At 37.7% G+C, this 144,179-nt stretch overlaps 2 protein-coding genes, 2 long non-coding RNA genes, 5 other non-coding genes and 1 pseudogene across 12 annotated transcripts; 6 read left to right on the top strand and 4 right to left on the bottom strand.

Moving 5' to 3' along the window:
• Window positions 1-27,118: 27,118 nt before the first annotated feature.
• On the bottom strand, window positions 27,119-29,726 carry LOC114645237 (uncharacterized; annotated as a pseudogene).
• Window positions 29,727-33,051: 3,325 nt separating this feature from the next.
• On the top strand, window positions 33,052-70,812 carry LOC114642260 (immunoglobulin lambda-1 light chain-like). The gene is made up of 3 exons (XM_051923170.1): window positions 33,052-33,141; window positions 33,363-33,731; window positions 70,364-70,812. The coding sequence occupies exons 1-3, from the start codon at window positions 33,102-33,104 to the stop codon at window positions 70,699-70,701; spliced, it is 747 nt and encodes a 248-aa protein (XP_051779130.1). The 5' UTR covers window positions 33,052-33,101; the 3' UTR covers window positions 70,702-70,812.
• A 6,958-nt stretch (window positions 70,813-77,770) lies between these two features.
• On the bottom strand, window positions 77,771-90,515 carry sdr39u1 (short chain dehydrogenase/reductase family 39U, member 1). Of its 2 annotated transcripts, XM_028793585.2 has the most exons (6): window positions 90,408-90,515; window positions 89,937-90,043; window positions 87,912-87,994; window positions 80,433-80,554; window positions 78,619-78,771; window positions 77,771-78,213 (listed from the first exon to the last, which is right to left on the bottom strand). In XM_028793585.2, exons 1-6 carry the CDS (start codon window positions 90,421-90,423, stop codon window positions 77,801-77,803), a joined length of 894 nt encoding a protein of 297 aa, XP_028649418.1. In that variant the 5' UTR covers window positions 90,424-90,515; the 3' UTR covers window positions 77,771-77,800. The 2 variants fall into 2 exon arrangements, with proteins under 2 accessions (XP_028649418.1, XP_051779128.1); XM_051923168.1 differs by lacking the exon at window positions 87,912-87,994.
• Window positions 90,516-101,981: 11,466 nt separating this feature from the next.
• LOC114645755 (uncharacterized) lies at window positions 101,982-105,769 on the top strand. 2 transcript variants are annotated; one of them, XR_007934158.1, is made up of 5 exons: window positions 101,982-102,343; window positions 102,459-102,511; window positions 104,398-104,429; window positions 104,791-104,822; window positions 105,697-105,769. It is a non-coding gene; the product is annotated as an uncharacterized LOC114645755 (long non-coding RNA). The 2 variants fall into 2 exon arrangements; XR_003715188.2 differs by having other exon boundaries at window positions 101,983-102,339.
• On the top strand, window positions 104,477-104,553 carry LOC114647476 (small nucleolar RNA SNORD126). Its single transcript, XR_003715538.1, has one exon. It is a non-coding gene; the product is annotated as a small nucleolar RNA SNORD126 (small nucleolar RNA).
• LOC114647475 (small nucleolar RNA SNORD126) lies at window positions 104,867-104,940 on the top strand. Its single transcript, XR_003715537.2, has one exon. It is a non-coding gene; the product is annotated as a small nucleolar RNA SNORD126 (small nucleolar RNA).
• Window positions 105,770-109,895: 4,126 nt separating the features above from the next.
• trnal-cag (transfer RNA leucine (anticodon CAG)) lies at window positions 109,896-109,978 on the top strand. The gene has a single exon. It is a non-coding gene; the product is annotated as a tRNA-Leu (tRNA).
• Window positions 109,979-110,203: 225 nt separating this feature from the next.
• On the bottom strand, window positions 110,204-110,285 carry trnas-aga (transfer RNA serine (anticodon AGA)). Its single transcript has one exon. It is a non-coding gene; the product is annotated as a tRNA-Ser (tRNA).
• A 190-nt stretch (window positions 110,286-110,475) lies between these two features.
• Window positions 110,476-110,558, bottom strand: trnal-uaa (transfer RNA leucine (anticodon UAA)). The gene has a single exon. It is a non-coding gene; the product is annotated as a tRNA-Leu (tRNA).
• Window positions 110,559-116,243: 5,685 nt separating this feature from the next.
• On the top strand, window positions 116,244-142,616 carry LOC127526723 (uncharacterized). 2 transcript variants are annotated; one of them, XR_007934159.1, is made up of 4 exons: window positions 116,244-116,339; window positions 125,767-125,880; window positions 129,741-129,799; window positions 140,080-142,616. It is a non-coding gene; the product is annotated as an uncharacterized LOC127526723 (long non-coding RNA). The 2 variants fall into 2 exon arrangements; XR_007934160.1 differs by lacking the exon at window positions 116,244-116,339 and adding an exon at window positions 117,868-117,967.
• Window positions 142,617-144,179: the final 1,563 nt, after the last annotated feature.

The raw sequence follows: 144,179 nt of genomic DNA, 5'->3' as shown, positions 1-144,179 counted from the left end.
CAAGAAACCACATAGTGAGATCATTTGACTCTGCCTCTTCTGGCCTCTGGACCATAAAAGTCCAGTCATCCAGAAGGAGGTGTCACTCATTGTCTGGGAGAGTGAAGAGACAGAGCTCTTTTGTACCTTGACCCCACATGCCCTTAATGGGCATTGTTTTCTGTTGTCCATCATGTCATTGTTCAGTCCTTTTGTTTGTTTATTGTATCAGTGCGTGTTACTTTTTGGTTGGACATTTAAAGTAAACATGAACGACCAGGTTGCCACCCCAACATTTATCTTGTCTCATAAGCCGTCATTTCTTCAAAGTATATTATTTGAAATTACTATTTTGTACTCTGTATTCATATTTATTATTCATTTATATTCTTATGATTTGTCCCTATTATTAACAGCAAACAAAATACTGTATAAAATGTAATACTTGTAATATTAATGTAATAATATATATATATATATGTTTTTTTTTTTTTTTGAGAGTGTTAGCTAATAAAGAATAATGTGGTTTTCAACACATCTGACAATCTTATACCCAGTAGTAAAACCACTTTATTTCTCTAAACAAATCATTTATTGCTATACAATGTACAACATTAAAATATAGCCCAGTTTTTTTTTTTTTTTTTTTTAAATAAGGTTATTTTATATTTAACTGTATTGTTATGTTTTATATTCAAAAGAGAGAATGCAGCCATGTTGGTATTTACACTGAAAAACAAAAATCATCCAGTGGTACAACAGTTGGCACTGCCACTTCACACTTCCAGGTGCTCAGCTGTGTTTTGTGAGTGTAAATTTATATGTTTCCCTGTGTCCACTTGGGTTTTTCCCAGGTGCACCATTCATTGTTCTTGAGTTAGTTTGATTGCTGACTGATGTGAATGTTGTGGATATACGTGTGAGTGCATAGACTCTTCTTATTATTTATTTTACTCCCTCATATTTAATGATCTTAATTTGAACTTTACTCTTGCTTGCTTCGTACATTTCCTTGTAAGGGTGTGTTCTGTGATGGGCAAAGACTAAAATGGACTAGCGTCTCATCTAGAGATGCTTCCTGCCTTTCTATTGATAATCTTTCCAATAATCTTATAATAATATAACAGCTCAAATCTGTTTAACTGAGGTTTGGATTGCAGAGGACTGGGGCTATTGGAGAAACATTGGCAGCATCCCAGGAGCCAGTCATTGACAGGACATCAATCCATCACAGAACCCATTTACGTAAACCTCCATTCTCATATTCATACATGGGTCAGTTTATATTTGTCAGTTAAATAACACACGTCTTTGGAACATAGAGGAGTAATCCAGGGAAACACCCATAACATCACTAGGGATGTGTAGAAACTCCATGCAGACAATGACCACTGACCAGGGACAGGATTCAAAAACAGGACATGATTTCAAAGAGGCAGCGTATCACTGTGTGACTCTGAAACCCAATTAAATGGGCTAAGTATATTTAACAAGTGGTGCGGTTGTTACCTGTCTATTATACTGAACAGGGTAATACATTTCTAAAATTCACACAGAAACAGAGTTGGTTCTTAAAAATTTTCAAACTCACGTGTTACTCCCTACCAACTGTGGAATTCACTTTGTAGACTGAAACGCAGAGCTATCGATATTTTTTCTGAACCACTGGACTCAACCCATCCCCTCTGCACTCTCGATCAATAAAAAGGCTAGGATTACTCAAGGCCAGGAGTGCCAGATTTCCTAAGATTACTTAACTGCAAGCTATGAGATGCATGAATTTAATAATCTGTCCTTATGTCTAGCTAACAGTAATAAGCGTATGCAATAACTGAAGGAAAAACAATAAGATTTAAAGGTGAGTAGAGAAAAACATTTAAAAATCTAAAGGGGTAAGCAGTCCACCAAAATTTGTCACTAAAAAGGACAGGATATGTGGACTCATTCCTTGCAGAGTCAATGCTAACATCTGTTCATTGGGGAAATTATTTCTCCTAATGATAGGACTTTAGGAATCTTCAAAACTAGACCTGATGTTATTTGAGGGGATTTAAGTGGATAGGATTGATGAGCTCTGTTGGGCGGAATGGCCTGTTCTTGTCAAAAGTAGTCCAAATGTTCTAATAAGAGTATTCTGTAAAAACCTAACGAATATGTCTAAGTGTGTCTATGCAAAAGTGATTAATGGTGGGCTGTTGGAATGACGGGTTCTCCTTAAGTTGTATGAATGAAATGAAGTTAAAAATAATTTAAAGTTTATAATAACACTATGTTATGTAGAAGACCATATGTTATGTATTTAAAACTACAAAAACAGAGAAATTTAATACTTTTACTACAAAAACAGAGAAATTTAATACTTTTGGATAAAATTACATAAAAGAATCATAATAGAAAGTCTATCCTATTGACAATAGCATAGAGGAAAACACAAAATCCAGTTGGCACATTTCGTGGAAAACTGTTTTAGTTTTGGATTAAACAAATTTACAGTTTATGCTGTCCTCTTCCATTGGACGCCAGAGTGTGTAAGTCCATGACTATTGTATAAAGTGATATTCTGGTGCTGTGCCTGATGCCATTCATGCCAAAGATTGAAGTAGCAGCTTGATAAAGGTGCCAACCATGAAAACATAAAGAAATTTGTTAGAAATATGTATACCACTTTCATAAGGATACCATTTACAGATTATAATTTACTGCCTTTAAATACTGAGATTGTAAAAGTACAATTTAGCACTTTTTAGAAAAAATACTAATTTAAATGAGTAAATTAATGAAAAGTAAAAATTAACATAAATTAATAAATATGAATGCTGTGTTTTGGAAAGCAAATATATATATGTAAATATAAATATGTATATACAGTATTGTCATGCATGAGAGCATAGGGAACAGCTTAAGGGCTCTAGTAATGGTAACACCCTATCACTCCATGGGTTGACACTGTGTACTAATGTCTCTTTTCTTCCAGTCTTCTGCAGACCACAAGACTGGCAGCTTTACCATCATTGACGTCACTTTCGGTGTCCGTCTGCCTGGAAGTCTTCCTACCAGAACTCCTCAAAACCAGAAGACCTGCCATCTTAGATCAATCATGTTGTGTCTTTGCACTGAACAGATGGTCCACAGATTAACAACAGGTGTCGTCTTACTTTATTCAATATAGCAGGAACAATAATTGTACCTTCCACAAAATCAAACAGAACCACACGTTAATTGAAATACCTCAGCTTCCTGGCTATCAGTCTCTTTCCTTCTATGTATCACACATTACTAACTGCATTTCCTGCATTTTCTTTTTTATATCCCATCCTTTGACCTTTCAACCCTTAGAAAACTCATTTAAACTGCACCTTTCTCTATATTGTGTATAGAAACACAGGTAAGAAGTAAAAGATACATTTCTATAGTCATTATACTAGGCATATATAAATGAAAGATCTGTGTGTGTTGCAGTCTGCTCTGCTCATGCTCAACTACAGCCACTAGATGGCGCTTGCATACACTTTTAATTTTTTTAGAACTCGCTACGAAAGACTTGTGTGCAGCAAATGCCACAGATGAAGAGACACAATGTTAAAATGAAGCAAACGCCACTGAACAACAACATGCAAGTGACACGCCTTAACAACAGAGGGCAAGGCTTGAAGTTTCCACTAAAAACATATCTTGAAGTATTTCATCAAGACAAAGATTAATAGGACTCATATGCCAGTGATATGGCAAAGATATGGTATCGCCAGTGTCTTCTTACAAAAGCCAGTGGGGCAGCAAGCACAAGCTGGGCCCATGTCCTCTAACTCTTAAGAGTTAGCTGACACCTCTCCAAGTTTACAAATGTAGTAAAACTGCTAGGGCATTTTCGGGTTATTTTTTGTACCAAAGACAACCCGCAGCTAATTTAACATAACTAAAATATTTTAATATATACACTGTGAAAGCTACGGGCGTCATTGAGCTCCAAACCCCAAACATGAGCATACAACACAGTCCCGGGTTCAAATAAAAGGGTGTTATTACAAAATACCTTCTACAAACAATTCAAAGGTTGTCTCTTCTTCTTTCTCTCGCTCGATTATTTATGACATTGATCATTTTTGCCCATGTCAGTGTTCCATCCTCGCAGCTGTTCAATAGTTTCACATGCAATTCTTTACTATACAATGCCACATATAAACTGATCGCGCAGCTGCCCTTCCACCATATCTCCGAATCTGCAATTAGCTGTTAGTCCTTTCAAAACTGCTCAGTAATGGATTCATTACGACTAAACTTGTTGCCAATGTTGTGTCTTTGCACAGAACAGATAGGCCACAGATTAGCAACAGGTGTCATCTTACTTCATTCAATATAGCAAGAACAATAACTGTACCTTCCACAAAAACAAAAAGAACCACAAATGAATTGAAATACCGCAGCCTCCTGGCTGTCAGTCTCATTCCTTTTATGTGTCTCCCATTACTGACTGCATTTCTCGCATTTTCTTTTTTATATCCCGTCCTTTTACCTTTCAACCTTTAGAAAACCTCACTTAAACTGAACCCTTCTTCATACTGTATATAAAAAACACATAAAAGAAATGAAAGATGCATTTTTATAGTCATCATATGTACCATAACCTAAATTTTTCAATATATATTGTATATTATAGTTGTTTTTTTCATACCTCTGACCTCAAAGGTCAGGCGAAAACACAATTTCCCCTCTGGGGATTAATAAAGTATATCAAATCAAAAATCAAGTTACAACTGAACTTGCTTTTGCATTTTCTTTTTCTTTTCAAAACAGTTTTCAGGGTTTGTCATTTAGCTCGTGAAATCTTTATGTTGTCTTTTCTATTTCTTTACAATATACACATTGTGGCCTGCAGGGGGAGCTCCAGCTCCTCAAACCCTACACAAGCAGGCACAGACACAAGCTTTGCACAGCACAAACGTTTTATCTCAAGTGGGAAATGCTTCCCAAAATTGTTTCCCGTCAGCAAACACCAACATGATACCAAGTAAATACCATAGTAAGCATAGTATTTAGTAAGTAAATACAGTAAGCATAGGTAAGCACTTTGTCTTATTTTTTTCACCTACTTTTCTCTTTCTGTTTCCACCTCCATCCTCCTTCAGCTAGCTTGTTCTGCTTCCTCCCAACTCTGACTCCCGTTATGAAGGCAGCGGGCTTCTTTTATTAGAATCAGAATCATTTTTATTCACCAGTACTTAAGGTACAGGAATTTGACTTGGTATATGACAGAACAGAAGGGATTTTTTGGAATAATTGATGAGCTGGGTGAGATGAGTCTGTGATGATCCTTTTGACATGGTTAGTGATATGAGATGTATACAGGTCTGCCACAGATGGAAGAGCACAGCCAATGATTTTCTCAACAGACCTCACAACACGCTGTAATTTATTTTTAGAGTGTCCCGTTGCTGAACCAAACCATACAACAATGGAGAATGTGATTACACTTTCAATTAGGAATGGGAAATATTTAATTTCTTTAGTTGGCGTAAGAAGTAGAATTGCTGCTGTGCCTTTTTAATGACGTAAGTGGTATTAATGTCCCAGCTAAGAGTGTTTGTTACAGCTTTGCCCAAATATTTGAAGGATTCCACCATATTGACTATAGAATAATTAATTTCTAGTAGGAGAGGTTGTAACTGCTGTTTGTGAAAGTCAATAATCATTTCCACTGTCTTGGTGGTATTGAGTACTAAGGTGTTGGATGCACACCAAGACACACGATGAGACACCTCTTTTCTATAAGGTGTTTCACTGCCATTAGTAAATTAGGCCAATCATGGTGCTGTCATCAGTCAACTTACTAAATTTAATTTTTAAGATTTGCTGGGAATGCAAAGCTCTTCACAAAGTACTGCCATGTCTAAACACTAGCGTGGAGAATTGCACACGTACTGAAACTTGAGCTGCAGGTGGAAGTTCCTGTCCCATTATACTTTATGGTGCCTAGCAGAGTTGTGCTGTGGTGCAGCAATATATTAGTCAGTGAAACATTGTGTAGAAGCTGTCTGTTGGTACGGTTCTGCCTTTGTCCAGAAACGGCTACATAAGCTTTATCACCACAGTCTCAGAAAGTCTTTCTCCCGTGGGACGACTGGGATCTTTTCCTAAATAAGGAGTAGCATTGCATATGCACATGCAAATCTGTCGTTTTTAACACGTTCTGCAAGGGTGTCTTTGTAGTCAAAGCGCAAAAACCGCATGTTAGTTTGATAGCGGTCATGGGACATTGTATTTTGGATTGCATCAACTGTGGTCATCACTGCTTTTGTAAAAAGAATGGAGATAAATGTCATCAACTCAGAGAGGGAGAGGCAAGTTCGTTGTTCCACAATAAAGTCACTGACAGAATAAAACTGAATAATGAAAAAAGGTGTTAACTTTTACAAGAAACCAAAATTTACACAGGGTATTACAGACTCAAATCAAATGTATGTTTTAATTATATTATAGTAATAACAATAGCAGCTCACTACTCAAAGCAAGGAGTGCCCAGAGTTGAACCCGTAACCTTTTGATTAGAAGGTATCAGTTCTTACCTCTGCACCATACAGGAAAACATATTGGCCTTCTTTCGATTGACATTTGAGCTTGGGTTTTTAACTCATTGACAGCAACATGTAAATTGAATGATTTTTTTTCTTTGGTTATATTTTTGAATAAAAGTGCATTTGTTTATTTGATAGTTGGACTAAAGTCTTCACACATTATACACTTCACATCATTATTACTATAACATGGAAAAAGTTTCTGTTTTAGATATGTGTTCAGCATTTCTTGCCTCGCATTTCCTGTCATCCTACATATAGGATACATATATGTATATCTATATATGTATCTATATATATGTATATATGTATCTATATATGTATATCTATATATATAGACACGCAACACACATGAAATGTATATATTCCAAATCTTTATATATAATGCACTACCGTGGCTGTTTGTTTGTCTGTCCAGGATTTTAAATCACCTGTAGCTCGCAAACCGTTTGACCTATTGACCTGAAATTTGGTACACATTGTGGCACGCGGCTGGGGGTGGCACCCAGCTGGGACACCCAGGAAGACCAGAGGAGGGCTCACGCCTCCTCCAGACCACGAGGGGGCGACTGCCCTGGTTCCTTTGGGGACCACGGGTACAGAGATGGGAAGCTCAACCTTGTAGGGGCCCATGGTCACCGCCAGAGGGCGCCCCCATGCCTGGAGAACTCTGGACCCCAGCACTTCTGCCACACCAGGAAGTGCTGGGGAGAAGACGAGTGGGGACACCCGGAGTGCTTCCGGGAACGCAGCTGGCACTTCCGCCACACTGGGGCGTGTTGGTGGGAGATTGCCAGAACACACCTGGAGCACATCCGGGTGCTCATAAAAGGGGCCGCCTCCCTCCACAGGATGGCTGGAGTCGGGTGGAAGAAGGACGAGGTCTGTGAAGAGAGACAGAGGAAGAAGGAGGCGGTCTGAAGAGAGGCATTGTGTGGTCTGGCCTGGACTTTGGGGGAGTCTGTGGGTTGTGAGGCACTTATAGTTGTAAATATTATTGTATAAATAAACGTGTGGTGGTGATTATAACATGTCTGCCTGTGTGTCCGGGGCTTGTTCCACAACATATACAATGTGACGTCTACTATCCACTTTTGGGGTGATGATTGACCTCCAAGGTTATTCCTCTTTATATTTTTATTTTATTTTATTATAGAATTAACTCTCAGCAGCGGCCAGCAGGGCTGCCATGCAGTGAATGTGTATGGATGCCGTTGTCATCCCTACCACCTTCGCCGTCACTTCCTCTACATCTTCATAACTAAAACCATTCTTGAGACAGATTGATGACATAAGTGCCATCTTAAGTGACAAATTAAGGAAAATGTATTAAGTAATTGCAACACAAACACTGACTTAATCAGTTTTAACGTGAAAAGATGCAGACGAAAGAAGAGAAGAAGTGGGCCGCTAGTGTGGAGAAAAGAAGAGCTGCTCAGGAAGCAGCAAGCACATCAACCTCTGAGCAAATGAATGCTAAATGTACAGAGAAAGAGGATGAAAAATAGGAATGCTCAAGTCAAGTATATTCACTATATGTTATCGTTCAGTGTGCTGTTACTGGTAAAATATTATTTACCCTATACAACTCCAGGCACCTCACACCCTGATAAAGAGACTTGAGGTGGGAGAACTTCAGCTGCATTGGTGTTGATTGGGATGGGGGGGGTTCTATGAAAGAGCAGCCTGCTTGCTGCTTGTGCTAAATGACACATTTGCAAAACAAAAGAAGCTCATGGAGGGAATTTAAAGTGACCTGGGATTACAACTTTTTTCGTAGGTTTCAAGGATTCTTGTGTTAACAAGCTGTTTGTATCTGGGAAGCTCAATGGTTAGGTTTGCATTATTAAAGTCACCCACCACTATAATCTGGGAGTTTGCATGACTGTTCTCCACACTAGTGATGTAATTTGCCAACAGCTGCTGCGCTTCACTCACGTTTGCGTAAACTTCAATGAGAATTATTGAAGAAAGTTCTTGGGGTGAATAGAATGACTTACAGTTAACAGCAAACAGTTAAAAAATGACCCTGAATTCCTTGTGTTTTGTGGGTGAAGCCCCAGGAGGTAGAGCCACCCTGAAATCGCCACTACTGAGATCTTTTTCTGGCTATTTAATGCGAGAGTAGAGAAGGCTTGTGAGTAAGAGAGCACTAAGTGTGTTGTGGAGTTGTAAATATTTCTGTTATCCTTAGATTTTTTCTTACATCTTGCTTCTATCTCAACAGTTCGATTAAGATTTGTGCACTAGGCCTTGTTTGCTCCCTATTGCATATTTTTATCTTTTAAGCATTTTTCCCTTGTTCTTCTATTTTTGTCTAACTAAGTTTGCCCTTTTGTGCATAACACAGGAATTTACAGTACTCCCTCGCGTGTGGTATTTTTGGATTATTTTGAAACACTTCTTAATCTTTTTCCATCTCTTCTTGTTTGGTATTTGGTAGGCTGAAATCCGCAAGTTCTTACCAGCAGATAAGCTGGTCTGAAGTGAACCTCTTCTTGGATGGTTAGTGAAGGTCCTGGCCTGCTTTATGGTCATTTTGGGGACCTCAACCCCTTTTCCCCATGTGAAAGACCCCAACACAACACATACGGCTTTTAAATAAAATGCAGTAGCAGATACTAAAACTGAAATGGTACTGTCATCCAAATGATAAAAGGCTTTTTAAACATAATGACATTTGGCAAGTATAACCATGCCTTCATTAAGGCATGCAAGTAATGTAATATCACCATCCATTCAAAGCACAAGTCGCAATTTTTCTAGTGCAAGACCGACTATGGAGAAGTTTTTCAGCATACTAGAAGTGAGAAAACAGGAATCTTAAACAGGCAGCAAAATCGGATAGAAAACATTACTGGGGATGTGCGGAGAGCCATACATTCACTAAGGGAAAATACAGAAATCATTATCAAACCAGCAGACAAAGGGGGTGCTTTAGTCATCATGAACACATCAGATTATATACAGGAGGCACAAAGACAATTGTCCAATACTATGCATTATTACAAACTGCAAGCAGACCCAACAGATCTCTACAAAAAGGAACTAAAAACAATAGTAAGTAGCTTTCCTCTTGACATCAGGGATCATGTAAACAGTTTAATTCCTGAGAAACCCAAAATGGGTTACTTCTACATGCTTCCTAAAATCCACAAAGAAGGGAACCCAGGAAGGCCTATAATCTCAGGAATTGGCTCCCTTACAGAAAATATTTCAGGTTGGGTGGAGCACATCCTTAAACCCCTCACTCGTAATACAACCAGCTACATCCGGGACACCACTGACTTCTTAAAAAAACTGTCTGCTTTAGGCCCCTTACCTGAGGAAACCTTACTGGCCATAATGGATGTTGAGGCACTTTACACAAACATCCCCCATGATGATGGCATATTGGCATGTGATATGTACCTCAAACAACATGATTTACCCACAAAGTCAGTAATAGAAATGATAAAATTCACTCTGACACATAATCTATTCTCTTTTGGACAAGATTGCTACTTGCAACAAATGGGGACTGCAATGGGCTGGTGGTTTGCACCTCACTATGCAAACCTATTTATGGTAAAATTGGAGGAAGATTTCATGTCAATGTGCTTCGTAAACCAATGTTGCATCTCCTTTACCTAGATGACATCTTCATAATCTGGACTGCCAGTGAGAAGGACCCCCTCCATTTTTATTAATGAATATAATTCTTTTCACCCCAACATAAAGCTGAAGCTGAATTACTCAAAAACAGAAGTCAGCTTTCTTGACACCACCGTTCAACTGAAAGACAACACCCTTGTAACTTCTGTTTTTCACAAACCAACAGACAGACGGACCTACCAGAAAAGTGATAGCTTCCACCCCAAGCATGTAAGGCGCTCCATTATTTTCAGCCAAGCAATACGGTACAATCGTATTTGCTCAGACCCGACAGACTGGGATAAACAACTGCAGGAATTCAGACAAGATTTCATCAGACAAGGTTACGCCCCCAGAACAACAGACACTCAAATAAGAAGAGCTACTGCCATACCTAGAGACAACCTTCTGGAATATAAAAACAAAGACAACAAGAACCGCATCTCCCTTGTTGTCACCTACAACCCACATCTTGAAACACTTAGAAAAATTATAAAAGAACTTCAGCCAATACTAAACAATGACCAAACACTGAAAAATGTATTTCCTGAACCTCCCCTCCTGGCATACAGACAACCACCAAACCTTCAGCAACTAATTGTCCGAAGCTCCCTAAGTGAACCAACAGAAAATGGCACATCTCCATGCCTACAGAAAAGATGCAAAACGTGTGCCCACATTTATGATACAGACCATATAGTTATACCACACTGCCGACTTGAACATCACATCAAGGGATCATTTTCCTGCAGATCATCTAATGTAGTCTACCTAATTCTCTGCATGAAATGTCCTGACACTGCACTCTATGTGAGAGAAACTGGACAAACACTCCGCCAGAGAATGAATTTACACAGGTTCCACATTAAACATGGCAACACAGATGTTCCTGTAGCGGCCCACTTCAACAGCCATGGACACTGTGAGAGGGACTTTAAAGTCACAGTGCTTATGGGCAACTTCAAAACACAGCAAGAGAGAAAAGAATGTGAAGTTAAACTCATACTAAAATTTAATACATTACAACATGGCTTGAATAGAGACAGGAGTTTTATGGCCAGATATGAGGATTGTTTACATCTCTCAGAATGACAGACAACCTGTCTACAGACCCACATTGTTTTGAAAAAACTCATTACAAACTTCAAAAGACTTTGTTGGACAGTTATCTTATCCAAAGATCTTGACCATACATTGTTCTTCTCTCTCTTGTTAAATTAACCCTAGCCTGAATTAATCTATTAATTTTTTACATTTAAAATTTCTCATTTAAAGATTTATCAATGTTGTTTCTTGTCCTAGAGTGTGTATATAAACACAGGGAACTCCAGTTTCTGTATTACATCTTGCCTGAAGAAGGGGTCTGAGTTGCCTCAAAAGCTTGCATATTGTAATCTTTTTAGTTAGCCAATAAAAGGTGTCATTTTGCTTGGCTTTTCTCCGTATACTAGAAGCAAATTTTGTAATGAACAACAGAGGATGATATTTTCTGGAGTTTTAATGCAAGTTTTATTGTAAGCTAATTAGAGAGAAACTAATGCTTTGAATTAAATCAATCTTTAACAATGCAGACTCTCTAGATGTAGCCCTATGCCATGTTGTTTCATCGTTATTGACAAGTCGGTGCCCATCAATCTATACATGGAACTGTAAATGTGTGTTAACACTAGAATTACCAAAGCCTACGAAAAAACTCGTAAACTCGGACCACCTTAAATCCATTTACACCTCTCTGTCAGCGTCTTCGATAAGCACAAGCAGCAAGAGGCCTACTATTCCATCCTCCCACCACTGCAAAAACGTCAAAAAGCTCTCCCAGCTCAAGCCTTGTTCATCTGGGAGTAAGATACTGGGAGCTGTATAGTGTAAATAATATATCGTTATTTGAAACACATGCATTTCATGTGTGCTTATCGACACATTTACAAAACAAAAGACGCTGTCAGAGAGGTGCGAACGGATTTATGAGTTTTTTCGTAGGCTTTGTTAATTCTAGTATTAAATGGGAGCTTTTCTAGCAGCATGCAGTTCATTTTTCTCTGACCTCCACTTTTTTCATTGCGCTTAAAGTACAATGTTTAACTGGTGAGTTCCATGGACAGTGGAAACTTGTGTTGGTCACATTTTTGCAGTTGAGTGTTTTTTTTTTTTTTTATCAAATATGTTTTTCCCGCTCATTAAGTTTTGCTCCTTCAAAGACTGTTAGAAAGTAATTTAAGTAGGTCATTTTTTTGCTACTATTTTGTATCTTGAGGTATTATCAACTTTTCTAGCTAGTGGTAATAAAAAATTAATTCTTGCTCAAAAGTTTTAAAAGATATTAAATGAAAATGAACTTTAAAATGTGCATAGTTGTAGTGGATATCGGTGTACATTATCAGTGCCACATGGGTTGGATGGGCATCCCGATTAGAGAAGGGGATGGTTCCTTACCCGGATGGGAGGCTCCGAGCAGTCAGAGCGGCATCCCAACTAAGAGAAAGGAAGGAGCCAGACCCGGAAGTGATGGCCAGATTGGATGGATGGACAGCCCATCAGAAGATGTTGTTGCAGACTCTTTATTACCCCAAGACACTAGATGGCAGCAGCCCTCTGTTTTGCTGCCCATTTGGGAACCATCAGGGAATGCTGGGAGATGTAGTCTGTCAACACAGCCCTGCTGGGGACCATGGGTGCTGCAAGGGGATGCTGTCAGGAGATGTGATCCCCAATTTATGGGACTTCTGCATGACCCAGAAGTACTTCCATCGGGCAGTGGCTCTGATACCGGAAGTACTCCCAGGTCCTTAATAAAAGGGACCAGACTCCCTTGTCCAGGCGAGTCAGAGCTGGGAGGAAGTTGAGCAACACTTGACTGGATGAGGGCAGTACGATGGGGTAGAGGAATTCTAGAGAGAGAAGCAATTGGATTAATAAACCATACTTTATTTGAACCCATGACTCTTTGTGTGTTCATGTTGGAGTTTAGTTTAGGAGTCATTGATGCCCTGGTTTCCATCACAGCATATATGATGTTTAATGCTATCTATTACTGAATGTAGACACAGGTTAAAACAAACAACAAAATGCAAAGAAACTTGTTGATATCCTAAAGTTAAGAAGACTGCAGGAGCAGGTAAAGAATGGAAGGAAGAAGAGACTGAGGCAGAGGAAAAATCAAATAACAAAGAAGAAAGTTGTTGAGAGTTCAAAGAACATTGGCTTTAAAACATTTAATTTACTTAAGCATATGCCACACCAGATGACTCTTCCAGTGATTTTGAGCTGCAGCCTTCATTTGAAAAATCTTATCCAGTAGGAGGAAGTCTGCAGCGCGCTCCTGTGAAGCCATTTGTCTAATGTGACACACCCATTGACTCACTGCAATTAGTCTGTGAATCACTAGGACTAAATCAAACAGGTTTGTCTTTGACTTTAGTCAGAGGGATGGGATGTGTGTGCCAGAGTGCTGGCAACCAACGAATGCTCATCTGAGACTACAATCCATAGAATTTAATGACAGAAGGTTGTTGGAACTCACAAACAGAACACAAGACAAGCTTGTTTTTCTAATGTCTCACATTTTATGTATTAAAACAAAATGGAAAAAAGATAAAAGGACAGAGAAAAAAGAAAAAAAAGGTTCTATCCAGCAGCACAAGGGCTTTCGACATTAAGACAGCCTCAGCTGTCTGATGTCTCATGTTTTACTTACCATGACAAAATGGAAAAAAGAAAACAGGGCAGAGATTGTTGCTGAACCTGCCACAGCTGTTAACCCTTCGTGCAGCACGGACTTCATCAGACAACACACTATTGCCTGTTACAAAAAGGGATGAGCATGACTGTGATGGATGGTCATTACGTGATTGTTAAATATTAACGCAGGCAGTGATTTTCAGTTGTTTAAACTGACATATTCCAGCGACGAGTTCAGTGAGTGCAGTTAGCAAACCTGACATACCCCATAAAAAAGTAAGCCTTACAAGAACATTTTTACGAGTTATTTAAACTTTGTAAGTTTGCATTCACTTTACTTATTAGCACTGCAGCTTGTGAGCATAGTTTTCCATTTTTAAAGCTAGTTAAGCTTTCTCTACAATTTGCAATGTCTGATAAAAGACTGAGGCATTTGGCAGTATTAAGTATAGAGTTAAGGAGAGCAAAGGAAATTAATATTGAGCCTTTGTGGAAATATTTATCAGAAAGCACAATAACAGCAGAATAATGTTACATTGAACTGCAGGCTATTTTGTTTATAAATATGCTTAAACATAACAACAAGATGAGAACTAAACCCATGGGAAATTGTGCTAAAGAGACCAGGCATGCTCTTTGGTTTGATATAAACAAAGTATAAATGATATGTGATCATCTGAGGGAATAACAAGCTCTTTAGAAAAGGATTTTTTTTGAGGTGTCAACTCGGCCATCCCCACTTACTTCTCAGTCCAAACAAAAATAAACGCTTGATGGCATAAAAGAAAACAAAACCATTGCTACAGGAATAAAGTGGCTGGAATTAATCAGACTTTCTTCTCTGCCTTCTGAATGTCATGGACTTCCTTAGCTCTGGTCACTCTGGATAGAAGTGACACCTTCTTCTGGGTGGAATCACTTTCCTGGGAAGAACTGGGAAATTGATCCACTGACGTGCATGCGTGACAGATATTAAATATTGTGTCGTTTTCAGTACAGTATGTTTCTGAATGTTTATATTTAGCATTAACAATTAAATCTACAATTGAGTACACTAACTTAATCTGATGCTCATTCAAATTCAAGCTACATAGACCACTAATTTTTCAATGTAAATGATGCAGAAAATAATTTCAACAATTTATTTTATTTATTGAATTTGACTTAATAATTCATTTAAATTGTCACTGAATAAGTTCATTAATGACAGCCATTACTGCCATCAGTCATTGTACAACTGTAGAGGTGGAAACATTAAATTAGTTGCTAGTGATTTTGGTGTGCTCCCCTTAAATGTGTCCTTCTCTTCTGGCCCCCTTACCTATACCTACTATACACTAAAGGGGAGAATCTTTTTAAAAAACCATGGACAATTATGCACATTGTGTGGTTGTCTCAATTTCACTGTAGTACGTACAAACAATTATGTTTTTTTTTTTATCATTTATGCAGTATTATTTTGAAATCCTGCCAGTTTAAAAAGCATCTTATTTCTATGATTTTTTCTAAGTTTGAGGTAGTGCTCTTGTGTGCAGAAAACTGCACAATTTTGGAAAGTTTCCACATAATACAGTTGGTTTGTATTATGTAGATAGATAGATAGATAGATAGATAGATAGATAGATAGATAGATAGATAGATAGATAGATAGATAGATAGATAGATAGATAGATAGATAGATAGATAGATAGATAGATAGATAGATAGATAGAACTTTATTTGTTCCTTGGGGAAAATTTGTCCATGAGACCTTTACAGTTCTACTAAGTTTGACCAAGTCTGTACAGCCTGTTCTTTATAAGGAGCGCTGCTTCTGCATCCTGCATTGCACAGGTGTCTCAGGAACATATAATCGATGCACACTACATTTAAGGTGTGAGCTTTAACAACACACACCCAGGTCTTGGATAGTACACTGGGCCATTATACAATGCTATGCTGAGATGTACTCGTATTTTTTAAAACATTTTATGCTCTAAGATCATTACTTGCAACCCCAAAAATATTTGCATGCAGTCTTATTTTGATTCACTGTTGTGGGTTTTGCATTTTGGACATTGCTAATCAAATGTTCTTTGTAACCATCCACCTCAAAAAATAATGAATTAGAAGTGTTACTAAGTAACATACTTTTTGAAGAGTAAACATATTTATATTTGAAAGAACTTTAAGATTGTCATTCCTTACCTAATCTATATGAGTCAAGTAATTAAAATAAATGTAATTTATTATTTTGCACCATTGATATCTGATCAAATCTCTAGAGCTGAATCTTTGTAATCATAAACTTTGTTATTTCACCATGGAAATAAGCTATAATTTAATTAAGTCTGAGTTAAGATATTTCAACCTAAAGACACTGAAGATTTTTAAAGAAATCAATGTTTAGATGTCACTGGGGATAGACGCCTTAAAAACACGTGGCAACAGGGCCGGATTTACAAAGAGGCCAACCTAGGCCATTGCCTCAGGGCGCCACAGTTTAGACAAAAAATTTTTTTTTCTTAAATTTTCATTTTTAATTAATAAATAATAAAAAAGAGCTCAGTTCCTAACCCCCTTGATATTACCAAGTAATGGTTATAATAAATTAATTTTAGTAGAAACAACTATTTTCATAAAGATCAACATATCTCCAGAGATGTCTACAGGACCACTTTAGGGAACATTACAGGTATATCTAAGGGGTCAAATCATTTCACATATTTCACGTTTAAAGCATCTGAAGTAATTACTGAGAATTCTAAGCCTGACCAAAAAGGTTATCAAATAATACTATATGCTCTACAAAAAGGCTGTCATTAAAAACAAACTGAGACAGGTCAACTCGTCTTTTACTATTTACTTACAATCATGGAGAATATGCTAATAAGATTTTAGTTCAGCAAACACATATAAAGGAATGCCATTGCAAACATTAAAGAATAGGTTTGGTATTCTTCAACTTGGTTATTTCTTCACATTCATGGTGTACAGTATATTATTTTGCCACATGAAACTCTGGATAATAACATAATTAATAAAATGCCTACAGACTGTAAATAGCTGCTTATAGCAAACACCTAAACTGAAATGTTGCCTTATTTGGTTTTCAAATGATTGATTTTTTATAAATTAAAAGCAAATACCTACCCTGCACTTGCAATAGAGCCGAAAGGGCATGAGTCCAAATGTGACAACAAAAACCTTGACACTTACCAAATGTGTCCACTTAGAAGTGTCAAGGTTTTTGATTTATGAAAAAGTGCCTTCAATATTTCTAAAACATACTTGTGATAACAACAGTAAACTGGAAGTATTAAATTTAATTGCATATTCTTGGCACTGTTGTCTAGAGGTAAGGTTACTTTCCTGTTCACTGTCTGCTAACAGCATGTTTTTTTAGAGAATATATATAGTAATCTTATACATATTATAAATGTATATATACATATATATATGTATATATATATATATATACACAGTATATATCTATACTAATAAAAGGCAAAGCCCTCACTGACTGACTGACTCATCACTAATTCTCCAACTTCCCGTGTAGGTGGAAGGCTGAAATTTGGCAGGCTCATTCCTTACAACTTACTTACAAAAGTTAGGGCAGGTTTCATTTCGAAATTCAAAGCGTAACGGTCATAACTGGAACCTGTTTTTTTGTCCATATACTGTAATGGAGGAGGCGGAGTCGCATATCGCGTCATCACGCCTCCTACGTAATCACATGAACTGAAAACAAGGAAGAGCCCCAAAGAGCACTGAAGAAAACATTCTCCGTCAACCCCAACACTCCCCCCCGACTTGAGTGTCTTTTAATACTGTGTAAGCATACATATTAACACATGTGCAATTAAACGTGTGCATTTACGGGGTGATTTCTCAGGCTTAAAAGCTCGCCTTTTATTAAAAAAGTAAATGCAAACTGTTTTCATTCTGAAGGGCACAAACCACATTGGATTTTGTAATGATAGTTGATTAGTAAGGTCTATTAAGGGATACTTACAGAATGATTAGGAATGCCTGTGAATGTGGATGCAAGTAGGAGAATAGGCGTGAACTAAAGAACGAGTAGTAATATGTACAGTAAATGTCTCTAAAGTCTGTCTATTAAAAAGTTATTATATCTTTCAATCCTGTGTATTGATTAAACTACGAACCTAACAAGATCACTACATGGTGTCAGAAGTGGCAGATTGGAAGAGGAATGTGAAGAAGAGGTTTAGCTTTTGAACGAGTCTCGTGTCTGTGAGTAACCCGAAAACGTGATCAGAAAGCGCTAAGACCTTCTAGCAAAAGAGAAAAAAAAATATGGAAGGATTACAGCCCCCACCAAATCTCCAGTTAAAGGGAAATGTAGCTGAAAATTGGGAAAGATTTAAACAGAGATTCGAGTTGTATCTGCTGCGATTGAAGCAGATAGGAAAAGTGAAAAAATGAAAGCGTCTATGCTTCTACATGTAATTGGCGAAGAGACGCTAGAGGTGTATAACAATTTTCAGTTTGAAGAAGATGGAGACAATATGAAATTGAACAAAATAGCTGAACAAAATTCGAAGCGTATTGCAACCCAAAGTGCAATGTGACGTTTGAGCCAGCACAAGATTTGTACATGTTTCCAGAAAAGCGGCGAAACAATAGACCAGTATGTGACAGAATTGCATAATTGGAGCTGTTCTAAGAAGAAACCGTCGAGACATCAAAGGACCAATAACCTCTAATCAGAACACTAACACCAGCAAAAAAAAAATATTAACGAGAAAACAAGTATAAACCAGGAAAGAACATCTCAACTGCAAACACAATTAACCAGAAGATCAAAACGTCAAGTAAAACCACCAGAACGACTCATTGAGACATGTTGAGGATTAAAGGAACATTTTCAATTAAGAAATGCTGAATTCCTTTAACAGTTGTGCTTTTTATACATAGTTTGAATGTTGGATGTATGCCTGAAATGTTCTGGAAAGTTCAGTTGTTTGAAGTGATAAAGTTTATCAAAGTAGCATTTGAAATGTATAACATTACTAAGCTTATAAGTACTGCCTTACTTCTCTTTACGAAAGGAAGATGTAATGATAGTTGATTTTAAGACTTATTGACTGAAACGGGCTTTCACGAAAAAAGTTAGGGCTTTGCTACAGGATACACCCTCCACAAGTTAAGGAAGTAAAAATTAAGGTATATATTTCTGTTTTATTTAAACCTTTTAAGTTCGTATGCATAGCCCCATTTGGCTGTTTTAGTTTTTTATTTCTTTCTTCAGTAATATTTAATCTCCTTAAAGAAAAACAACATATGCATTTTACTTTTTTGTATATCTTTAGTAATATTTTAGTGTAAAAGGATAACCAGTATTTAAACCTTTTATGTTACTTTATAAAGTTATTTTACACAATGTTGAAAAATTAATAAGAATGCTAAATATTTTGGCAGCTGCTACTTTAATTTTCAATGAAATGAAAAAAGCTCTCCAAGAGAAAACCTCAGTGAAGAAGAAACAGTTTGCCTCCTAATTAAAAAATTCCCTAAGAATCAGGAAAACAAGCTCACTCTCCCCAAGGGTTCGTAGGATAAGTAGCTATTCCAAACCAGATCATAAAGAATTTCTCTGCTTAAAACCTGCCAAGGGATATAATCCATGAAATGCTAGATAGATGTTGTTCTTCAGTAGATTTAATTGAAGACAAGAATATTGTCCAATGAATGAGAGAGGAGCAGATCTTTAATTCACTCAGTATTGTGGGAATGATGCCTTTCTTGTTGACATTCAAAGTAGCATTTCCAGGAAGTAACTGTTAATAATATTTTAGCAAAAAATGTACACATTTTGATCATATAAATGAATAATGGACATGTTGATTACTAGACATGTGTTATTTGAAATGGGTTTTTTCCATTGATTTTTTTTAACATCATTTGTCATTGTCCAGAACTGGTTAGGGTTAGGGTTCCTTTCACAAAAATGAGATTACATTTTTTTTTTTGGAAACCACTGCAAACTACTTGGGATAAGTAACATACAGAAAACATTACTATTGGATGGAGTATATATTTTTGCCCCATCCACACTATACTACATTTTCATTTAAAAATGCAAACATGTGTCTCCCTTTTCACCTTTTATTCACACTGCACTGGTGTTTTCAACCCATGAAAATGAATATTTCTGAAGCACTTTCCACAGCCAGATACTTTTAAAACCACTGGCACATTGTTTCAGTGTGACTGGATAAAAATGAAGATTTCTGCAAACACTGACTCCATTGCACTCTGCTTGGCTTGTGCTTATTACACGGTGTGACAGATAGGGGGTGCTATCGCTCCCTTGAACCATCTGATCAGACGCCAGACACCAGATAAAAGTCCAAATATGATCTTTATTTGGTCTATACAGTGCACAAAGCACCCTCCTCTCCACAATACTCATAAATATTAAACAATACACTAATCAATAATACTCCACCACTCCCAGACGCGTTGCCACCCTTCCACCCAGCTCAGTTCGTCTGTCTGGGATTTCCCACAATCCTTTATAGTCCATGACCCTTAAGTGCTTCTGAACCCTCAGTCCATGTGATTTCTTAGCACTTCCAGGTCAGATCAAAAACTCTTCTTTTTCATCCTGGAAGCACGTCATTCCTTCTATCCATGTGACTGGGACGTAATTCCGGGGTGTAGAGAAAATAGAAGTCCTTGTGTCTCCCTGCAGCGACTCCTGACAGTCCCCATGGTAGCCAGCAGGGCTGTGCATAAAAACTTCGTTGTCCATAATTGCCTTCTGGCATTCGGGGCACCTCCATGCTGCAAGGAGGGCTCCGTCTAGCGGCCAGGGGTTATTGGCCGGGATGAATGACCGGCCATATCTCACAACAGCTTGTCCCTGATTGGATCCTGCTCATAACCATGTTTCATTCCCTGATTGGTCACCCTACATGGAAAAAGAATATGTCGACATGGTGGGTATAGAAGAGTTACTTTCTTTAGCACTTGTTGTGTTGCTTACCTGCTTGCATCTAAATAGCATTTTGTGTGATTTTTAGAAATCGCAGCCAAGCGTCTTGTGTCACTGAAAGATTGAATGGCCAGTTGTATATGTCCTTAAAGTGAGCAAGCATGTTCAGTGCAATTGACATGCCACAATATAGGTCCTCAGAGTTTACGTATATGTTTTGTCATGTTGGGTCTTATGGTGACCCAAGTTTTCCTTTTTATACTCTTTACTGTGTAGGCTTAACCAAAATGCCTCAAATCCCATACTCTTACCAGTCTTCGGCCAGGTATGCTACATCAGTTCAGCACTTTATCCCTTCCTCTCTTCTTTGTCTATAACCTCAGGCAATTAGTCAGAGTGAAAAAAACAAGCAGGAGAAAGAGTTTCATTTTTAACTATTGTAGGAGGAGAACAGGCATCCCAGAGAATAACTCATTACCCATATGGGAGGCCAGGACTATGACACAAGGAAATTGGCTGACGGAATTTTTGGAATAACTTTGTGCCTGGCCGGAATGATATAATAGAAGGGCGAGTGAAAATCAAGTGTCTGGAGTTGTTCCATCTCCCATATGCTAGGTGGCAGTGGTCCTCAGGTGGTAACCCAGAGGGAACACCCACAGGGATGTTTGGGAGTTGGAGATTGGAAGTGCAGCCCTTTTGGAGTTCCTGGGTATTGTTAGAGGTAGGTTTTGGGGAAGGACATCCCTACTTTCCTTAGGGCATGGAAGTGCCTCCCAGAAGACAAAGCATGGCATTGGAAGCATTCCCAGGTCTGACATATAGAATCCACTGTCAGTTCACTTGAGTCAGAGTTGGGGGACAGCGGGCAACACTCAGCGGGAGGTAGTAAGAAGGAAGAATTTGTTTTGTACAGATTGTTTCTGAAATTTGGAGAGGTGTTTATAAAAGAAGTGCTTGTGTGAATAAATATCTTGCATTTTATTCTAAAAAAGCTTTACTGTTGTGGCAAGCGGCTGGGGGTGGCACACAGCCAGGATTCCTGGAAGGACCGGAGGACGGCTTACGCCTCCTCCAGACCACAAGGAGGCGACTGCCCTGGTGGCTTTGGGGACCATGGGAACAGAGCTTAGAAGCTCTATCCTATAGGGGCCCGTGGTCACCGCCAGGGGGCACCCCGATGCCTGGAGAGCCCTGGTCCTCAGCACTTCCGCCACACCCGGAAGTGCTGGGAGGAAAATGAACAGGGAGTCCCGGAGTGCTTCCAGGTGCACAGCCAGCACTTCCACCACACTGGGGAGTATCGGCAGTCACTCATTGGGAGGCACCTGGAGCACATCTGGGTAGATATAAAAGGGTCTGCCTCCCTCCATTCGATGGCTGGTGTCGGGAGGAAGAGAGATAGAGCTCGGGGAGGAGAGGAGAGGAGAGGAGTGGAGACAGACCTGAAGAGAGGAATTTTGGTAGAGTCCTGGGGCCACATGTATAACGCCGTACATAGATCTCACACTATAACATGGTGTAAGCACAAAAGCAGGAATGTGCATACGCACAGAAAAATCCAGATGCAGGAATCTGTACGTACGCAAACTTCCACGTTAATCCCGTAAATCCTGATCAGCATGAAAAATAACGCATGTGCACGCGCCTTCTGTCCCGCCCTAACTGCTCCCAGAATTACGCCTCTTTGAATATGCAAATCAATATAATATAGCCTTCTGTGAAAAGACAATGGGAAAAGCATGGGAAAATATAAGAATTTCAGCGAATACCAAGTGGAGGCAAAGGAAAAACGTACTATTTGTTGGTTTAAACAGTGATATACACAACAAAAGGAAGTTGATCAAGTGACAGAGTGTCAAAGAAACTCAAAAGCTCAAGTTCACAAAGTTGCACAGTGCCCGAAATAAAAAAAGAAATCACATATCAAAGTCGCCGTGAAAAGGCGAGTTGTAGCCCACTGTCTGAGTGTCATATGAAAGCTTATTAGGGTACAGACAAAAAAAAATAGGCACACAGTGGGAAAAAAGCACGAAATGTCAACTTTAATCTCGAAATTTCCACTTTAATCACATAGTTTATTTTGCCATTAAAGTTGAACATCATAAACTTCATCTTAAAATCGCTTAATTTACTAGTTTCTCAAATCCCATTGTAACTAAAGTAGCACGTTAAATGCTTTGTTCTGTATTTGATCTTCTATGGGTTCTATGTGTGTGAATCACTACCTGCTTCTTAAATGGGCTTTCTCTTTCTCCGACAGGACACATAATCTATTACATTCGTGATATTACAGCTCTCTGAATAATTAAAATACTGAGATGTATACATGATATCTTTTTCATGATAATAGGAATGAAAGCATGTTATTAAACATGGGAACACAGTGGCGCAGTGCATGTTCATGTCTCACACAAGAGGCTTGCTGCGTCATGTGCGACCTTCGATTAAATAATTTATCACAGCAGTACTGTCTCTTTCAAACGTACTAACCTCCAATTCATGTCCTCACTTTTCTTTCTCCAAATACCCAATCGCCACACAATCAGCTCTGTAATAGACGTGAAGCCATTTGTAAGCTTAGAACGCCGAGTCTTCAAAACTTTTAAGGAACATTGAAATATCTTCATAGTACATGTTTAATTATTCTATCCGTCTATCCTTCCAGTGTCGCGTCAGCACCAGCAAGAATACAACGCAATGCAGGAACAATCCCTGAAATAGCTAGCGCTGCGGCACCGTGTCCTCACATGTTTAATTATTAACAATACAGATTATTTAAATGAAGTTAAAGTTTTATTTGTATAATATAATCAACATATTTTGCTGCAATTCATCTTAAAAATGATATTTACATCATATGTAAATACGCGCTTTATAAAGTGGCGCAGGTTGTGCAATATTATAACTGTAGTGCAAGTTTACAGTGAGGTAATTGTACTTATAAGTCCAAACAGTTCTACAAGGAGCACTTGATGGACTGATTGAGTGCGTTTAGAGTTCTTGGATTGAAACTTTTTCTAAACCGCGAAGTCCGTACAGGAAAGTCTCTGAAGCGTTTTGCCGTGGCTGAGGCAGCGTCTGCTTCATGCTGTATACCGATAATTCTCTTTCCAATCAGATGCTGCTGTGATTCCCCACTCAGATACAGTGATATAAATACTCTGAGTGCTGCAGTGAAAGTAATATGGAAAAAGATGATCCGCTGTGACAACCCTTAACGGGAGCAGTTGAAAGAAGAAGAAGATGCAGTGAGAGTAACAACGCTAAAGCAGTTATGGTATTTGGAATACTATGGCTATTCCCTGAACCATTATATTGCTGCAGGTTAATTACAATCAGATGCATTACACTAATAAACAATATGCAGTTAATTTCAGTGTATTTATAAAGCCGCATCAGGAATATGGATCTAAGAAAGAAAGGGTGACCACACAGGAACAGTAGCACTGCTTTGACGCTAGGTGCCACCAGTCTGCAAAACCGAGCAGAGAAGTTGTGTACGCCAAGGTATGAGCTACCGTGGAAATGTGCGTGGCTTTACGTCAAGTTTAGGTTTTATACATCGCGATTTGAGCGTGGAAACAATTCGTACGCAACATTTCTGTGTGTACACACCGTTTATACATGAGACCCCTGTACTTTGGGGGAGTTTTGGGGTTGTGTGAGTCATCTGTGTAAATAGATAATGTATAATAAACGTGTGTTGGGAGAACTGCTGTCTGCTGTCTGCCTGTTTGTGTCCAGGCCATGTTCCACAATGAGTTCTGTTCTGGGCTCTGAACTAACAACATCGTGCTAATAAAAAAAAGAAATTTTGCAGCCGAGAAAATATTATCCGACTCATTCTTGTTACACTGTATATTGGGTTTTTGGTGCTGTGGTGCGCCCTTATAGTCACACTGTGTATTATAGGTAATAAATTGTATAACTATAGCCATACAAGAAAATAGAATGTAGCTTTTAAACCAAGACCATACGGTGCTGGATATGTAATTTTAGGTGGCACAATAATTTATAATTCCATTTGATTCTTCCTGGTAAACTCATCATCTGCACAGGCCCAGGTAGCCTGATGTTTTTAGGTCATCATATGGTCTGCTTTCATCAGGATGCATCATGGCCAACAGAGCCTGCCTTTGCAAACCTCTCTCTTTACTGTCCCTTCGTAACTCCTTACAAACACACCTTCCCAGGCCATCCATCAATTCAATAGCTTAGGCACAGATCATGCCCCAATTGCTTTGTTTAGGCAGTTTATTGCTTTCCTGCAAGGATGGCTTATAGGCTCATGTAAGTCCAAACATATTCATCCTTAGCAAACTGATCTAATATATGCTTCATCCCCTCCACCATAAAATTGACATCCTAAGTCTGAGGATGTTACTCTGTGGTTAAACTAATATCTTAAAAACTATATCCTTATGTGTATTATTATGTAAATAATATTTTTGTAAAGTTTGCAATTGTATTTACCTGTAAATGTGTGTGAAGTTTAGAGAGAACTCTAAGCCTGCAGCAAAAATTCTGTTGACAGTGGTATTGTGGTCAAAAATAGACTATTAATGAAACAGGTTGACACAACCTTGACAGGGAAACACACGGGTTAAAGTCAGTCACCTAAAAGTTGAGCACATCTGTGATGGCATCCCATATCAGAAAGGAAAACTTGCCAGATCATGTCATTGATAGTGTAAGACAGGAAATGTTCTAAGTCTTGGCAGTGAAAAGAAGAAAGTTCAGTAACAGAGAACTGACAAAAACAAATCCAGAAAACTGATGAATTGCTGCTCTGATTAATTCAGTTTTCTACTGATTTGTCTTAATTGTGAGGAGCCACATCACAGAATATTTTGTTTATAGTTTAGCTATTTACTGTATAGCCTGCTTTTCAATGTAAACACTTATTGGTATGCTTACCTAGAGTTTAGCAAAGTAGTTCTCCAACAAGGGTCTGCGCTGTGGCATTTCATGGATGTGTTTCAGCAATACTCTTTCTTCAGTAACACGTTTGGCTCAGAGGCCTACAAACCATATGCACTCCTTGAGGTTAAAAGGATCGACGTCTTGGTGGTCATCTATTGCTACAGTAAAGAAATGGAAGCGTACTGTATATGAGTTTCTGGCATATAGGGACATATGAGAAAAGGATCCTGAGTAACAGGTTAGTGCTAGTAAAAGTACTTACCTGCTTCAGATAATGAGCATTTGTTGTGCGAATGCCAACATGCACACACATGCAGGTATGAGAGGGCAGATAAAGAAAGCATTCACCTGCTTAGAGTACAACATAAGGTGAGCATCTTCACTGACTGGCTGAAACTAATAGATCGGAGCTAGTGTTGGCCAGGTAAAACCTTCTCTGAGTAGAAATCCAAAGAGCAATCACAAGAGGACATCTTTTGACAATATTTGGATATAAGATCTGCTGAGCATTTAAGAACGGTGAAGAGTATTGTCATGATGGCCAAGCGGTCTATGGTGCTGTGTTCTGGTCACAGTCTCCTCTGGATTGTGAGTTCAAATCCCTCTCTTGACAAATGGCAGCCAGTAGCCATGACGCATTCACTTCAAAATAGGTCATCCACTTAAAGCTAAACATCTTTATGCCTAGCCAGTATGTGGATGGGAAACCAATCAGAAAAAGTTTAGGTTGCTGCTGTAAAAGGTATTGGCAATGCCTGTCCTGTCCTGTGATCCGAATATGGATTGCAATGCCACAGTAAAGTAAGGGGAACACTATGCTGTAAATTTGAGTGCCATTCATCAGATGAGATGTAAAAATTAGGTCCTGACTCTCTGTGGTCATTACAGATCCTTGGGCATGTTTTGTAAAGAGTGTGGTGTATCCCAGTGTCTTGGCTAAATTGCCTAACACACCCTAGTCACTCTGGCCTCCTAATCATCCCCCTGCCTCTAATTGGCTAACTATCTCTCACCCCTGCAGCACCTAACAGCTAATGTGTGGTGAGCATACTGGTGCAAAAATAGCTGCTGTTGTATCTTCCAGGTGAATTCTACACATCAGTGGTATTTTTAGTGGCCCCCACTAATGTAAATTACTTTGAAAAGTGAGAAAAGCACTATGTGAAGAATTATTATTATTTTTGTTAACAGATGTATGTATTTATTGGTTATGTTTTCAAAAATACTTCCACAGAAGCGCTGGGATGCATCATCAGTGATGTCTCCTGGGGTCAACAGGTGTTTCAGGTCTGTTAAAACATCATACAGCCTCACCCAGGCAAACCAGCAGGGGGTGATCAGACTCCAGCTTGCATCCCATCAGCAACTGACCACTGAGCCTCCCTCTTCAACCAGAGCCACAAACGGATTTGACAGCCCACTTTTTAGCTAAACTCACCATTCCCAGCTTCATTAAGACTCTACAAAGAGACTGGCCTGCAAAGACCCAATATCCCACCTTGATTGGCTCCAGCCTAGTCTCCTGCACTCCTCTGTCAACTCCTGGAACTTGGTACATTTCCACTCTTGAGCTTCTTCCATGCGTTCTTCCCAGGGTATCGTGAGTTTCACCATGATTACCTGTTTGGTAGAATTAGAAAAGATGACCATGTCTGGATGCAGTGTTGTTGAGGCGATGTGCTCTGGAAAGCGCAGCTGCTTGCCAAGATCAACATTCAGCTGCCAATCAACTGCTGAGGCAAGGAGACCCATTAAACATGGCTCTGGGGTGTATTTCTCGTCAGCCTTATCAAAGTTTATTTTCTTTGGGCTGCGTTGCTTGCTGGTTGCCATAGCCGAGGCTTTTCTCTCAGCGACTGCATTGAGCACTTGTTCATGCTGCCAGCGGTAGCGGCTGTCTGCAAGTGCCTTTGGAAAGCTGCTGAGGATGTGCTCAAGGGATCCTCTTCCAGAGCACAGAGTACAAGGTGGTATTTCAATCTGGCCCCAGACGTGGAGATTTGCTGGGCTTGGTAGGCTGTCATAGACTGCCTTGATCAGAAACTGGACTCTGTAGTAATCTGTTTGCAGGATGTTATCCCAGATGACCCTTCGCTGCTGTACTGACTCCCACTTTGTCCATGCTCTCTGCTGTCTTTGACCCACCGTTCTGCTTACTCTTTCTTCCTCCATGCCTGCTTGTACCTCATCCTGGAGAAGAAGACGCCTCTTTTTACCTGTGGCTTTGAGAAATTTGGTTGTAGGAAAGTAACCAAGACCAGTGCCACTTCTAGCCACATTCCCCACAATCTCCCTCTGTCTCAGCTGGGCCTCTGCCACCTCCAGAACCTCGCTTGCTTTCCATTTCCTGCCCATCCTGACCTCAATTCCCGCAGCTGACACCTTTGGATCCCTTGAGTCCACGTATAGGAGTGCCTCCATTGTCCTTGACACCATGAACTCTTCTTTTAAATCACTAAGGGTCAGTTTCAAGATGTTACTACTTCTATATAGAGCTGCGCTGCTGAGGCTGCAAGGAAGGCCTAGCCACCTTCAAAGGTAGATGCTGATCCTCCTCTCCATTGACTCTACTGTAGTCATTGGGACCTCATAGACTGGCAGTGGCCACAGGATCCTGGGCAGGATGGCATTCTGGTAAATCCAGCCCCTTAATCTCCCTGTTAGACCTAACTTGTCCACCTTTGTAAGCCATTCTTTGAGGTCTTTGGTGGTCTTTTTGATAGAATTGGCATCCTTCAGGCTGACTTCAAAGACCTTCCCCAAACTCTTCACTGGCAGCTCAGTAATGTACAGAATGGTGACCTCAGTAGTGAACTTGTCCACTACACGCTCCTTCTTCAGTACCAATGACCTAGACTTGCTGGGTTTAAAGCTCACCCTTACCCATGCAATGAGCATTTCTAAGCCTTGAATAATCTACCTGGTTCCTGGCACTGAGAATGTGGCAATCATAAGATCATCCATGAAGGCCCTGATTGAGGGTTGTCTCATGCCGGATTTTGTCTTTGGGCCTTGACATTCACCCTCTGCTAATTCAGCAACCATGTTCATGGCCAGGGCAAAAAGGGTAACAGAAACGGTACACTCAGTTATAATTCCCTTTTCTAGCCGATGCCAGTTTGAAGTTTCAGACCCAGATCTAACTCTCATCCTGAAGTCGTTATAGTAATCCAGGATAAGGCTTCTGATATTATTGGGCACATGGTGTTATTGATATAATCGTTCTAGAGGATAAACTTTGTCAAGCATAGAGACAAAATACTTAAGAAGATTTTTTTCTTCCACTGCTCGATGATCTTTGAGTTTTCCTCCTTAGGAATCCATACTCCTTCTGCACACCTCCACTAATTGGCAACTCTCCCACTTTGCAAGATCACTCTCAAGATCTTCCACAGGTGGCTGAGGAGTCTCAGACAACTCTTATAAATGATGTATGGCGCAAAGCTTGGTCCTGGAGCTGAGGCTGATCTTGCTCTTTTCACCACGTCATGGACCTCCTTTAGGCTGGGTTCTCTGAGGTTAAATTCAACCTTGGGGGCAGGCGGTTTAATGAGAGCATTCTGGGGGCCAAGCACCTGATCTCTTTGTGGATCACTCATGGTGCTTTTGAGGAACTGGTTGACTTCCTCTTGTGAACTTACAAGGTGGCCACTACGCTTGTCCCCTAATAGCCTTTTGACAAAACCAAAGGGGTTTGAAAGGAAAGCTAGTCATTTCCTAGCTCTCTCCTTTCCCCTCCTCCAGTGTCCCTCTGCTCTTAGTAGAGTCATGAGCTTCTTCTGCATGATACCCCTCAGTTCAATAAGAGGTTCCTTCTGTTCCTCCCTTGCTGTCTTGTATTGCCTTTTAAGTGTGCGGAACTCCTGCCACAGCTGCCAAATCAGGTTGGCTCTGCGGTTCTTGGCATAGGACTCTCCAGGATTTCCCATTTCATCATAGCCAAACTGCTCTGCAGCATATCTGATGATGATGGAGGTCATGCCGTGTAGTCGGCTGCCGACATAACCTGTAGATGTCTGTATGATATTGCAGACATCCTTGTCAAACTGACACCACTCTGTCTTTTTATTTGCTGAGGGCCATCTAATCTTCTTTTCTGGGTGCTGTGCTGACTGTAGAAGGTTGAAAGGCCTGGAAGTTTTGGGCTCTGTGGAGTGATTCCTGGCCAGGCTCCTCCTGTGTGTCACCAAGGCTGGTGCCTGTGTAATGCTCTTCATGCTCCCTATGTCTGCACTTCATCCTGGTCATGTGGATTTTTAGGCTATGCTCATTCTTATAGAGCTTTCCACAGCTGCATCTAATGGTGTTCATCATTATCGGTTGTTCATTAGCCTGTTTGGTTATTTTGAATTTATCCTGCTTATCCCCCCCACCTCGGGATCCACCAGGGGTATTTCCTTAAAGGTCTGCCCGTAGCTTTAATGGGTGTCTTCCTCACGGAAGACCCAGGATAGGGGTGGTAGCCCAACCTGACCCGTGCTGTCTGTGATGATGTGTGGTGAGTTTTCAAATTGCACAATGGGTCCTTTAATTGGAGCCAGGAAGCATTTGAACGTTAATGGATTTCTGACCTTCTTTGCCAACTAGGTGCATTCCTTCAAAGCAATAGTTTGATATATGAACAGTTAATTTCATCAATACAATACATCAAGCTACAGATCTATAAAATATATAATATTTTAGAATGTATCTTTATACAGTGAACTCGCCATTTTTCATATCTCAAAATGAGTGAATCATATTTTCCTTTCTGGTGTCTCTTCACTCCATACCATATAGTTTAAGCCTTCCAATAAGCCACTAACTCTAAATGAAATATTATCACATGCTCTGTCTCCTTATAGTAAGGATGTGTTTCAGGATACATTTATTGCTTCAGGAATTGTAAAATCAAATTAATATAATTCTAGAATATGCATATAGAGATCAACTAAGTACACCAAGGAATAATTCTAGAGACGCTTTCTGTGACTCTGTGACATGGACAGGATCTATACAGACCTGGCAGGTGTAGGACAGGGATCTACAGTGTGTAGCTGCAACTTGTTGGAACTTCATCCTAACCAGTTGCACTGTTAGTGAGCCACTCTTACTCTTAATTGATTTATTTGTTTTATTATGTAGGATTTTGACTGCTTTTCATTCTGTATTCAGAAGGTCACAACAGTATATCTTTAAGCATTTCTACCCTATTTTGATTATTTGCCAGAGCTTAAAATACTTAAAAATCTTTCTTGCAACTTTCTGACTTTGAAAAGAACCAGTTATTTTGCAAAACTCTTTCTATCTGCCTAATATTTAAAAAAAATATTTTGCTTATACTTGTTTTTTATTATTGTTTTGTGTTCTTATTTATTTTATTCCTGGGTGTTTTTATATTAAAATAAACACCACTATTTAGAATATATGGTGGCACTGTGGCATTTATTATAGCTGTGGAGTGAGGTCAGGAATACCCTCTCCCTGTTAAAATAAGAAAGAGGACAGGGAAAAGCGCAGTGACCACTGAAACAAATGTGAAGGTCATATTAAGTGCAAAGTGTGAATTCTTAATAATATAACTGTCCTCAAATTTTAATGATCGAGAAGAAGCTTTGATATACAAAGGTTTTGTGAATTATTGCCACAGCTTCCTCTAAGCAGGATCTTTTTTTTACGAGTTTCATTGTTTCTGCATTGTTTCTAATTCATTTTAAAATGATAACATTAGCTTATTTCTACCTCAGGTTAAATGTTTTTCTGTTTTCAACTTCACACTTCTATGAGTTTATATAAATGCACCTGGTCCAACCACATGCAGTTGCAGGGTCAGCCCCGACATAAATTTAGAAAGTGATTGCTTGTGTCACTCTAGACTTCATGCAAATCTTTCTCCACAATTTCCATACATTTGCATATTGGTTTAGTCTAGAAGTGAAACTGAAATATGTTTTTAATTGATTTTATCACAATAGATTAATGCGTGAAACAGAAATTATTATTAAACAGTTGCTGTGTTATTGTATAATTCCACTAATTCTATCTTGAAACTCAGGCTATATAATTCTTCAACTTTTTATTTTTGAATGTATATTTAATTTATGTTATTTAGATGTTCTGAGGGGAAATTTAATCAAGTTGCACATCTGATTAATATAAAATGTATTAGTGTTAAATGTAATATCAATACAATTATATTTTTTCACAACATTTTTAATCATTTTTCAAAGTATATACCATTTTGCTTGATAAATATGCAGAGTTATCCTTTTTATTAAACTTCATCTGCAATGGGTTGAGTTCTGTTCCTGCCTTGTGCCCGATGCTTGCAGGGATAGGCTCCCGCTTTCACCACAACCCAGTTCTGGCTAAGTGGGTGTAGCAAATGAATAGATGGACTATAATTTATGTGTTGCTGCTCGATCATTTTCAGTTAAAACACCAAGTCCTCCATTTTCTGAACCATCGTAATCCATTATAGGGTACAGATAACACGAGCCTTTACCATAAAGCAGTACATTTTAAACAAAAACTAACCTATAATGGCATGGCAGTCTAGTGAAGGACAGGCTGCCAAATAAAATTTAGTGCACAAACTTCGAACAAACATTTACATCTGGTTTATATGAATGTCGTATTTTACATCATCTGGATAGCATTTAAATAAAACCACAATACAAACAATTGAAATTGTCTCAGTAGCTTAAGTCTTAGTTCAACAGCAAGAAAATAATGATTTCCTCCTATTATTTGAATGTAGCTGAGATTTGTTAGAAATAATATTAGTTATCAATAACGTCACTCGCATGAATTAATATAAAATAGTCACGAATCTATAATGTTAAAAATTACATCATTACTGTACATAAAGTATGGATTCTAAATTTCATTCTCACTGGATCAAATTAATGTGATTAACAATTCTGTCCAGCACTAAAAACAAACTCTTCTTTAAAAAAATTAAACTTATGGAAGCTGCCGTAATGCTTATACAGTGTATGGACTTTAAGGATAGGATTAAGAACATTGCTCTGTTCTACTTTATTTGTAATTGGCATCAGTTATTAAACAGCATAGAGTCTTATATAAAGTTTTTTTTTCTTTTTTAAATTAGACTTTGATATACAGTACAAAACTATGTGACACGTCGACTGTTGGCTGCAGGTGTGGTGCTGTTTTGAAAGAGAACAGCTAAGTGATTGGTAAACAATCTTTACTGAATGCGGATTGGCACATTAGATAAAACAAAATATGCAGTGACCAATGAAATTAATTTTTAACAAAGTTAATTTATGCATTGTAACAAAACTGCATTATATAAAGCTGAAGCCCAGTCGGTCATTTTACAGATTGATGAAGAAAAATTTGGATCACAGCATCTCCTTCTCAACATGAATTATTTACAGATCCTGTGCGCTGTTTTATTACTGGGTGAGTGAAAGATCATGAAATGTGAATTAAGATATTGCTAAACTGAGCATTTGGAAAAGCAAGTATTAGTACAAACAATTTTATTTATATTATGCAGTAGTTCCATTAGAAATTAAGTTATTTGCACGCTAAATTAAAATGTTTAGTGATGTAAAACTACAGTAAGTGCAAATATGTTTTAAAGCTCATAAACTAATGTATTCTTTCATTCTTTCTCTTAGGAATTTCAGTAAATGCTGGACCTGCTATTTTCTCTCAGTCTCCATCAGTTATTCCTGTGACTCCTGGACAGACTGTCACCCTGGAATGTGCTGTGAAAAATGAAAATGTTTCAAGGGTGTCTATACGTTGGATTCGCCAGTCACCTGGAAAGGCACCTGAGGGTGTCCTATGGTACAAGGCTGATAACAAAATCTACAGAGCTCCTGCGATATCAGATCGATTTGTACCATCAAGAGATATAATCAGAAGTTATTATCTTCTCACAATTAATAATGTCGAGGCAAATGATGACTCCAAATACTACTGTTTCATTTACTATAGTGATGGAAACCAAGCATGGGGAGAAGGAACTCGAGTACAAGTTCTGAGTGAGTACACTTGATACAGTTCATACTGACATATCCAGAGGAAAAGAAAACTTGTTTTTAAAAGTTTACAATACAGTAGCACTGTTTAAGTATCAATCCGCAAATTTAACTTACTTCATTAATTTGCTTAACACGTATAATTTTTAATGAGTGTAGCAATATTTCAAAGCGTTCGTAGAAAACCACTTGACTTGCTTTCTATCAAATTCATATCTAAGTGATGCTTCAAGTTCAATGTAAAAGAAGAATTCATTGTTTTGAATATTTCAGGTGTTGAACATACAACACAATTATCAGTGAAAGCAGACAGGAAAATGATAACACCAGTGTATTTAACATAATAGAGCAAAATAATTTACAGTCACACAGAGACGTAAAGATTCACATTGAAAAACATCATTGACGTTCACCATTCAAAATCAATCTCAGCAAGTCTTTGTTCTTTTTCAGTACATTAAATGTTTGAGCTTTTGCTACTATCTTGATAGCTCCTTCTTCAAAAATATTCACAGTAAAAATTCAAATTTATATTATCCATTTCAAAATGCTTCAAAACAGGCAATGTTTTCACAGACACATTTAATTCTATGTCCTCAAAGAATTTATAGAAATACAACAAACTTTTATTTGTTAAAAACTGTAATCCTCATTACTTCCATCTATCCATCTATGTTTTAAATGCACTCTATTTCAGTGTTGTGCAGGTTTTTTGATAGCAACCTTTCCTTTAAAATACACTTAGTGCTGAATAAAACTTCAAAACATCCGATCCATGTTTAAACTAAATTGTTTGACATTGCTTTATAAAACTGTTGGAAACATGTAATGCTGCCAGAATTTACAGATTATGTATGTCATATCCATCCATGCAGACTAATGCAATTCTGACTTCAGAGGGCAGGAGCTTATCCCAGCAGCACTGGGTGCAAGGCAGGAGAAGACTCAAGGCAGGGTGCCTGCTCATTGCAAAGCATTATGTGTTATTTTGTGGATAAAAAAAATGAATTTGAACCTAAAAATATTTTTTTAAAGATAAAGAATGCTGTGTTTTAAGTTAAAATGTTGGGTTTGCACTGTGTGAACGATGATTATTTGGTTTCATACGTACAAATTGTAACATTATACAAACACGAAAACAAAACTAAAATTTAAATAATCTACTGGAAGTACTGACATTTCATTCAGTTTGTTCTCTGCAGTTCTGTGCTGGAACATATGGCTTCAAAAGCTAGTTATTAGATATATAAAAATAAATAAAACATAATTAAAAAGCATTCAGTCATGTTTGTAACTGCTTCTATTTTGTGAATGTTAGGCTTCACATAAATAAGCAACAAAATACATTGTACTAACTTATTACATGATAAGCAGTCCTGTACTCTATCTTGTTATAATGAACTAAACTATTTTGCTGAATTCTTTAAGGAACTTAGGACGTTGTGCTTTCTGTAGAAAAGAAATACATCAAACTTTAACATTTACTACTTGAGCTAATCCCAAAACCGTTTGAACATAATTTTCAGTGCTATATATGACCTTGTTATATTTTGTCTCTCCCCCAGAAAGTGACCTTCCTCGTCCGTCTGTCCAGGTTCTTCCTCCCCCACAAGAGCAGCTCAGTGGTTCAGGCCAAGTGACTCTCAGCTGTCTGGTGAGCGGCTTCTTCCCAGGGTACATAGACATCCAGTGGAGTGTGGATGGTCAGCGAGTGACGGACAACATTCAGTCCAGCCCGGTGTCCTTGGACAGCAGTGGAAATTCCTACCTGGCCATTAGTTACCTGAAGCTACCTGCTGCTGACTGGAAGAGCCATGTGAGATACTCCTGTGTGGCCACTCATGAGTCCAGTAAGGTCCCAGTCATTGGCTCTATTGCTCCTCAAGACTGCAAGCCTCTCTAAAGAAGACCTTTGCTTTAATTCTATTCTTTATTTGAAAGGAATGTTTTTGTTATATTTTTTATTAATTACAACATGAATCTCTGTGTCTTTAAAGCATCATTTTTGTGTGTTTGTTCTTTATGTACGGCTTAGGTGTCCAAGTCACAGGCTTGAAACTTGCCACAAAGGTACTTCTCACCATAGGTCTGGTTTTTAAAATGTGATTTTCACTTTGCCCCACCAACACTGGGGGTGGCTTGGGGTCAGAGTGAGTGGAATGGAAAACTAGAGTACAGTGTGTTCTTACAACACATACAGTAAGCAGTGGCACTCAGATGTAAGTGAGAATTTCACTGCATTCTGTAAATGTGACACTAGTGACCCTAAAAACTTTGAAACACTATAACATAATGGCAAGCACTGTTGCACAGTTTGGGTTCCATTCCAGTCTATTATATTAAACTTCTTTATAATTAAGAATTTCCCCCAGTGTTCTTGTCATGGTGTCAAACAGCTCCAGGTTGAGTCATATTGTCACTAGTTATTTTTTTTTCCACTATTAGATAGATAGATAGATAGATAGATAGATAGATAGATAGATAGATAGATAGATAGATAGATAGATAGATAGATAGATAGATAGATAGATAGATAGACAGATACTTTATTAATCCCAAGAGGAAATTCACATACTACAGCAGCACCTTACTGATACAAAAAACAATATTAAATTAAAGATTGATAATAATGCAGGTAAAAACAGACAATAACTTTATATAATGTTAACGTTTACCAGGTATGAATCTACTCCCATCTCTATCAGCTTGTCTCTAAGGAGCAGAGGTTGGATTGTGTTGAAGGCGCTAGAGAAGTCTAGAAACATAATTCTTACAGCACCACTGCCTCTGTCCAAGTGAGAGAGTAATAATAATAATAATAATAATAGTGAACTATTACTTCACCATCGCAATCTGTTTATCTTCCTTCTATGTCATATTTGAAGGTATACTCTGCTGACCACAACCTCACAGCATGATGCATTGAGATCACCAGTCTTCTTTACACTGGACACAAATATTCAGAAAGTATTTGGTCCCTTCACTTTTTTCACATTTTGTTATGTTGCAATCTTATGCTAAAATCACTTTAATTCATTTTTCCCCACATTAAGTAATACTCAAAATCACAGAATGGCAAAATGAAAAGAGGATTTTAGAAATGTTTGCAAATTTATTAAAAATGAAAAACTGAAGCATCTCCATGGTGTTTCTCCCATGATGTATCAGTTTGGCCAGGTGGTCAGCTCTACGAAGTGTTATTGTTGTTGTAACCTTCTTCCATTTAAGGATGATGAAAGCAGCTGTGCTCCTGGGATTCTTCAATGTTACAGGATTTTTCTGTAGCCTTCCCCAGATCTTTGCCTTGGCGCCACACTGTCTCTAAATTCTGCAGGAAGTTCCTTAGATCTCTTGGCTTTAATTTTGCTCTGATACACATTGTCACCTGTTGGACCCCATATAGACCTGTGTGTGCCCTTCTTATGCACTTGAACTATGTTTTAAGTGTCATAGAAAAGATCTGAATACTTATGTCTATATGATATTTCAGTTTTTAAATTTTTAATAAATTTGCAAAAATGCCTAAAATTCAAATTTTGCTTCATCATTCTATATTGAGTGATGCTTGACATGGGGAAAAAATATTTAAACAATTTTAGCGTAAAATTGCAACATAGCAAAATGTGAAAAAATCAATTCATTGCACATTAATAAAGTTGATTTGGTGTCTGTTTGTATTTATATGTGTATACTTACACTGACAACACTGAAAATGATTTTATACTTAAGGTGGAGCATTAGATATCTACAAATGTGTTTTTGTAATGCCATTTTATAATCAATGTGCTGAGTTGATGCCTTGGTGGAGAGTGCTCGGTATGGCACAGAACCCTCATTAAGAATCTAAGCCAGTTAACATCCCAAAGCAAAGATCTCTGCTTTAAAATCATAAATACACTCAAAAATGAAAGGAAGACGCAAAATGTGTGAACAAGTGTCCTCACAGGTGGTGCAGTGGTAGTGCTGCTGCTTTGCAGTAAGGAGACCGTGGAAGATTGTGAGTTTGCTTCCCGGTTCCTCCCTGTGTGGATAGCGCTTTGAGTACTGAAAAAAGCGCTATATAAATGTAATGAATTATTATTATTCAATGTGGATCCCCAGCTCCTAGTTGTGTCTGCATGCCTCCCATTAAATACCCTGCCACATAAGCAATATGATTTTATGGCATTCAATGAAAACAGTGTATAATAGAGCTTTTGGTGTTATTCACCATATTAGAATATTATGATGATTAACAATCCAAAGGGCCACTGCTTTATAGTGTGAGAATTAACATAACATTTGTGCCTGTTATAGTAAATCATTGTGACACCCTCTGCCATCATCATCTGATAAAAATACAGCCAGATACTCTTAAACGTTAAGTATAATGAGAGCTCCACAACTGCTTGGTGTTCAGGAAAATATATTGGCTCTGAAGTACCTAAATTGCACAATAGCACCTCAAGTTTAGAACTGAATGGCTTTGAGGTGAAAAAGGACAACCCACAAAAACATGGAAAGAATACGCAGACTGTACACACTGATTGTGTAGTCAAGTATTTTAATGAGGACAGTAGCAGTGGTCACTGACCAGCAAATTTCCTAGTGACTTGGAAGCAGAAAAACCAGAAGATGCTGGCAGTTTATACTGGAGCTTCATGAATGGTGATGCGTGTGTGTGTCACTCTCCATGTCTCCTGAAGTCTACAATAATCTCTGTTGTTTTGCTGATGATAAATATGAGGCTGTTATTGTGGTATCACTCCACCAGCTCCATTGCTTCACTGCTGTAGTTGGTTTCATCATTGTTGCTGAGACCATTTCAATTAGACAGTAAGATGAACTCTGCTGTCTGTCCATCTTTATATTTAGTGATTGTAAGTTTGCCAGTAATGCAGATGACAATGTGAGGTTGAAATGGTGTCTCAGTAATTGCATCAGAAATCTATTTCTTCTCCCCCTCCTCCACCACCTTTTTCTCCTCTCTCATGTTCAGGTCTCCAGCAGCCAGCTTTTTTGTCCTGAGATTGAATGGGACAAAGTTGACCATGTTTCCTGTTTACTGAAGAGTTTGTCAAATCACACAATGTCTGATCTAAGTACAAAGAAGATGAAAAATACATATCTTATTCTTGTTTCTCACTTCTTTGTGTTTCAATGTATTTGATCGACTTTCTCCAAAAAGCTTGGTGCGGCACCTCCTTGCCAGTCAAGTCCTTTGCCTTCAGATCTTGGTTTACTTTATCCATCCACCACCACTTTTGCCTCCCTCGCGTTCTATTCCCCTGTACTTCCATTCCCATCACTCTTTTGCCTATGTATTCATTGTCTCTCTTCATCACATGTTCATATACTTTAACCCACTTTTCTGTACATTCTTAGATATCTCTCCCTCTTTGTTTGTACATTTGATTGTCTCATTTCTTATTCTGTCAGTTTTTGTAACTCCACAAATCCACCTCAACTTCCTCATTTCTGCCACATCTAACTTCTTCTCCTGCACTCCCTTTACTGCCCTTATCTCAGCTCCATACATCGTTACTGGTCTTAGTACTGTCTTGAAAACCTTTCCTTTAACCTTCTCCTGAATTCTTCTATCACACATATTCTTTCTTCCAATTGTTTTATCCACATAGCACTCTATGGGTTATCACTGCATCTAATTTTCCATCTTGGGCTATTTAAATGTATCCATTCATTTCAATAGCTTTCCCTGCAGGCTAACATCTGATTCCTGATCATCGTTAGACCTCATATATCTGTTTTCTTCCTATTTTTCTCCAACCCTCTATTTTCCAAAGTCCTTCTCCATTCTTCCAACTTCCTCTGCACTTCCTTTTTTCTGGTATTACACAGCAAAATGTCATCATCAAAATGCATGCACCAGGGGGATGGGTGTTTTAACGCATGACTGAAAACATTCATAACCAGATCAAAAAGGTAAAGATGTGAAAAAGATTCCTGGTGCAGACCTACTGTAACTGGGGTATTGTTTGTTACACCAATACTGCTTTTAAGTCCTCACTCCCTCATACATATCCTGGATAATCCTCACATACTTCTCTAGTGCTCCTTTCTCTCTCATGCACCTCCAAACTTCTTGGCATGGCACTCTATCATAAGCCTTCTCCAAAAAAGTATAAACACTAAATGCAAACCTTTCTGTTTCTTGATTGTTCTCTATGATCTGTCTCAATGCAAAGACTGCATCATTTGTTCCTTCCCCTGGCATAAAACTAAACTGCTCCTTCCCCATTCTCTCCTGCTCATAGATCATCCTGCATTAGATCCTACAACATATCTACTCCCTCTTCTCCAAACTTCTTTCACACTTCTGCTGGTATTTCATCCGGTTCTTTTGCCTTTCAGTTTTCATTCTTTTCAGTCCCTCCTTTACTTTCTCCCTCCTTATTCTTAGCACTAGCCTTTTATTTGGAACTCCATCCCCAAATACTATCCTTGGATTTTCTTCATTCAACAGCTTTTCAAAGTACCTCTTCAATCTGTTCCTGATTCTATCATGCTCACTCAAGACGACACCTTGCTCATCTTTCATCAGCTTTATCTGACTAAAATCCTTTCCCGTCTTGTTCCTTGTCTTCGGTATTACAAAACTCATCCTCTCTCCCTCTTTTGTCTCCAATATTTCATACATCTCCTCCAAAGCTTGCACCTTGGCTCTTGCCACTGCCATCTTTGCCTCCTTGTTTTTCTGCTAATATATTTCTCGGTCTTCCTCCTTCCCTGATTGGCACCATATCTTCTTTTACTCCTTTTTAGCCTTTGTCATATTCTGCACATCTCTGTTCCACCACCAGGCCTCTTTGTCCTCACATGGGTTCCTTCCTGTTGTCATACCCAGCACCTCTTCACCTGGCCTTAATACTGCACAACTTTCCTATTCTTCTCCCACCATTCTTTCACACATTCAAATGACTGCACTTTGTTTAAAACTTTCTCCATAAACCTGTTCTTAAGCCCTTCCTGTTTTAATCTCCAGCAATTTATCCTTGGTGCTCCTTGTTCTGGTTTTACTCTCCTGTTGATTCTGATCTCCCAGTCCATAAACACCACTTTATGCTGCTCTGTTTTACTTTCCTCATTTATGAATTTACAATTCTTTATCTCTTTCAAATGGAATCATTTACGCATTAGAAATTAGATTTGCCTTTCCTTCCTCCACTACTGTAAGTCACAAACTGATTTACATTCTTTTAAAAAAAATTGTGCTGACTATTACCAGATCAAATGCCAATGCAAAATCTACTTTCATCCAGCAGGGAGCAGTAAAAATATATTTCATTGCTAAAAGTTATACATCCTTATTTGTAACCAGACTTATGTAAACTCATGAAGTTTAATGAATCTTCAAACTGTGTAGTTAAGTGTGAAACTTCTAAATATTTTGGGATGTCATCTGAAAAAGGAACGGATAGATTAAAGTGGAAGTCAATTTTATCCAGTTTATTCATACTTTATATTGCACTTCTAGCTGAAAACAGGGTGCTATGTCTTAGTTTTACTGGCATAAAACAGCAAAATAAAAGTACTAAACAATGCCCCATCTAGAAGCTCACTTGTGTATTTCAATTTATATTAACAGAGAAATGCATTACTTTTGTATAAAATTAAATAAAATTATAATAATAGCAAAATCTAGCCCATTGATAAATTCCAGTAAACAAATTTCCTGGAAAACTGCTTTGTTTTTGGATTAGGCAATTTAAGGTTTTGCTGACGATGCTCTCCTCTTCCATAGGAAGCCCGAGTACATGCTGAAGTTAATGACCATAGTATTAAGTTTGTGTCTGTTTTCTTGTTTTTATTTATCAATTTCCCTTTAGGATTATTAAAGTTTACCTAAACTAATGTAATTTAATCTAATCTAATAAAGTGATAGTCTCGTGCTGTGTCTGATGCCATCAATGCCAAAGATTCCCATGCAGTCTAATATGTTACTCCACTGACAGACGTAGCAACTTGATTAAGGTGCCAACCATAAATAATATATAGAAAGCCAGAAGGGGTCAGTAAAAGCCTGCAATGATGAGATTGCCACAGTTTATTTTTTGAAAAACACAAAGAAATTTTTTTAATAATATGGACAGCACTTTTAATAAGGATACCATTTACAGATTATAATTTACTGCATTGAAATGCTGAGACCAATTAGGGACCCCTAGGAAATCATTATAAAGTGTGGGTGCCTACAGCTAGAAATGACATCTTACAGTAACTTTATTGATTTTTGGAAGTGTGAGCAGTGATATACACTCCAGTGTAGGCAGTGATACATTTACATCTGTGGGTTAGGGTAAGGGTTAGCGTTAGGGTTAATAACATAACTGACAGCTGTAGAAAGAGTACTAAATATTCTACTCAAATAGAAGTATTATTACTTACTCAAAAAAATTAAGTAAAAGTAAAAGAATATGATGTTTAAACTACTCAAGTAAAAGTAAAAAGGTAAGTTCTGAAAAAATTATAGGGTATTGATTATGGAAATTACATACATTTTTAACTGTTTTTGTACACTCCCAGCAAATGCATGGTAAACAGGGAACCAGAATCATCCTTAAATTTTAGTTAACAAGGCAGTCTGTAATTATCAGTTATAAGCCATCATTTGAGACAGTAAATACTAGAGAGAAGGGGAAGGTTATTGTTATCTACATTGTGCTTGTATTTTATTTTTATTTTAGTCATTTTTAATTATTATTTTTCATATTTTTGTATATTTTCTGTTATATTTATAATTAGGTTCTGTCCTTTTAAATGGGCCTCAATTCCTTGTGTTTTGTGGGTGGAGCCCCAGGAGGTGGGGCCACCCTGAAATCACCACTGCTGAGCTCTCTATCTGGATATTTAATGCGAGAGAAGAAAAGGCTCAGGTGTAGCAGAACATTGATTTTGTTTTGGAGTTGTAAGTATTTCTATTATCATTGGACTTTTTCTGACTTCTTGCTTCTGTTTGAGCTTTTTTTCCTATTTTTGCTCTTTTAACAATATCTCCTTTATTCTTCTGTTTTTGTTTAAATAAATCCTTTAATTATAAAGTTTCTTTATTTGCCCTTTTGTTCACAAGACAGGAGTTTATGGTACTCCCTCCTCTTGTGGAACGTTGAATTATCTTGGAACATTTCTAACTCTTTTGCCAACTCTCCTTGTTTGAAATTTGATAGGCTGAAGTCAAGAAGTACTTGTCAGGGCATAAGCTAATCTTAAGTGAGCATCTTCTTGGATGACTAGTAAAAGTCTTGGTTGCTTTTTGGTCATTTTGGAGGCCTCAGCTCCACTTTTTGCCATGTGTGAGATCCCACCACACAACACTTAAAGTTTTGCAAATAAGATGCAGTAAGAGACCCATTAAATTAAATGGTACATAAAGTCACATGATAAATTACTTTTTAAACTGTGATGACAGTAAGCAAGTACAACTGTGCCCTTACTATGGTATGCAAATAATGTAATATCACTATCCAAGCAATGCACGACTCAGAGTTTTTCCAGTGACAGACCAACTGTGGAGAACTTTCTCAGCATGCTAGAATCCAATGTGAAGAGAGAATCACTGGTATAGATGGTGGTGAACAACAGAGAACAATATTTCTGGAGTTTTAAGTCAAGTTTTAATGTAAGCCCATTAGAGAGAAGTTTATGCTTTGAATTAAATCAGTCTTTAACAATCCAAAGTCTACAGATGTAGGCCAGTGCCATTTTGATTGTTTAATTTTATTTTGAGACCCCCATGTTTGTGACAAGTTGGCGCCCTTGAAGATATACATAAACTATAAATATGCCTTAAACAGGATTTTTTTCAAGAAGCATGCAGTTCCATCACTCACTCTCACATTGCACCCAAAGTGCAATTTTTAACCGATGAGTTCCATGCACAATGGAAACTTGTGATGGTTCCACTTTTGTACATGCATGTTTCCTTATCAAATTAGGTTTGTTAGAAAGTAACTTAGGTAGTTTTTTTTACTACCATTTAATATCTTGCGGTATTAGCAACATCTCTAGATAGAGATAATAAAAATTAATATCCATTGAAAAGTTTTAAAAGACATTAAATGAAAATGAACTTAATAATGTGTATTTTAATTCTGGTGTGCATGTATAATGTATAATGCTATCAGTTAGTGCATGCAGACTCAGATTAACAAAAAACAAATAACCAAATGAGAAGAAAGTTGTTGATATCCTAATGCTAAGAAGACTGCAGAGGCAGGTAAAGAACGGAATAATGAGGAGAGTAATGTAGAGGAAAAATCAAGCGACCAAGCAGAGAGTGATTGAGAGGACAAAGAACAGTGGCTTCAAAACACTTATAATGTACTTAAGCCTATGACATATTAGATGACTTTTTCACTGATTTTCAGATGTAGCCTTCATTTGAAATATCTTAGTCAGCGGCACACTCCTGTGAAGGCAATCACCTAATGTGACATACCAAGAGACTCACTCAAACTAGTCTTCATAGCCATTCATTATAATAAAAGCAAACAGGTTTGTCTTTGACTTTAGTCTGGCAGACGGGATGAGTGTGTGCAGGAGGATTAAACTTTCTTACAGCGCTGGCTCCATCAGGCAGCACAAACGGAAGAAAGACTCAGATGTCTGACGTTTTATGTCTTACATACCATGAGAAAATGGAAAAAATAAAATAGGTCAGAAATTGTTGTTGAACTTGCTGCAACTGTTAACCCTTCATGCAGCATGGATTTCATCATGCAGTACACTATTTGTTGTCAGAAAAAGGGATGAGCATCACTGTGATGGATGGTCAACATGCGATTGTTAAATGGTACATGGGAAGCGATTTTCAGTTGTTTAAATTGACATGTCCAGAGACGAGATGAGTGACCCACCTAACATACAGTACCCCCATGACAAAAGGTCACATAATGTGACATCTCTTTCTTGAGCGTAACAAGAAATGTTTTTACAAATATTTTTAACCTTGTAAGTTTAACCCAGCCACAAGCCAGAACATACTTAGTGCCTGTCCCAAGCCTCAGTAAACTGGGGAGGGTTGTGTCAGGAAAGGTATCTGGCGTAAAATCTGTGCCAAATCAAACATGCGGATGAGAAACAGAATGTCCATACCGCATTGGTCGAGGCTGGGTTACCAACGACCATGACCGATGCTTCTGTTCAGCAGGGTATCGGTGGAAACTATGCTACTGCTGGGTGAAGAAGGTTAAAAAGAACAAGAAGGGAAAGATTGTAGAGTTCAGAGTCTGAACTTTGAATGTTGGCATTATGACTGGTAAAGGGAGAGATCAAGCCAATATGATAGAGCGGAGAAAGGTAGATGTACTGTATGTACAGGTGACCAAGTGGAAAGGAAGTAAGGCCAGAAGCATTAGAGAAAGTGAAAACTGTTCTAGCAAGGTGTGGACAGGAAAAGAAATGGGGTAGGTATAATTGTGAAAGAAGAGTATGTTAGGAGTGTTTTGGAGGTGAAGAGAATGTCTGACAAGAGTGGTGAGCATACAGTTGGAAATCAAAGGAGTAATGCTAAAAAAAGATTTCTGGAGTGACTTAGACAAAATGGTAGAGAGTGTAACCAAAGAAGAAAGAGTGGTGATTGGAGCAGACCTTAATGGGCCCGTTGGCGAAGGGAACAGCAGTGATGTGGAAGTGATAGGCTGGTATGGTCTTAAGGAGAGAAATGTTGAAGGGCAGATGGTGGTCAGCTTTGCTAAAAGGATGGAAATGTCAGTGGTGAATACATATTTTAAGAAGAAGGAGGAACACAGGGTGATATATAAGAGTGGAAGAGGGTGCACACAGTTGAACTATGTTCTATGCAGGAGATGCAATGTGAAAGAAAATAGGAAAGAAGTACTGAAGATCAGTAAGGCTGAAGTGAGAAAAGCTATGAGGAGGATGAAAGTGGGAAATCAGTTGGCCTGGACAATATACCAGTGGAGGCATGGAGATGTTTACATGAGATGGCAGCAGAGTTTCTAACTAGATTGTTTAACATAATCTTGAAAAGTGAGAAGATGCCTCAAGAGTGGAGAAGTATACTGTATTAGTACAGATTATTTAAAGAATAAGGGAGATGTGCAGACCTGCAGTAACTACAGGGGTATAAAGTTGATCAGCCTTACCCTGAAGATATGGGAAAGAGCGATGGAAGAGAGGTGGTAATCTGTGAGCAGCAATATGGTTTCATGCCAGGAAAGATCACTACTGATACAATGTTTGCTTTAAGACTGTTGATGGAGAAGTACAGAAAAGGTCAGAAGGAATTCAATTGCATGTTTGTGGACTTAGAGAAAGCATATGACAGGGTGCCAAGAGAGAGGTTATGGTACTATTTGAGGAGTTCTGGAGTAGCAGAAAAGTATGTCATGCAGGATACATATAGGGACAGTGCTTCACGCTTGTTAAGTGTGCAGTAGGAATGACAGCCTGGTTCAAGGTGAGAGATGGTTTACATCAACAATCGCCTCTGAGTCCTTTCCTGTTTGCAATGGTGATGGACAGGTTGACAAAGGATGTCAGACAGGAGTCTCCATGGACAATTATGTTTGCAGATGACATTGTGATCTGTAGTGACAGTAGACAGAAGGTTGAAACAAGCCTGGAGAGGTAAAGGTATGGACTGGAGAGAAGGGGAATGAAAGACATTAGGAGTAAGATGGAGTACATGTGTGTGAATGAGAGAGAAGGTGGTGGAAGCGTGCAACTGCAAGGAGCAGAGGTGCTGAAGGTAGATTCATTTAAATTCCTGGGTTCAACAGTCCAAAGCAATGGAGAGTGCAGCAGATAGGTAAAGAAGTGAGTGCAGGCAGGGTGGACTGGGTGGAGAAGAGTGTCCGGAGTGATATGTGATAGAAGAGCACCAGCAAGGGTGAAAGGGAAGGTCTATAAAACAGTAACAAGACCAGCTACTGTATGTTGTATGGTTTGGAGACAAAAAACACAGGAGACAGAGCTGGAAGTGGCAGAGTTGAAGATGCTATGATTTTCCCTTGGAGTAACGAGGGTGGACAGAATTAGGAATGAGTATATTAGAGGGACAACTCAGGTACTACAGTTTGGTGACCAAGTGAGAGAGGCTAGATTGAGATGGTCTGGACACGTGCAGAGGAGAGATGAAGGGTACATCGGGAAAAGAATGTTGAGAATGGAACCGCCAGGCAAGACGAAAAGAGGAGGACCAAAGATAAGGTTTATGGATGTGGTGAAGGAAGACAAGAAGGCAGTCAGAGTGACAGAAAATGATGTCATTGACAAGGAGAGATGAAGATGGATGATCCGCTGTGGCGAACCCCAAATTGGGAGTAGCTGAAAGAAGAATGTAAATTTTTCTAAGTCTGTGCTTGCTTTACTTAAGATGTAAGATACCTCTATTGTAACTGTACAATACTATGAAAAATTATGGAGCAAGATAAAGGTGTATAAGAGTAGACAATAAACTGCAATAAACATACATTTAAAAGTAAAAAATAAACTATGAGAAGCACAGTTACTATAAACAGTTCCAAATATACACAGAGTAAAAGTAAAGGTAAATAGTAAAGCATATATATATATAACTAACTGTCCAATACTGATTACTTGCAACACCAAATTGGTTGGATTAGCTTATTAAGCCTTGAACTTCATAGACAGGTGTGTAGAAAAGGTATTTAAGGTGGTCAATTGCAAGTTGTGCTTCCCTTTGACTCTCCTCTGAAGAGTGACAGCATGGGATCCTCAAAGCAACTCTGAAAAGATCTGAAAACAAAGATTGTTCAGTCTCATGGTTTAGCAGAAGGATACAAAAAGCTATCTCAGAGGTTTAAATTGTTAGTTTCAACTGTAAGGAATGTAATCAGGAAATGGAAGGCCACAGGCACAGTTGCTGGTAAACCTAGCAGGTCTGGCAGACCAAGAAAAATACAGGAACGGCATATGCGCAGGATTGTGAGAATGGTTACAGACAACCCACAGATCACCTCCAATGACCTGCAAGAACATCTTGCTGCAGATGGTGTATCTGTACATCGTTCTACAATTCAGCGCAATTTGCACAAAGAACATCCGTATAGTAGGGTGATGAGAAAGAAGCCCTTTCTGCACTCATGTCACAAATAGAGTCGCTTGTTGTATGGAAATGCTCATGTAGACAAGCCAGATTCATTTTGGAACAAAGTTCTTTGGACTGATAAGACAAAGATTGAGTTATTTGGTCATAACAAAAAGCGCTTTGCATGGCGGAAGAAGAACACCGCTACTTTCAAATTTGGTGGAGGTTCCATCCTGCTGTGGGGCTGTGTGGTTAGTTCAGGGACTGGGGCCCTTGTTAAAGTCGAGGGTCAGATGAATTCAACCCAATATCAACACATTCTTCAGGATAATTTTCAAGCATCAGTTGGAAAGTTGAAGTTACGCAGGGGTTGGATATTCCAACAAGACAATGACCTAAAACACAGTTCAAAATCTACAAAGGCATTCATGCAGAGGGAGAAGTACAATGTTCTGGAATGGCCGTCACAGTCCCCTGACTTGAATATCATCGAAAATCTATGGGTTGATTTGAAGCAGGCTGTCCATGCTTGGCAGCCATCAAATTTAACTGAACTGGAGAAATTTTGTATGGAGGAATGGTCAAAATTACCTCCATTCAGAATCCAGACACTCATCAAAAGCTATAGGAGGCATCTAGAGGCTTTTATATTTGCAAAAGGAGGCTCAACTAAGTATTGATGTAATATCTCTGTTGGTTGCCCAAATTTATTCAGCTGTCTAATTTTGTTATGATGCATATTGCATATTTTCTGTTAATCCAATAAACTTAATGTCACTGCTGAAATACTACTGTTTCCATAAGGCATGTCATATATTAAAAGAAAGTTGAAATGATAAAATGATATTAAAATGATAAACAAAAATCCAAAGAATTAAGAAGGGTTCCTAAACTTTTTCATATGACTGTAGCTGTCCCTCTGCTCCACATGTGACAGGGCAGTGTAAAGGGCAAGTGAGACAGCATCCTCAGTTGACCTGTTTGCCCTGTAAGTGAACTGGTATTGGTCCGAGGAGGAGGAGATGTTGCTCTTAAAGTGTCTGAGGACAAGTCGTTCAAAGCACTTCATAAAAATAGGGGTCATGACCAACAGGCGATAATTACTCAGGGACCTCACCACTGCCTGTTTTGCAATAGAGACAATTGTAGCGGATTTGAAGCAAGTGAGAAGAGGCCTGTTCTAGAGAGATATTAAACAGGCTGGTGAACACTGCTGTCAGTGTTAACACTACATCATGTAAGTGTAGCTTTCCAGTTCTAAACCTTGTTAAGATTTCTTTGCAATGTGTGACAAAATGATTGAGTCTTTTGGGTGTGTTAAGTATAGAGTCAAGGAGAGCAAAGATAATTAACAACAACAACAGTAGAATAAAGTTATATTGAACTACAAGCAAATTTGTTTATAAATATGCCTGAATACACAAACAGAAAATGTTAAATAAACCCATTGAATAGTGTACTAATGAGCCCAGGCATGTTCTTTGGTTTGATATAAACAAAGTATAAATGATATGTAATTGTCCGATGGAATAACAGGCTCAGAAGAAAAGGTATTTTTTGGGCCACCAACTTGGCTGTCCCTGTTTACTTCTTAGTCCAAACAAAAAACAAACGCTCAATGGCGTAAAAGGAAACAAAACTATCACCATGGAAATAAAGCAGTTGGAATAAACCAGGCTTTTTTGTCTGCCTTCTGAATGTCAAGGAACCCCTTAGCTTAGGTCGCTCTGGGTAGAAGTAACACCTCCTTTGAGGAGGTCAAGTTCTTATAGGTCAGCGACTAAAAGGGGCGGAGTCAGTTGACCTTACTGGGCGGTGCCTCCTTACTGTGGAGGAAAAAAAGGACAAGAACGTTAGTGATCGAATATTGTTTTAAAAATTTACCAGTATTTATTTTATTTATTTAATTGAACTTATTGATCCAGTTTAAATGGTCACTAAACAGGTTAATTAGTGACAGCCATTGCTGCCATTAGTCATTATACAACTGTAGAGTTGCATACGTTAAATTCTTTGCACATGATTTTGGTGTGCCTCCTTTAGACATGTGCTTCTCTTCTGGCCTCCTTACTTATACATACTATACACTGAAGGGAATCATCTCTTTAAAAGACCATGGACAACTATGCACAATGCATGGCTATCACAATTTTACTGTAGTGCAGGTTATCAAAAATTATGATTTTCATTTATGCTGTATTATTTTGAAACAGTTCCAGTTTAAAAAAACAGTTACTTCCGTGTGTTTTCATAAGTCGGAGGTAATGTTCTTAAATGCAGATAACTGCCCAGGTTTTGCGAGTTTTCATGGCATAATACAGCTGCTTTGTTTTATGTCTGAGAGACTGGACAGTTCTACTAAATTTAGTGTAGGGTCTGTACAGCCTATTCTTTATAAGGAGTGCTTCCTCTGCAACCTACATTGCACAGGTGTCTCAGAAACATAAAGTCAATGCACACTACATTTAAACTTTAACAACACGCACAGATTCTGGATAATACACTAGGCCATTTTACAGCGTTATACTGAGATGCACTCATACAGCCAGAGAGAACTGCATGTCCCTTAATTACTTACTGAGATACATCATGTCCAAGATCGTGACCTGCAACCCCAAAAATATTTGCGTGCATTAACTGAAATTAGTGAACTGCATTTTAAACATTGTCAATCAAATGTTCTTTATAACTATCCACCTTGAAAAAAATAATGAATTAGAATTATTACTAAATAACATACTAAGAGTAAAAGTATCTACATTTAAAAACTATAAAGAGTATGATGCCCTATATAATCTATACATGTACAGTAATCAAAATATAATTTATTATTTTGCACCCCTGATACCTGATCAAATCTCTGTATTCATAAACTTTATCATTTTACCATTGTGATTAACTCTACCATTAAAATAAGTCTGACAAGTTAAGATGGCTAAAGCTAAAGACACTGTAGATGTTTGAACAAATCAATCAGATGCCTTGGAAACGTATAGCAACCAAGTAGCTCTTTTTTCCTCTGATATGAGTTTAGTTCTTAAACCCATTGATATTAACAGATGAATATTTTATTAAATTCATTTTAATACAAACTGTTATTTTCATAGAGATCAATATATCGCCAGCAGAATCTACAGGATCACTTTAGAAAACATTACAGGCATATCTAAGGTGAGAAATCATTTCTTATTTTTCACAGATAAATGAAGTGCAAGCATCAGAAGCAATTACTCAGAATTGTAAGAAGGCTGTCAGTAATATGCTGCACAGAAAAGGCTGTCATCACAAACAGAACTGGACAAAATTCAGGTCAACTCATCTTTTATAATTCTTATTACAGGCATGGAGAATAGGCAAATAAGATTTAAGTTCAGCAAGCACATATAAAGGAATGCAATTGCAGACATTAAAGGAGGGTTTTGGTATTCTTCAAGCTGAAGATATTTCTTCACAGTTGAGATATACAGTGTATTATTTTGCCACAAGGAATTTGTTGTTGATAACATATTTAATAAAATACTTACAGACTGTTAATGGCTGCTTATGATGGACACCTAAACTAAACTGTTACCATATTGAGTTCTCAAGTTATTCATTTTTTTTACAAATTAAAAACAATGCCTAGCCTGTTTCTTACATCTTAAAGGCATGAGTCCAAAGGTGAAAACAAAAACTTACTGAGTATGTCCAGTTTGAAGTGGCAAAGTTCTTGATTCATAAAAATGTGCCTTTAACGTTTTAACACATGTTTATGATAACAAAAGCAGACTGGAAGAATTAAATTGTATTGCACATTCTAGTATTCTACTATGTGTATGATATGAAATTATCTCCTTTGAGTATGAATTTGCCATCAAATCATTGTGACTGTACATGACTCAAAATATGCAGCAGCAGCACATGTGTACTCCAGTCATTTTATTTCCTTTGCCATGTATACTCAAATCACATTTGTATGTGCAATGGTGATACACATACTGCATCATATACAGAGACACTTGAGTAATGGCACTCATACACTCCAAGTTGTATCGGTCCTTCCATCTACAGACTGGGTGCAATCTTAGATGCTGTCAGCATCAAGCAAAAAAAAGCAACTTTTTATTATGGTATTTTTACACATTGTCACGTCCACCATGTCTGTAAGTGTCCCACCTTACACCATTGCACTCCTCACCATCAACTGGCCTAATGTACTTTTTGCCATTGTAAGAGACGGCTGGCAGCTCAACCCAGCAGGGGTGCCCAGGATATGGAAGGATCGGGGAAGGCAGCTTCATTAGGGCACTGCCTCCCCCGAGATGCTAGAAGGCAGCTCCCCTGGTTTACAGCTGTGCCCCAGATTACAACAGGGCACTATGGGACTTGGAGTTCCGTATCTCAGCCCTGTTGGGTACTGTGGTTGCTGCCAGGGGGTGCTGTGGATGAACCATGGGACATATGGTTTCCGCCTGGCCTGGAAGTGCTGGCAGGTCATGTGGGTGTAAGAGCAGAAGCACGTCCGGGTTGGACAATATAAAAATGACTGACTTAAAATCAGTTGAGGAGCCAGAGTTGGGTGGAAGGTGGACAAAGCTTGCTGAGAGGTGTGGAGGAGAAAAGAAAGAAAGAGCAAGAGAAAGAAAGAAAGCATAATTGTGTGGGCTATGTTGCTTATTTACTTATAGTGTGTCTGTGGTGGTGGAGAGCACTGTGAAGAATTTACAAAGAATAAACAAGTTCTTGATGCTTTTAACTTGTGTCCTCAGTGTCTGTGTGTTAGGCTTGAAGATCAACTGTGCCCTCTAGTGTCCACACCATGTTCTCTTTCCTCAATCTGGATAGTGGTGAAGACTTTCTGCTAATTACTCCAAGTGTGTCAAAAATATTTTAATTCAATTCCCATTGACTTTTTACATCACTGAAATCATGAACTGCAGAATCGACAGTGCTGGGTGATTGTGGTTCTTCCTGTTGTGTTCTGTGTTGTTATACGATTCATGGCAATGGGCAGCAGGGTGTGTGTTGGTCATATGTGTTGTAAGAGAACCAAACTGGGCAAGATACATTATTGGGGCACCAGCCTGGTGAACCCATTTAATAGGCGCACCTGTTAAATGAAATAAAACAGAAAACAGTAAATAAGATGATGTGATGCCCCATATGTCCGTACTTCTCAAAATGTATGGCTCCTGGCGTAAGAGTCCTCATCTCCCAATTGTGGGTTTTTAACTAAACTTTGACTTCTGGTGAGTCTTATGCTTATGTTCAATTAGAGGTGGAAAAGGTGGTGGCTTTGTGACATCAGAGAAAAATATGTCAATGTACTTCTGACTGAATGTCCTCCATTATGAGGATTAAAGGGAAGAGGCTTAGCTACAGCACCAACTCAAGGTCAGAAGGCAAATTACATTCCATATAAGATCCCTGGAGGTGGCCCTACTTGCTCATGTCCAACAGTGCACATAGGAGTTTCACTGCATTTTGTACACATGATAATAAATCTGATCTGATTATACTACATTGCATTTTTGAAAGAAAGCTTTAGATTTTTCAAAGAGACAAGGCCAAATGCAATGGCAGGCCTACATTTTTGGGGCCCTGAAGTTTGAACTGTTGTGGGGGTCCCTTTGCTACCAGCAATGAGGTCTAGTTAACCACTGTTATCTTCTTAAATGGGGTCATTCCATAACAGATCACCACAAATTTTTAAAATATTTAACCACTATAGCTCAGATTTTGATTGCCATTGCTGTATTGAATTACACTATGTTATTAATATTATTTTTTTTTAAAAAAAACATTCTTATACAGTAGACACTCAACATTTTTAAGTGATGTGGTCTAAAGTTGCTTCTGGGGCCCTTGCGGTATTAGGGGTCCTGAAGCTTAAGCTTCATTAATTTCATGGTAGATCTGCCCTGGCTACATGCATGCCATTACTAAGTTCATAATTCCATTTCAATAGTCAGCATTATGCAGTTTCTGTGGTGTGTCGTGTGCACACACAGAATAAAAATACCGAGGAATTAAAAAGGCAAATTATGTGATGGAGCTAAGCCATGATGAAAGAAACTGAAGTGCCACAAACCAATTATCACATTTTCTAGCACATGTTGAGTCACCCTTGCAGAGAAAGTGATAATAAAAGATTACAAATTTTTCTTTTAGTAAGTAAAAGTAAATTTGTAACTTTCACCATTTCTTCTCAGCAGAGATTTATTTAAACCCATAAAATGATGAGTCAATTCTATAGCAATTTTAGATAAACTTTTAATTATTTTTAATACTAATTATAGCATTATTGAATATCACTGCTGTTGCTGTCCCAGGTCCCTTCATGCAGCAATATCTCTGTTTCCACAATCTCAGCCCCTGCTGCACATGCTTTCCATGGCCCTTGACTGAAGTAAATGGAGCACCAACAGTTTATAGATTTGACTTTGATCGTCTTCATCACAATGTGGGTTGTCTATGGAGCAGAGGTAGAAGTTCAGTCATTTTAATAACAGCACTGGGAGATGATTGTTTAAGGTGAGAAGTATATGCTAGAGGAAATCATGCCCCATTGGCCAAAGGGGTGCAAAGACAGTCAGCAGAATTTCATAAGAATATTTTGCTCCTTTTTTAATTTTAATTGAAAATAATAACATTACATATAATCAAGTTGAACTTATAAAACAGAAGAAAATAGCATTACATGCAATTAAGTCAAACATATACAAAAGTAACTTCATAGTCAAACTATAAAAAAAGGGTAAAAAAATTAGAAAGTTTAGAAAAAGGAAAGCAGGATTGAAAAGAGAGAAAACCTAACAAAACAGAATTGAACCCCCATCTGAGTTTTTTTTTCTTCTTATAATGATTTGAATGCACTGTTTTACAATATATGGGTATACAGAATTTTACAAGACATGGAGCAGTATTCACTGAAATTCATGGAACTGAAGAACAGGCGGTTTAAACAAACAACATAGTGAAAAGAATTTTGTCAATATTCTAATGCTAAGAAGACTACAGAGGCAGGTAAAGAATGAAAAGATGAAAAAATCAGATGACAGAGCATAGAGTGATTGATAGAACAAAGAACAGTGGCTTTAAAACACTTAGAATTTACTTTATGCCACATTAGATTACTTTTCCAGTGATTTTCAATTGTAGCCTTCATTTGGAACATCTTAGCCAGTCCGAGGCTGTTGGTGACTCTGCTGATTACCTAATGTGACAAAATCAAACAGGTAGTTGGAGGGAGGGATGTGTGTGCAGAAGCGCTGGCTATCAAGGAATGCTCACCTCCACGTTACAATATGTGGCTTTACAGAGTTTTACAAGACGTGGAATAATATTCACTAACACTCATGGATTGAAAAATTGATGTCTTAGGTACACTTTTAAGGCTTTGTTTTCACGTTTGGACCCACATCCTTTGAAATTCATTTTAATCCTCAAGAACAGGCATGAAATTTTTGTTAAATTTGTAAAAAAAAAAAAAGTTTCACTTTTTCACTTTAGAATACACCTTCATGTAGTAAATTAATACAGTATATTTCATAATTGTGAAAAAATAACTTTAACCTGAAAAATTCCATACTTATGCAGTTAGAACATAATAAGTGAATGCAAAGAAATAGCTACTGGTAATATATTCAAGTAATATTATAAATCCTTATGCACATTGGTGGGGAGGGTAGGAGACGGTTATGTTAAGGAATTCCTTAATAAAATGTAATTGTTATAGGTCAAAATATTGCTTGTTGAATACCTGGGCAAGACATTGAGACTCGTCAAAATCTTTAAAATCTGCAGAAATCAATCTAGTGGACTTTGTTTTTAACCTTTGTCAATACCAGATCTACTTAAAGACACCAGACAAGATAACATTTTTACCAGAACATCTATTCCCAACGTCAATCACTGAGAGAAGGATAAAAAAACTCTTTTGAGTTTACATCATGTAGACTTGCTCTTACAAAACAATTACTGTACATTTTCAGAAGTTTTTTTTAATAAAATTTGTTTTGCTTTAATATGTAATTTATATAATTTCTTTATTATTTCTTTTTTTGTTAACCTTTCTTTCGAGTGATGTCATTGTGTTCTTATTTGTGTTCGTACTTTCCTATAGGCTTTCTCATTTTGTGGTCACGAAATCTGCGCATTGCTAGATGATGACAGTGTACTTAAGCATCTGAATTTTTGACCAAAAAAGAAAACACCTTTTTATTTAAGCCATAATAGGAGAAACAAAATCAATTATGGAAAAAATGCTGGCTTTAAATTTTATTTCATTCCAATTTTCAATTTGATTTTGTTCTAGTTTCTTGGGTAAAAGACACAAAGGACTCCTGTGTAATAAACCTTGATAACAACCTCAGGAAATCCCCTTCTTAGACCACAAAAAAGAATATTTTAAAATCACTATGGCTCACTAAAATACTTGTCCAAAAGGAAACATCTTTTGTCCAACTGAACTTTTTAAAACTTCAAGCCTATCAGTATGAGTAACCCAGAGGTAAAACCAAATTTTTTGATTTTGATTTCATATACAGTACCTTATTAATCCCCAAGGATATTGTGTCTTTTCAATTTTTAAGATGAAATGCAGCAAAATATATTTTTTACATTATACAGAAAAAATTTTAACATAATTTAAATAATCTATATTGTTAACAATTAAACGTGAGGACACGGTGTTGCAACACAAGTGACGATCTGGCGCCCCGTTCAGAGATTGTTCCTGCCTCGCGCTGTATTCTTGCTGGGACTGGCGCGACACTGGATGGATAGATGGATAGAATAATTAAACATGTACTACATAGATATTTCAATATTCCTTAAAAGTTTTGAAGAATCTGCGTTCTAAGCTTACAGATGGCTTAACGTCTATTACAGAGCTGATTGTGTGGTGATTGAGTACTTGGAGAAAGAAAAGGAAGTACAGTTATTGGGGGTTAGTACGTTTGAAAGAGAGTACTGCTGCAATAAATTATTTTATCGAAGGTCGTGCACGGTGCAGCAAGCATCTTGCGTGAGGCAGGAGCAATCACTGGATGGGGAGCCAGTTCATCACTATCACTGCGCCATCATGTTCCCATGTTAAATAATATGCTTTGATTCTTATCAATGATATCAATTATACATATCAGTATTTAATTTATTAAGAGAGCTGTAATATCATGAATGTAATGGATTCTGTGTCTTATCGGAGGAAGAGAAAGCCCATTTAAGAAGCACGTAGTGATTCACACACATAGAGCACATAGAATATACAATACAATACAGTACTTTAGTTACGATGGTATTTGAGAAACTAGCAAATTAAATGATTTAAAGTTGAAGTTTATGATGTTCTACTTTAATGACAAAATAAACTACGTGATTAAAGTGGAAATTTCGAGATTAAAGCTGACATTTCAAGTTTTTTTTTCCACTGTGTGCCTATTGTATGTCTTTTCTCTGTACCCTAATAAGCTTCCATATGGCACTCGGATGGTGGGCTACGACTCACTTTTTCACGGTGACTTTGATATCTGACAACTTCTTTTTTATATCGGGCACTGTGCGACTTTGTGAACTTGAACTTTCGAGTTTCTCCGACACTCTATGTCACTCGATCAACTTCCTTTTGTTGTTTATACCACTGTTTAAGCCAACAAATACTACGTTTTTCCTTACCTCCACTTGGTATTCGCTGAAATTCTTCTATTTTCCCCCATGCTTATGCCATTGCCTTTTCACAAAATGCTGAGCTTAAGGGCAATTTATATTGATTTGCATATTCAAAGAGGTGTAATTCTGGGAGGAGCTGGGGAGTGGCAGCAGGCGCGTACACGTGTGTTACTTTTCACGCTGATCGGGATTTATGTAGCGGAAGAATGTGGAAGTTGCCGTACGCATAGTTCATGCATCTGGATTTTTTTGTGTGTACGCACATTTCCGCTTTTGTCCTTATGCCATGTTTTAGTGTGAATTCTACGTACTGCGTTATGCATGAGGCCCCTGGAGATTAAACCCATAGATTAAACCTTATACGTGATAAGTAGTCACTAAGAGTCCAGACACATAAGATGTCTTTTGTCCCTTCCTGGAACTGGGCATTAATATTAGTGAAAAGAGATAACAGGATAATAAAACCAGTTCAACTCAGACCCGAACTGGAAATGCCTATGGAGTTAGGCAAGTTAATGAATAGTTTAAAAGAATGAAGGAGATAAATTTAAGAATAATTAAGGTTTTATTGTGGATGTTCAGCCCGCAAATGATATGGTTGTGAAGTAGCAACACAGCTGCCTTAAAACAAGGTGATCAGGGTTCAGATCCTGACTGTTCCTTACATGGAGTTTGCATGTTCTCCCAGTGGTCACGCAGGTTTCCTCCAGGTGCTCTGGTTTCCTCCCACAGTAGTATTTTGAAAAGCATTGACTGAATGATTGCCTCTTGAAGTATAATATACTTTCACTAAAATGCAAATGAACATTCTGTTATACCTTTCTTTTACACCAAATATTTCTCTGATGATGTCCCAAATGAATTGCGACTGTGGATTAAAATAGTGGATGGATGAGAAGAACTTGTCTCTGAATACAGACAAAACAATAATGTTAGTTATTCGGAGAGGTGACGCAGACTGCATCAATATTTTGTCACTTTTTAACTCAGTTGGAATCAACATTAGTTTTACTGAACTGGTATTTTGTCTGATACCAGTATGTCTTTTAAGACATTAATTATCTAAAACCTATCTTTTCCAACTTAAGAATAAGGGAAAATAAGACAATTTCTAATTTTGAAGGTTAATGAGAAATGAATGCATTTATTTCAAGCAGTACTGACTACTGCATTGTGTTAAGCATTGGCTGTTCAAACTGTTCTTTACGCTGCTTTCAGTGAATTCAAAATGCTGGTGCAAGAATCATTACAAGAACTAGAATGTACAAACACATAGCTATCCATATAACAATTTGGCCTTTACACTGGCTACCAATTAGCTTAGGCCTGATTTCAAAATCCTCCTTATCACATATAAAGCTATAAATGACTTAGGCCAAAATTATGTATCTTACATTACTGTAGCATTGCATGCATACCAGATCATGCATTGTTATTTTAAGATGTTGGTCTACTAAATGTTCTAAGGGTTAATTAAACAACAGTTAGAGGTTCAACTTTTAACTACATGGCCCTATAGCAGTGTAATAATCTTCTTCCTTATATACGAGATGCACTTTGGCTTCAGCTTGTAAATTTAGGCTGAAGTCTCACATTATTTTAGTCTAGCATACTCTGACTAGACCTGCTGATTAGCTGTACAAAATGCGTTTGTTAGTTATTTGTCTAAAAAATAAGAACTATTACTAATCTTCCTTTGAAATCTTTCTTAACTTGGTGTCCTGATGTGGTACCTGATGCCACTGCAACCCTGTCAGGTTGTTTCCCAACATATGGAAAAGACACTAGGGACACTAAGAGCCCTGAAATTAAAGAATGAAAAAATGTTGTCATCATATTGGACAGCTCAACACAGATTCTACAACAGAATGACCAGGAAGGGGTGGGCAGCTAGTTTGGCTGAGGTTTCCAGGACTCTGACTGTGTCTGACTCTGTCCTTGACTTTGTCCTTCGTAACTGACCCTTGGACCTTTTAGCCAATTTGTTTCTTCAGGGAATCTACCTACTGGAGTTTCTGTTTTACTTTCCTATACTGTCAACTTGCAATAACTCAACAATAATATTAATAGACAGATATTGTTAGAATTGCATGTTCTCCCTGTGTCTGTGTGGGTTTCTTCTGGATGCTCCGGTTTCCTCCCACAGTCCAAAGACATGCAGGTTAGGTGCATTGGCAATCCTAAATCGTCCCTAGTGTGTGCTTGGTGTGTGTGTGTGTGTGTGTGTGTGCCCTGCGGTGGGCTGGTGGCCTGCCCAGGGTGTGTTTCCTGCCTTGTGCCCTCTGTTGGCTGGGATTGGCTCCAGCAGACCCCCGTGACCCTGTAGTTAGGATATAGCGGGTTGGATAATGGATGGATGGATATTGTTAGAATCCATTTACTGAATATTAAATAGTTTAAATTGCCTTGTGTTACTCGGTACTTAAACTAATCTGTATTTTTATGTGTATGAATTATATAATTAGTAATTTGTAAAGTCTGCAATTGTATTTTACCTGTAAACTTGTGTGAACTTTTGAGAGCACTCTGTGCATGAAGAGTGCAATACAAAAAACATTTAAATTGAAATTTATTTTACTTACCCAGCCATTTTTCCTGTTCTTGGATTTTCTTTTTTTTTCCAGTACATGTGTGTAAGGAGAATCATATCCAAGGACTGGAAGGACTGTAATTTTTCTGCCCCAGGTCTTTTGGCTCAATGTGTATCTGAGTTTCCTTCTATGCAGAGTATGCATTTTCTTTTCATATTTTTTGAGAGTATATGTCTCCCCAGTAATATATGGGCTCATGTCAAGGTGAAGGTTAGTTATCCTTCATGTATAGTCTCAGTAATATGGTCTGCCTCTTTCTTTTTCTGCCTTGAATGATTGAATTAATCCCATTGTGCCATAATAGTCTTCATTAATCTCAAGTAATAGATCACTGATTAGGACCAACTGCCCTCTCAGATTAATCGATTGTGCGATCAGAGAGAGCAGATATGTGTGCAGACACCTCAATTTAAAGCAGGTAATGGACAAAACTAAAGACTTAAATGCCTTCAAATGAAGAAGAATAGAGCATGACACAAGTGCTGACACGAAAAGCAAAAATCCCATTGACAGTGGTACTGTGGTCAGAAATAGACCATCAATGAAACAGAACGACACAGCTTTGACAAAGAAAGATATGTGTTGCAGTCACTCACCAAAATGCTGAGCACAACTGTGATGGCACACCATATCAGAATGGAAAACTTGCCAGATCATGTCATTGATAGAGTAAGACAGGAAATGACCCAGCTCTTGGCAGTGAAAAGAAGAAAGTAAAGTAATAGAGAACGGACAAGCACAAATTCAAAACACTGCTCTGGTTAATACAGTTTTCTACTGATTTGTGTTAAATGTGATGAACCACATCACAGAATATTTTGTTTATAGTTTAGGTATTCATAGCCCAATTTTCAATGGTTTAGCACTAAAGTAATGCTCTTTTCTCAATAACATGTTTGGCTCAGAGGCCTACAAGCCACTAGCATGCCTTGAGGTTTAAAGGGTCAATGTCTTGATAGTTGTCTATTGCTACAGTAAAGAAACTGGACTGTACTGTATTTAAGTTACCAGCATATACAGACATACGAGAAAAGGATCCTGAGTAATAGGTTATTGCTAGTAAGAGTAGTTACAGTACCTGCTTGAGAGAGTGAGCATTTCTAATGCACATGCCAGCATGCACATATGCATGGGTATGAGAGGGAAGATAAAGAGTGCATTTACCTGCTTAGAGTTCAACATGAGGTGAGCATCTCTGTGTCTTCGCCAATTACCTGATGGGAGCTCGGGTTGGCCAGGTAAAATCTACTCTGTGTAGAAAACAGAAGAGCAATCACAAAAAACATCTCTTGACCATCTTTGGATGTTTGATCTGGTGAGCATTTAAGAACAGTGAAGAGTATTGTCAGGAAGGCTGAGCGGTCAACAATGCTGCATTCAGGTCAGGGTCTCCTCTGGAGGCATGAGTTCAATTTTGAGTTCTGACAAATTTCAGCCAGCACCCAGACCACATACACTTCAGAAACTGGTACAGTCATCTACCTGAAGCTAGGCTTGTTCAAGCCCAGCCAGTACTTTGATGGGAGACCAACCAGGGAAAGCTTGGGTTGCTGCTGAAAGCAGTGTTGGCGAGGCCAACAGAGGGCACTTGCCCTGTGGCCTGAATGTAAATCCCAGTGCAGTGACGGGGACACTATGTTATAAAAATAGTGCTGTCCTTCAGTTGAGACATAAAGCTGTGGTCTTCACTCTCTATGGTTATTAAAGATCCCTGGTTATCCATATTACTAAACGAGAATGGTAAACTGGATATGGACGCAGGGACATGGGCCGTGGACGCAAAAGACGTAGTGCGCAAGCGCCACACAACGGGGACGAACACATGAAGAGCGGGTTACAGATGATGAAAACTGGAATGCAACAGCTACAAACAAACCTGGGCACTAAACACATGCAGACCGAGATACAGAATATAAAAGCAGAAACAACGACAGTTAAACGTCCACAACACACAGCGGAGGCGGACCCTGAAGGTTCAGGCGCCTACATCGGGCGTCAGAACACGCAGTGAAGTACAAAAGGCAAAGGCGCCTGCACAGCATGGTATGAACCGACATAATACGGAAGGCGCAGGCGTCGCTGCCATATTGTGAGTGGCACTAATACGTAGATCTAATGAACGTGGACTCCTACAACGCGCGTCTCAAACTGCATAAGCAAAGCAGGTATGGGTTCAACACGACACAGCTCGAGTGACCGAGATACAAACACGCGCCTGCCTGGATATAATTAATGAACGCAAGTGCCTACAACGTGCGTCTGAAATGACGCAAACCAGGCACAGACTCCTCCAAAAAGAAACAGCTTGACTAAACAATATACGAAGTGAAACGGGAAACACCACAGAGTCCGCAGTGCTCCACAATGCACCGCATAATAGTTCGGAAAGAGCTTCGTATTAACAGTGGAGAGACCCACAGTGACACGGGCGAACGCTCCGTATTAAACATACGTCATCCTCACACGTCCAAACTATACGGCATAGGTGAATCACATTACAGTGATGCATTATTAACAGTACGATAAACATCACAGTATCGCAAACAAATGAAAATTATTACTCGTAAAAGGGAAAATAAAATCGCCACGGACCAGGTGTCATTATAACAAAAGCAGAATAAAGCGAGGTCTCAAATGAAAGACAGAGTGGAAAGCAAAGTAAAACGTCATAAACAGGTTAAACAAGTGGGCCAAACACATGGCCAGCAGGTTACAGATAATGAAAACCGGAATTCAAAAACTTCAAAAACAAGAGCTCGACTGACCGAAATACAAACTGAAACGGGAAACACTACGGGGTCCGCAGTACTCCACTATGCACCGCATAATGGTACGGACGGGGCTCCGTATTACCAGTGGAGAGCCCCAGAGTGACACGGGCGATCGCTCCGTATTAAACGTGTGTCATCCTCACACCTGGCTGCCCAGCGGACACGGGTTCAAAATGCCGGGGGTAGGCGAGCGAAGCAAGCAGGGGGCGAAGCCCCCTTGTCCTTCATAAAGAGTAAGGTATATCCCAATGTTCTGGATAAATTGACAACCCTAAGCCTAGTCATTCTGGCCTCCAGATCATCTCCTGTCTCTAACTAGCTAACTATCTCTCACCACTTCAGTACCTAACAGCTAATGTGTGATGAGCATAACGGCGCAAGAAAAGCTGCCATCATCCAGGTGGATGGTACGCATTAATGGCTGTTGAAGAGGCTCCCCACTCTTTATGTAAAGTGTTTTGAATATCACTATATAAATGTAAATAATTATTATTATTATTTTTGTAAACAAATGTATTATTAGACAAATATAAATGAAAGACCTGTGTGTTTGTGTTTGTGCATGTGTGTGGGTGTGTGTTTGTCTATGGAGCAGTCTGCTCTGCACACGCTGAACCACAGCCACTAGATGGAGCATGCATGCACTTTTAAATTTTTTTGGCACTTGTATGCAACTTAGTTCTCACTATGAAAGACATGTGAGTGCATGCGTGTGTGTGTGTGTGCTTACTCTCAGCCACAGCCAAGGAGTTGGTGTAAATTCTACAGAAGATGTAAAAGCTTATACAAGTGTGACTTACACTTTGTCAGATGGCACATGCATGCACTTTTAAATTTTTTTGACATTTGCATACACCTCACTTCTCATTCAACCCAAGCTTTGTGGTACATATACGTTGTATGTTCACACAACAAGCTACCATACATTTTTCTGAGACAGGTTCCACCCTGTCCAACTCAATTTGTGCCACAGCTGCACTCGACTACACGTCCGAGTTGTCCCAGCCCACTTAGCTGATGCCTGTGCAAGTTTACCAATATAGTAAAACTGCCTGGGAGTCTTGGGGTTGTTTAGTGTCCAGAAGACCAGTGTATATATATTGTAACAGATAGAGGCACTGTCGACCCCTTGAACCCTCAGACCAGATGTCAGACACCAGATAAAAGTCCAAATAATGGTTTATTAATAATAATAATAATAATAATGTGCACAAAGCATCCTCCTCTCCACAATTCTCAATAAATCCACAATAATCAATAAACAATACTCAATCCTCCACTCCCAGATGCTTAGCCACCCTGCCTCCCAACTCAGCTCGCCGTCTGGGATTTCCCATGGTCCTTTTATAGTCCCTGACCCGGAAGTGTTTCCAACCCCCGAGTCCATGTGACTTTTCATCACTTCCAGGTCAGATAAAAAGTTCTCTTCTTCTTCATCCCGGAAGCATGTCATTCCTCCTGTCGCTGTGACTAAGACGTACTTCCAGGACAGCGTCCTCTAGCGGCCCCCATGGTATCCAGCAGGGCTGTGGATAAAAACTCCATTGTCCAGGATTCCCTGCTGGCCTTCGGGGCACCTCCATGCTGCAGAGAGAGCTCCACCTGGCGGCTTGAGGGTATTGGCTGGGATAAATGGCTGGCCATATTCCACAATATATATATATAAATTGTGGCGGTCGGCTGGGGTCTGTGCCTAGCCAGGACAGCTGGAAGGACTGGGAGAGGGACTATGCCTCCCCCGGACCACGAGAGGGAAGCTGCCCTGGTTTGTATGAGGGCCACAGGAAGTGAGCATAGAAGCTCAACCCTATAGGGGCCCGTGGCCACCACCAGGGGGCGCCTGGACGATTGAGGAGCCCTGGACTTCAGCACTTCCGCCACACCAGGAAGTGCCGCAGGAAGATCATCAAAGGGCACCTGGAGCACGTCCGGGTGGGGATAAAAGAGGCCTCCTTCCTCAAGTCATTAGCCGGAGTCGGGAGGAAGAGGACGAAGCTCAAAGGAGAGGTGTGGAAGCGGTGAAGAAAGGACTATTGGAAGGCCCGAATATAGGAGTGTTTGGTGTAAGGACACTGGGTTGTGTGCGGGACTTGAATAATTGTAAATAGTGTAAATAAACGTGTGTGTGTTTTTGAACCACCGGTGTCTGCCTGTTGGTGTTCGGGCTGATCTTTCACAATATATATATATATATATATATATATATATATATATATATATATATATATATATATATCTTCACAAGCTGAGGGCACCGTGGCGGATGTTAGCAGATTGCTGGCCAACCACAAAGAGTTACCTGGTAGGTAACCACCCACACTATCAGATTGTGACACAGACTTCGAATGCCGTGAATGTAATTACCCCGATCTACATGCTGTCAAATAAACGAACCACACGCCGTGGCGCAACGTTAGGGGCATCGCCTCTGACGCTGACGTCCGAGGTTCGATTCCCGAGAGTTAGTGCAGTGGAGTGTGTACACCTGATGAGCCCAGAATGAGGGCGAAACACGTGTCGTGTACTCTTTGCATTTATTTGACAGTAAACTATTTCAACCATTCTATGATCTGCTCTTCACAAGCTGAGGGCACCGTGGCAGATGTTAGCAGATTGCTGGCCAACCACAAAGCGTTACCTGGTAGGTAACCACCCACACTATCAGATTGTGACACAGACTTCGAATGCCGTGAATATATATATATATATATATATATATATATATATATATATATATATATATATATATATATATATATATATATATATATTTACTGCTGCGGTGGGTTGGCACTCTGCCCAGGATTGTTTCCTGCCTTGTGCCCTGTGTTGGCTGGGATTGGCTCCAGCAGACCCCCGTGACCCTGTGTTCGGATTCAGCGGGTTGGACAATGGATGGATGGATATATTTACTGTAGATGCCCAGCGTATAGGACATGCTGAGGTTCCATTGCATAGGGCATCACACTACTGAGCTTATGGATTTATCCTAAAAAAGTTATGAACAATGCAGACAGATATTGAAGTTATAATGATGTGTGGTGAGTTTTCAGATTATACAATGAGCTTTGTAATCGGAACCAAGAAGCATTTAAATGCCAAATGATTTCTTAACTTCTTTGTCAACTAGGCGCATATCTTCAAAGCAATAGTTTGATATATGAACAGTTAAATTAATCAGTACAGTACATCAGGCTACAGATCCAGTGAGTGCACCATTATTCATATCTCAAACTGAGTGAGTCATATTTTCCTTTCTAGTATCTCTTCACTCCTTACGATATAGTTTAAGCCTTCTGAAAAACCACTACATTTAAAAGAAATATTATCACATACCATGTGTTCTTGTACTCAGGATGTGTTTTGGGATACATTTATTGCTTCAGGAATTGTAAAATCAAATCAATATGATTCCAGAATATGCATAGCATATAGAGATCTACCAAGTGCCCGATGGAATAACTCTGGAGATGCTTTCTTGTGCCATTGACTCTGTGACATGGACAGGATCTTACATACAGACAAATTTTAATCATTAAGAAGAGGCTTTGATGTACAAAGGTTTTGTGAATTCTTCCCACAGCTTCTTCTAAGTTGAATCTTTTTAACAAGTTTTGTTATTTGTGCATTGTGAATAACAACTCTTGTTACACTAATTTATTTTAAAATGATAACATTAACTTATTTTTCCCCTCAGGTTCAATGTTTTTCAGTTTTCAACTTCACACTTCTATAAGTTTATTTAAATTTAAAGTAAAGAGATGCAGCTGGTTCAACCACATGCAGTTGCAGGGTCAGCCCCGACATAAAATTAGAAAGCGATTGTTTGTGTCGCTCTAGACTTCATGCAAATCTTTCTATTCAATTTCCATATATTTGCATATTGGTTTAGTCTAGAAGTGAAACTGAAATATGTTTTTAATTGATTTTATCACAATAGATGAATTCATTAAACAGAAGTCATTGTTAAACATTAAATATGAATTCCACTAATTCTTTCCTGAAACTACACGCAGATGGGATTCTACTCCACTGGGCCCTTGAGCAAGGCCCTTAACCTGCAATTGCTCCAGGGGTGCTGTATAATAGCTGACCCTGCACTCTGAGCCCAGGGAGTAAGCGATAACTGAATTTCGCAGTACCTGTACAATGACAATCATCAATCATTATAAAAATTTCTTAAACTTGAGTCAGTTTATGTTATTTAGATGTTCTGATGTTCTGATATTTAATTAATATAAAATGCATGTGTTAAATGTGATGCCAATACAATTATATTCTTTTCACACTTGATATTATCATTTTTCAATGTGATAAAAATGCAGAGTTATGTATCATTTTTATTAAAAATTCATCTGTAATGGGCTGACACCCAGTGCAGTGATTGTTCCTGCCTTATGCCTGATGCTTACTGGGATAGGCTCCAGCTTCCACCATGTGCCAGCTCTGGATAAGTGGGTTTAGAAAATAAATGGATGGATTATAATTTATGTGTTGCAGATCAATCATTTTTAGTTAAGTCACTGAGCCAACCATTTTCTGAACCATCTTCTTCCATTATAGGGTCCAGATAACAGAAGCTTTTACCTGGGATCAGTGCATTTCAGGCGAAAACCAACCTATGATGACATGGCAGTGTAGTGCAGGATAAGCTGTCTGATTGATACAAATGTCATATTTTATATCATCTTAAATACTTAAATAAAAGCATATTACTTGTCTCAATAGTGTTAGTCAAAGTTAAAAAGCAGGAAAATAATGATTTCTTTAATTATTTGAATTTTTACTTTTAATAGCTGAGGTTTGTTAGAAATAATATTAGTTATCCATAATGTCACTCACATGAATACATATAAAATTATCATGAATCTATATGTGACATCATTATATAAAGAACGGATTTCACTCTCACTGGGATCAAACTAATGCGATTAACAGTTCTGTGCAGCCTTGAAAACAAAAAACGCTCTTTTCTTTGAAAAGTGAAACCGATGAAAGCTGTCCTAATGCTTATACAGTGTATGGACTTTAAGGATAGGATTAAGAACATTGCTCTGTTCTACTTTATTTGTAATTGACATCAGTTATTAAACAGCATAGTTTCAACCCTAAAATTTTTTGGTTTTTTTATATTAGACTTTGATGTATAAAAATATGTGACACGTCGACTGTTGACTGCAGGTGCGGTGCTGTTTTGAAAGAGAACTGCTCTGTGATTGGTCGACAATCTTTTCTTGTACTAAATGCGGATTGGCACATTAGATAAAGCAAAATATGCAGTGACCAATAAAGAACATTTTTAACAAATTTAATTTATGCATCGTAACAAAATTGCATTATATAAAGCTGAAGGCCAGTTGGTCACATTACAGATTGATGAAAAAAATTTGTTTCATCTACTTCTGAACATGAATCTTTTACAGATACTGTGCTCTATTTTATTACTGGGTGAGTGAAAGATCATGAAATGTGAATTAAGATATTTCTAAACAGATCATTACGAAAAGCAGGTTTTAGAACAAACAATTTATTAGATATTATGTAGTAATTGCACTTAAATTAGTAATTTGTACTCTACAAATGTATGTTTTAAAAATCATTAACTAATGTATTCTTTCTTTCTTTCTTTCTTTCTTTCTTTCTTTCTTTCTTTCTTTCTTTCTTTCTTTCTTTCTTTCTTTCTTTCTTTCTTTCTTTCTTTCTTTCTTTCTTTTAGGAGTTTCAGTAAATGCTGATCCTACAATTTTCTCCCAGTCTCCATCAGTTATTCCTGTGACTCCTGGGCAGACTGTCACCCTGGAATGTGCTGTGAAAAATGAAAATGTTTCAAGAATTAGCATGCGCTGGATTCGCCAGTCACCTGGAAAGGCACCTGAAGGTGTCCTAAGATACATGGCTGACAACAAAATCTACAGAGCTCCTGCAATATCAGATCGATTTGTACCTTCAAGAGATACAGTTAGGAGTTATCACCTTCTCACAATTAATAATGTCCAAGCAAGTGATGACTCCAAATACTACTGTTTTGTTTACTATAGTGATGGGCCTCAAGCATGGGGAGAAGGAACTCGCGTACAAGTTCTGAGTGAGTACACTCATTACAATTAAAACTGAAGTACCCAGAGAAGAAGAAAACTAGTTTTTAAAGGTGTACAGTACAGTGACACTGTTTAACTTTAATCCACAAATTTGTATTACTTGATTAGTTTACTTAAAATGATACATTTTTAAATGAATTGAGCAATATTACATTATGTTCCTAGGCAACCACTTGACTTACTTTCTATCAAATTCATGTCTAAGTGATACTGCAAGTTCAATGTAAAAGAAGAATTATTGTTTTAAATATTTCAGGTATTGTTTATACAACACAGTTATAAGTGAAAGTAGACAGGAAAATGATAAGAGCAGTGTATTTAACATAATAGAGCAAAATAAGTTTCAGTCACCCAGAGACCTAAAAATTCACATTGACAAAGATCATTAAAGTTTACCATCAAAATTAAACTCAGCAATCCTTTGCAGTACATTAAAAATTTGAGCTCTTGCTACTGAGTTGATAGCTTCTTCTTCAAAAATATTCACAGTACTTATGAATTCAAATTTATATTATCCATTTAAACATGTTTCCAAACAGTCAATGTTTTAACAACACTTTTAATCATATATGTCCTCAAAGAATTTATTGAAACAAACGTTTATTTGTTAAAACCTTTAGTCCTCATTACTTCTATCTATCCATCCATGTCATAAACGCACTTTTTCTATTCCAGTGTTGTGAAGGTTTCTTGATAGCAACTTTTCCTTTAAAATACACTTAGTGCTGAATAACAACTTCAAAACCTCTGATCCATGTTTAAACTAAATTGTTTTAGGTGGTTTTATAAAACTGTTAAAAACATGTAATGCTGCCAGACGTTACAGATTATGCACAGTATGTCACATTCATCTACGCAGACTAATTCAATTCAGACTTCAGAGGACAGGAGCTTATGAAAGCAGCACTGGATGCAAGGCAGGAGAAGACTCGGGGCAGGGTGCCAGTTCATTGCAAGGCATTATGTGTTGTTTTGTGGATAAAAAAAACTGAATTTTGAACCTAAAACATATTTTTAAAAAAATGACTGTTCTTTAAGTTGAAATATTAGGTTTCTGCTGTGTGAACATAGATTATTGTATTTCACACATACAAACCTTTTCTATATCTGATTGGGCTCTCTGCAGTCCTGCAGAATATGACTTCAGAAGTGAGTTTGATATATAAAAATGAAAAAAAAAACATAATAAAAAAGCATTCAGTCATATTTGTAACCACATCTGTTTTGCAAATGCTAGACTTCACGTAAAAAAGCAACAAAGTACATATTTCTACTAACTTACTACATGATAAGCAATTTTATACTCTACCTTACTATAATGAATTAAACAACTCTGCTGAATCCTTTAGGGAACTTAGGATGTTGTGATTTCCGCAGGAAAGAAATATATTAAAGTTTAACATTTTACTCTTGGATAATCCCAAAATCATTTGAAAATAAATCATTTTCAGCAAACATGTGGTATTGCTTTATCAGCTCTATACATGACACTGTTATATTTCCTCTATTCCTCCAGGAAGTGACCTTCCTCGTCCATCTGTCCAGGTTCTTCCTCCCCCACAAGAGCAGCTCAGTGGTTCAGGCCAAGTGACTCTCAGCTGTCTGGTGAGCGGCTTTTTCCCGGGGTACATAGACATCCAGTGGAGTGTGGATGGTCAGCGACTGACGGACAACATTCAGTCCAGCCCGGTGTCCTTGGACAGCAGTGGAAATTCCTACCTGGCCATTAGTTACCTGAAGCTGCCTGCTGCTGACTGGAAGAGCCATGCGAGATACTCCTGTGTGGCCACTCATGAGTCCAGTAAGGTCCCAGTCATTGGCTCTGTTGCTCCTCAAGACTGCAAGCCTCTCTAAAGATGATCTTTGCTTTGATTCAATTCTCTCTTTGAAAGGAATGTTTTGTTGTTATATTGTCTATTAAATACAACATAAATCTGTGTCTTTAAAGTAAAATTTCTGTGTGTTTGTTCTTTATGTAAAGCACAGTTAACCAAGATACAGACTTGAAATTTGCCACAAAGGTACTTCTCACCCTAAGTCTGGTTTCTGAAATATGATTTTTCACTTTGTCCCACAAACACTGGGGGCGGCTTTGGGTCAGAGAAAGTTTCATGAAACTGTAGAGTGCAGTGTGTTCTCACAATGCATAAGCAGTGAAACTCAGATGTAAGTGAGAATTTCACTGTACCCTGTGTATGAGCCAGTAGTGACCCTACAAACCTAAAATCACTATAGTGTAATGATACACTTTCAACCAAGGAGTTTGGATTCCATTCCAGTCTATTATAATAAATGTCTTTAAGAATTAAGAATTTCCCACACTATTCTTGTCATGGTCTCAAACAGCTCCAGGTAAGGCCATATTGTCTCTAGAGTTGTGTATTTATTTATTTTGTAATTTGTGGTTGCAAGTGTAATCTCCACCATTATTCCACTACCACAACCTGTCCAGCACTGTTTCTCTGTTGTATTTAAAGCTGCACTCTGCTAATCACTTTGAGTGATCAAAATGCTACGATCATAATGCATTGAGATCACTAATCTTCTTTACATTGGACACATTCATTTTTTCCATGTTAAATTTATACTGGATGTTTGAAATAGTATCATTGCAAAATCTGGGAAACAAAGCTATATGTAACGCATATTCAGAAAGTATTTGGATCCCATCACCTTTTTAACATTTTGTTATGTTGCAGCCTTGTTCAAAATTAATTTTAATTCATTTTTCCCCCCACATCAAGCAACACTCTATACCCCAGAATAAACAGGATTTTAGGAATATTTGCAAATTTATTAAAAATTAAAAACTTTAATGGTCTTTCCTTCATGAATCATCAGTTTGGCCAGGAGGCCAGCTCTCGGAAGAGTTATGGTTATTGCAAACTTCTTCCATTTAAGAATGATGAAAGCAGCTGTGCTCCTGGGAATCTTTGATGTTGCAGTGTTTATCTATCGCTTTCCTCAGATCTGTGCATTGACACCATCCTGCCTCTAAATTATGCTTGGACCTTTTGACCTGGTTTTTGCTCTGATACGCCACTTGTTGGAGCCCATAGAGACAGGTGTGTACCTTTCTTAATCATAGGCAGTGAATTGAATTGACCAAAAGTGGATTCCAAACAAGGTGCACAGATATCTCGATGATGATCAATGGAATGGGATGCACCTGAACTATATTTCAAATGTTAATGCAAAGGGTCTGAATACTTGCATCAATATGATATTTTAATAAAGTTAGAAAATGCCTAAAATCCTGTTTTTGCTTTGTCATTGTATATTGAGTGTAGTTTGATGTGGGGAAAAAATTCTCAACAATTTTAGAATAAGTTTGCAACATAGCCAAATGTGAAAAAAGTGAATTCATTGCACATTAATAAAGTTGACTTGGTGTGTTTTTGTGTTTATATTTTTGTACTTGTACTAACAATGAAAAAGTATTTTTATGCTTAAGGTGCATCATGGGATATGTCTCAATGTTATTTTCCATTATTCATTCATTTTCAACTGCTTATCCAAAATAGAGTTGTTTGGGCAACAGTCTTAGCAATGATGACCACGCGTCCTTTTCACCCTGCCACAATTGCCAACTCATACTGTGGGATCCCAAGGCATTCTCTGAACAGTCCCATCTTGGAGATATAATCCTCCCAGCAAGTCCAGGGTCCAGGGCTCCAGGGTCTCCTTCCAGCTGGTGGTGCTGGTAAAATCTCTAAAGGGAGGCACTGGGATGCATCTGTTTCAGATTCCAGAAACACATCAATTGGCTTGATGCGAAGAGTCAGTGGCTCTATTCTGAGCCTTTTCCTGATGTCTGTGATTCTCATACTATCTCTAAGGCAGAGCCCAGCCACCCTGTGGAGAAAACTCATATCAGCTGCTTATATCCTCAATCTCATTCTTTCGTTCCTTACTCAAAGCTCTTGACCACAGATGAGGGTAGGGACATAGATCAACTGGTAAATCAAGAGCTTTGCCTTCTGACTCAGCTCCTTCTTCACTCCTACAGACTAAGTTCACCATCCTTTTTCTCCTCACTCATTAACAACACCCCGAAGTACTTAAACTCCTCCACTTGAGGCACTAACCAACTTCCCACTCAGAGAGGCCAGTCCACCTTTTCCTACTGAGGAATATGGCCTCATATTTAGGGTTGCTGATCCTTTTCCCTTCCTTTTCACACTCGGTCATAAACTGTCCCAATGCGTGATGTAGTTTTCAGCCTGATTAAGCCAACAGGACCACATCGCCTGCAGAAAGCAGTGACGTAATATATAAGAACACCACACTGGACCCCTTCTCCTCTCCGGCTTCAAGGATATTCTGTCCATGAAAATCACAAACAGGATAGGAAACAAAGCACAGCCCTGGTGGAATCCCACACCCACTGGAGATGATGCTGATGTTTTTCCAAGTATGCGGACACAGCTCAAACTGTGATTATACAGAGACCAAATAGCCCTTCTTAAGGGCACTGGATACCTGTGCTCACCCAGCACCCTCCACAGAACCTCTCGAGGAACACAGTCATACATCTTCTCTGAGCCCATAAAACACTTGTGGACCATTTGGACGTACACCCATGCCTCATGAGAGTAAAGGGCCGGTCCACCGTTCCACCATTACATGACCTCGAGGGCTTTTTTTCCTTGCCATTTTATAAGCCATGTGCTGTCTTGATGCTTTGGTGGAGAGTACTCAATAAACCACAGAAGACTTCATTAAGAATATAAGTCAGTCAACGACCCCAATCAAAGATCTCTGGTATGAAACCATTAATACAGTTGAAGATGAAAAGAGCCAGCAAAATCTGTGTTCTAGTGGATATTTATTGTGGGTTCCTCAGCCCAGAGGTGAATATGATAGTAACTGCATACAGGTCAGACCTGGGATGATAGAGGGCTCAATATGACAAATTTCTATAAGAACTCTTTTTAAAATAGTGAGTATGAGACCAGAAATTTGTCTTGTTCTGTAAACCTACAGTAGATAACATTACTGGATGTTAACAGCTCAGTGCTGATAGAGAAAATCTCCAGTGGAAGGAATTCAGGTCCCGTAAAGCTCAAAGGTTAATGGTTTGTGTCACACAAATTCCCCTCGAAATTAATGGTCTCCTAGTTTTGTCTACATGCCTCTAATTAAATATTCTACCACTTAAGTAGTATGATTTCAATGGCATTCAATGAAAACACTGTGTGATGGTGCTCTTGATGTCAATCACCATATTAGAATATTATGATGGATAACAATCCAAATGGCTGCTGTTTTATACTATAAGAATTCTAATGTAGCATTTTGGCCTATTATAGCATACCAGTAATGGCACACTGCACATACACTTGACTTGAGCATTCATAGTTTTAATCTTCTTTCTCTGTATGTTTAGCATTCATTTGCTCAGAAGTTAATGCACTTGCTGCTTCCTTTTCTCCACCCTAGCGGCATGCCTCTTCTCTTCTTCCGTCGGCATCTTTTCGCGTTAAAACTGATTAAGTCAGTGTTTGTGTTGCAATTACTTTAATTCTTACTTAAGCTGGCACTTAAATTATTCTTGAGGTAGATTGAAGACTTAAGTTATGAAGAGGTAGGGGAAGTGACGGTGAAGGTGGTAGGGATGAGAACGGCACCCATATGCATGCGCCAGACTGCCTCCCTGTTGGCCGACGCCGAGAATTGATTCTACAACAAAATAAAATAAAAATAGGAATAACCTTGGAGGTCCAACATCACCCCGAAAGCGGATAGTAGATGTCACGTAGTATATGTGTACCAAATTTCAGGTCAATAGGTCAAACGGTTTGCGAGCTACTGGTGATTTAAAATCCTGGACAGACAAACGAACAGCCACAGCAGCATATTATATATAAAGATCACATCATTATGAGACCCTCCGCCATCATCATCTGATAAACATGTAGCCATAGAGACTTAAATAAGTAAAATGAGAGCTCCAAAACTGCCTGCTCCTCAGGGAGATACAGTATATTGGCTATGAACTGCCTAAACTGCATAATAACATCTTAAGTTTAGATTTGAATGACTTTGAGGTGAAAAAGGACAAATGGCAAAAACATGGAAAGAATACACAGACTGCGCACACTGCCTGTATGGACAAGTCCCTTAGTGAGGATGGCAGCAGTGCTCTCTGACCCGCAAATTTCCCAGTGACTTTGAGGCACAAAAGACATAAGTTGCTGGCAGTTTATACTGGAGCTTCATGAATGGTAATGAGTGTGTGGCTCTCACCATGTTTCCTGAAGTCTACAATAATGTAGACTGTGTTGTTTTGCTGATGAAAAGTATGAGGTTGTTATTGTGGTATCACTCGACCAGCTCCACTGCTGTAGTTGGTTTCATCATTGTTGCTGAGTCAATTTCAGTTAGAGAGTAAGATGGACTGTGCAGTTTTCCATTAATGCAGATAGATAATTATTATTATTAGAATGTTATTTATTTGTTACTGGGGTAAGTTTGGCTTTTCACAGATGCTCTTTTAAATAAATAAATACATAAATCCCATCCACTGCAACCATCTTTCAGTGACCAGTCCTACTACATCATCAACTCCTACCATGCCACTGGTATGGTCAGTGACAAATCCACCTCCGACCATCACTTTGAGCTGTTTCATAACTGAAGACAAAATAAGGAGATAACTCAGGAAGCTCCACACAGGAAAAACTGTGGGACCAGATGGAGTCAGTCCTTGAGTTCTTAAGGCCTGTGCTGACCAACTTTGTGGTGTCCTCTGTCACCTGTTTCATCTGTCCCTAAGGCTTCAGAAAGTGCCACTGCTGTGGAAAATGTCCTGCATTGTTCCTGTTCCAAAGAAAGCAGACATCTCTTCATCTAATGATTACAGACCAGTGGCACTTAGGTCTCACATCATGAAGACTTTTGAGAGACTGATTCTGGACAAGACAAAACCTTTTATTCTGTTGGAATCCAGGCACTTCCAGGCAGGTGGCACGAGTGCATTGAGAAGGGAGGAGACTACATTGAGAAATGACCTGATCAGTTTTGTTAATGGTTCGTTCCATTTTCTAACTTTAGCTTGACTCCCCCTCTTATTTATGCATTAAAAATATATACACCCAGCTTCTGTAGCCGAGGATCAGACCGCCAAGGTCTTCGGCCACCACCCAACTCACACTGCACCCGACCTCCTTGGCCCCTCCCATAGGTCGTGAGCCCATGGGAAGGGGGACCCACGTTGCCTCTTCGGGCTGTGCCCGGCCGAGCCCCATGGGTGCAGGCCTGGCCACCAGGCGCTCGCCATCGAGCCCCATCTCCAGGCCTGGCTCCAGAGGGGGGCTTCGGTGACCCACGTCCGGGCAAGGGAAAACGCCGTCCAAAGTTTTCGTTCATCATAGGAGGTTTGAACCGCTCTTTGTCTCATCTCTCACCTAGGACCAGTTTGCCTTGGGTGACCCTACCAGGGGCATAAAGCCCCGGACAACAGAGCTCCTAGGATCATTGGGACACGCAAACCCTTCCACCACGATAAGGTAGCGGTTAAAGGAGGGGAAATCACCAAATCCGAGACCATGGTCCTCAGCCAGAATAGGGTGGAGTGCCCTCTCAGGGTTGGTAGCGAGATCCTGCCCCAAGTGGAGGAGTTCAAGTATCTCGGGGTGTTGTTCACGAGTGAGGGAAGAATGGAGCGTGAGATTGACAGGCGGATCGGTCCGGCATCCGCAGTAATGCGGGCTCTGCATCGGTCTGTTGTGGTGAAAAAGGAGCCTCAATTTACCAGTCGATCTATGTTCCTACCCTCACCTATGGTCATGAGCTATGGGTAGTGACCGAAAGAACGAGATCGCGAATACAAGCGGCTGAAATGAGTTTCCTCCGCAGGGTGTCTGGGCTTTCCCTTAAAGATAGGGTGAGAAGCTCAGTCATCAGGGAGGGGCTCAGAGTAGAGCCGCTGCTCCTCCACATCGAGAGGAGTCAGATGAGGTGGCTCGGGCATCTGATCAGGATGCCTCCCTGGTGAGGTGTTCCGGGCACGTCTAACCGGGAGGAGGCCCCAGGGAAGACCCAGGACACGCTGGAGGGACTATGTCTCTCGGCTGGCCTGGGAACGCCTTGGGATTCTCCCGGAAGAGCTAGAAGAAGTGGCCGGGGAGAGGGAAGTCTGGGCATCTCTGCTCAAGCTGCTGCCCCCGCAACCCGACCTCGGATAAGCGGAAGAGGATGGATGGATGAATATATACACCCATTTTCAGATTTTGTTCACCGAGGTATTTATTCTGGATGTAGAAAGAAGCCAAGAAGATGCTGTTGGATTGTCACTCTGATTATAACTGCACTTGACTTTTACTCATTTAATAGTACTCATATTTTGATAAGTTGGAACAACGATAGAAAGAAGGGCTTTGTAGATTGTTATGACATTTTTAAGAGCACCCTATCAGTTGCACCTTTTCAAGAATTTTCTGAAATGTTCTGTGAAATACTGTAACTTTTGTTACACTAATTCATTTTAAAATAATAGTGCTGTGGCTACAACCAGCCCATAATGTTATGTAGGGTAAACTCACTCACACCAGCCAATTTACAGCTACCGAATAAGCCAGTATGAGCACAGAGGGAACAGGCAAGCATTTCTATTCTTGTAATCCACAAGTAACAGTTTAAAGCTGATTAATATACAGTATATGTCATATTTTACTTCATCTTGTTGATATTTAGATAAGAGATTAAAACAGCCACTACTTGTGTTGCCCTTGATCAGTTCAGTTTTCGTGATTTTAAAACAGAATGTTTGTGAACACCAGTTAAGTACAACATGAAACAATTTAACTTGACACATGATTTGTAAAGTTGCAGAAGTTTTCTCAAATACTCTACCATAAAGGATTAAAGTGCTGCTCCACTTAAAGACACAATGTTCTTTAAAACAGTCCACAATTCCAGGTATTTTTAAGGCTATCTACCACTTTAATTACTAAGACACAATGTTCTTTAAGGCAGTCTGCAATTCAGGATATTTATAAATGTAGCCCGATTCGAGTGTCCTCCTGGGTATGACTTTCTGTCCTTGCAAAAGAACAGAACCTCTTTCATTACCAAAAATTGCACCAATAGCAAATGATGGAACAGGGAAAATTGTGGGACGTCTGAGAACTGTTCCAAGTGCATGTGTAAACACAGCATTAGTATCAGTGGCAGGGGCCACACCATTTAATATTCCACTGACATCGTACTTTGGTTCCAAACAATGAAGGATGATGCCTGCCATGTCAGCCACATGAATCCATGGAAAAGGTTGATGTCCAGTTCCTAGTATGCCTCCTAATCCTAACCAGAATGGCCAGATCATCTGTTTCATGGCACCACCATCTTTACCCAGCACTATTCCTAAAAAATGGAAAGAAAAATACCATTATTTAAAGCTCAGATTTTATATGTTATCCACTTTCTAACCTCATTTAAACCCAGACAGGGTCACAGATCAACCACAGATATTAAAAAGAATATTTATAACATAAATTATAACATTATAAAGATCAGTACCCAGAATTTAATTTTACTCTTCACTCACAATAACTCCACTATAAGCATTTTCTTTTGTAGTGACATTATACTATGTACAGGTTTTTTAGGTTAGATTATATTGATTAATATTCATGCCTACTGTTCTTTAAGAAAAGGCTGGAGTGACCCACAAGCTATCCCATGTTCATTAAATGTACACCTCTGTATAAAACTGAAAAGTTTTACATTGCTGTTTTATAAATGTAATATAAAACGGCCTGGAATTACCAGATCGAATTACAACTTGACGGACACTTTTGGCTTGGTCCTCTGGTAATCTACCAGCAGCTTCCCACTCTGTCACCAGTTGAGAAAGGAAATCAAAGTCACCACCTTCACTGTCCTCTGTGTATTCAAGTGTTTCACTTGGTTTATAATACCCTAAAAATAAAATTGTATGCTGTTATAACCTAGTAACCTTTAAACACAATTAACATAACATAACATAACATAACATTCTCAAACTTACATATCTCAGTTCAGGCTCCGGATCTCATAACACTACCCGACCCTGCAAGACCTTATCTGGGAGAACTATATTATATATACTGTGTACAAGTCAACTGCGTTAATTAACCCATAAAATCGATAAATGAATAGCTGTACCGATTACTTTACATTCATTATATGATAGGGGTAATTATTTATAAATTGGCTTATAATGCATATATAATAATCAAATCAACTAACACATAATCAGAAGAACAACATTATACTCTCATACATACTAATTCTATAGGTGCTCATCATCTCACTTTTACTCCAATAACAGAAATCACCATAAAGCACTTCAGAAATGTATTGGACTTTATCTTTATTTTGGTGTTATTTGTCATTTGCCTCGTCTTACTGCCATCTACATATACTGAGAGTAGCAGCTCATTGTTATCCAAGCTAGAGGTTTTTGCGTGTGTCTGGGGGGGTTGTTGTTTGTTTTTATCATATTTATTTATTTGGAGCTTCTGTAAAATTTAAATTTCTCTTTGGGGATAAATACAGTATAGTCTATCTATTTAACTTTGGTTTCTGAAGAAGAAGCAAGGCTGAGAACTGACACTCATGCTATTACTTTTCAATATTTGGAGAACTCCATTCTACTTGCACAGTGTGTATAGGCAAGAGTTTGGACTTTACCAGGTTTTGACTTTGGGACCAACCTCATTAGTACTATGAGAATACACATAGTCAGAACCAGGGTTTTGGATCTTATGATTCCACATAACCTGTATATTTTTATGTATTTTACAGAATAATAATATTAGGAATAGTAATATTAATTGTTTGGCATCTGGTATTAATGGTACATTAATAGACTAAGAGTGAGATCATGAGCAGGCACCTATAGAATAATGTCTATCTGATCACAATTAACATAATGCAGTACAAAATTCTCAAAACCAATAAACCCAGTTCAGACTCGGCACCCCCCAGCATCACTACTATACTGCATATGCATACAGTGTAAGCATATTTGGGCAAAAAAGCTCCCGACTTACTATAAATCTAAAATAGTTGATACTGCTGTTTGTTTGGGAGTTTAAGGGTAAATTACCATAGTAAGGGTACCAGTCTAAACATGGCCTCTACTCACACCAACACCCACATAAACACTCACTCATATGGAATTGCCAGGCAGTTTAATCTGGAGATGTGGGAGGAAAACTGGGTACCCAAAGGAAACCCGATCTGCCATCTGCACAGAAGAATGGGGAAAATAGTCTAAAATAGGAATTCAGAGACCAAAAATTCTGCAAGCTGTGAATTTTGACAAAACTAAGTACTGAATTAGCAGGGTGCCTACGCTATACTAAATGTCATATTTACTTTTTTACATTTTTTTTCATTTCATCAAATAAATTGTAATTTTACATTAAAATTCTCATAAAAATGCCATTGTTTTAGTTTGTTTGCTGTCAACATTGTATATGCTATTTTTTTTTACTTCAAATGTCAACAAAATATGTAATTTGGCCAGAAGTATCCTAGGTTTTTCATGGAACTATATATTTTAAAAATAAATAAATAAAAATAAAAGGACATACCCACTCCTGTGACAAGTACCCAAGAATTGGGGAGCTTATCAGAAGCTACCATTGCTTTCACAAGAGTCTTTGTGGTGTTCAAACGACTTGAAATTAAATCTTTCTTGAATTCTTCATTCCACCTTTAAAAACAAAAACAGCAATGTACTAAGACATGACTGTACAATTGTTTTCTAAAAACATAAATAAATTTATATCCCTTTCAAACTTTTGCTCTTTGTGAAACACAAAACAAATACGACTTTTCTGTTTTAATTACTTTGCAACACCCATAAAAAAGGCATGCTACTCATTATACTGTTGGTGTAACATAGTAGGCATGGCGGCCAAATGGTTAGACAATGGAGAAGGTTTCCAGTCAAGCAGTACTGTGGGCTCACTGTTTGACTCTGAACAGGTCACTTAACTTTCCTGTCCTGCAACTATAAAAATTGCATATGTAGACGACCATGTGTTACTGATGTTCATTAATATGTGTTTTCTTGTTAATACCTTTCTGCTGTTTATTTTATTTTCTGCATGTATTATTTTATTTTCAAAAGACAGTGACCATTTATCCAATATATACAAAGTAACTTCACAGCCCTTTTCCAAATCAACCTTTACTTTTACGTTACAGGAAGAGTCCAAAAAATAGAAACACTTGAAAAAATTAACAGACAATAAATGTGGCTGCATTTAAATTATGTGGTCTTTCCTTTTTGTGAGCCTAATTTTTTTTTTATTTAAATGTTATAGAATTTGTAAATTAAATGACAGTGAACAATACACAGATCATTCAAGGATACTATTGGTTCTTATATGTTTGTTTCATGTCAGTGTCGACACTTGTTTTTGAACTTTTGAAACAAAACTTAACATAGCTACACTGTTTGTGAGCTAATTTAAGGCCATGTAGCATTACTCAACGTTGTGATTTTCAGTCGTAGCCTTTATTAACATAATCTTAGCAAGTGGGAGGCAGTCGGTGTCACACTCCCTTGAAGCCAGTCACATAATGCGACATAGCCAGTGACAGTCACACTAGTCCACGACTCTTTCCAACAAAATCAATCTGATATTATCTTTAGTCGTGGGAGGGGGGCTCATTGTGCATGACAGCTGACAACCAATGAATGCTAATCTGGAAGTATTATGAATATAATGCAGCTACAAGGAATAAAGAATGCAAGTGTTCTGGACCTTATATATGGAAATGAAACTGTTTGATGTCTCATTATTTTGATACATCTGCAGCTTCTTGGTTTGCTAATATTCTGAATTACCATCCCAAAGTTAGTTCTTATTGAAGGATGTGGTAAGAAGATTACAAGTAAGGTGGAATATTTTAATTCTACAGTGTAAGCTGCAGCCATCATTGTGACCCAAAAAAAATAAATGAAGAAATCCTTAAGTACTAAAATACCTTGGAAACCTCGCACAGTGTCCGATCATAAGAGAAAATGCTGTAGAGCTGAGCTTAAATGGAGGAAAACTAAATTAACAATATCCTATGAAATAGTAAAGGCACATAAAACTACCTAACTATTGGGTCTTCTAAACCCAGTTCAGACAAAAAAATGCTTCCTGAAAACTTCAAGCAGAATGTGTGAGGCTTTTGCCACATTTTTAAAAACACAGAATAAGTGATATTACATATAATACATCCCTCCAAAACGACTCCTATTGAACCTCAGCACGCTCTTTTTAACAAATTAAATTCTTTCACTGAAATAGGTTTACCTGAACTCCACAGAATAATGTTTCAGCTAAAACCTTCCACTTGTGTCTTTGACCAGATCCAACAAACTTTTTAAAACAAATCTCTGATGTGCTTATTGATAGTGTACTTGACATTGATAACTCTCCATTCCAAATTGGTGTCTTTCCAGAATGTCTAAAGACTGCAGTAATTAAACCCCTCCTGAAGAAAAATATTCTAGACTCATCTGTACTTGACGTTAGACCTATTTCTATTCTAGAAAAAGCAGTTTTTCAGAAATCAGACGACTATTTAAATAAACATTTTATTCTTGGTAAGTTTCAGTCATGTTCTGGAACAAATCATTGTATAGACAGTGCACTGGTTAAAATATTAAATGACCAGCAGGTTAATGTGGACAGAGGTCATATATCTATTCTTGTTATACTAGACCTAAATGCAGCATTTGACACTATAGATCACATTACTCTTATAAATCACCTTAAATCAATAGGTGGGCCTCTCTCTCTCTTTAATTGGTTTCAGTCCTATTTAATAAGTAGAAAACTCTTTTATAGAAGTGGTGATTTTAGTTCAGGGATCCATGATCTTCTATACGACATACCACAAGGATCTATTCTAGTCCCTCAGTTATTTTCAGTCTACAGTACATGCTCCTGTTAAGACAGATTACCTCAAAACTCAAGGTGAACTACCATACCTATTTAAATGACACACAAGTTTACTTAACTATAGAACCAAATGACCCTGATGCTCTGGGCCATGTGATCCAATGTCTTACTTGTATTTCTGAATGGATGGGTAGGAATATCCTCAAGCTAAGTAGGGAAAAAACTGAAATCTTTGTTGTTTCTAAAAATGGAAATGATGAGGGTATCTATCTATATCTATATATAAAATCCCTATGTGCGTCCAGGTGTCCGTGTGTGGGTGTCTTCTGGTGAAGTGCGCATGTGCGGGGCACGGTGCGATGCGCAATATTACTGCCAGAGAAAGTTGCAGGCGTTTCACGGAAATACAAACCAGTATTACTGCGAGAGGAAATTAAAGGTACACAATACAGTGACGCATATTACAGCCACATACAAGCCAGTATTACTGTCAGAGGAGATTAAAGGCATATTACCGACGAGCACGCCTGTATTACCGCCAGAGAAAATTAAAGGTATATTACGGACGTACAAGCCAGCGGACGTACAAGCCTGCAGACGTACAAGACGGTATCCTTCAATAAGGGCGCACACAAAAAGGCGAGCCTCAAAAGGGCGACCTCAATTGGGCGCAGCGAATAAAGGCGCGTGTAAATAAAGATCTGCACCTTTGTTGCTCTTCACATATTCCAGAGCCATTTGAACTAAATTATCTACGAACGCCTTTATTCGCCACGCTCAATTGAGGTCGCCCTTTTGAAGCTCGCCTTTTTGTGTGCGCCCTTATTGAATAGAGCCGTACAAGACAGTATTACTGTCACAGAAAATTAAAGACACACAATACACGGCGGCAGCCCACAAAGAACGGTCAGCTCAGCAAGTAAACATCAACAAAAGAAAGGCTGAAAGAAAGAAAAATACGACCAACAAAAAGAATGAGGTCAAAGTCCCTTGCCATTTAATATAGACTGTTCCTACTAATGTTTATGCACTACTGTTCTAGCACCCGTTATTGTAACGGGCTAAATGACTAGTTATATAATAAAACACAAAGGTGTACACGTATATATCCTGTATATTTTAGTGTAACCCTGATATTCTGTATATGCATTTAATTTTATCATTTTTATTATGGCTCAGCAATCCATACTAACCCCTACTTTCCCTGTTGTTCTTTTTCCGATTTTCACATGATCCCTGTAGTCCTTACATTGATGGATCAAATGGCCAGATGTCCACATGACCATCATCATCCGATTCTTCCATGCAAAGCCTGTAAACCATGAGGACTGATTTTGATCATTTATGTTAGAATTCCCAGCGGGTTGGAAACCCCTGAAGATTTAGTTTTTTTTTTCGTTTTTTTCTGTCCTCTTGGCCTTTATTTTTTATTACTTAGTATTGCCTAATCTTATTTTTATATTTTTCTTTTTTCTTTCTTTATCTTGCAATGCACTTTGAGATACATAATTTGTATAAAAATGTGCTATATAAATAAATGTTGTTGTTGTTGTTAGAGAAATATGATTGGTTGGTTTGGCTTTGCTGATGCGATCAAAAGTGTAATTACAAATGTTAAACACACAAGCTGGAGAAACAACATAGAAGAACAAGCTGAGAAAGTCACATTCAAATACAGGAAGAATAAAACCAGACAGGAGGCAAAAAAAGGCGCCTCAAAAAAATCTGAAAGAATCTGAGAAGCATGCTTTATAGGAATACAGTCAAGAGAAGGGATGTCGGTGAAGAAAGTTTCAGATACAAGTGAATACAGAGAAAGTGTGTTGAAGGAACAGGTAGGGCAAAAGACATCAAATACTTTTAAATTATTCTATTACCTGTCTTTGAAATGACTGTTTAGAAAGAAACTGACTCCTACTGAAACTGAATCACTTAGCTTCAAGAGTCAAGGCAGAAGAAAAGAATTTAGGAGTAATCATGGACTCTGACCTAAACTTTAAATTGCATATTAACCATATTATTAGGATGGCATTTTTCCATTTAAGGAACATTGCAAAGGTTAGTCTTTTTATAATATTGCAAGATGCTGAGAAATTAATTCACGCTTTTATTTTTAGTCAATTAGATAATGGCAATGCACTCCTAACTGGACAACCCAAGAAAGACATCATCAATTTGTTATAGTTAGCTCGGAATGCAGCAGCAAGAATCTTAACCAGAAAAAGAAGCACATCTCACACGTTTTAGCATTATTGCATTGGTTACTGGTTCCTTTTAGAACTGACTTTCAAATACTTTAATTGGTAAATAAAGTTTTAAACAATCTTGTTCCTTCCTATATTTTGGAGTGCATTCCAAGTTGTAAGCTTAGATCCTTTATTTGTAGACTACTTATTATTCCAAGAACCAAGCATAAAAGAAGTGGTGAGGCGGCCTTTTGTTGTTATGCACCAAAAATCTGGAATACTTTCCATTAGAAATATGCCAGGCTAACACTATGGCATATTTAAAAAAATCCTAAAAAATACACATACATAGAATGATCATGTTCTTCAATGAATATATATTCATTATTAGTCCTACTTTTCTATTTTCGTTTCTGTTTTTTATATGGTGGCATTCTGCAGAACCACCACCTGATCAAAGAACTGTGCATCAGTGTGAAAGGTTTGAATGAAAGTGGATAATCCAACTTTTCATGAGATCCACTGCATCAAGTACTCTGAGATGAAGCCTAAAAAAATAATAAAGAAAGAGTTAAGAATATTTATTTGAGGTAAAATGCCCAGTGGGGGCTAAGTGATCTTTTGGCCTTGAACCCCTGCAGAATGTTTTTTCACCCATTTATCTGGAGTTTTTTGTCCTGTCCTCCCATCCATCTGACCTTATGATCAAACTCATCTTTACAGACAGAAAAAATAATTCTATATTCTTTTCTATATATAGTATAAGGTTGCTACTACACTATTAATTATATATCTATATTATTCAATTAGATTAAATAAACTTATTTAATTCCAAGAAGAAATGTTGATGCATACAGCAGCAGAAACATAAAAATCAGGATACAGACTCACATGACAAATAATACAGCCAATCAATTAATTGATATATATATATATATATATATATATATATATAAATAATGTATATATATATACACACACACACACATACATACATACATACATACATACACACACATATTATATATATATATATATTATATATATATATATATGACTAGACAAAAAGCCCGTTTCGACAACGTAAGATGAAACGGGCACGAGTTTGTATCAGCAGTGTATGAAGAACAAATGATAAGTAATGAAGAAGTTGTTTTGTAATGATTGTAATCTGCTTTACTCATTACTGTACAGGCTTGTACTGTTAGTTGATGAATTTTCCAGACCTATAGTATAATATTGAATGATGAATGTTACAGTACAATATGGAATAGTAATTATAAGTATAAGCACCACAAACCTGATATAGGTGTATTGAATGAATGTGTAATTGAATCAGAATGCGTAATTAGGCCTCGAGCTGTAGTCGAAATCGCCTTTCAGGCCTCTAGAGCTTTAATTGAAGTCGCCTTTCTCTTTGAATTTTTGCGGCCGTAAATCCGCCGCCTGCCACGATGTTGGGGTTGGATGTCGGTCTCGTAAGGTTTTTTGGGCAGCTGCGCAAAAGTCTTCGGACGGACGTGAGTGAGTGAGGAGGCAGGCGAATTATGTATTAGTTCAAGTTCAAGTTCAAGTAGGCTTTATTGTCACTTCAACCATATACAGTTAGTACACAGTGAAACGAAACAACGTTCCTCCAGGACCAAGGTGCTACATGCAACATAAATTACAACATAAATTAACAGAAAAACTAAACTAGCTAACTAAGAAATGTGCAAACAAAAGCAACAAAGTGACAGTGTGACAAAAACACAAACGTAACATAATAATAAGGTGTTGTGGTGATGAGTTGAGGTAGTGGAGAAACAGTAAACATTCCTTAGTGTAGCAGCAAAAATTAGGAAGTAAAGAAGTTAGTGCAAAAAGTTGTCCAGTAATGGATATTGTGCAATATATATATTAAGATATATATATATATATTTTTTTTTTTTTTCAATCAACTTAAGAGTACATTGGGAGGAAGCACTGAATTGCCTGATAGCAGAAGGCAGAAAAGACCCCACAGGTGTTTCTTAGTGCGCTATCATTGAATCAGGCTTTGGCTAAACGTGCTCCAAGAGAGTGCCACCTGGTGGGGATGGAGAAGATTTTTCAAGATGGTATTAAATTATGTGAGAATTATTATTTTTTTTTACATTATTTATTCATTACTATTATTACCTAATTTTAATGTATTTTTCTTTGCTTGAAAACTAGTTCTGATTTCTTGTAATGTGCTATAGAAATGAATTGTTGTTGTTTACATACAACAACAGAATGAGAAAAATAAAAAAGTTGTGGTTGAACTTATAATGCTTGTTTACTCTTCACACAATGCCAGCTCCATCAGGCAGCACGTTATATTGGCTGTCACAAAAAGGGGCGAACACAGCAATGCTGGAAGGTAGGCAGTCAGTCACTAAATAGGACGCGGCTAATGATTTTTGATTGTTTACATGTCAAAAAAAGATCAAAGTCTGACATACAGTACCCAGTGACTCTCACTCTCAGCTTTCTTTGCAGAAGTAAATTAATTTCTACTCTTGAAATTTTGTTTCCCTTCTGCTATACAGTCCCAAAAATTGCTGGGTTAGGTATTAAAACATATTTTTTGTTATTTGGATATACTTTCTAAACACAAATATTCAACTTCATGTACCTAATCCTACTTAGATAACTGGTTTCCTCGTGGATGAACAGCACCACCTTCCTATTGCAGAAATCAAAGACACTGGGATTTATATACAACAAGATACTAATTGATTTGTTGGACCCTTAGGAGACTTGCTTTCTCTTAAGTGGTTTTAAATTGGCATTTCCATTTTTTGTCCTTTTATATTTATCAATGTTAAATTACAAAAAGACATCATTCACAGTGCCTGAAAAAATGTGGTTATACTTTGATAAAATATCAATAAAACAGAAAAATGATTAAATTTAATGTTTAAAAGGTGCTAAAAAAAATACATTAAGGCAAAAGAATCATTAATCATAGACTTACCACCGCAGAGGGTTCATAAGATTCTCCCCTGCAAGATTAACTACACCATCACATGGTGGCAAGCCTTTGAAAGCTACGTCATCCTGTGAAAATGAAAACAAATATTAAAAGTCACAAAATCAATCAATCAATTTTATGCAAGGTCCAGCTTCTACTGTTCACTAATGGAATGAGTTGATATGAGATTGGTTTCCTTGTTTGAACTAACCAGCTCTACTGTAAAATTAAACACTGAAAACTGTATGTTATGTACCTGAATAGTTCAAAATATTTCTTAAAAAGAAAAATAAATTTAATTAATGGACAACATTTGGCCAAATTTTAACTTTCTTACAGTAACTTACAAAAATAATGTCTTTTAACAAAACAGTATTCGAGCCATTGCAGAAACTATTGCCTACATAAACCCCAACGGGAAGCTACACATTTCAGTTAACAAACAATGTGCTGATACTGAACCTTTAAAAATGATAAAGGAAATCGAAAATTTAGTTCTGCACTGTCAAGTTAAGACACTGAAAGGGAAGGCTGGATTAAGGAAAACCTTTAGAGGCCCTAAACACTTAAGATTTTGGTGCCCCCAACCTCTATTATTACTATTATTGTGTGTATATATATATCTGCAGTGGGTTGGCACCCTGCCCGGGATTGGTTCCTGCCTTGTGCCCTGTGTTGGCTGGGATTGGCACAAGCAGACCCCCATGACCCTGTGTTCGGATTCAGCGGGTTGGAAAATGGATGGTTGGATATATTATATATACAGTGATCCCTCGCTATATCGCGCTTCTCCTTTCGCGGCTTCACTCTATCGCGGATTTTATATGTAAGCATATTTAAATATATATCGCGGATTTTTTGCTGGTTCGCGGATTTCTGAGGACAATGGGTCTTTTAATTTCTGGTACATGCTTCCTCAGTTGGTTTGCCCAGTTGATTTCATACAAGGGACGCTATTGGCAGATGGCTGAGAAGCTACCCAAATTACTTTCTCTCTCTCTCTCTCTCTTGCGCTGACTTTCTCTGATCCTGACGTAGGGGGTGTGAGCAGGGGGGCTGTTCGCACACCTAGACGATACGGACGCTCGTTTAAAAATGCTGAAAGATTATCTTCACGTTGCTACGTTCTGTGTGCAGCTGCTTCGTGAAGCGACATGCTGCACGGTGCTTCGCATACTTAAAAGCTCAAAGGGCACGTATTGATTTTTGACTTTGTTTTTCTCTGTGTCTCTCTCTCTCTCCCTGCTCCTAATGGGGGGGGGGGTGTGAGCTGCCGCCTTCAACAGCTTTGTACCGGCGGTGCTTCGCATACTTAAAAGCCAAACAGCCCTATTGATTTGTTTGCTTTCCTCTCTCTCCTGACGCGCACTCCTTTGAAGAGGAAGATATGTTTGCATTCTTTTAATTGTGAGACAGAACTGTCATCTCTGTCTTGTCATGGAGCACAGTTTAAACTTTTGAAAAAGAGACAAATGTTTGTTTGCAGTGTTTGAATAACGTTCCTGTCTCTCTACAACCTCCTGCGTTTCTGCGCAAATCTGTGACCCAAGCATGACAATATAAAAATAACCATATAAACATATGGTTTCTACTTCGCGGATTTTCTTATTTCGCGGGTGGCTCTGGAACGCAACCCCCGCGATGGAGGAGGGATTACTTGAGTACTGAGAAAAGCGCTATATAAATGTAATGAATTATTATATATATATATATATATATATATATATATATATATATATATATATTTGTATTTTTTTATTTAATGTGGGAGCCTTTTGCTGTGGAACCTGGTTCAGCTACACCATTTCCATTTGCAGTTTTGAACCATATGGTCCAATGCAAATCTGGCAACGGAATATTTTACTGGTGTCCCAGCCCCCTTTTCCCTTAATGCCCTAAGCACGTGCTTATTTCGCTTAATTTTTCATCCAGCCGTGGTGAAAGGTAACCATGCACTGCAAAGAAAAGGGAAAGCCTGAATAATATTGTTTTATCAACATCAAGAACTCCATCATATCCACTGCATACCCAAGTAATTTGTCCAGGCCCAGGTTTACGAGAAATAATTGTGACCTCATGTCCTTTGCCCCGCAGCAAATTTGTTAAGGCTTTACCAATAAAGCCCGATCCACCGCCTGAAAGAACAGAAAAAGCATAAATTCGTCACACTTTCAAACTTTGATATGAACTTTATTCTTTACTTGAAATGTCCATTACAATATTTACATCTTTTGGATAGTCAACAAATCTACGAATAAATGCAGGAACGACACAACCGCAGCAAGAACACAAAAGCGGTGTCCTTCAGAGTCAACCATTTAAAAAAAAGAGGCGGTGCTCAGTGACATAAACCTCATTTAATTACTGATTGCATATCACCACTAGATGCAAAAACTAAACATTGTCCTGATTTAAACTATTATTAACGTGAACTGTACTACTAATTTTAATCAAACTAATTGCATTACAAGCTTATTTTACGTTTAAAAAGAGTCTTACCTATCAAGACTTTCATAACGTAAACTATACCTATCCGAAAGTATACGACTTGCTTCGGACTGTAGAGTTATGCGCGAGGTTGTACACTACATTTATCTTCACAGGCTTCCGTAGATAGGAGACAAGGAATTATTTATTTGCGTCATCACATAGTGCGCAAGTACGTCTTTTGCGCATGCTTGTTAAATAAAACGAAGTAATATCGGCTATGATAGTAAGGGCGATTTAAGATTTGTTAGTTCGGCGTTTAACAAAAACACAGAAGCACGGTTTTGACCAACAGAGTGAAGCTGCTTACGATTTTATAAAGAAAAGGCTCTATAATTATTTTCGATTTATAATTATTAACTGATTTCCATTATTTCTAGTTTACAATAGATTTAGGAACGTTATCCAAATAGAGTAGTAATTTGTTTAGACTTTTTCGATTTTAGTCTTGAAACAGGTCGTTCTTTATTTACACCACCGATTTACTGTTAGAATTGTCACAAGTATTTTATCGTTTGAATTGTATACGCTTACAAGTTTGTTTTTATGGATTCCAGTATTTAAAATAGATCGAAGAAATGAGAAAGTTGAAGCTTTGCCTAATCTATTGAACACCTGATCTACATGTAACATTTAATACGTCAGAATACATTGATTTGACTCATCTTAGAATTGGATATGTCGTGTTAAATGATTCACAATGTCACTTAAGAAATATCGCTGAATTATGTAGATTTTTTAATCAATGTGATATAGTTGAGGATTATTCAAAGCCTTTGGAGAGTAACGGTTTGGGTTTACAATACCAACTAAGTTAGATTAATTCACAGAGCGGTTTTGTGTTATTTGCAGTGTGTACTAGATGAGATCACTTAGATGAAGGATACAAGTAATGTTTAATTGGGTAGTTCTGGTAATAAAAATTAGTCATTTCCTCTCCTGTTCTGCCTCTCACTCCAGGCCAGCTGGTGGCAGTAATGCACCATGATCTGGTTTGCCAGCCTCCGTTAAAAAGTTAAGCAGATGAATGCAGTTCTATCCAATCTTTACTTCTGAACCAATCCACTGCTCTAAATAATAAACTGTATATTATTTAGCATATATGGAACACGCAATAATGTTGGATAATAATGCTATCGACATTATATGACTGCACCCCTGTTAAAAAAATATCAGATTTAAGATTTAAACCTTGCCTGAAGAAGGGGCCTGGGTTGCCTCGAAAACTTGCATATCGTAATCTTTTTAGTTAGCCAATAAAAGGTGTCATTTTGCTTGGCTTTTCTCTACATTCATAATGGCTAACACGGTACAACACCCAAGTATTTCAGTTAGTCATAAATCAACACTTTCTACATTAGTATTAAATAAGTTGTTATGTCTGTAATCTGAATTAATGGAGAACTGTAATAATTGCATTTAATTGTGTTTGGAACACTAATTTTCAAATTAGTAAATAAATGGATTAATTTGTTAAAATTATTTTTTTCTTCTTCCCAGTCACAAATGTGCTATATTTAAATTGATGCCATTCTTCTGTTATCAAAATATAATCTTACAATGCAGGAATCTGATAAATTGTCCTTGATCTCCTAAATATTAGTTATATCAGAATCATATTTATTGGTGAAGCATTCTCGCATTCAAGAAATTTGACTCTTCAAAGATAGTTATATGACAGACATAACACACAATTGATAAGTACTCACATGAGATAAATGCAAGGTAAACAATATAAAAATATTCATAGAAATTGCAAGACAGTGCAAGAAATACTGAATTACACTTTAGTTATATGTTAAGACTATTGCAAGATCTTGTGTGAGGGGTTAGTGCCCAGACCTAGCAAGTGAAGCTGAATAAACCATTTATGAGCTTGATAACCTATGGAAAGTAACTGTTCTTATATCTGCTTGTTTTAACATAGTTTAGTTTATAATGTCTGGCAGATGGGAGAAGTCCAAAGAGGCTGTGGTCTTGTAAGGTTTTGGTGATGATTTACCCTGTCTGCTTTGTAACCGTGGAACAGTGCAGGTCATGTAAGGTGGGAAAACATGTGCTAGCCTGTTAAAAGCCTCCTTGTAATTTCAGCTGGACGTGGAAGTGAGTGGAAGAATGTCATACATCATAAGAAAATGTTAAAAAGAGAAAGGGACAGAAACTATATTAATGAAAATATTTACAGTTTCCATCAGTCTACGGTATACCTGTATTATCAATTCCATTGTAAATTTACTGTATCTGCGTTCCTGGATATAAGGGAGCTGGTGCCTTCCTGAGACATACAGGTTTAATTAGTCATTTTATCTTAATGCATATAGCACCATATGTAGATCATATTAACACAAGGTGTTTTACATAGCAAAGAAAGATATATTTCAAATTGAACAGAAACTACAAATGCTTTCAAATACTTGTTATAATTACAGGGTTCAACGCACGAAGGTAAAGAATAAGATAAGTTAAGGGTGGATGAAATGGACAATGCAATTATCTTTCTGCTCCACAAGGCTTATTTTTACCTGGAAGTTCTTCTTCTTCTTGCGACTGCTCCTGTTAAGGGTTGCTACAGCGGATCATCTTCTTCCATATCTTCCTATCTTACGCATCTTGCTCTGTTACACCCACCACCTGCATGTCCTCTCTCACCACATCCATAAACCTTCTCTTAGGCCTTCCTCTTTTCCTCTTACCTGGCAGGTCTATCCATAACATCCTTTTCCCAATATACCCAGGATCTATCTTCTGCACATGTCTAAACCAACGCGATCTCACCTCTCTGACTTTTTCTCCCAAATGTCCAACTTGAGCCGACCCTTTAATGTACTCATTTCTAATCCTGCCCATCCTCGTCATACCCAGTGCAAATCTTAGTATCTTTAACTCTGCCACCTCCAGCTCTGTCTCCTGTTTTTTGGTCAGTGCCACCGTCTCCAACCCATATAACAGCTGCTATCACTACCGTCCTGTAGACCTTCCCTTTCACTCTTGCTGATACTCGTCTGTCACAAATCACTCCTGTCACTTTTCTCTACCTATTCCACGCTGCCTGCACTCTCTTTTTCACCTCTCTTCCACAGTCCCCGTTACTCTGAATTGTTGATCCCAAGTATTTAAACTCATCCACCTTCACCAACTCTACTCCCTGCATCCTCACCATTCCTCTGAACTCCCTCTCATTCACACACATGTATTTTGTCTTGTTCTTACTGACCTACATCCCTCATTTCTAAAGCATATCTCCACCTTTCCAGGGTCTCCTCAACCTGCTCCCTACTCTCGCTACAGATCACAATGTCATTAGCAAACATCATAGCCCAAGGGGACTCCTGTCTAATCTCGTCTGTCAACCTGTCCATCAACATTGCAAATAAGAAAGGACTCAGAGCCAGTCCCTGATGTAATCCCACCTCCACGTTGAATGCATCCATCACTCCTACTGCAGTTTTCACTATTGTCACACTTCCCTCATACATATCCTGTGCAACTCTTACATACTTCTCTGCCACTCCCAACTTCCTCATACAATACCACAACTCCTCTCAAGGTACCCTTTCATATGCTTTCTCCAGGTCCACAAAGACACAATGCAACTCCTTCTGGGCTTCTCTATACTTCTCCATCAACACCCTCAGAGTAAACATTGCATTTGTGGTGCTCCTTCCTGGTATGAAACCATACTGCTGCTCACTAATCATCACCTTCTTTCTTAACCTAGCTTCCACTACTCTTTCCCATAGCTTCATGCTGTGGCTCATCAATTTTATACCCCTGTAGTTACTACAGCTCTGCACATCCACCTTATTCTTAAAAATCAGTACAAGTACACTTCTTCTCCACTCCTCAGACACCCTCTCACTTTCCAAGATTCCATTAAACAATCTGGTTAAAAACTCCACTGCCATCTCTCCTAAACACCTCCATGCTTCCATAGGTATATCTTCTGGACCAACGGCTTTTCCATTCTTCATCCTTTTCATAGCTGTCCTTACTTCCTCCTTGTTAATCAATTGCACTTTCTGATTTACTATCTCCACATTATCCAACCTTCTCTTCTCTCTCTCATTCTCTTCATTCATCAGCCTCTCAAAGTACTCTTTCCATCTTCTCAACACACCCTCCTCACTTGTGAGTATGTTTCCATATTTATCCTTTATCACCCTAACCTGTTGCACATCTTTCCTAGCTCGGTCCCTCTGTCTAGCCAATATACATTTTCTCTCTCCTTAGTGTCCAACCTCTCATACAAGTGATCATACAACTTTTCTTTAACCTTTACCACCTCTCTCTTTACCTTGTGCCTTATCTCCTGTACTCATCTACTTTCTGCATCTCTCTGACTTTCCCACTTCTTCTTCACCATCCTCTTCCTCTGTACCACCAAGTTACCTTTTCCTCCTTCCTCTGTCCAGATGTCACGCCAAGCACCCTTCTTGCTGTCACTCTTAATACTTCTACTGTAGTTCCCCAGCTGTCTGGTAACTCTTCACTGCCACGCAGTGCCTGTCTTACCTCCTCCCTAAACTGAACCTTGCAGTCTCCCTTTTTCAACTTCCACCATTTGATCCTTTGCTCTTCCCTCCCTCTCCTCCTCTTCTTCTTGATCTGCAACATCATCCTATAGACCACCATCCTATGCTGCCTAACTACACTTTCCCCTGCCACCACTTTGCAGTTTTAAATCTCCTTCAGATTGACTCTTCTGCATAGGATATAATCTACCTGTGTGCATCTTCCTCCACTTTTGTACAGTACATCACTCTATGTTCCTCCCTCTTCTTAAAATACATATTCACCACAGCCATGTCCATCCTTTTAGCAAAATTCACTATCCTTTGGTCTTCTTCATTCCTCTCCTTGACACCATACCTACCCATCACCTCCTCATCTCCTCTGTTCCCTTCACCAACATGTCCATTGAAATCCGCTCCAATCACCACTTTCTGTCCCTTGGGTACACTGTCCATCACCTTATCCAACTCACTCCAGAAATCTTCTTTCTCATCCATCAAACACCCAACTTGCAGGGCTTATGCACTGACAACATTCATCATAACACCTTCAGTTTCCAGCTTCATAATCATTACTCTGTCTGACACTCTTTTCACCTCCAAAACATACTTGACATACTGCTCCTTTAGAATAATCCCTACCCGATTTTTCTCCCATCCACACCATGATAGAACAATTTGATTCCATCTCCGATCCACCTGGCCTTACTCCCCTTCCATTTAGTGTCTATTTACCTGGATAAAGCTGACAATACTTTGAGGGTTATGTTTTCTGATTTCTCCAGAGCCTTTAGTACCATTCAGCCATCTCTGTTAACAGGTAAACTCAGAGATATGCAGGTGGATGGGCCTATGGTGTCCTGGATAATGGACTATCTGTCAGGCAGATTACAGTTTGTGAGACTCAAGAACTGTGTTTCTGATATAGATGTCAGCAACACTGGAGCACCACAAGGAATAGTCCTGACTCCTTTTCTCTTCACCCTGTATACCTCCAACTATAAATATAACACCAGGTCATGTCACTTGCAGAAATTCTGAGATCATTCTATACTTATGGGGTGAATTGATAAAGAGGATGAAACTGAATATAGGAGTCAGGTGGAGAGAGAATTGTCAGCGTCATAACATCAGCAAAAACAAGGAACTGAAGGGCTAAAAGATGCCAAGGTCCATTAAGAAAACATCAGGTTTATGATCCGAGTTGGAGATACTACAAGAAGCTATTACAGTTTGTGTGTGTTCCACTGTGGGAGCATATTGGACCGCCATAAACTTATGCTGTTTAGACAGGCAGTAAGAATGCTTCAGTCTGGTGTGCAACTGCATAAATCTTCTGTAAGGGCTTTGGTTTCATTGGCAGAGAAGTGAAGCATGTGGTCATTCTGATATATCAGGTAGTCCAGAAGCAACATATAAATAGTAAAAAGAATTGGACCAAGAAGTGAAATTAAGAAGTGGTACACCAGAGGGGCTTCATAAGTACACTGTAAGTTATACCTCATTTTGTCAATCCAGTCTATTCCTGAAAATGGTTCAGAAAATGAATAATAAGATATTGAAAAACAATTTCCCAGACTATCAGAAAACCCCCAATCAATTATCCCAACTATCACTAACACATATATTTTACATACTGTACATCCTAAACACCTATATAGACATCATTTCTTGATATCTTCATGACATAAAACAGTTACCTAAATAAGAAACTGTTATTGAGGTCATAAATGGGAATGTTTCTATACATTAGCTTACATTTGGGATACAATTGAGAAATCAGGTCTTCACAGTGCTTGAGTGGAAAGAAGGCTCGCCTCTCTGGCTGACCCTAATGGTGAACTTGTCTCACAAAAATAAGTTATAAAATGTATGCAAAAAATAAAATACACTAAATTTTCATTTGATTTCTATTGTTTGACATTATTTTGGAGTATTTTTTCAAGATTACACATATTTAGTGAATAATTATGCAACTACACAAGTGTCTCACACCAAAGTTAACAGAAGCACAAGACCAGAAGGAGGTGGCTCAGAACATATTGGCACTAATAGCAGGACACTTGTTCACACACTCTTGTAACATCCATCCATCCATTATCCAACCCACTGAATCTGAACACAGGGTCATGGGGGTCTGCTGGAGCCAATCCCAGCCAACACAGGGTACAAGGCAGGAACCAATCCCGGGCAGGGTGCCAACCCACCGCAGGACACACACAAACACACCCACACACTAGGGACAATTTAGAATCGCCAATCCACCTAACCTGCATGTCTTTGGACTGTGGGAGGAAACCGGAGCGCCCGGAGGAAACCCATGCAGACACTGGGAGAACATGCAAGCTCCACGCAGGGAGGACCCGGGAAGTGAACCCAGGTCCCCCAACTGCGAGGCAGCAGCGCTACCCACTGCGCCACCGTGCCGCCCCCTCTTGTAACATGAATTTCAAATTTTTTTAAGAGGCGTGTTGGATGAAATGTGCCTTATATTAAAAAAAAAATTTGGATACCTAATTTGTGGTACAAATATAGGAAAATATTGGGTAAAGATAGATGGTTATAGAAGCACATAAAAGCCTATTCCCAGAATAAACCAGGTCACGAAGTATAATGCTTGGATGGATATTGGAATTAACTGAAAAACCTAGAGAAAAAACATGTGAAAAACAAGATTACCATGAAATTATATACACACTGGACTGGGAATTGAACCCAGGAACTAGTCAATGTGAACTCGCAGTTTGATGCATCAGTTCTTTACTGTGCTAAAAGGACAAGGGCCTATCCTTATAACATTGCTTACAGGAACCACCTTTAGCCAGGATGCCTTTTTGCCACTGAACTCTTGCATGTAAGCACCCATGCTCATTTATCCTGGACTGATTTAGAGTTGCCAAATAACATGACATGCATGGTTAATGTGCCAACCTACAGTCTAAGTTTAATGTGTGGCAAAATACCTCAGAAAGTAAAGGACTCAAAATCCACATCCAGAAAACTGAAACTATGGTGTTCTCCAGGATGGATAAATCCTGAGAATTAAAGATATTAGAGAAAATGTACTGATGCAAATTGATAACATAAAACATTTAGTGTCAAGTATTGAATGCCAAAAGAGGATGTGAGGAGGATGTTAAGCGCAGAATTAAAGTAGCTTGGAAGAAGTGAAAAGAACTGTCTGGTGTGTGATATGTGATAAGAAGATTCCAGTCAGTATTAAAGGGAAGGTGTACAAGACCATGATAAGACCAGTGCTAATGTATGGGGCAGAGGCATGGGTACTGAGAAGGAAAGAAGAGAAACTTCTAGAAAGAACCAAGATGAGAATGTTGTACTGGATTATTGGAGTCACGCTGAAAGACAACAAAAGGAATGAGAGCATCTGTCATACAGTTGAAGTAGCAGGTATTAGAGAGAAATTGAGGGAAGCACGTCTGAGATGGTAAAGATACGTGCAGAAGAGAGACACTGCCTGCATTAAATAATTATTAGTAGCAGATGCATTTGGACATCAAAGTCATTGGGCAGAAGAAGAGGTGGAGGGATGTGGTACAACAAGATATGAGGGAACTTCAACTTACACCCAAAGACGTGGAGGATAGAACCAAATGTAAAAGAAGAACCCATACGGCTGACCCGTCATCATGGGACTAAAACAGCCAGGAGGAGAGAGAGATAACATGCATGTTTCTGAATGTGATAGGAAACTGGATTCTCTGAGAAAATTCAAATTCAAAAAGGTAAGTAATATTTGGTAATCAGTGACAGGTTGTTGTTATAATGAAATAACCCTTGCATGTTTACTGAATAATCAGACTAATTAACATCATTTTTATGAGTAAGGCCATCATATCACTCTTAAAAATAATAGTTCTTTAGTGGCATTTTATGGTTCTTTACTTCGTTGTGTGTTTCCTCTTAGAACCATTGCTTAACAGAGCAGCATCCGATTCTGGGACAGGTTCTCTGAATACGAAATTGGTTTCTTGTGCTTTGAAAAACTTCCTAATATGCAGAAAAAATAAAAACATGTTCAGTGTATGGTAAGCTACCTAGCAGGACACTTACAGATGAAGGGAACCTGGACTTCGCCTGTGTTATTGTAAAGAGCAAGAGTCCGTTTAAAATCATGATTCATCTTTATTCCACAAATCTGTTACCATCTTTTCATAGTTATTTGTTGTATAGAGCCTAATATGGATCCAAATAAATAAAGATTCTTTCTGTGACCTTTATGTGGATGGGTCTTTTTGGGAACCACATATGGTTCCCTTATGGCATCACTCTGAAGAACCACTATGGCACCTTTATTTTTAAGAGTGTACCTGCATGGAAAAATGTAAAAAATTAATGAATAATTCCTTATTATAATGATAAATTAATACTTCTAAACTGAAAGAAAGCAATAACTTGGAATAATTAAATTATTAACACAGTAGGCAAAAGTTGTCTTTACCAGATGAGGGGTTCAAAGCAACATGGGCATTCGACCACTGGACTTTAAGTTGAATGCCTTAACTAATCAGCCATCCTGGTAAATAAAGTGACTCTGAAAGCAATTCAATATTTACAATGCCATAATCTCTGTACTGTATTTATGGCAATATTTTCAACAGGTCTATCACTTTTGATAAAAGAAGCGTTCAGAGGATTTTATGGTATGGTCCATATTTGACTAGTAATATTTGCTAATCATTGTGCCAGAGAGTGGTGATAGGTTGTGTATTGGTTAGACATACAGGTATAAATTCCACTGTACTCTGTACACATGACAATAAATTGAATTTACACTTTTATATTCCAACATCATTTCCTCTCAGCTTGAATTTAAATATAGTGGACACCAGGTTATCCCTTACAATAGCAGGCAGATCACTCCAACATGATCTCCAAATTGACTCCAAATTGTAGGTAACCTTAGAATTCTCAGATTTGCATCTTATGCTTGTAACTTACTCTGTACAAGGCAGACATTAATAACTTCTGATTGTCTGTGTGTGTGTGTTTTTTTTTCTGGAAAGTGGGTATCCTACCTCGTATATTCATTTGTTTGCTCTCTCTTAATAGACCTCTAATGCAAATGTAATTAAGGTGTTTTGAGATGTACTAGCATACCATTCAGGCTGGCACAGCTACATTATTGGCACCCAGCGGCCTTGTCATTGAATTAGCAGGTGCAAAAAATTGATGGATGGTTGGATTTCCTACTGCAAGGTTGAAACCTAATTCCATAATGTTGTGCAGCAACAGCACTATCAGCATGATCAAATGGATAGACTAAATCAAAAAGAGGCAGGCTCCATCATCACTTCAAACTCTATTGGTGATCCTGAGAAAGTGTCGGAGAGACAACCATAAAGAATACAAGCAAACATATTTTTTCTGTAAATTTAGAGCCCTGTTGTTCATTACAGAAAGGTGCTATGTAAATGAAAGTTTGCTGTTCACTACTCCATAGGCAGCTGCAATGTTCTGATAAAAAAAATGATATAGCTCCTTCTTTAAAGTTCCTAATTATATGGGTATATATTGAAAAAGGTTTTGATTATTTCATTTAATTTCTATACATTTGTGGATGCTAAATTCAAAAATGGAAAACATTTTTTCCCATCACATAACATTTTTTCATAAAACACATCTTTTAACTGTGAATTATGTTTTTAAAATCATTTTTTGCACTATAGCTAATTAAATATAAATGTATTTAAATATTGATTTATTTGAATTTAACATTGTGTAGTATTAAAATTTAGGTTTATAGCAAAACAATTTTTTTATTTGATAATAAGGTCAGAATATAGCTGAAAGTTCTACGTATCATACTGAGTCAGCAGTCAGGGCATACCAAATGCACATGCTTTCTCTGTGAGTGGGACAGCAGAGCAAAGAATTTACATTGGGGTTCAGTAAAAAACTATAGCACGGTGTCAAAAGCATTATCAGACCTGGCTAGATAAAATGCTCCTACCACAACTTCATATTAAGGTTGGTTTAATGAAGCTGTTTGTCAAAGCCCTATCACAAAATGGAGCATGTTCTTTGTATCTGTGCCAAAAGCTTTCTGGTTTGTCAGGGGCTACAATCAAAGGGAACATTTTTTGCCGAACCTGATATTAGAAAACAGATTTCTGATGTAGGCCTACAATTTGACCTGGAATGAGAAGCTTGGATGTCATTCAAAGAACTAATTTTTTAAGTTTTTATGTTAAAGATCCAAAGTATAAAAAATATGAAAAAATCAGTTAAGTTTAAGAAATGCTGTTGCGATATTAGTCTCAAAGTTTGGATTTGCATTTGGAATTTTTCCCTAATTATCTCAGAGCGGTGAGTGAAGAGCAGGGTGAAAGATTTCATCAGGATATCAAGGACCTGGAAAGAAAGGACATTGTGATGTCACTGTGATGGTGGACTACTGCTGAATGACTCACTGGGGACAGACACGTCAGAAAACGTACAAAAATGATGGGCCAGAAAACAAAGTTTAGGGTAAAAAAAAAAATAACAAGTGACAAAAAATAGATATGTAAACGTCAGTGAATATGCATTGCTGTTTCCTTTACATATGTTTTAATATGTTAGATTGACTAAGTACTTCATTTTAAATTGATTTAGAACACTAATGCATACTGGAATAAAATGTTCAAATTGTTAAATTATAATTAGATTTCTTTTCAACGTTGTACTTCAGTGTGACAAGATGGAAACATTCCATTTTTATTGTGTTCGTGACTACAAATAAAAATAACTTTTCACGATTAAAACAATTTTTATGAGTTAAATATTTGTAGACCAGTGTTATTCATTCTCAGATGTTTATCCTGCATTTCTGTTTGCAATGAATTCCACTTAAGCTTGAACCATAATCCCGCAAGGTCTCATTTCTTCTTTCAAAGTCAAGCTGACCTGACAGCAGAAACTTCCAATTAGGGTCAAGAAAAATGTGAGTGGGCGGGAGCTACAACCAAAAAAAAAAAAGTGTTGACCCCGCCCGTTATTGTTCCCACCTATTGGCTGTTTTGATTGGCGAGGCTTACCGGAAATACCGACTGTGCTCCACCTCGGACAGGAGATGCAGAGGCTTGGCTTGGTGTTTTCCTTTCTTTTTGTACTGAGCACGAGTGAGGTGGTGGTAGTAGAAGGGGAATATGGGGAGAGATAAGAAAGATGTTTTATTAGTAAAATGGCTATTCATTTTAGAGTAGACTGCTTTATTGTGGGAAGGAGTTTGAGCAGGTGCACTCGGATAATGGAGGCGTGTAGCTTATTTGCGCGCTTAGAAGGAAAATGTAATGTTGATAATTGGTGCAGAAATGTTTGCAGATGGGTGTTGGAGTTAATCAGACAAATATGCTAGAATTTGACAAGCAGTGAAAATGCGCACCAGACGAAAACCCCGAGATTAGTGGCGTCCCAACGGTGTGGTCGCAACGGTAGGTGAGGCGAGTAATTGATGCCACGTTATTGTAGATGTTTGTGAGCTTAGCTCAGTAATATTAACGTCATGACCGAACTAACGAATGCAGCTCACTCTCTGTCTCATTTTTTGCAGCATGGATTATTGCAAGATGCGTTGCATCAAAGGAAGCCGGAACTTTACGAAAGGTGAGCCTTTGCATCCTCTATCATTAAGGTTAACTTTTTCGAAGGCTAAAATATGTAACATCCGTACTCGCTATGTTGATTCGAAAAGGTAGTCAATTTAAATAGCTGAAGTGAAAATAATTGCCGTGTGCAAGAGATGCTTTTCGTCAATTTAGAAGCTGCAAGTGTACAATGACTTCCTTATGAGGGACTCTTTTGGCTCTGGCGCTAGGCCCGTGACTCGCCATGTGGTCGGCGCCCCCTGCTGGTCACCACTGTTGCTTAGTCACCAATGAGGTATCGCACTTTTATTATAGGCCATTTGTCGTGGATGGCAGTGCCCACAGTATATTTAAATGAATGTTTTCCTTAATCCGGAGGAAATTCGTACGCTTAATTTGTTAGACATTGGACATATGTAACTGGAAACATGGGCATGTGTAGGTTTGGTTTTCTAACCTATACTTCACTCATATTTAAGTACCTACTACGTTATCTTAATTTGTCGCTTTATTTGACTTTTTAAGTGCTGCAACTCTTCCAAGAATCTGTAGTAGGATCTTAATACACTGATCAGTTACATTTTTTTTTTTTAAAGATGTTCGCGTTATGCAATTTCAAGTTGTGGAGCTTGTCAGACTTGCCAACCTCAGTTGTTGTCATCTCCAAACTTAATTTCTTTAAATAACTGAAAATCGCTGCCCATGGCACATTTATGGAGTGAGTGGCTTACCTTGTAGCACAGACAACGTGCTTGGCTTTTTTTTTTTTTTTTTTTTTAAACTGCTAATTAACATGTTGCCCGATGGAGCTGGCACTGTACAAAGGGTTAACCACTATGAGTTCAGCTGTATCCTGAAGGTTCTCTTCAGTTTTTCTGTGGACCAAAACTGCTGCATTCATTATTCTATGCATTGTATTTACGGAAGAACATTAATTAGTTGTTGGCTCCCATGCACTCTGAGCCAACCCCTATGACTAAAGACAAAATCAAACTTATTGGGCATGTCACATTAGGCCAGGGGTCCTCGATCACAGTCGTGGAGGGCCACAGTGGCTGCAGGTTTTTGTTCTAAACCGGTTGCTCAGTTAGAAAGCAATTCTTGCCAATAATTTAACTTCATGGCTTATTAGTGCTTTAACTCTGTCAGGTCATTCTCATATCCTGGATTTTCTTCCCCTTTTCTAAGGATATCATCCAAATCTGAAGAATAAAATGGAGGAGTAATTCTCAGTCCTTTTTTCTCTTCACTTTCCTTCCAAGTATTTAATTAAACCCAATAGTGAATGATAAATACACACAGGTGTAAATGGAAACAAACTTAATGGAGAAATGCTGGTCCCTTTTGTCATTTGCATGTTATTGCTAATTAGGAGCAATTAAAAACCAAGAATAAAGCTGTTTAAGACTAAGCAATAAGGGTTCAAAATCTTAACGAGCGAGACAGCTAAAGTGAAGCAGAAGTGTTACTTGAGCAATAAATGCTTCTTATTAAGCAATTGGGTTGGAGCAAAAACTGCAGCCACTGCGGCCCTCCAGGACTGTGATTGAGGACCTCTGCGTTAGGTGATTGGTTTCATTGGAGTTCGCCCTGATTGCCTCTGGGTTCTTAAGACTATGTCAGCAATGACTGAAAATCGCTGGTGAGGTTGCGTAATGTGACAGCCTTTCTTCCATAGCTGTGGTTAAGGGTGTTTAATAAAGCAAATCTCTTGTCTGAAATATCTTTATTTCTGCAGCAGGTACTTATGATGACCTGCACATTAGTCTGTCTCACCTGATGTCTCTGATTACAAGCATGCGCAGAGGCCTGCATTAATGGCAAAAGTATATTAATCTAAAACCAAATTGTTGCCCTTTGTAAACCATGTTTTTTGTTTTTATTTATTTTATTTTTTTTAAACAGGGTTTTCAATTAGAAATCTTGTAAGCTGAAAGGTGAGTTTGGTTATCTCCTTGTTTTATATAAACTTTGCGTGGTTAGTGGTCAGTTGTGATGAGCTGCATGTTAGTCCGTGTTTCACCTGACACTAATGATTATTCACATGCTCTGAACTAGACCTTCTTCCACAACACTAATAAGCAAGTGCTACAGAGTATATATTGCAATTGATTTTTTTTTTGAGCTGTTGGAGCAATTTGTCTCATGTTGAGGCTGACCATCTTAACAATATCACTGTTTACTTGGTGTCAAGGGATATCTGTACAATGCATGCGCTAAGGCCTGTATTAATGACAAAAGTATATTAATCTAAAACTGGATTGTTGCGATTTTCTAAACCTCATGTTTTTTTTACAGGGTTTTCAATTAGAAATCTTGTAAGCCGAAAGGTGAGTTTGGTTCTTTGTTTTATATAAACAAAAGCATGGTTAGTGGTCAGTTGTGATGAGCTGCATGTTAGTCCGTGTTTCACCTGACACTGATTATTCACATGCTCTGAACTAGACCTTCTTCCACAACACTAATAAGCAAGTCCTACGGAGTATATATTGCAATTGATTTTTGAGCTGTTGGAGCAATTTGCCTTATGCTGAGGCATGACCATCTTAACAATAATACTACGTATTTATTTGGTTTAGAGATGTCTGTACAATGCTTTACTTTCAGTGATGTATTCAAATTTTAAAGTGCGTGTTGTGTTGCTTTAGAGAGACTAAAATGAATTGTCCCGCTTAACTTTAAACTGTTTCAGAGACTGCTATAAGCATCAAAACTGTACCAGGCAGGCAGCACTTTATTTTGTATTCATGTAGACATTTTTAGTTTCTTGCCATGCATGTTTTCTAGACATTTTGGAGTAGTTAAACTGTCCTCTAAGCATTTTGTGTAGAAAACTGTGTAGTGTAAAAGCTTCTAAAATGGTAATTCCTCCCATATAATTTACATTTGATTGAACTGAAAATGTAGTTAATATCCTTACTTTACCTATGGGTGGCTGTTAAAGATGCTCCTGTTTTATTTCTGATTTGACCTTAAAGGATTTGTTTCTGGTGATAGCTTGGAGATGTTCAATCATAGTAAAGAAAGTACCAGTCAACCTAATAGCCAATAACTGTTGCAGATACATTTTTTTGCATTTTAAGTTTGCTGTTTCATCTATTATCAGATTTTATTTATTTATTTTATTTATGTACTTATTTTTTTACAAGTCTAAGAATAAAATTGTAATTTTAATTGTAAAACTTTTTTATCCTTACTTTCTAGGTGTGTGAAGAAAGTGATATTTTCAAATATAATTGACAAGGTGATCTTGGCTTTTTAATAAAGTTTTCTATTTTAATAACGCAGTCTGTCTTTTATTTTTTTTAATCTGCACACCACATAGAAATTGGTGCACTTCTGATTTTAGAAAGTGAAAAACTGTCTTAAACTTTTGTTCTTCACTCCTTCCTTATGACTTTAAAGTGTGCTAAGTTATATGGGCTGAGCATCATTTACAAAAGTAAATATTCAAGCAACAATGTAGAAAGAGCCGTTCCATGTGGGGAAACTAAAAGCATTCTCAACTACCATTTCATTTTGGGAGTGCATTTTTGAAATGTGCTTGCAGTGTATGTGTGTTTTAGTTGTAATGAATTATCAAGGAATCTGCTGAACATGGTTTGGACACAATCCTTGTAGCATCTGGAAGTCAACCAAATGTGCTAGTCCTGAAGTAATAAGCAAACACGTGCTTGTGCTGCACCAGTTATTTCCTATTTAATAGCATTAGCTTCTTTGGGGTGTTGGATAAAAGTGGAGGCTGGGAATATGTCTGAATGTAGGAAATGAGATGATTTAATTTTGTTTTATTGAGCACACTGTTTAAACAGAAGTGCATTATTGGGGGGGGGGGGGGGGGGAGAGTCACTGCTGAACAGATATATTCGTCTTCCTGAATTATGCATTGTGGGAAAACACACACAGCTTTCATTTGTAAGCGTCCGCATGGGGTGTGCATTTGGATGACCGCATATTCTGTGCCTAAATGTTTTGCGTTGTTGGTGCATAACTGTTGGGATTGCTGTTAAAAATAAAGTGTTGATCAAGTCCTTTGTACTTTCGCCAGAAAATGTTAACTGCAAAATTAAATTAATAATTGGATTAATTTTTTGGTATTTACACCCACAATCTTTTTAAGGTCCTGTTTCTCTTTGTATTTGTTTGTAGATTGATGTGTAAGTTGTAATGAATGATAATTGAGAAAACAAACACAAGTTTTCATTTTTTAATTTTACTCCAGTTCAGCTATTTTACTTTTTGTCGGAATCCAAGTGGAAAAGGCACAAAAAATTACTACATTCAGTTGGAACAATAAAAAAAATCTGAACTGTCCCAGCTACGCTTGTAATGAAGAAGGAAAATTTAATTGAAGTCAAAGGTAAATGTTTCCCTAGCCAGACAGCAGGAGAAATGTACTCTCCAGTGATGAATCTGAATTAAGCCCTTGGCACGAGTGTTGAAATATCCCCACTTGTCTCGGCTACAGTTGCAGTAGGGAAAATATTGCCAGCAGGTGTCTTGCTTGCATCCAGTTCAAATATTAAGTGTTCAGTATATAAGCAAATGCACTGAAAACATTTTGACAATACTGTGCAGTGGCCAGTAAGATGTAGCTTGGGAGCTTTGAAATAGACAGCTGAAAGTCCAGTTTACCAAATATTGCATAATTGAGTGTTCTAGCAGGCCTGCTGCAAAGACCCTTTTTACCATTAGAATAACAGTATAGGTACTTGTGTTATATATTATTTCAATTTTTTTTTTTTGTATGGTAAGTCAAAGTAACGTTTAAAGCAATCTTGAAACACATTTTAAGATATCTTGAAATAAGACATGCTGTCGCATATCTGTCTTCCAAGATACTACTCAAATGCAAAGTATCTTGAAGTGGTTTTCCTGTGAGTTCTTAGATAACCCTAATATACAGAGTTACTGTAAAATGGCTGGGGGAATTTTGAGACATCTTGAAATCAAGAAGTTATTTTAATATATTTAGGAAGTATCCCAAAGTGGTCTGAATGTTATTTGAAGATGTGCAAAAGTTTAAAAAAAAAAAAAATATCTTGAAATGGCTCATGCTGATAATATATGAGAGTGCGTTTCAGAGATTTGTTTTTAATATAATACATTTTGAGCATGTGGCAAAGTGAAGTATCAAAAAAAAAAAAACCTTAAGCAAGAAAAACATTTTTAAGTGTCTCAAGATATGTTAAATTTGATTCCCTGATACTTAATATATTTTTTAAAAAGTGATTTCTAAAAATGTAAATGTTATTTGCAGGTAGGTCTGATGTAGTTAATGAGCTCTCAAAACTTTCCACATACAGTACCTTAGAATAGTTTCTTGTCCTCTTTGAAAAATATTTCAAGTCATGTCAAGATATCTCCATTAGTTTCTGTTGTATCTTGAAAAGCATAAAATGTATTTTTAGATGAGAAAATGTAATAGTGATATCTTCAAATGTGATTCAGGTGTCTTAACATGTACTGTGGATCTTTTGTATGGAATGTTGTGTAATTTCAATAAATCAATTTTTACAAAAACAGGATTGAAAACAAATCAACCCCCACCTGTGAGAGAGAGCTAGGCCAGCAGAGTAAAACTTTAATCTATTTACTTATTTTTACTAGCTTTATTAATAAGTGAATAAAGATATCTTAAATGTCACCAATTCACAATTTGTATCAGAGCAACAAGCAAGCCATGAGGTCAACAGAATTGCGTCTTAAGCTTAGAGACAGGAATGCGTCAAGTCACAGATCAGAAGAGTGCTACAGAAACATTTCTGTATTTTAGGTTGACAAAAGCACAGTGGTCTCCATAATTCTTAGAATATGTTTGGAACAGCAACAAAACTTTGTAGAGCTGACTGCTTGGCCAGACTAAACAATCTGAGGGGAGAGCCTTGGTAAGAGAGATGACCAAGAACCAAATGGTCACTTTTGGTTGAGCTCCAAAGAACTTGTGTTGAGATTGGAGGAACTTCCAGAAGACAACCAGCACTGCAACCTTTCTCTAATCTGGGATTTGTGGCAGAGTGGCCAGGTGACACGTGAAAGCCTACAAACAAGATTCCCTGGTTTCATGAAACCAAAACTGAAATGTTTGGCCTCAGTTCTAATTTGTCATGTCCAGAGGAAACCAGGCACTACTCCTCATCAATGTAATACCATTCCAACGGTGAAGTATGGAACTGGAAGATTAGTCAGGGTTGTGGGAAACCAGCATGGAGCAAACTAGACACACCCTTAATGAAAACCTGCTCCAAAGCATTCTGGATTTCATACGGAGCCAAACGTTCACCTTCCAACAGGTCAATGACCCAAAACACAAAACAAACATGACAAAGTGGCATAGGGGCAATTCTACAAATGTCCTTGAGTGACCCAGCCAAAGCCCAGACTCTGGTGAGACCTGAAAATACAGTAGCTGTCTTCCAACAGTCTCTATCCAAACTGTAACAGAGGGCCCTCAGAGACGAATGGCAGAAAATCTCCACATCATACTGTGATATTTCAGCTTTTTTAAAAAAAACATACATTTAGCAAAATATCGTTTTTGCTTTGTAATTTTGGAATATTAAGTGTTGTGTAGTACAAGCCTGCAATATGAAAAAAGTAAAACGGTCTGAAAACACGTAAAATAAATATATAATAATGTATCTGAAAATAACTGAATACACCTTTCAGGACATCAGAAATACTTTTTCAGGTCTATATAATGCCTACTGTGTTGGTTTGCCATATCTGCATTTATTTTTTAAATTTTAGTATTGGGAATGGTCTCCTGTAATTCGACTACTACAGAAGTCTCTCGTATAAAAAGACCACAGCCTGTTTTCAGATTTAATTAATATAAAAATATAGGAATGTTGCATAATATTACCACTGACAATATCACGAAGTGTATTAAATTCAGTAAACACTGGTACCGTGCAGACCCCCGTGACCCTGTGTTCGGATTCAGCGGGTTGGAAAATGGATGGATGGATGGACTGGTATCGTGGTTCTTTTGCAGTGTAATAATGTGTTGTACACATAATGGGTAAGTAGTTTTATGTTGCTGAAATACTTCAGTACAGTAAGGATTTTCTCCACAGCTCTCATCAAAAAATAAAGTAGTATTAGTTAACGAGTTTTTTTTTTTTTATCGTTTAACCATTTCGATCGATGGAAAATCGGTAATAAATCTGTTTACCTCTGGCGTATGCTTTCGCAGCCGTCATAGTCCTCCGAGTGTTCAACAGTTTTATGTTAGTCTCGTATGACTCGTTTATCACACTGCATTATTATTATTTGCAATATTCGTAAAAGTGAGCCTATTAAATAAATCCACACAACAATTAAAAAACAAAATATAGATTACTTCAACTCGTGCATTAATTAATGCTTTGTACTAAACCGTTAAAAGTTGTTTCCGACGAGTCAGGATGGCCGAGCGGTCTAAGGCGCTGCGTTCAGGTCGCAGTCTCCTCTGGAGGCGTGGGTTCGAATCCCACTCCTGACATGGTCTGTTTTAATGATTATGCCTGTCTTAATCGATTCGCTGCGTTTTGTTCACATCATTACGAGGTTGCGGAGGAATTCGCCATTAAGTGAGGCAAATCAGATCGTACACACCGGGTATTTTTAAATGCTTTCACAATAAACTTTAAAAGAAACACGTGTTTTAACTTTTGTATGGCTACATGTATAATGTACTATTAATAAGGCAGTAAAGAGAGCATAAGTACGTAGTCGGCAGGATTCGAACCTGCGCGGGGATACCCCAATGGATTTCTAGTCCATCGCCTTAACCACTCGGCCACGACTACTCATGTTTACTATTTTGTCCAAAATAAGATGAGATTTTTGGTTTTGTTACCTTAATTCGTGGAAAATAGTTTATGTTAAATGGTTGCTTAATTCCTTTTCTTTTTTCCATACTTCTAACATTTCGTAAACTGAAGGACACCGATATTTGTAGACAATTTAAATGAGAACGGAGTGGATAAAACATGTCTTTACCAGAAGTGGGGTTCGAACCCACGCGGACATTTGTCCATTGGATCTTAAGTCCAACGCCTTAACCACTCGGCCATCCTGGTACACAAACAACATACTTCCTATTTTAACCAAATTAAAAGTATTTTTTGGTTTGTTTTATTTCATGAAATGCAATTTGTTTTGTGCATTTTTCAGAACAATTATCGGTGGTTTATTGGGTAAACCGATATATAGATGTGTATACACATCGTCTGCAATAATTTTATACTCGCTTTCAACATATTTTACCGTTTAAGCAGAAACCCGCGCCCCTTCCTGATACATCTGATTACATTTCTCAAAGCTGGTCCACCCAAAAATAAAAATGAAACGTATTTGTAAAGAAATAAATGACACAAGTAACAACACTATATTAACTTTTTTTTAGTAGCTGAACTGCTATTATTACTATTCTAAAGGGAAGCGGGGAGGCGGGGAGCTACCCTTATCTCATTGGCTTAACCTGTGCCTATAACGTCTGAATTGTTACATTTCTGTTGTTTTTAAGGTGGAATTTACAAGCGATGCATAACACTGAACTGGTCTAAACGGGCTTAAAATGTCAAATGAAAACGTGATTAATTTAAGAACTTTAGCATGATGCGATTTGCTATAGCCTACATTTAGTAAAACCGGACTTTAAAGATGTCTTGTTAATATGGTGATAAAGTATTATCATCATTCCTTCTGCAACACTTTTCTGATCTTTCTTTTTTACTGGTGCTTGTCACGGATATGTCGAACAGCTACACTTTTCTTTAGAATCTCCTTGCACTGTACTGGGGATCGAATCAAAATATTACATTCCTATGTCCTCTAATTGGACAAAACTAAGAAATATTATTTAGACACCTCTTTGTATGTATCATAATGGGACAGATTTGAAAGATTACGTTTATCCTTGTCCTGTGTCCTATAACAGAACTAAAACATATGATGTAGATTCATCTTTGTCCCATAATGGCACACAATGAAACAATCAGATATAAACTCCAAAACTATCAGACATTAATCCAATCTTGGCAAAACCGTGTGTAATTGCAACAAAAACAAAAAACAAAAAAAAGAAAACTGCATCGCGCGTAGTCGCTTTTAGTGTTCTGTTTAGTAACATTAGCAATAGGGACAGACCCGAAATGAAACGCCACCTTACAGGTGTACAAAGCGGACCGGGAGGGGCGGGGCTTCTTTTACTTCGTTGTACTCCCGATGCGGTTTGTTGCAACAGAGTGTAATTGCAGACCGCAGTACCAATGAGGTCAGGCACATAACGCCGCACCATCACCAAACCCGAGGTATTGCAGGCTGCAGTTAGACCGAAGATGACAAGACTGTTAGCGACACCACGCCCCTTTAGTTGACGGGTGGTACCACACATCTTAGGTGAGGCGAGAAGGCGCCACCCCCCCCCCCCCCCCCCCCCCCCCCCCTCACTTGACGCGCATGTGTGACACTATCTATCTATCTGTACACATATAAAATGACAATTTATACTTCTTCTCCACCTCTTCCTCCTCCTCCTCCTCCTCATGATTTTTCTGTAATTATGAGAATTACAAGTTTAGATTTAATAAAAATGAAAGATTAGATATTGACTCCTACTGCATTGTAAAGAACGGAGACAGAATTAAAATAAAATCAAATTTAGGCACTTGTGTTCAGTAAATTGGACAGAAGTAACGGAACACTGAATTTCACCACGTGTGCCCAATAATGAGATAAACTTAAAAGATTGCATTTTGTACTCCTCTCGTTTATACCATAATTGGGACATATTTAACAGATAATGTGTGGACTCCTTTGTTTCTAAAAACTACAATTAAATTCCTTTTACGTGTGAAATGATGGGAACAGAAGTGAAAGGTGGCAATCGGATAAGGAGTGGTCATGTACAGTGTTGGGGAAAGTTACTTTTAAAAGTAACTTAAAAAATGTAACTAAGTTATACAAAATTTAATGCTTTACAAACAGTGCGTTACTTTTACATTACTTTTTCTTCTTTCGTATATAAAACTGCTCATTTATCTGGCCAGCCGTTGTTATTAAATTCTAAGCCCATATATGATAATTCATGAAAATGACCAGATTTGATATTTTTCTTGCGTTTTGTAAATATGTTTATTACTTCATGTGCTTTGAACTAATAACATCTATCCCCGGTTTCCATCCCCACCCTGAGACCCTGAAGATTTGTGGTTTGAACATTGGCCACCGCACCATTAGAGCACACTCTTTCACTGTGTCTATAGCAAATAACTGATATCAAAATAAACATACATTTAATTCATAGATTTCCTTTAGTTCTCCACACACAGCAGACTCTTTTCTGCTTGTCTGTGCGATCGGGCTCTGTAAAGGACCAGCGCCGGTACTGTCTGCCATGTTTACTTCTTGCCTTGCACCCAGAACTGTTACGATAATCACTGGCTCCCTTTGAACCGTAAACTAGGCAGATGAAATTTACCCTTCAGCACAGTCAGGATTAAACGTATACCTACAGTATAACTTTTGTCCCATTCTTTTTATTTGATTGCAGGTTAACACATGCACTTAACCTCCCTGTCACTAGCTGTGAACAGAGGGCCAGCATCACAAAGACAATATTACACCGACAGCAGCAAGCAACATCTTTGCCAAAAAGGGAACACTTCTGTGAAATAACTCAAGTCATTTTTTATTTCCTGCAGTAATGCAGCAACATATCCCTGTTTTGTTTTTTTTTTTTGAAGTAACACAGGTATTTTTATCTCAATAGAATAAGTATTGCATTACGTTACTCATTACTGTAAAAGTTAATCTGACAACCTAATTTATGTTACTTTTAGCGCATTGCTTCTAACCTATGGGGTGTATTGACAAGGGGGTTGAGACAGAGTATAGGAGGCAGGTGGAGGAGTTTGTTTCTTGGTACAAAGACTACGGGTCTGCAACTTAACATCAGCAAACCAAGGAACGGGTTATTGACAATTGCTGCACCAAATGTCCGGTCAGCATTCAAGGAGTGGATATAGAGGTGGTCCACTCCTACAGTTACTTGGGGGTTCCACATCAGTGACAGGCTGGATTGGTCTGGGATCACAGAGCAACTAGCTGGCCCTTTTTCCTTAGGAGACTGTGTCCCTTTAATGTGGGTAGTGGTGTCTTTCACATCTTCTACAACTCTGTGATGGCCAGTGCAGCATTCTTACATTTTGGTGTGTTGGGCTGGTAACATCACTTCAAGAGAGGCCCACTGAATCAACAAACAAATTAAAAGGGCAGCAAACATACAAAACTATAAAAACCTGGACATGGACAAAAATAGATGAACATACACAGGCTTGGTCCGCAATAGAAACAAAATCCTGCAGTACTTCTGTAAATTCCTTGCTTTGTGCACCTATAAATGCAAGTTATCTCCAATATACTGACAACCCAATTGTGCTTCACTCCCTCAGAATATGGAACCAATGTAGGAAGCATTTTAAGATAGAGAAGCTTTTTTCGGTGGCACCTCTGCATGAGAACCACGTTTTTCAACCCTCGCAAACATATGCAGTTTTTAATGTTTGGAAAACATTTGGGATTAAATCACTTTGAGATCTTTATATAGACAACGTCTTTGCATGCTATGAACAATTACATTCCAAATTTAACTTTCCAGCAACACATTTCTTTCACTATCTTCAAATTAGAAACTTTGTTAAACAGAACCTGCCCGATTTTCCTTACCTCCCACCTCCCTTTATGCTGGAAAAAATATTGCTGAGCTTCGAGGACTCAGAAAGCATTTCTGCAATATATAAAACCATCTTACAGTCCCTCCCTTTCAAACATCCAAGAGGACAATGGGAAAAGGATCTGTCACTCAATATCTCAGAAAAGGAGTGGAAGGTAGCAATGCAGAGAATTCACTTGAGCTCCATATGTGCAAAGCCTACAATTATTCAACTCAAAATTATATATTGAGCACATCTGTCTCGCTTGAAATTGTCCAAAATGTTTCCAGAGCAAGATCAAACCTGCAAACATTGCAATCAAGTTCCAGCCTCACTGGGTCACATGTTTTGGGCCTGCACCAAATTAACATAATTTTGGACCAAAATCTTTAATCCCTCATAACCCACTAACAGTTGTGTTTGGTGTTCTTCTAGATGGGGTTAAAGTGGAGAAGGACAAACAAACGGTGATTGCCTTCACTACACTATTGGCACGGAGACTTATTTTGCTCAACTGGAAGAATCCTAACTCTCCCCTTTTTAAGTCAGTGGATAATGTTTCATATTATTTGAAATTGGAAAAAATCAAATTCTCACTTAGAGGATCTGTGCAGAACTTTTTCAAAACCTGGCAGGATCTAATCAATAACATTTTAGAATAACCTTTTAAAGCACTGAGGAAGCAGATTCTCTCCCCATTTCTTTTTCTTCTCCATTTATCTTTATTCACTTATTAATTCATCTATTTACTTATTTTTACTAGCTTTAAGTTTTACTCTGCTGGCCATGCTCTCTCTCTCAGGGGTGGGGGTTGATTTGTTTTTGATCCTATTTTTGTAAAAATTGATCTATTTGTAGGGAATGTTGTGTGATTACAATAAAATCAATAAAATAAAAAAAAATGGCAGGCTCAGATATGGGGCACACTTTGGACCCCAAGAGGTAGCAGCAAAGGAGATCATTAAAAGTAAAACGGAGTGCCATGATGAACAAACCTGCTCATCCTCTGTCTGACAAACTAACACTTAGGACTTTCAGACAACAAATCATTCAACAAAAGTGTGTAAAGAAATGCTACGGGGGCTCCTTTATACTAACAACAATGCGCCTGCATAAAGCCACACTGTGACCATGACAGCCAAGTCAGAAGTTTTCTTTTCTTTCTTTTTACCTTTTTTTTCCTTTTTAGTCATTCTGGTGTGTGTTCAGTTTTTTTTATATTTATTTATCTCTGTATGCATTTGTTTATTTAATGAGCTCATGTAAAAAGTCAAATTTTACCCTTGTGATAAATAAATATAATATTCCTTTAAAATATTTCAAGCAAGGAAGACGGAAATTTTGAGGTCAGGTAGTTCTACTCACTTATCATGGCACCAGGAAGTGGTGATGTGGTGCATGTTGATTACCTCATACAAGTGAGAATTTCACTGTACTCTGTACACGTGCCAAGAATGGCCCTATAAACCTTTATAGAAACAAACAGATCATCTGCCTAAAATACACATTCAACAGTACAATTCAACAATATCTGGTTTTTTTTATGATTGATAGCCTTATTAGTTTTCGTTTTGCAACGGTAATCCCCTTATTTTACAACAATGCATAAGACACGTTTATGAATTCAATGATTCATCTCTATGACATTTTTTTCTGACATATTTGCCTTTGTAGATCTCACACACAGATGTTCTCCCGTCTTTGTTCATTTATTTTTTTTCACATTTTCAAAATGTCTTCTGGTAACACTTTAGCCTGTGGCTAGGGTGGTGATCACGGCAGCTGATTACTGAAATGTTTGTTGATTTACCTATTCTGACTTTCGAGAATTTCTTTACTAACCTACTTCTGATGAAGATTTGAGCTTTGATACAGTAGCTGAGGTGAAATTCACATTCTGCATAAGTTAGTGGAGTAGACTGTGTGAAACCTACACTAAATTGCACTTCCAGAGCCTTGGTGTGAAGAGTCAATTAAATATTATTTTTTAATTTATTTTTAAACATGTAACCATCCATCTTCAAACTCTCTTGTCTTTTCAGTGTTATGAAGCTGGCACCAATCCCAGTAACAGTGGGTGTAACCAAGCAAACCAACCCTGGAGAGAGTGATAGTCCAATATAAGGGTTTTTCTGGACCCTTTTGGTGTGTGTGTTTCCTGTTTTCCTGATTATAAGATCTATTTTGAGCATATGGTAGATTTTAAAGTTATCATTGATGTAACCTTCACTTAAATATTTTAGCTTTGTATATGTCAGGCCTGGATGAAGAAGAAGTAGTCCCAAAATGCTTTGACACAAGAGATAATGGCAGTAGACATTAGAACATCCCGTTGACATCGTGGCTTTACACCTGTTTGATACATAACGATAAAGTGTCTTAATTGAATTATGAAGAATTACCTGAGACATTTATTATTTGAAATGTGAAATAAGAGTATAATATAGAATTTTTTGTGCTAAGATATAAATTGTTGCAAATCCTTGTGTTCAATTTAGTGATGCTCAATTATACAATTGTTGGAAGCCATTGAGATTGATTTAATGATCACTCTGAATTTGTATTTTCAAGGTTGAATGGATGTTCCTTCTCAATATAAGGATATTGAATCTTATAAACTCAGATAGATAGATAGATAGATAGATAGATAGATAGATAGATAGATAGATAGATAGATAGATAGATAGATAGATAGATAGATAGATAGATAGATAGATAGATAGATAGAACTTTATTTGTCCCCAGAGGGAAATTTGGCTTTTTACAGAATCTCAATGAAGAAACAAACAAACAAACAAATACATAAATACATACATACATAAATCAATCAATCAATCAATCAATCAATCAATCAATCAATCAATCAATACAGGATGACTATAAAGTAAGAAATCTGAAAAGAAAGAAAAGTTCTGACTGGGCTATCTCAGTCCCAGTGAGGCATTATGCAGACGTATTGTTGTTGGTATAAAGGAGCCCCCATAGTGTTTTCTCACATACTTATACTGAATGATTTGTTGTCTGAAAGTTGTCTGTGTTACTGTGTCAGAGAGAGGATGTGCAGCATTGTTCATAATGGCACTTTTTAAAAAAAATTTTCTCCTTTCCTACTACCTCCAGCACATCATCTGTGTCTACTCACATTATTATTTTCTTTTTTTAACTCATTATTGTCCCTAAATTGCCCCATCCCAACATTTTTTGGAATGTGCTGCAGACCCTCAATGGCAAGTGTATAGTAGATGTATATTTACAAAAATATGGTGACTAGACTAAAAATTGATTTACATGTCAAAGTGAATTTTAAATGATTGCTTTCTGTTTTTATTTGCATTTTTATACCGTCCTAACTTTTTTCAAGTTAGGGTTGTATTTCCCACTTTTGAGTAAAGACCAATTTATATTAAAATACGAAAGTATGATGTTGGGCTGAATTAAATAATAATAACAATATATAAAGAATTATAATGACAACAAAACTGGTTCTGTCTTTTCAACTTATTTTTATACCTGGTGTGGTTTAGTGCTTTTAGCACTTTAAAATACATTTTCAGACATCAGAATTACTCAGTTACAAGGCAAATACATTTTCAGCAGTTTTGAAAACATATTTTAAAGTCGACAGGTGTTTTTCAATGTCTGTTTTTTAAAATGTTTCAAGTACCTTAACATCCTGTTGTTGGGTGGAGAGCAGAATGATAAAGCTAAACCTCTGACATTTAGCTATCCAGGAAACTGCAGAATGAGAGTTAAGCACCTCGCTCTTCTCTAAGGTAACCTATTTTATAGTATAATCTTTTATGATAAATTCTCATTTTTGGATTTAACCCTAGTGATAATTTTCGCATTGTATTGAAACATATCAATATTTGTGTTTATTTTTGTTTCAAGAGTGTAAATATGCTATGCCTTTTCTCCTGAAAGCGATGTTATTTCCTGTCTAAAAACACATTTGTCAAATTAGTAAATATGCACATTCTTATCTGTTCTTATTGAGTGGACTGTAGTAGTTTTAATGTCATTTAATAATGTCATGAGTAACTCAAATCAGAATTAGAAGATTAGTTAACAAATGGAGGAATTGTAAGAATTTCCTGTGGGCAGTTGTGTTTTATTAATTTCATTGCTGGAGTTATGTTGCCCTGGTTAACAGTTCAGGGTGGTTTCCAGCCTTGGACTCGATATTTCTGGGTTAGGCTGCAACCTAATCTGAGACCCTTTTTTTTACATTAACAAAGTGTGAAAAATCTAGATATTTTGTTTCAAGGGTCCTTTGATTTATATGAACAACCAATTAACTTCAGTCAGATTTAACTTTATAGTTTTCTGATTTTGTAATTCACACTTACTGCAGAAGTGCCATACTGGTGTGAATTGTTTCTGCCATTTAATATCTGTATCCAGTGTCAGTAGCCCAGCATCAAAGGGACACAATGCCTGCAGGCTTTTGTACCATGTCATTAACTATTTTGAAAACATCAATGGAATGTTCTCTGATCCACAGTTTACTAGCAGCTCTTGAATGTGAACTTTCTCTCTTTTAATTGTTTTTAACATTACTGATGCAGTCTACCCATTGTCAATAACCTCAAAACTTTAACAAGAAAGTGAGAGCAAGAACAACAAAAAGGTGTCAGTGTGGTTCTTCAGAACATTGCCATAGGGGAACAATATATGGTTCCCAAAAGATCTATCTACATTTAGGTTCTGGAAAGAACCATGAACAATGAACAAATAGTAAAAGATTTGTGAAATACCAATATGTCTTAAAGGGAGTCTTGCTGCATATAATAACACAAGCAAGTTTTCTTAATCTGTTAGTGTCCTGCTAGGTAGTCTACAATACATTAAAGATTTCAGTTTTTTTCTGCATAAAGGAAGTTTTTCAAAGCTTAAAGAACCAAATTCTGGGCCATTCCCAGAATGAAATTGTGCTTTTTTCACCTACGATGAACCACACAATTCAGTAAATAACCATAAAGTGCCATTAAAGAATCAATATTTTTAAGAGTGTATGGTGTCTGTGTGATAAAGGTGTGAAAAAACTAGCATTGTTGTTTGCATGTTTGTTTGAGAATGTTGTTTATTTCAGAGATTGCAGACTATACATTTAGGCAAAGTGACAAAGTGAAATTAAGAAAAACCACTAGAAAAATGCCTGTGGGGCTCCAAAATCACTGATCAGTCATTGAATTCATTTTGCTTGTTCTTCTTGTTTCTCCGTAGTGTTTCACTAGTTATTTTGGTATTCAGTTATTTGGTATACTAGTTATTTGGTATATTGATATTTTGGTATTCAGATGAGGTGGCTCAGGCACCTGATCAGGATGCCTCCTGGACGCCTCCCTGGTGAGGTGTTCCGAGCACGTCTAACCGGGAGGAGGCCCAGGGGAATACCCAGGACACGCTGGAGGGACTATGTCTCTCGGCTGGCCTGGGAACGCCTTGGGATTCCCCCGGAAGAGCTAGAAGAAGTGGCTGGGAAGAGGGAAGTCTGGGCATCTCTGCTCAAGCTGCTGCCCCCGATACCCGACCTCGGATAAGTGGAACAGAATGGATGGATGGATGGATGGATGGATGGATGGATGGATGGATGGATGGATGGATTTTGGTATTCCTACCAGATTCCAAAAATATGCACATTTAGTTGACTGGCATGTCTAAATTGGTCCTGTGTGAACAGTGAGATGGCATGGTACATTTTATAAATTTAAAGTTGGAATAAATTAAATAGATAAAGCAATACATACACATCTACACTGATGAGCCCAAACATTTTGACTACCTGCTTAATATACTGGTGCTACTCCACATGCCACCAAAACAACTCTGACACACCAAGGCATGAACTCTACAAGACCTCTGAAAGTGTCCTGTGGTATCTGCAACAGGATGAAGGCAACAGATCCTCTAACTACTTTAAGTTGCATGGTGGAGCCTTTGCAGATTGAACTCGCTGTTCCAAAACATCCCACAGAGACTCAATTGTATTGAGATCTGGAGAATATGGTGGCCAGGATAACACTTTGAACTCATTATCCTGTTACTCAGACAAACCCAGACACAGGGGGTGCAACTCAGACCATTCCCAAACAATCTGTGCAGTGTGGCAGAGCATATTATACTGCTGGAAGATTCCACCTCCACTGGGGAATACTGATGTTTTGAAGGAGTTGTAATGTGTCTGAGAAAGCAGACTAGTGTAGACAGACAAATGGTCAGAGCACCAACCAGGTTGCCCTGTTTAATTAATAATAATAAATATAGCTGTACAGCATTAAAAATTGAAAGCAAATGTGACTACTATCAGCCTTACTCTAAATTATTGCTGACAATGTGTGAGATCTCTGTCCTTCTCATATTAGAGCATTAGAACAATCTACACGAGAACAGGCCATTCAGCCCAACAAAGCTTGCCTGTCCAATCCACTAAATTCTTCTAAAAAAACACCAAGTCTAGTTTTGAAAGTCTTACTGTCTACCACATTACTTGGTAGCTTACTCCAAGTGTCTATGGTTATCTGTGTAAAGAAAAACGTCCTAATGTTTGCGCAAAATTTACCCTTAACAAGTTTGCAACTGTGTCCCCATGTTCTTGATGAACTCATTTTAAAATAATAGTCTTGATCCACTGAGTTAATTCCCTTCCTAATTTTAAACACTTCAATCATGTCACCTCTTAATCTTCTTTTGCTTAAACTGTATAGGCTCAGCTCTTTTAATCTTTCTTCATAATTCATCCATTGTAGCCCTGGAATCAGCCTAGTTGCTCTTCTCTGGAGCTTTTCTACCACTACTATGTCCTTTCTGTAGCCTGGAGATCAAAACTGCACACAGTACTCCAGATGAGGCCTCACCAGTGCATCAAAAAGCTTGAGCAGAACCTCTTTGGACTTGTACTCCACACATTGTGCTATATAACCTAACATTCTGTTTGCCTTCTTAATGGCTTCTGAACACTGTCTGGAAGTTGACAGCTTAGAGTCCACTATGACTCCTAAATCCTTCTCATAAGGTGTACTCTCGATTTTAAGACCTCCCATTGTGTATTCAAACCTATAAATTTTACTTCCTATGTGTAATACTTTACCTTCTTAATGGTTGCCCCCATGTTCTCATACACCCTACAATCCACTTTGGAGTTAATAGTCTCATATGCCTTATAAGGCTGTTTTTCCTTTGCAGCTTGTTTTTTTTAACACTTTATTAACCCATCATGGAGTTTTTAAAAATTTTGTATTAATTCCAAATTTAGGTATTTACAGTACCTGTCCTGCATTACATGTAAAACATTTTAAACCTGTTCCACTGCTCCTTTACTGTCTCCACATTAAAAATCTTATCCATCTATCCTTCTTAGACTTTGCCGCATCTGCTCAAAATTTGCCCTATCAAAGTTAAACAATTTTAGTCTTTGCATTTGCACTCTTACAAAACACTGAGAACTGTATCATATTATTGTCACTTGACCCTAATGGTTCAATCACCTCTACACCCTTAATTCTATCTTGATTATTACAAAATACTTAATCTAGACAGGATTCACCCCGTGTTGGTGCTTTAACATGCTGTGTTTAAAAACAGTCACTGATTACTTCTAAAAGCTCCTGCTTTTGTGCTCCTCCATTTTCAAGGTTATCCCAGTTAATATTCGAATAATTAAAGTCCCCCATGACTACAATATCTCCCTGTAAACTTGCCTTTTAAATATTACTAAAAGGATGTGTGTTGAAATTACTCTCTGCATTGGGTGGTCTATAACAGGGGTAGGCAACGTCGGTCCTGGAGTGCCACAGTATGTGCAGGTTTTTGTTCCAACCCAGTTCCTTAACGAGAACTCAATTATTGCTGATGAAGCACATATTGCTTAAGTGACATTTTGATGCTTCATTTTAGTGGTCTCGCTTGTTAAGGTTCTCCAACCTTAATTGCTTATTTCAATCTTAAACTGCTGCATTCAGTGTTTTAATTGCTCCTTATTAGCAATAAGATGTAAAAGACAAAGCAGCCAGCAGTTCTCCAGCTAGCTTTTTTCCAATTACATCTGTGTGTGTTCATCATGCACGGTTTGATTTAATAAAACATTTAATAGAAAAATGTGACAGACTGAAAATGATCTGTTTTAGGCTTCAAATCATTTGGATGATATCCTTGGAAAGGAAAAAAATCTACGATATAAAAGCCTTACATTGCACAGACTAACAAGCTATAAAATTAAATAAGGTCTGAGATTGGCAATGATTGGTTTCTAATTAAGCAATTGGGTTGAATGAAAACCTGTAGCCACTGCGGCTCACCAGGACCGACATTGCCTACCCCTGTTTTACATCTTATTGCTAATAAGGAGCAATTAAAACACTGAATGCAGCAGTTTAAGATTGAAATAAGCAATTAAGGTTGGAGAACCTTAACAAGCGAGACCACTAAAATGAAACATTAAAATGTCACTTAAGCAATATGTGCTTCATCAGCAATAATTGAGTTCTCGTTAAGGAACTGGGTTGGAACAAAAACCTGCACATACTGTGGCACTCCAGGACCGACGTTGCCTACCCCTGGTCTATAACACCCTCCTAAAATAAGGCCTCTTTCCCTAATGCTTTCCTGGCTAACTAAGACGGGGCTGATTGACCAAATGAGGATTTGCATTTAAATTCTGTTTGACATAAATGGCAACCCCACCTCCTTTTCTGTTCTCTCTGTCCTTCCTAAAAATGTGTATCCCTCTGTGTTATACTCATCCCCATGTTTGTTATTTAGCCAGATTTCAGTTATTGCTGTAATATCATATTTATGTTTTTCTAAATACAACTCCAACTCACTTGCCTTATTTTTGATACAGCTTGCTTTAAGGCAAGCTATTTTTAATGTGTCATTCCTTCTACATTTAAATGTTGGGTTAGAAATATATTACTATGCATTTTTATTTCTACACCGTTGTTTGTCCCTCCACAAATAGTTTTAAACCAACCCCTCCATTAAACTCCCCGTCCATTATGTAGGTCAAATACTGTCCCTGTTCCTTGGTAGCCTCTTTTTATATCATTGGTGCTGGGAGGGTGTGGGCAGAGGTAGGAATTGCTCTTGGCTGGCCATTCAATGCTACAAGGGAAAGGGAAGATAAAGATAGTGTTAGTGCCTCCTCTCGTCCCAGGGTGGAACTGTTAATCTCACCAGTGCCTGGAAGATGGTCCACAGGCACATATGCGAGGCAGGGTGTTACCTGGACTGCAATGATATTTAGGTAGGAGGTACATGTCAAATTTATGCTCACATGAATATCTTGACAAAGCATCACACCTTGTCCACTGACTTTTCTTCTTCCCACAGTGCTTCATGGTGATATCTCTTCCCCAGGTAAATGACACACATAAATTCCCGGCCATCCATATGGTGCAAAACAAAATGTGATTCATTGGACCATTAATCCAAAGTCTAGGTCTGATGCTTGTGTTCCTGTTTTGGGTGCTTTTGAAGGTGGATAGGGGTTATCATGGGTACTCTGACAGACCTGTGGCTGTACAGTCCCATACTCAGCAGGAATTGATGTATTCATGACATACTACTCCTGTAATCATCATTAAAATTATGTGCAGATGGTACCACTTTAAACCTTCTGTTGGATCATACTAGATGGGTTAGCTTTTAGTTAACCTCACACATCAATGAGTGTTGTGCTGTGTTCATATGCATTTGGACAGAAGGTAAATCCAAGATGCTGAGTTGGGAATTCCATGTAAATACTTTTCCAACTCAGAAATACAAGTCAGACAATTTATAGAAAATAAAGCTACCTAAATTATCAATTGTTTAAAATAAAACATACATATAATCACCTAGTTAGCCTGAAATGTAACTTTTGGATGAATTGCATTTGGAGTGAAGTAATACACATTGAATACATTTACATTGTTCTCTATTTCCATAACAAAATGTTGTTTCAATAAATCATTTGCAACTTCTTGTTTCTCTAAATAGTCTTACCTGAAACTGAAGTGAATGTACTCAATTGGGAAACTGAAATGTTACAACACGGAGCTCTAAATAAGCATGTGAGACCAGCATTGGCCTCTCAACACGCTGTCGGTGGTTCATCATTGTTCCCTTCTTAGGTCTGTGTCATTAGGTACTCAAAATGACTAACTGTGAGTACTCAACATGCCTTGCTGTTTTGTAAATGCTCTGACTCAGATGTGTAGCCACAAAGATTTGTCCCATATCAAACTCACTCAGGTCTTTACACCTGCCAATATCTTCTGCTTTCAAAACTACAACTATGAGTACCTAATGTATTGGTTAATATATCCCAGACCTTGATATGCACCGTTGTTGCAAGATGGTCAATGTCATTCACTTCATCGTAAGTTTTGGTTCATCAGTACATATTGTGAAAGAAATAGCCAGACACACAACAAAGGTTTGGGGCAGCCACCCATTTAGTTTCCCTGTCTGCAAAAGGCTTAAATCTGCATACAGTGTTACAGGTTAGAGTCCAAAACAGAACTGCTCAAGTATGAAGGATGGAGAGTTTTTATGATGGTTCAAGAGATGTGATGTCATTGGAGCTGAACTGGAAGTGACGTCCTCGGACCGTAATTGTACACAGGCAGAATTTCTTGTGTTTGATGTGCGGACAGAAAAGAGAAAGGTTTAGTGCAACCCGCCACTCCCTGGCATGCCGTGGAATTGGTGTTTTCTGGTCCCTTTGGTTGACTCCCAAACGCACGTGTGTGACAATATATATACTGTATATATTTAAGGATATGTATGATTAACTAAGCAATAAAAATGTAATTTCTTGAAGGCTGCCCAGTTGTACAGACGTTCAGGAAACCCAAAACAGTTTTCCTTATCTAAATATACATCCATGAAGAACTCCAGATTTGATAATCAATATGAACCAACTAGGGTCTTTGAGATCTTATATCATTTATTTAGGATCTTATCCACTATGTTAAATTGTATATATAATTGAATGCAAATTTTTGAACTAATAATGTAATTAAATTATTTAATTAAGAAATGAATACTTGATCTAAACTAGGCCATATTCAGATAAAAGAAACAACGGTTCTCCACATATTCCATGTATTCTTTAGATGATTTGATTTATTTAATAGAAAAATAAGAAAGAATAAAATTTGGTTCATACTCAAATGTTAGGGGACCCATAACTTTATCCTCCCATAAAGTGACACAGTTTGTGCCAAGAGAGACAATAATTAGGAAATTATTGAAGACATCAAGAGTTTTGGAAAATGTAGTGTAAGGGTTTCAGGAAATATTGAACCTGAGCAAATTGTTGTTTCCATTGCCCATTTATTTTTATATTCCAATACTGTTTTTAAACAAATACTTTCTTTGACTGTAGGCTTTATTCTCTGTAAAAGTAAATACCAGTTTCAGTTACATAAAGATTTGATTATAACGCTGAAAAGTTAAAGAAGTTCAATAGGATTCACAAATTTTTCAAGCTTCACTATGGCATGTTTTTTATATTATACTCATGATATTTAAAAGCATAAATACTTAATTTCACAGAAATATAACCCTTCACATTATGTTTTTACAGCAATGAATGAACACAGAAACATTCAATGGCTTGAAGCTGCCATTGGCATGACCATCATTGCATTTGCTGCGCTCATCGTCTTTATATGTTGCTGCTATTTCCGGAAGAAAATAGGTAAATCCTTGCATTTGAAATCATGTAAGATAACTACTTCATCTTCATGTACCCCTTTCATTTTATGAACCCCTTTCTGTTGATATTTGATGATTACGCAACTACTATTTAAATTTGTAAAATATGTCTTCAGCAGTGAAAACATTGATTTCTGGTTCCAAATATTGCTTCTTATAGTGTTAGCAATCATTCACTATATAACAAATAATTTACATATTAAAAATTCTTAAATAGGTTTAACCTGATTCCAGGTCATGGAGGGTTGGCTGTATTGGATGCAAGGTGGAAACCAACCCTGTAGAGGGAGCAGCAGGAGCAGGAGCAGGTCGCGCACAATAATTCATCTCACATAACTATCCAAATAAAGTTTTCAAATTAGTTTGCTCTTTGTGTCATCACTGTTTTGAGAGTATTTTAGGCAAATGGAGATAAAAAGGTTATATGATTGTATTGTTTAAAGTTCTGAAAGGAATTAGTACAATAGATCTCAGATGTTTCTTTAAAATAGATTCTTCAGCAAGAATATGGGGACATGGTTGGAAACTTTTTGAGAGCAGCTTTCTCAGAAATGTTAGAAACACTTCATACAGAGAAACATAGACACATGGAATAAGTTATCAAGAAGCGTGGTGGAGTGTAGGACTTTAGAGGCCTACAGAACTCAACATAATGTTATTTTAGAAAATCTAGTTGGATAGGATTGGTGAGCTTGTTGAGCTGAATGGCCTGTTCTCTTCACAATTGTTCTAGCTTTTGAATAACTGCTTAAGATTTCTAATAAGAGTAAGGAGTACATCAGTTAGGCTGATTTGTGTTTTCTGTTAACTAAATTATGTATTTTATGTTTTGGCAATGTGTTATATGGTAGGACAAAAAAAATTACTGTACTCTGTACATGTAACAATGCTGCTACTACAAAACTGTTACTAGTACTGTCCTAATTCTGATACTAAATTACAAGTAACATTTAATAAATATTTCAAAAGTCACAGACAGCAATTAAAATGGGTGCAACTTGTTTTTCTGAATCCATTTTTAGTTCTGTCATGGTGGCAACCCCGATAGTTGGAATTCATTTTAAATTTACAAATTTTCACAGATTACAGTCAAAAGCACAGGCCAAGAAACTTTGACATAGCATTCATTCCACTATGATTAGCACTTCTCGATTATAGTTCCATGAATTTGGGTTTTCATTTCTGGCACTATCACTGCACTTAGTTCACTTTTTCTCTACAAATCCTTATAGGCCTCTTCTGGTTAATCCAGTTTCCCTTCTACTTTCTGAAAAACTGTGAGCTAGGTTAATTGGCAATTTATAGGAATACTACACCCATTTATTTGTGTTGCTTACCCCATGTACTTATCAGTATTCGGCAAGATAAAAAAATTGTCGGATTTTAATGCAGAATTGAGCCAATTGTGAAGCCAATTGTGACCAAAGCTGTGCAACGGCATATGATGTGAAAAAGGTCCATGAAATTAAAAAAAAAAAAAATCTCTTGTTACTCGTGTTGTTAATTCCACATGTCCATTATACAGTTGTATGCAACATGCATGCTTTTTTGCTAAAATAATGATAAATATATACTTCTGAAATAATCAGCACACATCATAGACAATAAACTAAAGCCTTCTGGGATTGACATTTTGAATTAAACACAGTACTCTTAACCAGCCAAGAGTTCAATTCAAAGAGTAGTTTTAGTTTGCTGTTTATGATGTGCACAGATGATTTCAGAAATATATATTGAACATCATTTTAGTAAAACAACATGTGTTTTGCACATTTTGAACATTCAACTCTAAAATGGATATGACGATTATGTAACATAAGAGTAACATAAGATTTATTTTCTTTTTTCCATGGTTATTTTTCACATTATTTGCCATTACACAGGTTTGGTCAGCGTTGGCTTCTGTTATGTCATAAGCTGTTTTCCCTCCAATCTGCTATAAAATATGAGAGTAAACATTTTTCCTGGCCACCACTACAAACAACTTGGGATAAATAACATAAAAAATACAATTTTTGGGTGGAATATTCCTTTAAACTGTCTTAATGTGGGCGAATTCATGAATATGTTTATTAATAGTTTCTATATTGGGTCGGCTCTCTAAACATTTTACCAGAAAAAAGTGGGCACAATAAATGTGGAATATACAATTCCTAAAAGATTTTTTGGTGATTTTAATCCTTTATTCACCATATGTAATTTCTTGTATTAGGAATTTGTCATACTCCAACTTACTCTCTAGAGACACACACAGAGTTTTGGTGTCAGATCACAGGGTCTGCTATTTGTACAGCGCCCGTGGAGCAATTGCAGGTTAAGGGTCTTGCTCAAGGGCTCAACAGAGTAGCATTCCTTTTGTCACCACCAGGATTCGAACTGACAGCCTTTGAGTTTACCAACTGAGATCCTTTAGCCAGAGAACTACCACTCAAGTATGGGTCAGCACAATTTCCTTACAGCTCAATTCCCAGTTCGGTCACTGAGTCAAACTTAAAAGTTTTTATGTTAACATTGGTGCTCTGGTCACTGCACACATCTCAATGATGTGAAAAATTTGATTTATCAGCAACTCTACTGACACAGTGGGTTGTGCATATAAGTATGACCAGTTATGGGATGACAGTCTAATCCAGAATTTTTTCCTGCCTTTGCACCCAGTTTATGCTTTACTTCCTCACAAGTCTGTTCTGAAAAAAAATCTGAAAAGTGGATGGAGCCCTGAGGAAGAACAAAAACAAAACACAATGAATATCTAGAAAACATAGTGCTGACCACTGTCTGGCAGTATATGAAAAGAGTGGTGCAGAAACAAAGTTCTGAAAGAGACCTCTGTGGGCATAATTGTTAGGAATGTGTGGCAAAGCACACTCTACAAGTATAATGATAACACTAATTCACTTGAAATGTCATCGGTCACATGAATTACAGTTTTAAACAGAACATCTTCTGAGAAGAAGGTCTGTTTACGTCCTCTTTCTTGACTTATTCTGTGTGGTGCTACTGAAAACCACTTCCTGTTGCTGTTTGATGTGTCATCTTGATATAAACAGCCATGCAGACAGTGATGTCACAATAATTATATGCAGATGCAATTGTGGAGGTAGAAAATAAACAAATGGGTGATCTTTTGTACATTAGAAGTTAATAAGATGGTGGAAGAGGATCATTTCCTGAAAAGGAAAACATATTGCAGTTTTCCAAAAATACAGATATTTACAAAACGAGTGCCTTGGCTTGAATTAGGTGTGACATACTGCTAGGTTCTGAAAGTTGGTCTAACTTTGTCTTGAGAAGACTGAATGTCAGCTTCGAGGTCAAATGCTGACTTCTCAAGCTGCTGACAGCTTGTTACCATTGCTTATCCATCTGGTTGCCGGGGCCAAAACCCCAAATATGATGTGAAGCCCCCTCCATCAACACTGTCTGGTTTGTTCTAACTATCTGGATTTTTGAGACCCATTACCTTTTTTCCTGGAGGCAGGGCTTGGAGCAAGTAGGCAGAAATGATAGACTTCAGTTGTGTAAGGCTCTTTAATCAAATATCCATCCATCTGTCCAGCTATCCATCCATTCATTTTCAAACTTGTTTATCCCGAGCAGTGTCTCAGAGAAGCTAAAGCTCATAGTGAACTTAATAAAATAGGAGATTTTATGATTCTAAATGTATTTGTAGTTCCAGAGAGTTCATATTTGTAACATATCTTATTTGTGAATTACCTGAGGCCTTGGGTTGGGATATATGTAAATTTAGAATTACAAAAACTGGCTCCTCAGTGTTTTTAATAGTGATAATTATGTGTTTTAGGCTTTGGGTCTATCTTATTTATTTGTTTATTTTTACAGATGCATGTGTCGATAGTCTGCACAGTACCAAAAGTCATGAGCATGGAGAGATTAAACAGGTAAACCAGAAAAGAACTTTACGTTTTATGTAGGATTATCTAACAAATGATCTATTTTACGTTTATTGATTTATACATTTCATTAGTGTAATCATCAGGAAAAATATGCATTTCATTATGTTCTATCATTTTAATTATTTTTTTTATTTTTTAATTAATGATTGGCATAGAAATTCTCTTTAATGCATCCAAGCTATGCCTGTCAAGGCTACTATTTCTGAGCTTCTTGGTGTCTGTAGAGCAGAATTCAATGTGTGACAATCAAGATCCCAGCTTTGCAGTGGATAATCCCCACCAAGTACGTGAGATAAATCTATTACATAATAGATATACTTCATACATAATGAACCGGTATTAAAATTCAATTTTAAATAACTGGTGTATATTCCTAATAGATAGCTTTATGTTATGCAGTTTCTAAGGCTATGTCTATACTACTATGTTTTCACTTAAAAACAAAATGCTCCTTGATGACACTAGCATTATCACATTGCTTACAAAAGTATTTCAGCCCACACTAAAATGATCAAAAACACATATGGCATAAACGTTCGCCTACACTGGGCCCATGATGGAACGATAATACCATGGACCATGAGATGAATCATAAAATTGTAGTGACTCAAAAATTATTTGCCTTTTGCTCATTTATGCAGCATTCAAACTATACAAAATACAATTTAAATGTTTGTGTATATATATAAGCAACACAACAAGTGCCATGGAATGCAACAACACTATATCTGCTGTGTTGAAATATAGTTTTCTTCCATGAATGGTGCACAATCAGAGAATGAGATGTTGTAATGAGCAGGATCCATTCAGGGAAGGGCTATATAATAAGCATAAACAAATCAGTCTACACTTTTAAAAGTTTATGTTTTCACACATCCCCCAACAACCTAACGTTTTCAGAAGTAGATTACTGTAGTAAATGCCTTCAAAAGTCTCAGTTTTTGGTAGTTTTGTGGGTAATGTGAATGAAAAGTAAAAACAGCATTTGTAAATGAAAACGCAGTAGTGCAGGGATGTAGTCAGCCTCCCAGATGGGGTTGGTCTTCTTTACAAAAAAATGGACTTTTTCTTTTTTAATTAGCTTACTATTTTGTTCATTTTCAATATATGTTATGTATTTCCTTAAGAAGTTTCTTGTGAAAAAGTTAAGGATACATATAAGGATTAACATGTTGAAACAGTGAAATTCGTTTTGTACTAGCAGCTACCCAGCGCTACCTGGGTAAGTTATTTTAATACAGAACCATCTAAATTCTGTAAATGGTGATGCTTTAAGTGTACCCCACCCAGAGATAATTTCAATTAATTTGATTTATTTCAAGGCTCAAAATAAAAAAAAACACTGTCCGTAAAACTCACTGTACTAAAAAGGACCCCAAGTGCAACCAGTCAAAATTTTGGAGTCCCAAATTTTCGACTGTCTTTTCCTGAGAGGATGTCTGCAGAGCTTTGTTGAGATTGGACCAAAAGTGTAGATCTGTATAAAGAACAAATAAACATAGACACACTCCCACTCACACTGTGCTTTATGTATAAATTAATTTAAAAGCAAAGTGCAATCAATGTTTTTGTTTATAACTTGATCAAATAAATAAATAAACCCTGTAAAATACAGTAACTGTAAAACAGCACAATTTTTTGATAACATTACAACATAGTACTGTTATACTTTATTAACAGTGTAATTTTCCAGCTTTGTTTTCTTTATGTGTTTTTTCAAAATGTCTTTATGGTTGGCCAGTGGTTATCTCATTGAAGACAAGTCCCCCGCGTTCACAGATTCACTGTTGTCTCTGACTCCACTACACTGCCTCTACAACTGACAACAGCAGATGTTTCAAGTTCAATGCTTGTTTTCTGATCAATGTGACTGAGAACTGACTGTTAGGTGTTAAAATAGACTGGAGAAAAACCTCGACTGTTTTGAAAGTAGCTTAATGAATTAAATAAATAATACAAAATTGGAGTATACTGCAATGATGCTTCTCATTTAATAGTCAAAAACAGCTGCATTAGTTCGGCCACCTCTTACCTTGGTCTTAGTTATGCTCTGAATTAAGAAAACGTTACTCTTAATGGATTTGCCTAACATAAAATAAAAAACAATTTATCCTATTCCAATCTTTTTCAACATCAATGAGTCTATCCTTCACCACATTCAAAAGAAAGAAAATTTAACCTTGCGAAAATTTTGCTGCCAGTCCACTACAAATTATGGAGGTGGTGTCTTGATTTCATGGTAAGGCTTTAATGAAAATGGAAAGTCCCCTCGACATTTGGATTTAATATCTTATAAGAAAACTGATCTGTTAAAAAATAAAATACATCTTCCTACCTCTTTTGCAAAGCTATTTAATCTTGAACACTCTCAATTCAATGTTTTTGGGCATAAAGCAAAAAAGAAGGGCACACATACACATACAGGGCTAATTTGGAATTACCAGTTCACCTAGCCAGACTTTTTAGTAATTAAGACATTTTAAAAACAATGTCTAGAACAGGGGTAGGCAACGTCGGTCCTGGAGTGCCACAGTATGTGCAGGTTTTTGTTCCAACCCAGTTCCTTAACGAGAACTCAATTATTGCTGATGAAGCACATATTGCTTAAGTGACATTTTAATGCTTCATTTTAGTGGTCTCGCTTGTTAAGGTTCTCCAACCTTAATTGCTTATTTCAATCTTAAACTGCTGCATTCAGTGTTTTAATTGCTCCTTATTAGCAATAAGATGTAAAAGACAAAGCAGCCAGCAGTTCTCCAGCTAGCTTTTTTCCAATTACATCTGTGTGTGTTCATCATGCACGGTTTGATTTAATAAAACATTTAATAGAAAAATGTGACAGACTGAAAATGATCTGTTTTAGGCTTCAAATCATTTGGATGATATCCTTGGAAAGGAAAAAAATCTACAATATAAAAGCCTTACATTGCACAGACTAACAAGCCATAAAATTAAATAAGGTCTGAGATTGGCAATGATTGGTTTCTAATTAAGCAATTGGGTTGAATGAAAACCTGTAGCCACTGCGGCTCACCAGGACCGACATTGCCTACCCCTGTTTTACATCTTATTGCTAATAAGGAGCAATTAAAACACTGAATGCAGCAGTTTAAGATTGAAATAAGCAATTAAGGTTGGAGAACCTTAACAAGCGAGACCACTAAAATGAAACATTAAAATGTCACTTAAGTAGTATGTGCTTCATCAGCAATAATTGAGTTCTCGTTAAGGAACTGGGTTGGAACAAAAACCTGCACATACTGTGGCACTCCAGGACCGACGTTGCCTACCCCTGGTCTAGAACATTGAGGTGGCATCCAATACTAGTAGATTTTACTTTGTCTGGGAACATTATGCAATTCGCAAATGTGTGAGCAATGACTGCATATGTATAAAATAATGTAATTAAACCCAAAATTTAAAAATTAGTTATTTATTCTTCCACTACATAAGCTTTAGGAAGTGCATTTCCATCAATATTCTGTTATAATTAAGTATTGAATAAAACTATCTGTTATTAATATCTTTTTATGATTAAAATGGCATTGAACTTTGTGCAGCTTCTTGGAAAATTGTCATTTTTGTAAAGAAATGTCTTTATTTTTCTAAAAAGTCACATAGTACTGAAACTGAAAGTTTCATACGATGTCCACATTTTGTTTATATGTAAATTGATTACGTTATTAATACCCTTTAAGAAATCACAATTATTGCTTTCTTTACCTACCCAACATGGTAAATAAATTCACGTTTGTGCTCCTTCATAAGTGAGTTTAAAATGATCACTCCAGTTCATATGCACCACATTAGTATTCTGTGCATTTCTATGTTTCCTGTACAACTACAATTGCGCTATTTCATCCGATAAGAATAATGTTAATTACTACTAGTGAATATACATTAGTGCATATACAGTAGATTCAGAAAGTACTCACACCCCTGATTTAATTTAAAAATTGACAAATTTGCCATTTTTGCCCATCAGTCTACAGTTAATATCCATAATGACAGGGTTTGCAAATTTAATAAAAATCTAAAACTGAAATTTCTCATTCATGTAAGTATTCAGACCCTTAATTCAGTACTTTCGAGAAGTCCCTTTGGTAGAAATTACAGCTTTGAGTGTTTTTGGCTAAATTTGCACACCTAAATTTGGGAGGGTAATCCCATTCTTCTTTGCAGAACCTCTCAAGCTCCATTTAATTGTTGGGAGGCTTCTGTACACCTCCATCTTCTGATCTCGCCACAGATGGTCTATGGGGTTTAAGTCTGAGCTTTAGTCGGACCACTCAAGAACAGTCAGAGACATTTTCCAAAGTCACTCCGGCATAGATGCCACCACCACAACCACCATGCTTTACCATAGTGAAGTTATTAGGCAGGCAATGAGCAGTTCTTGCTGTTCACTAGACATAGTTCTGCCCAAAGAGTTAAAATTTGTGTCATCAAACCAGGGAGTCTTTTTCCTCCTACTCTCAGAGTCCTTAAACTGTGATATGACTTTTACTTAAGTGTGGCTTCCATCTAGCCACTTTACCATAAACACTTATTGATGGAGTGCTGCTGAGATGGTTGTCCTTCTAACAGGTTCTCTCATCTCAAGAGAGGTCTTCAAATCTGTATTAGCGTGACCATTTGGTTCTTAGTCATCTTCCTGACCAAGGTTCTTCATATCTGGTTATACAGTTTGACCGGATGGCCAACTCTAGGAAGAATTCTTGTGGTTCCAAGCTTTTTCCATTTCTCAATTATTGAGACCACTGTGCTCCTCTGAAAATGTAAAACTTTACAAATGGTTTTATACCCTTTCCCTGATCTATGCCTCAGCACAATTTGATCATCAAAGTTTACAGAGAGTTCCTTGGATTTCATGGCTTGGTTTTAGTCCTGACATGCAGTGTGAATTCTGGAATTGTGCCCCTTTTCTTAACTATGTCCAATCAATGCAATTTGCCAAAGATGGACTCCTGCTAAGTTCTAAACACATTTCAAAGAGAATTAAAGTGAACAGGATGCACCTGACCACAAAGTAGAGTGCCACAGCAAAAGGTATAAATACATATATACATGAAAGATTTCAGTTTTGGCTTTTTACTAAATTTGCAAAGCTTTCTGAAAACATGTTTTCACTTTGTCATTAAAACAGTAAGTACTGTTTCTAGTATCCACCATCATCCAGTCTGTCCATTATTCCTTGATTCCAACTGGGACATATATTACAATGCAGCTTAGTGCACTAATGAGAACTGGCACCTCTTAAAAGACCAGACCAGACTTCAATTGACTGTACTGGCAGGTTTTCTTAGTGTACCAGTGAGTACTAGCTACTCTTTAGAAATCTTCACGGGAGACAAACCACCCCTCTTTCCCAACTATTGAAGCTGATTGAATGTCACTATATCACTGTAAATACAGTACTGCCAGTAATTTCATTGCACTTCAAGCACTGAACATGTTTATAATAGAATAACCTTAAGTAAAATACTTTAAGTATTTCCGCAGCAGAATAATACAAAAGCAAAAAGAAACTGTCATTCTTCACCCTGCGACACAAAACAAATTGCTAAACTTGAATGAAATGGACATGTGTCACTGTGCCAAGCTCTTTTGCTGGTTATTTGGGATTTAATTCTACCCAGTCCAAACTTAAAGGGAAAGTTTTTATTTGGTGGTAGATGAGAGCTATGCATAATTAATTTTCCCCAATATTTTGCACTACACCTGTTAAAATAAAAATGCTTGTCAAAGAGGAACTAAACCAAGCAATACTCAAGGTACAATGGTGGTCCTTCCTGCTTTTGGAGCACAGGTTTTAGACATTCATATTTATACCTCAGTTGTAAATTCAAAGACTCAATACAGAGCAGAAGTGATATTGCATCTTGTCTTGTGCTTTTGCTTTACCTGTTTTGTGTATGTTATTGTAACATTTGAAGAATAAAGTAAAATACTTAAAATGTGAAGTATGCTCAGTCTATTCTACTTAAAGCAACTGCTAGCGCTCTGTCAGAACTTCTTCTTCCTTTTAATCTTTTCTCACTTCTATGTGGTGTTCATGTGCTTAATCAACCTTCTCCAAACAGCTCAGTCCTGCACCTCCTCTCCTGTCATGCCCGTTTCATTTTGATCTTCTTTTACTTTCTCCGTCCTCCTCCACTTTGGCCTCCCTCACTTTCTCTTCCCATGTACTTCCATTCCCATCACTCTTTTGCCCTCATATTCATTGCTGTCTCTTCATCACATGTACATACCACTTCAACCTACTTTCCTGTACTTTTTTTTATATCACTGTCACTTTTGTTGAACCTCCAATTGTCTAATTTCTTATTCTGATCTTTTTTGTAACTCCACACATCCATTTCAACATTCTCATTTCTGTCACATCTAACTTCCTCTCCTATGTCAGCTCAGCTGACCTGAACTACATTTTAAAAACCACCAACGACTATTGGCCACCATTAGCTGATCTTTTTGAGGCTTTGTCATTTTTGCAATACCCCCCCCAACCCTCCGCATTTAGTACAGTTGGTCAGATAAGAGAAGTACAAACTGAGTCAATACAATGCTGAGCCAAAATTAATGAAGATGTTGTACATGTTTGCTAAATGACATAGTAAAGCAAGTACACATCCTGTCAACTATTTATATACAGTATTATAAATGTTTGTAAGAAAAAAAAGAAATTAAATGTGCAAAGGAAGTGAAAAAGTGAAAGTTGGCCTTTAATTATAAGTTTAGGTCTGTATGTAGTTCTTAACTTTAACAGACTCTTTGAACAATACGTTGGACAAAAGCACTGGACAATGAAGATTTTGCTTCCTGAACACATTTGGGCATATCTAATACATTTTTCTCTATTGATCACCAAAAACACATTTAACATTTATTATTTATTTAAAATAATGACTTTTTTGCAATGGCTGGATTTCCTCTTATATTTTACGTATAAATATACAGTGCAACAAGTAAAACTGAAACGTCTGTGGTGATCTAAAAGTAGTCGCACGGCTACTAGGAATGCTGCTCAGATATACCAAGTTCTGTTGTTTCATTTGCGAATTTGACAGTCATATTAAAGATTGTCATTATAATTAAAAAGAACTGGACGTTCGATAAGCATTTGGCTCAGGAACCAAAAAGTGTGCCCGATAAAACCAGTTGTCAACCTACCTAAGATATTTTTGCATCCTTGTCATGCAAAGCTTGGACTGAAGAAAACCTTTTTTGCAAGCAGTGAACAAGGAAGGTAAAACAGTTTGAAACAGGTGATTACTCAAATACAGTATCTGATGCCAAGATTATGGAAGACATTTTTTGATAATCCATTGGTACACAAATCACACATGTCATCAATGGCAAGTGGCACAATCATCTGAGAGTTAGGCTGGAAGAAATCACATTGAAAGCAATAAACCAGGTTGTTGGGAATTTTATGGCAACTACAGAGCTTCAAACTATACCCAGCTACTTGACAACATGCTTCAAGTACACAAGATCGTGAAATGCCACATGTTGCTAAAAATTCATTTTCTGTATTGCAGTCACACTCTATCTTTTTCCTTGCTAATCTTGGTACAGTCAATGACAAACATGGTGAAAGGTTTTCCCAAGACAATGCAATGATGAAAGGGTAGTATCAGGGAAAATGGAGTCTGCTTCAAAAGCCGAGTACAAATGAAAATCAGCAGCAAAACAATTTAGCTCAATTGAATTAATACAATGTATCAGCATCAGTGAGCAATTAAATATGCTAAAGTTAATTTCATGTTTCTGCAAATTCCTACATGATGCAGTCAAGCTGACGCTGTATTCGTGCTGTGCTTATTTATTTATTTATAAAATAGCCATCTCTGATAGCAGTCACAGAGCACCGTACAAAGCAGTATCAAATTACATCAATGCAATATTACAAGAAAAACCTTTAAAAACTGAGCAAACCACTATAAACAAACCATAGGTAGCAAATAGACATATAAATATAGTAAATATAGAATTACGATAAGCAAGAAAAACTGACATGAACATCCAAACTCAGATGCTGGTCAAAAATCATGACTAAGTTACAAAGAGGAAAAGGAGTAATCATTAACTTTTGATTAATTGCCACATATAAATAAGATGGAGCAATAATGAAGGTTTCTGTTTTTTCCAAGTTTAACTGTAGACAGTTAGCAGACAACCATCAGTTAATCTCAGACCAACACATAATTAGAGAGAACAGCTTATATAGATTTTGAAGCTTAAAAGAATACAAAAATGGATATTGTACATAAAAGTTATACTAGACTCTCTCAAAAGATGTGTGCTAAAGGCTGAATGTATAAAGAAAATAAAATAGGATCAAGAACAGAACTCTGGGGTACACAACATGTAAAGAGGGGCAACAACAGATGAGTACTCCTTCACTCCAACAGAAAAATACCTACCCATTGTGATAAACAGAAGGATGGCTGGAGTCCTAAAGAAAAGCTGGGGTGTCAACAGGGCCACCCCATTTAATGCAATTGTCCAAAACAATGAAGACAAATAAGCGCTCAGTGGCGCAACAGAAATTGGGCTTGGCAAATGCCATCTTAGCGAGCCATGCTCAGTAGAAAAAGAGGCTTGTCTGAAAGGAGACATTCTTTTCTGAGAGCACTTTTGTTTTATAGTGTCTCATTACACTCATTCCACTAAAGGGGCAATTTCTTGGCACTGTGGAGACAAAAAGAGATGACATGGTGAGTGACTGCACCCCTTCTTGTCCTGGGGTGGTATTATACACCTTAATAGAGTGTGGATGGTGATCCTCAGACACCCATGCCTGACACCATTAAATAGGAGGAAAACCAGTGCAAGGCAGACCCGGAAATGCCTACACAACATCTAAGACATCTCTTTCTAAGAATATTGTGGTCTAAGTTGTCAAAAGCAGCACTTGGGTCAAAAAGCACAAGTACCGAACACTCCCCAGCATCTGTAAACATCAAAAAATCATTTGAGACTTTAAGGAGTGCTGTTTCTGTAGAATGATGTCTCCTACAGCCTAACTGAAAGGTGTCTAAAACCTCCTCTAAAAGTTTAGATAAAAAAGAAGTGTAAAAGCAGGCCTATAGCTTTTAAATACTGAAAGGTTAAGATTAGCCTTTTTCAGCAGAGGCCATGTTTGTGTTCAGCTTGTAGCTGTCTATTGTAATCACTATAAATTTTTTAGGAGGCAAAACGTTTGAAAAGAACTGTTGCCTAGTGATATTAAAGCATAGAGCACACAAATTATGCACATCAATTGAGACCATGGCCAGATTGTAAAAAAGGAGTCAGACAAGCCAGACACAGTCAGACTCCTGGAGACCTCGGCCAACCAGCTTCCCTCCCCTATTGCCATTCTAAATTTGAGTTAGTCCTGGGCCAAAAAGTCTGATGAAAGGACCCTTCCACCCCATGATTCCAGTGATCCTTATCTGAGATGAATTTTCCATTGGCAGGAAAACATCTTGGCAGTAGAGAGTGACACCAAATACCACATAATGATACTGGTAAGAGAAATAGAATAAGTGAGGTTTAGTAAGTTTATAAATATCATATTATTCATACTTTAGTACTAATGACTAACAACAGATATGCAGTATGCACAGCTGATCAGCACCTCTACTCAGGGTATGCCACCTGATGATAAATGTTGTGCTTTAACCTTCTTTTTACAACCGTTTTGGAATTATTATTTTTTGTAAATCTAGCTTCTTAGATAATAAATGAAAGCGAACCTTAGATAGAATTCACTTTTTCACAATTTATTATAGACATTTTGGGGTAATCAAGTTTAAAATAATTTTTGGCTTGCATGATTCTTTCCAGAAGTAAATGCCATTTGTGAGGAACTGATTAAATTACCCACTTCCTATTGTCAAATGTACAAAATAAAAGTTTAAATTATTTTGTCAGCTTCTGCTTTTCTGGATTACTATTGTCACATATTTATGAAACATACAGCAGATCTACAGTTCCTAGTAACCACCTGGATAGAATATGCTGAGTATTGAGTCTACTTTTGTCTTCTATCAATGAGTGTTGATGTGTTTATAGGAGGTCTTCTAGTGTGGACTGGTACAATATCCAGGAATGATGCTTGCCTTACATCTAATTCTAAGCCATACTGGCAGATTAATGAAATGGTTAATATTTATGAATGTTTATTCCATTGTACAATATGTTAATAAATTAAAAATAATTAATGAAACATAATGAAATTAATTTATTTGTACTTGAAATTGTGCACATATTTTTAGGAAGAAGAACATACACCAGAGATTGGTTCTGTGGAGTACCTGGAGTTAAGCTGGCCAGCTTCTTAGAACAAGGATCCCATAAGATTGTCAACGTGTTGCTTGTTGATTATCACATGCAATTTCAGAGCACTCTCTACATGTGACTATAATGTATCTGTAAGCTCCTCAATGGACGACCACTGGGAGACTGGATGACATCTGTTTCCATCAGAGCTTCACCAATAAGACGTTTCTACAGTCTCCTTCATTCTCCTAACATGTTCTAACACCTCTGGAACACTTTTGATTTAGTATATACTTGAAAATAAACTGTATGATGACTCTGCATTCTGGTATTTTTGAAAGATTTGCATTTTACAAAACAATGTGTTTACTTCATGATAATGGAAAATACTACATATGTTTTAAAATACCTTAACAGCTTAAGGAAATGAGATGAAAGTACTTTGTTACTTAGTTGCAGCAAGAGTCATTATTTTATCAAAGTTGTTTCCATTAGTTAAAATATTAAAGTACATAGCAGGAACTGTTACAGTTTTGATTCCCAGTCTTTTCATTGTATATATGGAGCTTGCTTGTTGTCTCTGTGGTTTTCCTCCCACATCCCATAAAGGTGTTTTTAATGGAATTTAAGGCTTTAATTTAGCCACAGTATGGATATAAGTCTGTGTGTGTGCAATGTGATGGTATAGCTCTCCTACAGAGAGAGGTTAGGAGCATGCGACTGTGCTGTTCTCAGACTCCTTGCGACCTTTAAGAAAAAGATTTAGAGCTGGATCAAGAGTGTGCTGCTACCATCATGTCTCTGTGGTTTATTGGTACACAGCTGACAGACATAACTTCATCAGTATACAGTCACATGTACAGCAATTGTTGACCTTTTCAAAATATATGTACAGGCAAATATTTTTATGTAAACACTGTCTGTAAATAAATGTGATATAGTTTAATAAAAACACAAGGAAAATTTGACTTTTCAATAATTTATTCAACATAAATATTAACAGATGTTAATGAGGAGAAACCTCTGTAAGTACATCCTTATCCTCAGAAGTTGGTATCGCTCCCTTTAGCATAGGCATAACTGCCCACTGGTCTTGGACATCATCTCTGAAATTTTTGACCGCTTCTCCATGCAAAATTCCTTCAGTTGCAAAATGTTTGTGGATTTTCTTGAGTGTACCTTCCTATTTTAAATCCCTCCTCAACTTTTCCATGGGATTCACATCAGTGTTTTGATTAGGCCATTCCATAACTCTCTATTTGCTAGCGTGCTTCAGATCATTATCACATTTGAAGGTCCATTTTCAAGTTCAGTTTCAACTTTTGGACCTAATGCCATTACTTTCCTCTCAAACTTATTTTGATATGATGCAGAATTCATGGTTGACTCTATAACTACAAGCTGCCCGTGCCCTGTGGCAGCAAACCATAACATTTCCACCACCGTGTTTCACAGTTGGTATGAGGTTCTTCTCCTAAAATGCTGCACTTGTAACTAAACAACTCTGTCTTTGATTTATCTGTCTAAAGCACTTTGTTCCAGAAGGTCTGGTCTTTGCCAAGATGTTCAATGGCAAATTGTAATCTTGCTCTAATTTTCTTTTTGGTCAGTAAAGGAATTTTGATGGCTCACCTCGGATGCAGGTCATATTTGTGCAATCTTTTTCTGAATGTAGATGCAAGCTCTTTGACACCAACTTTTGCAAACGTTACCCGCACAGCCCACAATGAAATGTTGGGTGTCATGCTTCAGCAGGCATTTCTCCCCTGGCTGGGGTTCAAAGATGTGTTTGTCTGTTTTGTTTAATTTTGTACCATTTATTTGTGTCATTGTTTATTATTATTATTATTGTCTTGGTAGAGTTCTATATTACTCTGCTTTCCCCTTTTGCATTCTTTATTGTGTAGCCTTTGTCAGAATGCCTCAAATCCCATAGACTTAACCCTATTTATAAGGTATTGTACTTTTTAACTTCTGCCCACTTTCCCTTCTACATTTATAACCTCAGGCAATTAGATAGAGTAAAAGGACAAGCAGGAGTTAAGTTACAATTTTAAATAATGCATTATTGAGAATATTCATAAAATAATAACAATAAGCAAAGTACAAGTGAATATTGGCAACCATACAACCTGATAAATGCTGATGTGTAGTTTCAGACAGCACACAGACTTTTTACTTGCATGTCTTTAGTTAAGTCATCATTTCTAGTTTTCTTCAGGACAGGCCGCACACCTGTCTCAATATGGCTACTGAGCTGTCCTTTTCACGGTAATAGTGTAAGAGAGAGAGGGAGGGGGTAAAGCAACTGAATTTATACATTCTCTGTACAAATCCTACGGCCAGAATGGCTTCTGACTCGGAACTTAAACAGGCAACTTTAGACCAATGGAATTCTGGTGTGACACATCCCCCAGTTACTGGCTTATTTTCACACCTGCCCCCAAAAAAGATTTGTTGAATGAAGCTTGCTTGCGAGGTAGTTTGGCTTTCCTGTGGGGGTTGATTGAGAGAGACCTGCAGAGAATCACTTGCCATAAAGTATCTATCTATCTATCTATCTATCGGTTTTAGGCACTTCCCCCAACCCTGTCATAAAATTCACTTCCTGAGTCAGTCCTAAACTGAACTCTTGGATTAGACTTGAAAGCATATCAATGAAATAAAACAAATTATTTATGCACTTATATACAAATTTTTAGACCACAAAAATTACGTACATTTTTATTGGTGTCTATTTGTAATGGGAAAATGCTTAGATTATGCCCTATGTGTTTTGTGCATTACTCTGCTAGAGGTGGGAGCACCTGCCAATCACTGCCCTCCATATTATACGTTGGAGGACCTGTTCCTGGCTGTTCATTTTGAATGTGCTAGGAGTGGATTGCCATTTGTGTTTTTGCTGTGCTTTATTGCTTTTCGTGATTTCTGGATTTTTGAAACTGTGCTCTGTTTTTGACTTTGCCTTTGGATTCTGTATTTCATCTTTGTCTGCAGTGGATTTCCTTGCTTCTCAGGTAATTGTTTTTGTGCTCTTAGGAGCTTCATGGATACTAAGCCTTTGTTTAACATAAACCTTTTATTTTATAAGGATTATTCAATGCCCCTTTTTGTTTCGAGTTGGGGTTTTGACAGTATTCTCCCCTAGATGGCAACTTTGAAAGAATTTTTTGGAATTGTGTGCTTTTGGGAATCCCAACATGACACAAATTTGGGGTTTTTGGAGAGTTCTCTTAGTATTATATGGGGAGCTCTTGGGCTGAATTTGGACAAATGTGCAGTCATTTGAAATCTTCACCAATTGTAGATTATTTTCCTTACAGTGCAGCGACTGATTTAAAAAAAAAAAATCGGATTTTTGTTACAGAAATGTTTGTTTGGTTGATCGCCTCCATTGTCTTGACCAGGTAACAGGCAAACAAATGGTAAAGGAAGTGGTGGATACTGCAATTTTGTTGAGAACGCAAAAGCAAAAACTACAAAGAAGTCAGAAAGGAGCTTCTCTCTTCCTGCCTTGGTGCAGCAGGTCCTTAAAAGTTCATTTCCTGCATTTGGATCCCCTCACCCAGAACAATGGAGTGGTCTCTCTGAGAATTTTGGGAGAGGTTGTAGTGGAAAATGGAGCAATTTTTATTTATTTTCTTTTATATACTTTATATCTCAACAGGCCTAGATACAGTAGGTGGATATTAAAAACATGCTGTATTTAGAAAACTAAGGAAAAGGACAAATGCATATAGATGGACTTCATCAAATGAGCAGAATACCAATAAAAGACACATGTGCTGCTCACATGGAACAAATGATGCAGATGGAATAGATTGTATTATATCCCAAAATGATTTTTTTGTATCTATTTGTAAGCATAAAAAAATGTAAACTTTTACTTTGCAATGAAAGGAATACTCTTCACATAAAGTAATTATAAGATAAAAAATGTAAAAAGCCACATCTTCCTGGGTGACTATGACCACTAGGGACGCCTTGCAGCACTCCAAACCCCAGGCACAATCTCACAAGGTGCAAATACGCATTTTGTTAATACAAATACCTCTCACCGTTTTCTTTAAAAGATGCACAAACACAAATACAAAAA

Source organism: Erpetoichthys calabaricus, chromosome 2, assembly GCF_900747795.2.
Source record: "Erpetoichthys calabaricus chromosome 2, fErpCal1.3, whole genome shotgun sequence".
NCBI classification, from domain to species: Eukaryota; Metazoa; Chordata; class Cladistia; order Polypteriformes; family Polypteridae; genus Erpetoichthys; species Erpetoichthys calabaricus.
This window is presented reverse-complemented; position numbering and strand designations above follow the sequence as displayed.

Coding starts and splice junctions, on each gene's coding strand:
- LOC114642260 (XM_051923170.1), top strand. CDS start 33,102: ATGAATTATTTACAGATCCTGTGCGCTGTTTTATTACTGG. Junction 33,142..33,362: donor GTGCGCTGTTTTATTACTGG/GTGAGTGAAAGA, acceptor TCTTTCTCTTAG/GAATTTCAGTAAATGCTGGA. Junction 33,732..70,363: donor AACTCGAGTACAAGTTCTGA/GTGAGTACACTT, acceptor CTATTCCTCCAG/GAAGTGACCTTCCTCGTCCA.
- sdr39u1 (XM_028793585.2), bottom strand. Junction 80,555..87,911: donor CTTATGAACCCTCTGCGGTG/GTAAGTCTATGA, acceptor TTGTTTTTAAAG/GTGGAATGAAGAATTCAAGA. Junction 78,214..78,618: donor TCAAGTTGTAATTCGATCTG/GTAATTCCAGGC, acceptor TCCATTTTTTAG/GAATAGTGCTGGGTAAAGAT.